Here is a 144,179-nt window from a genome sequence, read left to right as displayed (position 1 = left end):
TAGTTCATTTAAAATGATTTGTACAGCAAAATATAAAATTTATAAAAGGATTTCTTAGCAAAGTCCCAATATTCTGGAAATCAAGTCAGAGCCTTGAGGCATTTCCTTCTAATAGACCAAAGAGCGCCCAAGTACTTGGCCATAGCAAACACAATATGGTCCGAGAGATCAGTTTTTAAGACTCTGAAGGCGACCAGCCACTTCGCAAGTCCCAGATTCCTGCATAGGGGAGCGATCCAGTACCTTCGGATCTCTCGGTAGGCAGGACAGACAAAAAGGATGTGGAGTTCAGTTTCATCCATAGTACTGCAAGCTGGACAAGTACTGCTTGCATCATCACTCCATTTGGATGTAAGAGTTCTAATGGGGAGAGACCCATGTCTCCACTGCAGGTATAGTTTCCTCAATATGGAGGGGTACATTTTATCCAAAGTTGGTTCCATATTATAGTTGGCCTTGTAGGACAAAAAGGAAACTGTCAGAGACCCGTGTTTTTGATGATTGAGTAACAAGGACAGTTTGCTATCACGGTAAGACTTGACTAGTTCCTTTTTAGAGAGGAAATGGCACGTATTCAAAGGATCAGACCACATTGTTGAAAGGCGCAAGGCCTCCAATTCAAGTTTGATGGAATTAAGCCATTTAATTTTCCCAGCGCCTGGGATAGCAAGGACCTCCTGAAGTCCTTCTCGGTAACTGGCCAGTTCCGGAGTTGTCCATAGTCTACGCCAGAAGGCCAGTGGGCGTAGGGCCAAATCCTCATCGAGCGGACATAGGCCTAGGTCCATCCTGAGGGGGACGAGGGGAGTGCTCGGTGGTAGCCCAACAAGATTACGGATGAATTTATTTTCCACCTTCAAGAGCATTGATGTATTAGTGTGACCCCAAAGTTCAGATCCATAAATAACGGCCCCCTTAGCCTGAGATTTGTATATCTGTATTGGAGGGCCAATGGGCCTTATTGAGGATTTGTTGTTTGCCAAAAGTTTCATAATGCCCCCCGAGTGTTGGGTCAATTTGAGTGTTGCCTTCTCCAAGTGTGTGTTCCAAGTAAGTTTATCATTTAGCACAATGCCCAGATATTCGAAGGTTTTCACTCTTTCGAGCCTTATGTGTGCAATGCTTGGGCTAAAATGAAATTTCTGTGGGGGGTTGAGGACCATGAATTTCGTTTTGATAGCGTTGATTTCTAATCCATGGGCCTCGCAGAAGTCCACAAAGCCGTTGAGGATGCGCTGAATGCCCGTTGCCGACTTAGATAGTAACAGTGTGTTGTCGGCAAACATAATGGCTGGCACCCTTTCAGCGGCTAGTTTTGGGGCATCAGAGTTGGATACCCCCGCTAAATGGGAGATTACCCCGTTGACATAGAGGCAGAACAGGGTTGGTGCAAGCACACAACCCTGCCTTACCCCCCTGCCAACGGGGAACCTCTTGGACATTGCACCCATCCTACCACATCTGACCTGGGCAAAGTTGGTGCTATGAATGCGAATTATCATTTTCAACAGGCCTTCCGGAACCCCCAATTTAGCAAGGGCCTCCCACAGCTAGTTCCTGGGGACCAGGTCGAACGCTGCCCTTTATTACATAAAGCGAGGGCGATGCACCCCATTTCCTTCCGGGACCAAAACCCCACATTATTCCAGGTCTTGGCCTCGCTCACACTGCAAAAACATAGGAATTTTCACCCAGTGGCTACCTATTTGCGGAACCAGAACATTGCGTATTCCTGGGGCAACCCCTTTAGAATTAGTAGACTTTGGCAGCTGCATTTGTTGGTGGAGGCGTGCAGGCTGTTGGGTTGGAACCACCTGGAGATCATGGAGACAGAGATCGGAGCTCCCCAACCCACGAGGAGTAATAACCACGCTGGCAGAGACGGGGTTGCCGTCGGAGCCTAAATAAACCAAATCCGGCTGAAATCGCGAAGGGGCAGCAGAAGGCCCTAGAATCTATCCCATCCGTGTTGGCGAAGGCCGAGGGTACCTGAACGCATCTGGTGGGGTTTTTCTCCCCATGGAGTCTTTCTTAGCATGTGGCGGGGGAGCGGTGAGAACTTGGCCACAACATGGACCCCAAACTCTCTTCCAAGTGGCCTTGTACAGTCATTGGACTGACATCGAACTTCGAGCTGGATAAATCAGTTTATGGTATTTTGAGATTCATTATATTTTGTGTTCCTGTTATTTATTCTGCTTGGGGACCTCTGTTCACCCTACAATATAATTATAAGGCATATTGCACATACATTCGAGACCATGAGAGCTACAGTGGTAGCCTGGTTGAACGTAGGGGGGAGAAGGCGCGGGTGAGGGGACAGCCTGAACGCTAAATATGCAATCCTCTAAACTCAGGATACTCTCACTTAATGTGAGAGGTCTCAATAACCCAATTAAGCGCTGCAAAGTGCTTTCATGCTTGGAACAGACGAAGGTGGATATCTCTCTGCCTGTTACAGGGAACCCACCTACTAGCCAGGTACTGTTATAGGCTTAAAGCATGGGCATTTCCCATCTCTCATTTCTCATCTAACCTAACTAAAACGGCGGGAGTTGCTATCTTGGTGGCACGGGCTTTTAAGGGTAGGGTGGTTCAGAAAGAAGCTGAGATTAAAGGCAGACTGCTTTCATACCGCTTTATAGTTGGAGGCCAGGGACTAATAATAGGTTCGATTTATGCTCCTAATGAGGGTCAAGAGGGTTTTTGCCACGGACGAACGTAATATTCTGCTATTAGGGGACCTTAACTTAGTATTTAATAACATAGCTGATAGATCAGCACAAAGACAGTGACAGTTGGAGCTCTGTCAAAGGATGGGCACGCTCGTCTGCAGGAGTTAGTTCTAATTGATCTCTGGAGGGAGCCTCCCCAAGCAAGGGAATATTTCTACTACTCCACCGCCCACAAAACGTACGCCAGGTTAGATTATTTACTAGGTACCAGAGAAACACACACCTTGGCAGCTCGCACTGAAATCCTTACCGCCACTCTTTCAGACCACGCGGCGGTGGTGACGGAGGTGCGCTTCCATCCCAGACTCAATCCCGCAGATAGCGGCGACTGAGAGACACTTTACTACAGTGCAAAGAGGTAGTGGATCAAATTACACACACAATGGAGGGCCATTTTACCCATAACGACACGCCAGACATAGACACATCTATCCTATGGGGGGGCTCTCAAAACAGTGGTGTGAGGCGAATTGAAAGCGATCTTGGGGGCAGACAATAAGGTGAGGACGGGAAAACAAGAGAGCCTATCCCAACAGATCAGGTAACTGAAATGTATACATCAGAGAACCGGGGCTCCCAGGGTGTGGCGACAACTCACAGCAGCATGCTCTCAACTAGCGGCATTAGATTGGGATAGAGTGGAGTTTGCAACCCTCCTATTGCTTTACTCCTTTTATGTGGGGGGGACAAATGCCGGTGGCGATTGGCAAATAGGCTCCGGGAAAGCTGGCAGCAGCAAAGCATTCAAACAATTAGCAATACAGAGGGTGATCTGGTGACAGACGACACTCCAATAGCGGAGACATTCAGAGCATTTTTATGAGCAGCTCTATGAGGCACAAATGCTTGACAACATAGAAAGCACCAGCCACCTCCAAGAGGTCCAAGCACCCAAACTGACCTCTGATCAAGCCACAATCTTGGAGGAGGATATCCACATCGAGGAAGTGATTGCGGCAATATCCTGGTTAAAACTGGCTAAATCTCCAGGCTCTGATGGCTTCTCAGCTGCTTTTTATAAAACGTTCTGCCCAGACATTACTCCCCTATTGACTAGGCTTTTGAACTCTTTCTCTACACCAGGCGCAATCCCGGCCTCCATGCTAGAGGCTGTTATAACGGTTATTCCTAAACCAGGGACAGATAAAATGCACTATGGCTCATGCCGTCCCATCTCTTTGCTCAATATAGATTTAAAGCAATAAACAAGCATACTGGCACATAGACTGAGTTGATATATGCCAGCCTTAGTCGACCCGGTTCAGGCCGTCTTTATCCCCCAGAGACAGACCAGTGATAACACTAGGAGCGTCCTACATATAGTAGACAAGGCTTCTAGATTTCCAGGCAATTTCATGATTATGACAATAGAGGCTGGAAAAGCATTCAACAGAGTACACTGGCCCTATCTGGAGCAAGTTCTGTCTCATTTTGGCCTCGGGGAACGATTTCGTACTCAGATCTTAAATTGTTACCGCTTTCCTACAGCAACGGTGAGAGTCAATGGTCACAGCTCCGCCCCATTCCGGATTGCCCAAGGCACAAGGCAGGGATGCCCTCTGTCACCCCTGATATTTTCACTATACATGGAGCCGTTTGCGCACAGGGTGAGGAAACATCCACAGATACTAGTCCCTTTTGGGGAAGATACACACACCATCAGCTTATATGCGCACAACGTTTTAGTTACCCTTAATGAACCCGACACATCCCTGGAGGCATTCCTCACGGAGATGGAAATGTTTGGTAAAGCATCCGGCTTCAAAGTCAATGTGGGGCAATCCGTGCCCCTCAAACTTTCTCTCCCTCCTCAGATGGTGGAACAACTTAAAGGGAAACACCCATTTCAATGGTCCCCCAACACAGTTCCTTATCTGTGAATTCAAATAGCTGCATCCACCCATACCACTACCACCGCCAACTACTCTATTCTGCTCAGACAAGTCTGTGCCAATATAAGTAGATGGAAGCAATACCCGATCTTTTGGTTGGGCAGAATAGCGGCCATTAGGATGATGACCCTCCCCAAAATTTTATACTTGTTTCAGACACTACCACTACGTCCACCGCCAGGCATGATTCCCAAACTGCAAACGGAAATCACGCAATTCATATGGCAGGGTCGTAAACCCAGGATGGAAAAGAGCCTTAGCTTTCTACCACCTAGTGAGGGCAGACTGGGAAATCCCGACCTACAGCTGTAATTTCAAGCAGCTCAGTTAAGGAATTTAGTAGAATGGAATCGAACAGAGTCAGAAAAACACTGGCTATTCCAGGATAGGGAGGTGCTGGGTACCTCATTGATGAAAATTCCCTTTCTAAAGAAGACTCACAGACCGCGGAGCCTTTACGTGTCCGACATCACACATACAACAATGAAGACATGGGATCAGACCAATATTAAACATAACCTCACAACGTTCCCATCGCCCCTGACCCCACTATTTGACATCCCGGACTTTGAGCCATGAGTGGGGGAGACAAAATGTATGCGATGGCGTCACTCCGAGTGTCGTGTCATGGGTAATTTTTTTAACGTGGAGGGGGTACTATCATTCCAACAAATCAAAGCAAATTACGGCCTCCCAGAAACGTAGCATTTTAAGTACCTACAACTTAGACATTGGGTTATGCAGTCACAAAATAGAGAGGCCGCACAGCGACACCTCACTCAATATGAGAAATGGCTATTGTCAAAGTCCTCAGACAAGGGAATGATCTCCGATTTATACAAGCTACTAAATACACAAAACACATCTACATACAAGGCAGGATGAGGTAGCTGGGAGAAAGATATAGAGAGGCCCCTAAGCAATAAGGAGTAGGAAGGTATCTGTTACACAGCACAACACACTGCTAGTAACATGGCCCTGATGGACATGCTCACGAAAGTGGCAACTTATTGGTACTACACACCGGAGAGAGTACACAAGATCAACCCATTGGTGAGCGCAGATTGTTGGAGGAATTGTGTGAGGGTTGGCACCCTGGTGCATCTATTATGGGATAGTCCCCAAATTCAAACCTATTGGACCCAGGTCCTGGATAAAATTGACAAACAACTTGAGACTCGACTACTCTGTTTACCTGCACACATTTTGTTGGGAGTTCCAGCCCACTGAAGTCAAGGAGGTGGCATGTGATAGGTATAGCTTTAGGTTCTTATATGCAGAATATATTTCGCATTGGGGCACCCATCAAATACCCCCACACACGGGATGGTTAACTCAGTTATGGAACATCCTGGGCATGGAAAAAATAACTCTTACACTTGCTGGGAAAGGCGCAGAGCGGATTTGTGCCAGATGGAGTGTTGGCAGTCCTTTTGTTCTTTCCCTCTTTTGTTTTGTTTGAAAACTGCAATAAGAAGAATTAAACCATAAATCAAATACATTTGTTTGACAGTAATCAATCAATCAATCAATCAATCACAGCATTTATAAAGCGCACTACTCACCCAAAGGGTCTCAAGGCGCTAGGGAGGGGGGGTCCGCTACTGCTCGAACAGCCAGGTCTTGAGTTGCTTCCTGAAGGCGAGGTGGTCCTGGGTCCGGCGGAGGTGGGTCGGGAGGGAGTTCCATGTCTTGGCGGCGAGGTAAGAGAAGGACCGTCCTCCTGTGGTGGCTCTTCGGATGCGGGGGACGGCGGCGAGGGCGTGGCCGGTCGATCGAAGCTGGCGTTTGGGAGCATAGAAGTTGAGGCGGCTGTTGAGGTATCCCGGGCCTTGGTTGTGTAGGGCTTTGTGTGCATGGGTGAGGAGTCGGAAGGTGATTCTCTTGTTGACCGGGAGCCAGTGCAGGTCTCTCAGGTGTCCGGAGATGTGGCTGCGCCGGGGGATGTCCAGGATGAGACGTGCTGAGGCGTTCTGGATCCGCTGGAGTCTCTTCTGGAGTTTGGCGGTGGTTCCGGCGTAAAGGGAGTTGCCGTAGTCCAGACGGCTGGTGACGAGGGCCTGGGTGACCGTCTTCCTGGTCTCGGTGGGGATCCACCGGAAGATCTTACGTAGCATGCGCAGGATGTTGAAGCACGACGAGGAGACGGCGTTGACTTGTCTGGTCATGGAGAGGGAGGAGTCCAGGATGAAGCCCAGGTTGCGTGCGTGGTCTGTGGGTTGGGGTGCGTTGCCCAGGGCGGGGGGCCACCAGGAGTCGTCCCAGGCGGAGGGTGAGGATCCTAGGATGAGGACTTCCGTCTTGTCCGAGTTCAGTTTCAGGCGGCTGTTCTTCATCCATTCAGCTACCTCTATCATCCCTTCGTGTAGGTTGTCTCTGGCGGTGGCGGGGTCGTTGGTGAGGGAGAGGATCAGCTGGGTGTCGTCGGTGTAGGAGAGTAAGGGAAGGAAACTTGACTTAGGGACTGATTTAGACTAGAGTTTGGCAGAGGGGTTACTCCATCACAAAAGTTACTGATGTCCGGTCCACCACATTATGATTCATATTACGGCAGACGGGTATATGCTACATTTGTGATGAAATAACTCCCTCTGCCTAACTCTAAAAATCAGGCCCTTAGTCTGCTACTGCAGGTAAGGTACAGGTAAAAGACCTGCTAGGTACGGTAGAGGCTTTGATATAGAATAGTGGCTGGGGAATCACTGATGATGTAGCTTAGGCTTAGTCAGTCACTGTAGTTGAAATTGAGATTTGATGAGTGTCAAGTTTGAACAGGCATAAATCCTTTATAGTTGTTAAGGGACCAATTGTCCCTTAGCATGTGGTGCATGCCATAAACCTTTTCTCTCAATGTTTCTGGTAGGATGGGACAGAACTTAGGAACGAATAAGGGAGTAATGTACTAGGAGGTGAGTTACTGAGTGGGCACTGGGAGGGAAGGAAAAGACACCTTGTTTTTGTTTCGGTTTGTAATCCATTGTAAGCTTTGTAAATGCTACATTAACAGAAGCAGGCGCACATTGCACAGCCAACACTGCAGTGCAGGATTGAACCATGCTCCAGTTGGATGTGGTCTTGGCCCATGGGTCTTAACATGCAAAGTGCCAAGGGTTGGGAAGTCATGGATGAATGATGATGGGTAGGATCTGCCCCACTTAACAAATAGGTATACCAGTAATTGTTAATACCCAAGCAATGTGGCTTACCATCGTCCCTTCCTGCCACCATAGAGACTCCCTTTTCAGCTGCTGCTAGAGCACTGGTGCTGCTGGCCCTGTCACTGGTAGTCTGTGCAGCTGGTAAAATATCATACTATTTAGATGCCAGATACACACCCCCTTTTTTATTTGTGTAAATAAAATACAACAGCAACACATGATTACAGTTCAGTTTGCAGTATCTCCCCTCCAATCTAAAATATCACAAACCGTAATGGAGGGGCAGAGATATAATGACTGTGAGTCATTTAAAGTGCAGTGAAGTGGTAGAACAAATTGGCCAATAAATGACATGGTTTTGGTTGGCAAATGCATTGGGACCGTCCTCATACTACTCTCCTGCCATAAAGCACTGTCATCGAACCTGCAGAGATACTGAATAATAATACATACAGTACAGCATTGGGGGGTCACCATCACCATGGTCACTCTTTCATCATTTGAGCACGAGCAAGAAATAGAAAGCCTTCTCAACAAACAAGTGTAGAAGAGCTTGCTTGGGTATGCAAACTCTGCAATCTTCATAGTAGACTACCTAATCTAGTCTCACAGTCTTACAGTACCAGTCCACGGGGTATAAAGTTAGGGGAGAGGGACAGCATAATCAAGCAGAAGATAGCTTAAGCTACATATTGATACAGACACAGGAGAAAGTCAGCTACAGAAACAAAAAATATAGAAAAAAGGATAATGCAGGGAGGGATAAGAATAATAAACATTAAATACAATGACAAGCATTCTAAAAAAAAGTCAGAGTATAACAGAAAGGAGGAAAAATGTATCTAATAGAGAGGGGTAAAAGTTAGAGAAATAAATAATATTAATGAGAACTTACTGGGGCCAGTAGAGCCATCTGGGACTAGTGGGGAAACTTCCACCCGCCGCGGCACTGATGGTGTCACCCTCTTCGGTCCGAACCTCTTATGCCCTCTTCTTGCCCTAGGGTGTTGAAGAAATAAAGAAGATAACGAAAATAGACTACTGGTACAATTAATCTCCTAGAAAATATTCTGACAGGCAAAGGCAGTAACATATTGACATTATACTTTTCTAAAACAGATTGCCTATATTATCAAGCTGACCTATTCCTAACTTCCGAAACGTTACTTAAGCCCTATTCTGAATCTCCTAAACTACATTCGGAAATACTTGATCTTTGCTTCACAAATCTACCCATCTTTGATGGTTCAACTCAATCAGTTTTCCTTTTCAATGCATATATGCATATTTTGCATACTACATCACTGGAAGATTGCTTGGGACTGTACAAGTTTCGATAAAAAGATAGACACAAAGAACACTAACTCACCGATGATATATTACTACTACTACTACCACAGTACCACTTCTTATTGACAGGAGGACAGAGGAGTCAGCATAACTTCTTACATAATCAGTCCAAGCGAGCGCCTACAGCAATGAGCAGAACTAGGTAGCACCGAACACCTGGCTCGCTCAGATTGGGTCACATAATATTCGTAATTTTACGTGAACTTAACCTACCTCTGAGTGTGAGCAGCATACTATTTTGAAATAATATTAGCATTATAGGATAGGACACAACAAATTAGTAATAATTAATTACTAGTACTCAACAAGCCCCGCAACCTGGACGCCCAGCAGGACCAGCAGGTCCCTCTCCCAGTCCAGGATGCCAGCCTGGCGGTGCATCAGCTGCTGTTCAGTGCTCTGAACCCCAGTGCATTGGCGAACGCAACGGCGCACCCTCCTCCACAGCAGCCGATGCTCCTGCAGGCCGTACCCACTCCCGGGCCTGCTGCCAGCTGCTAGCATGGAGGGAAGGCGGCGCTGCACAAAAAAAAACAAGTGTGGCCACCTCCTCCTCACTAAAAATGGCTGAGGCTGCACCCCCTGGCGGCACCTGTGCCCAAAGGGTGTATGGTTTAGTGCACCCCCTGCACTGGCGCTGCCTCTCCCACACTGCAATGGTGCTGGGTGAAATGAAAAAAAGATAATGACAGGAAGAAGAGAAGGAATAGACTACAGAGGGGAAAATTGAGAAGTTAGGAGAAAACTAATAAAGGGACAAAAATTTCACCAAAAATGAAAAAAAGAGCCAAAAATGTCAAATACACCAACACAAATACACTCACTAAGGAAATAAACGTAAACAGGGGAGGATAAGGTAAATGAAGTAAGGATGGCAAAGATATAGTTAGGATTGAGAAGTAGGCCCAGTACCATGCACAGAATTGAAAAACAAAACGGCTGCATGTGCAGGCAACCGCGTGGTGCTGTTCGCGCACGTGTTGCTGCGTAGAGCCTGCTTATAGCACCAATTAGCACAAACAGGCATCCAAGCACAGCTCTGCCCGTTGCATGTAGTTAGGTAGAGTTCGCTGAGTTTTCTTTTCACTATGTGGAATTCAGCGGAGCAAACTCCGCCCACCCCTATGAATTACACTATCTTTATAAGGTACACTTCAAGGTACTTAGTCCCATGGCTGCTGCATATGCAAATGAAACTCGAAACAACAACAGATGGCATGAAACCGAACTACAGTTCACTGAAATTGTAATGGCAGTAAAAAAGAAGAGAATCCATTTGTTTCAGCAGTAGTAATGTGAAATGTATATTTACCATTTTAATCAAAAGGACCAATCACCATTTTTAAACAAACCAAAAAACCAATTGGTCCCATTTGCTGAGACTCGCTGTGAATTCCTAATCGTATCTGCTGATAACTGTTTGGTCCGAAACAAATGCATTTTAAGAAACCCATACAAGTGCAATAAAATAACCATAATGGATTGCACAATTTGCTGTGTTGTGGGAAACAAAACGCCTTTTATGAAGAAATAATGGGAAACGCCTAGAAAAAAGAGCATCCTACTATATTTAGAGAACAGTTTTATCTTGTGTCGGCTCAAAGTGGCGAATTGCCCTTGTGTATCAGCTCTGTGAATTGTCCCAGACAGCTCAAGTCCACCCGTATCTAAATCTATCAATCCATTGGGGTAATCCATTGTCCTGAAACAGCTCCTGCAACTATCCTGCGACTGCCGCCGAGCATGACGAATTCGCAAGAAATAAAAAAGGTTGTCGAGTGCAACATCTTGTTAGCAAAAATACGGCTTACGGAATGGCTGGTGCGCAAATGAGTTTTCTTCTGAGAGAAAGCAATTTCAGAGTAGAAGTTTGAAGTGTTGTTCAGAAAGGAGATACATGGTAATTCTACACTGTGCGAGCAAGGAAGGGTGGAGAAGAAAGAAAAAGAACACTTTTCAGACACATCTGTCTGCTGCTCGAGGCCAGGAAATGATAAAAGAAAGTGCGTTTTAGGCCCAACTTTACTAATGTGTATTGTGCGTGCACCTACGAGGCAAAACAGCACAGATGATAGCGTTGATTCTGACGCAACTGCCTATTCCAACAAAACAGCCTATCCCACCAAAACAGCATATTCCACCAAAACAGCCTATTCCACCAAAACAGTCTATTCCACCAAAACAGCCTATCCCTCCAAAACAGCCTATTCCACCAAAACAGCGTATTCCACCAAAACAGCATATTCCACCAAAACAGCCTATTCCACCAAAACAGTCTATTCCACCAAAACAGCCTATCCCTCCAAAACAGCCTATCCCACCAAAACAGCGTATTCCACCAAAACAGTCTATTCCACCAAAACAGCCTATTCTACCAAAACAGCATATTCCACCAAAATAGCCTATTCCACCAAAACAGCCCATTCCACCAAAACAGTCTATTCCACCAAAACAGCCTATCCCACCAAAACAGCCTATTCCACCAAAACAGCGTATTCCACCAAAACAGTCTATTCCACCAAAACAGCCTATTCCACCAAAACAGTCTATTCTACCAAAACAGCATATTCCACCAAAATAGCCTATTCCAACAAAACAGCCTATTCCACCAAAACAGTCTATTCCACCAAAACAGCCTATTCCACCAAAACACCATATTCTACCAAAACAGTCTATTCCACCAAAGCAACCTATTCCACCAAAGCAACCTATTCCACCAAAGCAGCCTATTCCACCAAAGCAGCCTATTCCACCAAAGCAGCCTATTCCACCAAAAGAGCCTATTCCACCAAAACAGCCTATTCCACCAAAACAGTCTATTCCACCAAAACAGTCTATTCTACCAAAACAGCATATTCCACCAAAATAGCCTATTCCACCAAAACAGCCTATTCCACCAAAACAGTCTATTCCACCAAAACACCCTATTCCACCAAAACAGCCTATTCCACCAAAACACCCTATTCTACCAAAACAGTCTATTCCACCAAAGCAACCTATTCCACCAAAGCAACCTATTTCACCAAAGCAGCCTATTCCACCAAAGCAGCCTATTCCACCAAAACAGCCTATTCCACCAAAACAGCCTATTCCACCAAAACAGTCTATTCCACCAAAGCAGCCTATTCCACCAAAACAGCCTATTCCACCAAAACACCCTATTCCATCAAAACAGCCTATTCCACCAAAACAGCCTATTCCACCAAAACAGCCTATTCCACCAAAGCAGCCTATTCCACCTAAACAGTTAGCTAGAATTTTACTAAAGCAAGCAAGACTGCAATCGGCCCATGCTGACCTAGAGGCAATCTGTGCAAGAGCCAATGTCATACCATCGGCCGAGCTGTACTCGTTCTTATTGATGCCACCTTATTTTTCTTGTTTATTTTATCTGGATAGAAAAAACTAACTCCTCCATTTGGGGCTGGTTTCACTTAAAGCCTTCAAATATGGTCAGCTGACTGGCACTCAAGAGACACTATGCATGGTGCTGTGGAGCAGCATTGGAAACTCTACAGCACATTATAAGTATACGCACTACATTTATTGTTCCAAGATGCCTATGGCTGGTTCCAGTTTTTAGGCAGCTAAAGATTAGTACCTGCAGAGATGCAGTGGAGGAGTGTTTAAAAGGTGATTCAGGCCAATGGGTCAGAACATTTATAAAATACATGAAGGTTGTAGTATCCATGCTGAATGGAGTGGCTGAATAGCACCAGTAAAAAAATGTTTTTCATTCATCTGCTTTTGCCTAGTAAAGTAGTGCACTTGCTTCACATGACAGCCCTTCATGGTATTTTTATGGTCTGGTCTCTATGTTTTTTGTGGGTGGAGGTTTAGTAGCACATGCACTTTAAAAGTAAGACACACCACACAGGTTAGTAAGACTGCACATCAAGCCGCTTAAGAAGGTGTGTTTAGATAGATATGGCCTAATATTGCATGCTTAAAGTGTTCGGATGACTATTACATATGAAATGTAATGATAAGAACGCATGTTGGACCCGCGGGTCATCATGTGAGAGTACTTTTATTATTTATTCGATCTAGTTGCTAAGTAGTATCTGGAGGATCAATTAGTATTGACTGTTTTAACTCTTACTTATTTATTTGATCAAGTGTCTGTGCTCTCAAACGTTGCTATTTATGACATGGATTTTATGGTATGTTCCGATTTTATATCCCTTGTTTGTTATATGTATTTATCCTGTGATGATTGCAATGGTTTTAATTAATTGAGCAATAAATAAAAAATGTTGAACTTTGAGCAAGTATATGTTCTATGTCTGCAGCATACCAGCATCCTTTTCACTGAACACAATTGCAAAATCTTCTCCAGAGGATTAAACAGCATGACACCCAACAAAGGCTGAGTTGGAATAGGAATGCCTTTTGGAAAACATTTATTTTTACACTATTCAGAGGTGAAATGAACCTACGATACTTTATAGTCCACCAGTGGATTAAGTTGCTGTAACCAGGACCTGCCTAACACAATGTGAAAATTAGGAGTGTCTACAAGGTCAAAACAAATTGGTGATGTCCAAAATTCATTGCCACGATGTCTTCTGCTTGTTTGTGAACTTCTCCTGAGGTAAGAGTAGAACTGATGATCCCTTTAATAGGTTCTGGCTTGTGCTTGCTTTGAGTTGGAATATGATGGGCTTCAACAGTTTTAAGGCCCATGAGCTGCCTGCATCTCCCGAAGCTAGCATGGTCCATCGTTCTGATGGTCCCATCGGAGTCATCAGAGTAACCTTCAGCAGACATGTGCTTGACTTTTTGCAGCAACTTGAATTCCGTTTTGTCCTTCTCTTGGTTTGCAACTTGTATTTTTCTCTGCAACTGAGCGCACATTTTTAACAAAGTGGCGCAGTTGCTCACAGTCCATGCAAGCCCTGGTCTGCTGTCTCTTCTCTCTTTCTTCTGTAGAGAGATGCTTATGTTCATTTCCTATTTGCATAAGTGCAAGTGGTCATCTCTGGAGGTGGCTCCATCGGAGCACCGGGTATCCCTCAAGGAGGCTTGGTTTTCTTCTAATAATCTTATTTCTTTTAGCCGATGATTTATTTGAAACCCAAATGAGTTAGGTCCCTTTTGGACGTGGACAAGGCTGGACCATTTATAATTGCAAAAAACACACAAATGCCTAGACCACTCTTTTAAAAAAAAACAACAAAAAAACCAATTACTGAAGGTCAAGAATACTCTTTATTGAATTCTGACCTGGTAGTTATATTTTATACCTTTGGCTTCTTTTTTTACTTTCAAAGTTTTTTTACATATATATTCATTAGCAAAGATAGGACAAACTGTACATATATTTACAATACTATACAAACCAATTCATAAACAAAACATGTCACAATGTATCTACACAAACTCAAAAAAACATCATCACAACAAAAAACACATTAAATTGATGTGTACTTGATCTCAATAAATGAGAGACAAAATCAAAAGGAGGAAAAGAAAGGCAGGAAGGAAGGAGAGCGTAAGGAGTGGAGTCAAATCAATGATACTCTTTCATGATGTTAAAGCTAACAAATAGCTCTTGTAAGTGAATTATTCCTTCAAATGTGCCTCCAAGTATGCCTGTGCCTACAAGTATGCCAAAGCGTTTCGATTACAGGAAACCAGTTCCTGGAATCTCATCAGGGCCTTTTTTCTTTTGTGAGGTTTTGGTGGTGGACTGTGAAAGATTGTCTTGTTGAACTCAGAAATATTTCTTTCTTTGAACCCCAACGTTTTAGAAGTGTAAGCAGCGGGGGGACTTTGTATTCATTGATGGCAGATTCCCTTTTGATTCTTGCGTTAAATGTGGAGTTTACTCAACACATGTACACTTTCAAAACAAAGATCTTTGTTGAGATCGACCGGGACGTGTGTTACATCCAGAGTTACTCGAGAAACAGTACTCGATCGTGTGTGGCAGATTCAGAGGCAAGATGGCGGTCGTGGTGCGGGCTGTGTGAGCAGCTCCGTCCACTCTCCCGGTTTTCCGTCGGTCAAACACTGCTGAAGGTCGGAGCGGACCACAGACCCTTACCGCTAGAAATGAGTGAAGAAGTAAATGTTTCTCCGGTGTTGTGCTGAGCTGTGGGACGGCTTCGTACCGTAAAGGAGCGGAAAGAGAAGGAAAGCTGTAACGGTATATCTCCCCCGGCTCAGGCGGTTTGACTCCCGGAGGGGGTGGAGGCTAGTGTACCGCGCTGCACCTGATTGAGCGCGCAAACTGAATTGAACTGAGCCGAATACGCCGAGCGAGTAATGCTCAGCAGCAGTCTCTGGAAACGTTTATCCCGATGATACCGCTGGCTTCGTGAGCATTAGGCGGAATGGTTTAAATCCTTTCTTTGACAGCACAGCACAGGATATTTGAGATATTTTGAGAAAACCGAATGGAGTTTGCTGACTCTGATGTGACTGTAAAAAACGTATAAACGAGTGATTGAGGTAAAAGCGGAGACAAATAATTTTCGTGAACACTGTTCTTTGAGGACGCCTCCTTAAGCTCCCCTAAGCCTACGGTCTCAGAGCTCTGCCTGGCTGTCGGGAGCTTCGGCGTATGGTGTCTGGCGTCTTGAGGATTCTGGAGGACTTGGCCGGCATTACTGTGCACAATGTTTGGACCGCTGTTTCTACTGAATAATAAGAGAAGTCTCCAGTGGTTGCCCGTATTTCACTTCTGTTATAGTCTACCGGTGGTTCGCGGGCGTGGGGGTCCTGCGCGACGAGGGAAAATGCCGCCGAAGGGTCTGATTAAGCTGACCGAGACGCCAAAAGTTACCACGCGGAGTGGAAAGAACAGAGAAAAATTGGCTACTGAAGGCTCTGAGGGCCCTGCTTCACCTAAAGACTCCACGCTAACCGGTGAGACTTTTGAGAATGTTGTTAATACCGATAATATTGAAATTAATAATCCCACAGTAATGAAAGCAAAGAAAGGTGGAGACAACAAGGGTAAAACGGGTCCTGTAGCGCGAGTGATCAAGCAAGGAGGTACAACAGGGCTGGGGGTACAGACTCTTCCTGCTATGTTTGAGCGGCAGAACACCCGCAATACTGTGTCTGCACCACTGACTGAGCCAATTAACGGAGAGAAGGAAAGTATGGTGTCTACAGTAGCGACTTTCTTAGATGCTTCAATAATTGTAGAGGAGTCGACCGCGGAAACATTAAGACAAACGGCCCCATTGATAGATATGAATCTAGATTCGGTGCAACGCTCTCTTGATTGGTCTGAGGTAACACAAGAGAATCAAACTGTAGAAACAGGAGCTCTAATGACCGCAGATGAAAACATTATTGAGTGTCACGACAACACAATTGCTGAGAAAGATTTTCCTGAATCGTTTGACACATGTGCACAGATGCAGGAAGGGGCAGCCCCAAATGATATGAGTGAACATTTTTACTCACTGTCTGAGGCCTCGCAGGAAGAGGAGTCGAATGTTACTGATGATTCTGACAAAGGAAGTGCAGTGAGTAGCTCCGAAGGTGATTCAAGAACAAGTATGAACTCTTCAAACGTGACGGCTACCACTGTCAAACGTCGTAGGAAGAAGAAAAGACCCTCGCAAGAAATTCTTACCCCTGCTAGGGAAAGCCTTAATTTGGTAGAATCTACAATGGGGTGTGAGAATGGGACTAATGGCACTCATCCACAGACTACAGAGATGCAGTTATTAAATAATTCACCACAGGAAATCACATTAGCAACAATATACGAGACTATGATGAATCATAGAAGTGAGAGTAAGGCAGAGAATGCACGCATGCAGGCAACATGCAGTAAAGTAAAGAATGCAGTGAGACGCAATTAAAACAGGACTGTAACTGCTGAAAGGGTTACGGAAGCAGAAGCTCGTATATCTGTCCTTGAAGATCAAGTGACTATACAAAAAACGGAGCTAGAAGCAATTAAGGCACATAGGGATGATCTGAATTATAAATTGTCTGAAATGGAAAATCAGTCCCGTAGGAATAATCTACGTTTCTTGGGGATTGCAGAAAAAAAAGAAGGGACTGATGCTCGTAAGTTTATCGTGGAGTTATTGGAAGAGGCATTCCCTGACCTGACGGACTGGGACTGGTCTAAAGAGGTCCAACGGGCCCATCGATTTCCATTTAGAATTAAAACCCCCGTCAAGGGGAACAGATCCTCCCGAGTGCTATTTTGGTTTGTTTTAACAATTTCCGAGCTTGTGAGGATATTTACGTACGGGCACGACCAGATAAGAAAGTCTCCGCCAAAGAGTGCAGCTTTTTCACTAGACCCGATTTCTGCCAAGCCACAGTCTCCAAGCGATGGCATCTCCATCAATTGCTCCCAGAATTTCAGAAAAAGGGGGCTGTGGCTTACCTACAGAATCCGGCTAAACTAAAGGTCGTTTTTAAGGGCCAGACGAATTTTTTCTTGTCTGAAGTACAGGCCAAAGAGTTTTTGGACACATTGGGATGATTAAGTGCTGATTTGGAGGTATCCTATGAATGTAATTATTTACTCTAAGAGACTATTTTGATGTGGATATGGTCTTGGGGGAGAGAACTCAAGGAACTCATTGAACTCTTTAATCTTTGTTGTTTTTTTTTCCTTTTAGGCTTAGCAGTGTTGTTTTCTTTCTCTTTTCTATATCTCCTTTCACAGTCTGAAAAATTGTATAGAATAAGTGTGCGTGTTTTGGCCCTTGGAACTGGGGGAGTGGAGCCCGGTAAACCATTATATGCAGGGACTGAAGATCCCTGGGCCTCATAGGATGGAGCGGGAGGGCGGGGGGAGGAGGGGTAGCAACGTATCTGGATGGGAGGAAGGGGGGGTCACGGGGGTGTGGTGGTGTGGGGGTGGGGAAGAAACCAGCAGATAGGAGGTGGTCAATGAAGAAAGAAATAAAACAGCAAGAAAGTGTGTTAGTTATATATATAAACATGGTACAATTTGTAAGTGATGTTTTGGATGTTTGCAATATGAATCTACAGCAGAGACAATCAAAGATTGAAGCAATCAGTAGCAATGCCACCATACATGAAAATTAAAATTTGTTCTCTAAATATTTGTGGCCTTAATGACCCGAAAAAGCGACAGGTTCTGGGGAAATTAATACAGATTTTACAGGTAGACATATTATGTCTACAAGAGACGCATATCCCATGGCACAATCAAGGGTACCTAAAAACAATGGGTATGGAACTGATAGTGTGCTCCAAACAAACAGTGGTGAAAAGAGGAGTAGCGATTCTGAAAAGACGAGGGTTCGGAAGTATTCTTAAAGTAGCAGCCGATAAATGGGGTCGTTGGGCCACTTCAGACATTAAAGTAGGCCAAAGGAAGTTCACACTTTGTAACGTATATGGACCAAACCTAGACGATGCTGAGATATTTAAGTATCTAAACATAGAACTAGCTCAATGGTCGGTACCTATTGTATTATGTGGGGACATGAATATCAATTTGGAAGCAGCTGTTGATGTTAGATCTAATTGTGTATATAAGGGTAGAAAGAGGTTGGTGTATAAATCACTTCAAGCTCTGATTAGGGACCACGGTCTATATGATGTTTGGAATTCTAAATTTCCAGAGGCCGATGGCTTTACATTTTATTCGGCTCCCCATGGGAAATTCGGACGATTGGACTATTTTTTTATCTCATCGCTATTCCTGACAAGGGCCAATGTTGAGATTCAACCCAAGTTAGTTTCGAACCACAATCCGATGATACTGGTGTTAGATTCTGATCAGGGAGAAAGGGAAGAACCTCAGCCTTGGTCATTTGATAAGAAATTATTGCTGGATGATGAATATCGTCAGTTCATGGCCATTAAGATTCGGGAATTTTTTGAGATAAATAAAGGTACTGCTCCCATACCGATTGTTTGGGATACATTCAAATCTGTGGTGCGTGGTGAAACTTTAAGTTTCTCTAGATTTAAACGGAAGCGGATTTGGTTAAAACATCGACAGGACTTTGATAAAGTCTTCATGGCGGAGAAGAAGCTGGCTGAGGCGATTAGGGTTGGGGCGGAACCTGCTGCTATTCATTTAATCTTGAGGGAGCTCTCTATCCTTAGGTCTTGGGCTTATGCAGTTATAGCTGATACAATAGCAGTTCAATTTGTGTTACATAAGGAGGAAGCTTATGAATTCGGAGATAAAACGGGCCGTATTCTGGCCAAAAGGGTAAGGGAAAAAGCTTCCTATACAGACATTTCAAAAGTAAAAGACCTTCAGGGGACGCTTCAGGAGACCAAGGAGGGCGTGCTGACCGCCTTTCAAGGTTATTACCAGAACCTTTATACGGATGATGTAGGAGAGGCTTCATCCGAGGAATACTTGAATGAAGTGACCCTAACCACATTGAGTGAAATACAAAAGAATAGCCAACAAGAGTTACCGGGATGGGGGAAATAGAGAGTGCTATATTAGCATTAGCCCAGGGGAATGCAATGGGTCCCGATAATATTCCTTTGGAATTTTATCGTTTTTTTAGGAATAGTATGAGATTAGAGCTGGTTGAAATATGCCAAGAGGCCTTCAAAGGGAATCCTCCCCAGTCTTGGTCTAATGCTATAATAGTAGTATTCAAAAAGAAGGGTAAAAAAGATACAGAGTTGGGGTCATACAGACCAATATCCCTTTTGAATTCGGACAACAAAATGTATTCTAAGGTGATTGCTAATAGGTTGAATGCTATGATTCCCGACTTGGTCTCTTTGAGACAACATGGTTTTATACAAAAAAGAGAAACCACGGACCATATTAGAAGAATTGTCTCACTGCTGGATTGGGCGCAGGGAGAAAATTCTCCTGTGGGAGTGGCCCTGTTGGACGCTGAAAAAGCATTTGACAGGGTCTCTTGGATCTTTTTGTGGCAGGTTCTGGTAAAGAAGGGGTTTCCAGATGCTTTAATTACAGCAGTAAAGGCACTATATAAAGATCCAGCGGCCTTTATCAGGATAGCTGGGAAACTATCAGGGAAGGTATCGATAGAAAGAGGGACGAGACAGGGCTGCCCCTGTTCCCCCCTTCTTTTTGCTTTATATATAGATCCTTTTATTTTGGCACTAGAGAAAAATATTGCAATCAAACCTGTTTAAATCCAAAATTTTGACATTAAAATCTGTGTATATGCAGATGATATTGCGGTTTTGTCAAATGATATTGCAAGTTCTCTCCCTATCATTATAGAAGCTGCAGCAATGTTTGGCCGGATTTCTGGTTATAAATTAAATGTAGCCAAGACCCAAATCATACACTCTGTAGCAGGCCGACCAGAAAATATCAATTGTGATCAAGAGGCCACATACCTTGGAGTAAAACTTATGGCTAACGTTGAGAACATAATTGCAGCCAATTTGGATCCAATAATTGACTCCTCAAATAAAAAACTAGAGAGATTAGATAATCTAAAATTCTCGTTGGTTGGACGCACTAATATACTGAAAATGCTTATTTTCCCAAAATTCTTATACATATTTTGTGCTATTCCTTTTTTAATACCTTCTCATTATTTTGTTCGCATACATAGAATGTGTTCAAGATTCCTATGGGGATATCACCGAGCAAGATGATCTCTTAAAAAATGCACGCTACCAAGGGAGAGAGGAGGCTGGGGTATCCGCAATTTCCAATTTTATCATTGGATAGCATTATTCCAACATATGGGAGTGTTGCTGTTACCAGATGATCCTACTGAGGAATTCCTAGCCCCCTCTATCTACGAGATGCTTTTGGGTCAGCAGGCAAAGCAATGCCTGAACAGAATTGTGGAACCAAGTTACTACAAAAAGACCAAATTTAAAATATTTCATACGGCTTGCTCTGTTTGGGGGGCATTGAAGAAGAAATTTGGAATCACAACTAAGTTAACAATGCATACACCATTTTATAATTGCCCTATTCTCCCTGAAATTTTTAAAGATCAGGTGATGGTAAGATGGGAACAGCAGGGTGTTCGGGTTCTGGGTGATTTGTTTCAGGGGAAAAGCTTTGAGACAATCTTTCACACTCCACCGCCAAAACCTGACAAAAGAAAAAAGGCCCTGATGAGATTCCAGGAACTGGTTTCCTGTAATCGAAACGCGTAGGCATACTTGGAGGCACAGGCATACTTGGAGGCACATTTGAAGGAATAATTCACTTACAAGAGCTATTTGTTAGCTTTAACATCATGAAAGAGTATCATTAATTTGACTCCACTCCTTACGCTCTCCTTCCTTCCTGCCTTTCTTTTCCTCCTTTTGATTTTGTCTCTCATTTATTGAGATCAAGTACACATCAATTTAATGTGTTTTTTGTTGTGATGATGTTTTTTTGAGTTTGTGTAGATACATTGTGACATGTTTTGTTTATGAATTGGTTTGTATAGTATTGTAAATATATGTACAGTTTGTCCTATCTTTGCTAATGAATATATATGTAAAAAAACTTTGAAAGTAAAAACAAGAAGTCAAAGGTATAAAATATAACTACCAGGTCAGAATTCAATGAAGAGTATTCTTGACCTTCAGTAATTGTTTTTGTTCTTTTAAAAAAAAGAGAGTGGTCTAGGCATTTGTGTGTTTTTTTGCGATGATTTATTTGCAGCACTAAATCAATTCGTGCAATAGCAGTAGTAGGACAATTATATAGCAGTGCAAGCATGTCCTTTAAATCATCAGTCCGTGTTAAACACAGCTGTGAATGCTTCATCCATCCATGTTGCTTCCTGGCTTTAGTTAATTGAATACACTAATTTCTGACATTATATCTTTGGATCCTTGTGGTAGGGAGAGCAATCTTTCATGTGCCATCTGCGAAGTTTATCTTTGTCCAAAGCTACAATGGCGATGAGGTCATTGCTTTTTTTTATTTTTAAAAAGAAAATCCCACTTTGGGATCTTTAAAATAAATAGTTTGAAAGTTTGCTGCACTGCTCCTTCATGTTGACGGAGCTGTCAGTCAAACTTTCAAGCATTTACAGGAACCATTGTGACAGGTGTTCCTGCAAATTCAAGAGATGTCCGCTGGGCCGGCGGACATCTCAACATTTAGCGCAGGTGTACTTCCAGGGCCACAGAGTTCTTTACTCTTTCGCCCACATGAAGTAAATACCCGTCCGCCAAACTTTCAGCCAGACCCTTTATCTTTTCATACAGGTGCCGTGTACTGCAAATGCCAAGTTTATTTTCAATACATATGCAACATGATTACTGTTTAGTATATTACTTCTAAGGGTAATAAAGAAGATTGAACTTTCTGCCTTGTTTTAGTGCACGAGTAAGCCCTGGACTTATATTCTTTGTTTGGTCAATTAATTATAAACACATAATGGAACTTGCAGTAAAAGGTTTACGCTTCCTTCTTATGCTTTTAAAGGAAAGAGTTTCCGGTTCATTCGCAGTTTCAAAGTATTCTATCAAGTGTGACAGATGTTTCCTTCTAACATCTGTGGGCTAATTACAAATATGAAAGCACTCCGGGCTGTTTTGCAATTCCTTATACGGGAATATCGGCAGGTGTGCTTATTGCTGATTGCCTTTACCATCTAACGTCTATGCTTTAAATGATTAAATCTATTTTCCTCTTAAAACGAATTAAATGATTGTTGGTTTTCGTGGATATATTTTGCAAACGAGACTTAGTATTTCGTTTTCCAGATGCATGGCAGAAAAACATGCACTCGCTATCTTCGAATTACTGTAAAAATGTGGCTTCAGCGGTGCTTAATTTGTGCAGGTGGTTGCAAGTGGTGGATACCAGCACTACGTTTTAGGGACCAAGACTTATTTTTCATCGTTAAACTTTGACCCAGAGCAAGAGAGAGAAACGCCGAAAGGATAGAAAGAAGGCAGAGAAACCTAGGAATAAAGTGTCAAACGGATAAATGAAGGATGAAAAAGAGCCTACAGAGTGAGACAGAGAGACTGGACGTGTAGGGCGGTGGAAGAAAGAAGCATGAGGTAGAGTCCTCGGTATTCATCAGTCCCCGCATTCCAAAGTGCCTGCGGTGGGCTCCCTCAAAAATGTTTTCTTACAAATGTAGAACTGCCCTGCTTCATTTGATTTTGAAGATATTTGCTTCTGATGCATGAGAGTAAGTGCAGAGCTCCATAGGACACATACACTGATGGCGCCCCTACTAACTTTGGTACCACTTGTTTCGTAGGGAAACACCCATAGTAATCTCCATTACTTTTATTCTAATTCTTCCCTGTACATTTTCTATATTAGTGTGGTTTTTGTCACCTTCTGCCAAACAATCTTTCTGGAAAAACTTTCCCAGCATTTTCCATAGTCCCCTTTCTATTTTTACTTTCCCCTTCCCAGCCATTTACTTCCTGGGATGAACTCTTATGGGGGATCCTTCTTAGTTGACTTCATGTACATATCAAGCATACCTTTCTTCTTCAGCTTCTCATGGGAGGGATGGTGGAACAAAAGAATGGTATGAAGAAGGAATGGAGAAAGAGTAATGGCGATTACCACAGGTAATCTAGTCTTGATCTCTTTTCCATTTTTTCTCATATCATCCCTTTAATAGTGAGGACAGAACCAAGTTCACTGTCTAAAGGAGCTTTTGAAGGTGTAAGTGCAATTCTACATTGCAGCCGAATTTGAATGCATTCACCAGTGTCCTGTTACTGTTAAGCAATAGTAAAAATACAGATACAAACAATTCATTATTTTCCATCTGTGGCTGCTTGATCAGAAACCATCATCTGATAATGTACCAAAAAGGTAGCAGGTGAGGCCCAAGTTGTAGCGTCCTCCCCAACCTGGGTACCCCCTAATGACTACACCACACACAGAGCTTAGTAAAACATGTCTTTATTCTTCTGTGTGTAACTGCTAACTCAACATTTTAAACTTGAATTCACTTCACTCCACTCTAGCACTTACGTCGCAGTTCTACAAAGTCCATAAGTAGCCAAAAGGTTTCCATCAATGCTAACTCGCACAACACTACATCTCCCCTTCTGTTAAATAAAAAATGACAGTTAAAAAAAAATAGCATGTACAATTATAGCTCTTTGATGAGCCTTCATGGTGCTCTAACCTCGCTACTGTGTCTTCGGAAACTGGGCACAGGCAGTCGAAGTGTCCATGATCCGCATTGGCGATGTAGAAACAACAGCAGTCAGGGGATCTGCAATCGTCGTTTCAGACCGACTCTCTGCATTGATGTCAGTGCATGATGAGCAATAAGCCACATGGCGGAAATGCAAGAAATGTCGTGTAATAGACTTCCCAGGACGTTGGGCAGTCGCCTTGTGTTCTTTGCTGGTCACAACATGAAATGGCTCAGCATTGAAGGGAGCATAAGATTTTCATTTTCTAGAATGATGAACAAACACTTGATCTCCTCTAGTAAAAGTAACATCTTTTGCACGTTGATGCTTGTCTGCATAGGCCTTCATTTTTGTTTTATGATCCAAGTCTATATAAGAGTTTCTTCCTCAGTACTTGATCTTCTGTTGGTCCATTGAGATAACTTGGTCATCATGACTCTCCTGAACATCAAGGTTGCAGGGCCTTCACCTGTGGTCGAGTGAGGCGTTCAACAATAAGCTCGAAGAGATGAATTCAATACAGTTTTCAGGTCAAGCTATTCCGCTACAGCACTGTTAGACCTGGCACCATTGGCATGCGTCTCCCTTACATTTTTTTCTGTTGTCTCCTGTGTGTTTGCTATGTTTTTGTTGGTCTAGATGCTTTGGGCACTTTGCCACTGCTATTCAGTGCCAAAGTGCAAGTGCTCCCTATTGTAAATTGTTGTAATGGATGAGTGACTCCATGATTGGCTATTTGATTTACTTGTCAGACCCTAGTACAGTGCACCACGTGTGCCCAGGGCCTGTACATCAAATGCTGCTGGTGGGCTTGCAGCACTGGTTGTGCCACCCACAGAAGCAGATTATAAAATATGGCTCAGGCCTGCCATTGCAGAGCCTGTGCAGTCTGGGACTGCCATGTCGACTTGGCAAGTGCACCCACTTGCCAGTCCCTAAACCTTTTCTTTTCTACATATTAGTCACCCCTAAGGTAGGCCCAAGGCACTCCTGTGAGCCAGGTGCATTGTATGTAAAATGTAGAACATGCCCTGATGTGTGATGCATGTCCTGGTAGTGAATTACAGCCAATTTCGTTTTTCACTATTGCAAGTCTGCCTGTTCCCATAGGCCAGAATGGGCAGTTGATTATAACATCTTATAATCCTAACTGACCCAGGGAACAAGGTTGGAAAACGTGTTTAGTATGTCTGAACTCAGAATGTTAAAATTAATCTTTTAGTGTGGGTGATTTTTACATTCTGTGTTTGAAAATACCACTTTTAGAAAGTAGGTATTTTCTTAGCAAACCATCCAGTAGCCTCTGCTAGGTTGGTGTATTCCATGTCTGGTATTTGAGTGACAGGGGGCTAGACAGGGCTTTGACCCCAGCAGTCTGACGAGTCAGGACTGGGCTGAATAGGACCTGCATTGAATGGAGAGTAGGGGGAGGAGATTTCCTTTCACTTGCATGAGCCTACATAGAATAGAAAGTAGGGGGAGGATATTTCTTTTCAGCTACCTAGGCCAGGTCTTCTTTCAACAATGCTGTCTCCACCTCCTGCCAGAAAGCTGCACCAGGGAGGACAGAACTGGTTTTGGCTGGGCACAGACACTCTCTGCATTCAGAGAACAAAGGATTTTGTAGTATAAATATTGGGGCCCAGACCCCAGAACTTTAGATCACTTCTGGGAATCAAGACAAACTTTTGCCAATGAGAGAAACCAAGGAAGCTGAAGGAGGAGACTGCCCCTATGCTGTTTTGGGTTGGCCTGCAGTGGTTACTTATTGACAAGGAAAGGAGAAAGGAACTTTGTGTGTACTTTAACTATCTTGAGGAAAATCTCCAAGGGCTTGAAGTTGAGCTTGCCTCCTGTTCTGAAGTCTCAGGGACGCAAAGATTTCACCACCAGCTTCCCCTGAATTTCCTTGCTGGGAATTCTACCTGCAGAGAGGTGCCTGCTGTTGTTTTGGGCCCTCTTGAGACTGCATGTCGCTTGAAGGGTGACGCAATGAGGAAGAAGCATGTCGCCTCCACAGCAGTTGGCGTCGCATCGCTGAGGAAGCCTGTCGCCCCTGCAGCTGTTCGCTGTCGCATCGTTGAAGAAGCGTGTCGCATCACCGGAGAAGCGCATCGCAGCCGCAGAGGTTGCCGTCGCATCACCAGAGAAGCGTGTCGCAGGGCCTGTCGTGGCTGAAGAAACCATCGCTTTTGCCGCACGGCCGTGAGACTTGCATGCATCGCATCCAAGTTGTCGCATCGCATCAAAGACACCATTTTGTCGCATCATACTGGATCATCACATCGAGGTGCCATCTTGTCGCATCTTAACCGGAACGCAGTAAGAAACCGATGCATCACCTCCTCTCCGGTAAAGAACTGACGCATCACCTCCCCTGTGCTGCAGTAAGGAACTGACACATCACCTTCCCTGCAACCCTTTTGTTTATATTGCGTTATGCATCCAAGGTACTTTGAGATTGAAGTGTTGCATTTACTATCTACATTGAACTAAGTTATTTCTACCATCTAAAAGCCATATTTTTATTACTGTATTGTGGATTTTTGTTGTTTGGTCTTGTGTTAAGTCTAGATACAGATTATTTATTTTTCTAAACTGGTGTGGTGTCCATTTGTTGTGTTTTCACTGTATTACTGTATGTGTTCACAAATGCTTTACACATTGCCTCTGAGATAAGCCTGCCTGCTTGTGCCAAGCTACCAAGGTGGTTAGAAGAAGTAAGGGCCTCTACTTGGTCAAAGGTACCTACCTCTACCAAGTAGAGACCCCCATTTCTAACAGGCGCACTGAACAGCTTTCTTGAGAGTACTCATGAAATGCTCAACAAGGCCATTGGCCCGTGGCCAAAGAGGTATTTTCTTTTGATGCTTCACATTAAGATGACTGAGAAAGTCTCTGAATTCTCAACTGTTGAGAGGTGGGCTTTTGTCAGATTTTAAGATGGAAGGGACGCCTCATGTCACGAAGATGCCATCCAATCTCTTAATGAGTCTTCCTTGAGTGCTGGAGGAGAGATCTTCTGTCAGTTGTAAAGGGGAGTATTCATCAACAATCACCATCAGGCGATGTCCATTGTCAAGAGGACTGAAGAAGTCAATGGAAATTCTTTTTTATGCATGCTTTGGCAACTCCAACATGGTTAAGGTGTGTTGAGTGGTTTTCGATGAAAAGCAGTTGCATAGATGATATGCCTTCAATTGTCTTTCAACTCTCTCATCGAGATGGAAAAACCAGACTCGTCTCAGAGAGCTTGTTTTGTGGCAACAATTCCACAATGTCCTTCATGGGCCACTTCAATCATCTGTTGTCACAGACTCTCCAGAATAAGAATTCTCAAACCTCTCAGGATAATACCTTCTTGAGTAACAGACAGTTCATCTTTGACATTTTTAAACCTCTGGTATTCACTGTCACTGGTCAGAGATTGAGTGTGCTGGATCCAAAACTGATGTGCATTAATGTCTTTCAATTTTGTCATGTCACTAACTTGACTTGTGGCAGTGACAACTTATTCCAACAAAATGGCAGTGTGTGTGCTGAACTTCACAAGAAATTTATATAGGCTTCAGCAATATTTGAAGGAGTACCATGGCACTATAGAGGTACTCATGAAAAGTAGTCAGCAGGGCTTTGGTCTTTCCCTGTATGGTGTGCAATTTTGTAGTTGTATTTCTGTAATGGTAGATCCCAACGTTCAATGCAAGGAGGCATCTTGGCCTTCGGATTGACAAAGATGGTTAACAACGCTTGATGATCCATCACAAGCTTGAATGACTTTCCATATAAGAATACGTGGAAATGTTCACAAGCCCACACCACTGCTAAACTTTCTTTCTCAGATTGTGAATAAGCACGTTCAGTTTGGGACAGACTTCTGTTTGTATGCGCCATAATATGCCTTCAACCATTTGGGTGTCCGTTGTGCTGTACAAGCATTGTGCCTAACCTAAATAGGCTAGTGTCAGCAACAAACTCTGTATGAAGCTTTGGATTCAAGTAAGCCATATACACAACCTGCCTCCTTTAAATTACTTATGAGCTATTCACCACTGGTATATTGCCTCTAGAAGATGTTAGTTGCCATGCCACTTCGTCATTAACTGATCACTAAAAAACTGTACCTAGTAAGTGTGGACTACATGCTCTCAACCCAGTGGCAGGTTGCCTAGCATCTTCACCCAACTGAAGGTTCCTATGTGTGGAGGAGTGTGGCTCAATGGTTAGAGCGGCAGACCCTGATGCAGAGTTCTGGCCAGGGACCAGGGTTCGATTGCCGCCTCGGCAGGGTCTCGGGCTCAATTTCCTCGGACCTGTTAAGTCTCGCCTCGGTGCCTATTCTAATCACGGGCCCCACGCTGCAACTCTGGGCAATAGCTTGCTTAGCCTCCACACCGGCCCCAACAGCGCTAAGGATGCCTGGCTTCACCCTGGTGGTGCCCAGGAGTGGACACTTCACAAGGAAAGCCAGGAGGGGTTCCACAGCGGTATGAGTATCAGCGCCAGGAAACCGCATAGGTGACACCGCAAGGTGACCGTCTGGTGACAGTGCGCTCTATAAGTACCATGACATTTACATTTTACATTTACATTTATGTAATACTCACCGGGCAGCTTTCGTGTCCATGGACAAACACTGTATATATGACCCTGTCTCTTCCAGTGAGACTGGGACCACCTTCAAGCCCAGGGAAAAGACTGTATGACCCTGTTTCTGCTAATAAAAAGAAAAGGACCATCTACACACTTGAGAGCCATGCTAGTCTCAAGAACATTCCAACTGATAAGCCAACTGCCCAGTCATGTGGGTACTAATGAGGTATGAGGGGTTTTACTCAGTGCATCAGATCTGAGACAGAAGTAGGACAGGATTTCCAATAACATACTGGGAGAAATTGTGATATTGGTTCAGTGGGGTGTTAACCCTGCTCAAGCAACAGTCACAATTCCTGTCAGGGTGAAACACTAAAGTCATTAAATCAACCTGTGCTTAACCCTCTGGTAGCTTGGCACAGAGCAGCCAGGATTAACTTTTGTTTTTTAAATTTCTTTATTGATTTTATTCTTTGGAAGGTACAGACCATGTTCATATACAATACATTCCGCCCACGTGACAAATGATAACATGAACATTCCAATTGTGAACTCAGGATTATGTCCGTGTACGCTCCTCAAGAACTGTGTGCTACTTTAGACAAGGATTTGGTGTGTGGTAAACAAACTTTAACTAACCCCCCCAAACTCCCCCCGCCACCCCCAACACCCCCCCTTAGCGGGTTCTATGCATCTCAGGTCCGATTATCTAATGCACCGTCTAGGGTCTCCATCTAGCTCCTCTCCTGACTGTGGGTCTCTGTCCCAGTGGTGTGCGTCCCATCCTGCGATACCTGTGTGGACTGCGATGTCTGCCCCTCTATCTCCTGTATCATCATTCCCCACGCCATCAGTACCTCAGGTAGTTTGCCATCTCGTCTGGTGGCGCGCATATGCCCCTCCTCCGCCAGCGCCCATTCTCTCAGGTCCGTTCTCCAGCTTGCTAGCTGTGGCCGCTGCTGCGCCAGCCAGTGTATTGCTATCTGCCGCCTAGCTATTATAAGCCCCAGCACCAGGAACCGTCTACTCGTTTTTCGTTTAGGGTCCCGGGGAATTAGTCCGAGGAGACATGAGCTCGCCTCCATGTCAATCATCCAGCCAGTTATTCTATACAGGTCCCCTAGGACCTCCGTCCAGTACGTCTGAATTATTGGGCAGGTCCATACCATATGTGGAAAGTCCGCCTGAACATGGCGACATCTGGGACATGCTGGATCCCTAGTGCTATCGATGGTATGGAGCCACCTGGGCGAGAGGTAGGCCATATGTACTATATTATACTGTATTTGTTTGAATCTGTTAGAGAGCGATACCTTGCGTTCGCTCTCATGGATTTTCTCCCAGTCCCGGGGCGTAAGTTCTGCGGACACACCTGCTGCCACTGTTCTTCCACTTTTAAGGGTCCAAGTTTTTCATCCTCCCTCAGCGCCCTGTATAGATGGGTGACAAATTTTGGCCCTCCCACCATAGCTATCATCGTAACCAGGACATGGGTGGGCTCCAGGGCCTCAGGGAATGAGGGCCATAGCTGCTGTTCTGTGGCCGCAATTTTGGCATACTGCAGAAATTGCCCGGGTTCCAAGTCAAAGGTAGTCACCGCCTCCTGATATGTAATGAACCTATTTTCCAGGTATAGGTCGGACAACATTAGGCATCCCCCATATTTCCATTTGTCAGTCGACATTACCTTTTCAATTTGAGCAAAGGGCGGCAGCAGCCAGAGATCGGCCTCCGGGGCGAACGGCAATGCTCGGACAAGTCTCCTATGCACACGATTCCAGGTCGTCGCTAATAGTCGAATTAGTGGAGAACACGACTCCCGAGACCCCCCTGCCCGCCATAGGAGTGCCCCCAACTGTCGTCCACCATACGTGCCCGCCAGTAGGGCCCTTTCCCAGGAAGGGTCGGTGTCCAGCCTTGCTATAGCATGCTGCAATTGCGATGCAAAATAGTAAAGTTCCAAGTCTGGAATTTCTAAACCACCTTTGCCTCACTTGCGTTTCATGACCTCCAGACTGACCCGGCACCGTTTCCCATTCCATAGCAACTGTATGAGCAGTCCGTCTATTTCATTAAATACCCGATGGGGAAGTTCAAAGAAGGATCCCTGCATCGTAAAGAGGCATCTAGGCAAAACCACAATTTTCATTTTTTCAAGGCAATCTTCCCCATGAGCGAGACCTTGAGTGTATTCCAGAAGGTAATACAGCCCGAAGACCCTAATAATCTGCCCCATGTTATGGTGATAGAAGACAGCTCTGTCTCTGGCTGGGCGTCCTCTCTCTCGCCCGGCGGCCCGATTGCGTATACTTGTGATTTCAATTTATTAATGTGAAGTCAGGAGGCCCCCTCAAATTGCTCCAAAACCGCAAATAGCAGCGACATAGACTGGGTCGGTCGACGCAGGTACACCAGTGCGTTGTCGGCGTGCAATGAGACAATATGTTCCGTTCCCCCCACTAGGATGACCAGCCCCAGAAGAACCCCACGGAGATGACAAGCCAGTGGCTCCATTGCCCGGGCAAACAACAAGGGAAAGAGCGGGAACCCCTGTTGTGTCCCCCTTTCTATTGTGAGTGTATCTGACACGTACCCACACGTACGGAACCTCGCCGGTGTCACCTGAATAAAAAAATAATCAAGTCTACTGTATGTGTTGGCTGCAGGTGTGTGGCACGAGTTTACACACCCCCGGGGATTGTGGTGGTGCCTGACGTCTAACAGGCAGTAGCTGTGAAGCATCTGGTGTATGGCCTCTCTCGCTTTTGGTTTGGTATCTGGTCTGGGGGGGTGTCTGTGCAGCTCTCCATCCAGGGCACAATTAGAGTCTCCTGCGATAATCAGCTCTACATCTGGATCTAGATCTAACTGACCCAGGACCCATCCCAGAAACTCCCCATCATCACTATTTGGGGCATAGATATTCACCAAGCTTATGTGTCCTCCATTTAGTGGCCCATTGAGCACCACGAACCTCCCATCAGGATCTAGTCTGGTGTTCACTGCCTTGAAAGGGACTCAAGGCGCTGTGCATATAAGTGCTCCTCTAGCAAACCCCGAATAGAAAGTTGCAAAAAACTGGCCTCTGCGTTGGACATATTGAGGCAGTCCCCCCACAGGTGTGCCTCCTGCAGAAAGGCTATACTTATCCCGTATCTTCTTAGATAGGTCGCCACCCGCACCCGTTTGACCATGTTATTAAGCCCCCTTACATTCGACGTTATGAATTCATATTTCTGATTATCGCCTACCATGAGTGTGGTATCTGGTGGTACGGTGGCCCATGTCTGTTGTGAGGAAGATTCCATCTGTAGCAAAGTGAGACCCTGTGTGCTGGAACCCCATAGACTAAGCAGTGATATGACAGAGCATAGTCCCGGCATGAAACTGTGAAACATTAAAATGTAAACTCCCAACCCCTCCACCCCCCCTCCCTCAGGCAGTAGCACTGCATACTCACAACCCAACCATGGTCTGAGGACCCAGGACTCCGCCCCATCGCTGTCACCCTCCCTTTACCTCACCCCCAAACTCAAATCAACTAACATGTTCCAGTAAAAAAGGAAAAAACTTGCACAAGAAAAGTAACCCTCCTACTCACAGATATATAGCCAAACTGTCTGGCACTGCGCGTCCCTGCCCGACCAATGGTCTAATGAGGCCGTCCCAGCGCACCACAGTCGGAGTGTCTAAGACTGTAGAGTGGCGGAATGGTACCCTTTCCTCCCAGAACTCCTCGGCCCCAATCCATCGTCCCTGGGGCTCAGGCTCTCTTAAGTGGGAGCTCATGGCCAAGTTCAGACCCATCCGGGCCAAGTCCCGTACTTACAGTGTTGGTGACCATTTGCTCCCATATTTCAGTTCGTTAGCTGGCCTGCCAAGGTCTCATGACTCCTCATCTGCTGGGCTGGCGACACCCCCCTGCTCCGACTGCGTCTCCTGCACCAGATACAATGGGGAAAACTGATTCTGCGTCGGGATCGCCTCCCTCTCCGTTAGTAGGGTGCCATCCAGCCCTACCATGATACGACCTCTGTCCGATATGTCCCGTTGTCTGAGTCGCTGTTCTCCAGTAGAGCGCTGCTGGTTCCGTTCCCGACCACTCCCCCGTTTCTGCTCCTGCCAGCCGTGGTTGTGGTCGTGCCCAGCCAGGCCCAATGATTCCATCCATTCCGCCACCACCTGCGGAGTACCAAAGAAGTGGACCCTGACCTCATACTGTACCTTTGAGTCGGGCTGGGAACATTAGGCTGTACTTGATATGGAGATCCCGCAGTCATCGCTTGACGCCTAGGAAGTCATTTCTTAGGTCTTGTAACTTTTTGGTGTAGTCAGGGTAGATGTGGATGGCCTGATTTTCGAACTTGGGTGGACCATTAGTGCAAATAAATTGGAGGATTGTGTCCCGGTCTCTGAAGTTAAACAAACATGCGATCATTGCTCCAGGTGGGGCTCCTGGTTTAGGCGGGGGTCCAAGGGTGTGGTGGGCCCTTTCTATCGCGAACATCTTTGAAAGCCTAAGGGTTGGGAGTGCAGAGCCAATCCATTCCTCCAGAAACAGGTCCGCCGCCGGCCCCTCGGATTTTTCTGCAAAGCCCAAAAAGCGGAGGTTGTTCCTCCTTGATTGCCCCTCCGCATCGTCTGCCCTGTCTTCCAGCTGTGCTGTGTGTTCCTGGAGCGCAGAAGCTGTTGCACGCAGTTGTTGAACTTCGGTCTGTAGCGTGTTCAGGTCCCCCTCCGTGGTGGTAACTCTGTCTGCCACTTTCCTTAAATCCAGGCATAGATGGTTGATGTCCATGGCCATCCCATCCATTTTTTACTCCAGCGCTGTTCGCGATTCCCTTATGGCCGCCAGAATGTCGTACGTGTCATGGGCCACTGAGCCGTGATGAGGCGTCTGCTCCTGGTCAGGTCTATTGTGGTCAGCAGAGGTCGGGTCTGGTACTATGTACTGCATGATTTTGTTGGACTGGGCGCCTTTAAGGGTTCTATCTCTCCCCATAGTCGGCGTGAAGGTTGTAGGGTTATCTCTGGGGTCATCATCCTCACTTGCCAAGGATGCCAGATGTGCACCCTGAACCCCAGGATTTTCACAGCCTCGTCCTGTGTCGTCCCCGGGTAGGGACACTCAATCTCGGAGGCTCCACCAGCTGCTTCCCCGGCCCTCCCTCCATTCTGGGCTTCACACCAAATCTTCAGACCATCTCTTTAGGTCCACGGCCGGTCAGTGCTTCCACCTCACCTCCTGCCGCCGCCCACCTCCGTAGGGCGCGCAGCCCGCTGTCACAGCCAATGGCACCACACGGGTGGAAAGGGGGCTCACCACCAGAACCGGGGTCCCCAGTCCCCCCAGCCAGTTGTACGCCAGGCAATACCTTGGTCTTTTGATGTCTAGGGTAGGCGTCCCCAGCAGGCCTTACCAGTCAAATGTGGCCCAAATTGCACCGCTGCCAAGCTCTAGTCCTGCACACCGGTGGGGGTCCTAGTCACATGTGGGAGGTCTGGCTCCGTATTTGTCTCCCCCGCAGTCCTGCTCGGCCTCCAGGGAGCCTTTACAATGGGAGACACGCCGGGCCGGCCCCCCGAAGCGCCGCACTCCACTGGGACTCCGGGGGAGCAAGGCAACTGCCACCTGGCCCCGGTCCTGTTCATCAAATGTCCGTGCCACAGCGTCAAGTCCCTGCCTCCCCAGCACCAGGATCTACCATGCACCACAGAGGGCCGAGAGGGCCGGGTACACACCTGTACAGCCCCGATCTCGTGTAGAGCCGACACCCAGGCTGCTGGCGGTCCAACTCAGCCTCAATCCACCGGATCCGTCTCTGCCTCCCTCCGGCTGGGCAGCACAGGGCGAGGCTCCTGAGGCGTTTCGGGCCCTCCTCTCCTCCGCACTTCAGCACAGTTTTCTGCGGCCTGCTGTCTCCTGGATTAGGCCGTGGTTGCCATCTTGTCAGGCAGAAGCCCCGGGGGATATAGTTCGATTTCTCCGGCCGTGGATCTGCTTCACTCGCCCCGATTGGTATCCTCAGAGCTGTGGGGCATTCCAATCTCCGATGCCACAAAAGGGGGGCACCATTCTGCCAGGATTATGAAGGATTTCGTCCGATAGGGCAGGAGCTGCACCAACGCATGTCTAACCGGCCATGCTGTCAGGCCACGCCCCTCCAGCCAGGATTAACTTAGAGGCAATATATAAAGTTTTTATGCAGCACACAAATAGCAATAATAATGAAAACCCAACACAAAGAAAGTCCCACACCAATTTAGAAAATTGAATACATTTTAATAAATTATTTGACATCATAACGACAAACATCTTATTAGTAGAACCAGAGTTATGAATTTATTTTTGAAGTTTAAGGTAAAAAACTAGCTCTAGCACAAGTTCAAAGCACAAACCAAGGACAACTAGTTGTGCAAGACCAGGTCAAACTAAAAAAAAAAATATGGCCAGCTGTGATGACGCGCGAGTCAGGTACAAAAAGTGGCTTGGGCTTGGTCAGCGCTTACCTTGGAACTAAGAAGAAATTTCGAGAAAAATCTTCTGAGAAAGTAAAAGTTCAGTATGGCAAGGCTGCAAGTGGTGTCCGAGGAGGAGGCGTTGTCATCAGGGAGCCGCCGGACAAAGTTGCAGTGAAGATTTTCCAGTTCGGACTTAGGGCCAGATGTAGGTCGGTCGGTAACGGCCGAAAATCGGTATTTTCGGCCGTTACCGACCGGTAATTCAGAAATGGTATGTAGGGCCCTGAATTTTACAGAATCGGTAAATTTACCGATCGGTAAATTTACCGATTCTGTAAAATACCGAATCGGTATTTTTACCGATTCGGTATATTTGAGATGTAGGTGGGACTCTTCTGAGTCCCACAAGCCTTACAGAATCGGTATTTTACCATCAAATCCAATTTGATGGTAAAATACCGATTCCGGTGTGCATGCACATGTGTGCATGCACACCTCTGCCATATGACAGGCAGACCTGCCCTTGGGGCATGTATGCCTGCCACATGGCACCCGAGCCTATTTTTGGGGTGCCAGAGGGTGTCAAAGTGACACCCCCTGCACCCTTGCTAAAATCGGTAATTACCGATTCTGTAATTACAGAATCGGTATTGCCCATTGATTCCTATGGGCTTCACAGCCCATAGGAATCAATAGGAAATACCGATTCGGTATTTCCAGATTCGGTAAATACCGAATCTTAAAGATTCGGTATTTACACATCTGGAAATACCTACATCTCCCCCCTTCATATTTACCACTTCTGAAATACCGAATCGGTAAAATTCGGTATTTAAGAAGTGGTAAATAAGAATTACCTACATCGGGCCCCAGGTCTCTTTTTTGGAAGTCTAAAATCTTTAATGGGACGAGTCTGCAGGCAGTGGCAAAAGAGGACTCCATGAGGCCAGATACCCCTTCTGTGAAGGAACACGGAGGAGGATTTGCTGCTATGGAGAAGAACATAGTGGGAGCTACCAAAAAGTCAGGCTGACCAGCGATGCACCTTGAGGATGGATGAACAGGTTGGTCCTGGTCTCAGAGCGGTTTTAGCCAAAAACTCCTATGTCTCAGGTTTTATTTTGCTTATCTGGGCACCTTTAGCACCACACACAAGCATCCAGGATTAGGGAGGCACCACTTGGAGGGCTGGGACTCACTCAGGCTGGGTCTAGGTGCAGGTTCAAGATGGTCTGAGCCGTTTCTGTCCCCGAGGCTGAATGTAATAAGGCAACCCAATGTTATCCTATGGGAAAGGTAGGCCTCACTGTACTGAAAAGTGAATTTGGGAGTCTTTCACTAGCATCATATAAAAAACTAAAAGTACATGTCCAACCTTTTAATTACAGTACACCCAGCCCTATGGGCTACCTAGGGCCTACTCTGTGTAATAAATGGGGAGTGTTAGCCATGGCAAAGTTGTTCTTTTGGCAAGCTGAATTGGAAGTTTAAAACTGCATTCAGGCTGTAATGGCAGACTTATAACGTGGTTTAAGGGGCTACTTAAATGGCTGTCACAGTAAGTGCTGCCGGACCACTATTAGCATTTAATTGACAGGCCCTGAGTATATGGTATACCATTTTACTAGGATATTATAAGTACATTTAATATACCAATCAGGTGTGAGCTAATTTTACCATGGTTTATGGAGTGAGCACAACCACTTTAGCACTGTTTAGAAGTGGTAAAGTGCACAGAGTCCTAAGGCCAAAAAAACAAATTCAGAAAATGTAGGAGGGTAAAGATAAAAAGTTTTGGTGTGACCCGACAGAGAGGGTCAAGTACAACAAATATGGGCTATAATGTTTGGTATTTTTATTCTTTTTACTCTGATATCATTTGTCTTTAAACATATTTGTATTATTATCATGACTATTCCGATCCATGTTTAATGCACAATAGGTTAGGATACACTACATTTCGATTATCAGGATCCCTATTGTATGTGTACTGGTTTAGGGGCTCGAACGGGTTAGTTACCTATATTTCCCTGCAAGTTCTCTGGAAGGTTTGTTGTTCTCACATGCCCTTTCTTCGTGTGTGTAAAGCACAAGAGGGGTGTGAAATACCTGTTGGTTTTCTCTTTCTCTTGGGGTTAGAGACATGTAACCGACTGTGTCCACAAAAGGGGGGGGGGCGGGGGTGCAACACTAGGAGAAACTAAATGGGAATGCTTGGGGACTTTTTTCCTTCTCCTGTTTGACAAAAAATAATCCCTAATTCTCACTAATGGATGTTTGGAGGGAGCAGTCTCCTCTATTCACAGTTCCCTATGTGAACCCTGGTTACTAGGAGGGCAAAGTAACGGGATGATTTCTATTGGGAGGAAAATCATTGAAAGCACAATAGCTAATCAATCTTGTTAAGGGGTTTCAAAAGATTTCTAGCAATCTGTGCTACAGTTTTGTAAGAGGATTTAGGTATTTGTCAGGCAGATCCCAATGGGTGCTTGCACCTTAGCCATACCACCCACGACCAGCCATCACACTTGTGGATGAGACCACTCTTAGATTGAAGAGCGGGCTTTATCTTGGCACAAGGGGGCCCCTCTTAACCAAATGCCATGATAGGGGACTTTGGCTTTGCAAGAGATGGTAGAGGAGACATCAGCAAAAGTTGCACGTTTTTCAAGAACACAAAAGTTCAATTGGTGAATAAAATCAGCTATTTTTCATAATCTGATGTAAACCATTGAGAGCCTGTGTTAGCTACGTCTGCTAGAGCAGAATGCTGACAACAATGTTTTTTCCCACTTATCTGTTGTCACGCAACAGCTCTTACATCCATAGACTCAGGTCAAAGAAGCTTGAATTCCGGGCAATGTACCACAATAGGCAGACTCGGATTGCTATCAGATCGCATTCGCAGAGCTAGTTTGCAATGAAAAGAAAATGGCATGCCAAATTCCAAGCCACCATTAGAATAAGCAACATTAAGAACACGTGGCAGCAACATTCTCCAGCAGCATTCGCCATGGGCACGCTTAAGATGGCTTCCATGTTCATCCAATCAGTTCTCTATCACAAAAAAGATGCACCAAACAGACTTCCTCCTGAGTGTAAAGTTCACACACAGACAAAGTTCCAATATGTTGTAACCCCCAGCCAAGACATTTGTTTGTCAAAGTGTTGGGGTTCCTTTACGCATCATACCACCTGCATGCCATTAGAGGAGGGTTTCTGAGAGTGTTGCATCTCTCTACCATCCAAAAAACCTGTGTGAGGGCAATTAGTGGTCTTGGACTTCGGTGATGTTGACCATGTTACTCTCTTACTGTACAGTGTGATTTATATGTGGTCTCTCTTTCTGTCAGTGTTTCATTCACCTAACACACTCTCTGTTTGTGAAAGTCTCTTCTTTTTCTAGTGTGTCCAGCACCCTGACCCCAGTGCATTCCAACAAAAACATTACAGTGTGTTTCCTGTCCTAGAGGTAACACTTTCTTTGTCATAGTGTTCTCACCTAGGCATCTCTCTTGTCCTGGTGTGAGAAGGTGGTTCTGACCATCTGATCCGCCTAGATTTTTTGCTTTTTGATCTTCTGTTTTTTGATCTTTTATTATGGGAGAGCCTCATGACCTGTGACTCACCCACGGTAAACTCATGGTCAAATGAACTATGCCGGTTTACTGCCAGGGTCCGCCTTTTAAGATAAGGCCGCTATGACGCAGCAAGGGGAAGGTGCACATGCGTGATGGTTGCGTGTGGAAGACTCCTATTGTGCGCAGCCCAGGAACTGCACACTGGTAGCCTGGTGCAGAAGGGACTGTGCAGGTTTGGTATTGACCTGGACTATGCTTTGTAATGTGGATATACACATGTAGAGAAAGTCAGTGTGTTTTACTGTCTTCACTGTAGTGACGTTCCATAATACTTTTATGGGAAAGGCTGCCTTGGGGCGTGCTCCAGTCGCTTTTGGGCTACAAACTCCTTTGTTGCACCAATATACACTGTAACCTGTGTAAAAAGAACAATTCTGTAAAGACCAAAAGCATATATGTACAGCTTATGGGTCATTCAGGAATGTCACATTTCTCCGAATCAGCACAGGATTAGAGTACAGGCCTTTTATCACCCTGTTGTACTGGGTTAATTACTTTTCTCTCCAGCTGCAGGAGGAGAGGTCTCGCCCGTCTTAGAGGCAATTAGCAGTGCTTAAGTCAGCTCTGAATGAGAGCGGGATTGGGTGAACTGCTCTGCATTGATCAGCCAGCTGTCATCTTGTGCCAGGAAGAGGGCCTACTTCAAGCCACTGAACAAAGGAAGAAGTCCATACTTCTGGAGTCAAACAAGAGGGGGGAGCTTCTTTGAAGATTTGCTGGGGGAAGGCCCTGTCAATGATGTCAGTGAAAGGTGGAGCTGAGAACCCCAGAGCACATGTAGCAAGTGATTCCTGGGTGAAGCCATTTTCAGCTATCCCGAAAGACTGTACAGGGAGGCTGAGACAGGGGCAGACAGGTGATGTGGCACATCAGGATAGTCCAGAGGTGCAGCCCTGCTGGACAGTCCTGCCCCCACTTAAATGGTTTGACGCAGGGGAGAGAGCGCTGTTGTTTGTGCCTTTTTGTGGAACACTGGGATTGAAGGCTTGCACCATGGACAATTGGAAGAAAGAATGCCAACTGCCCACTGCATCAAGGACACTGCCTCTGATTGACCCCAGGACCAGTGGGCCACTCCCCAGGTCCAGGGAGGCTGGTCCCCTTATACCCTCTGTGGATAAGTTGGGGGAAAGGCTGGGCTTCTCCTCAAAGAGGGAGCACTCTCCAGAGACACAACCAAGTGAAAGGCTGGCACAGGGAGCCAGTGGAACTTGCTCCCTACAAAGTTTGGTATCTTTGAGGCCAGGAGGCCTGAAAAAATGTTTTCCAGATGGTAAGGCTTGCCACCAGGAGACAAAGGAGATCAAAACCGTCAACATTGACCCAAAGGCCGCTGACATGCTCTCATGAAGGTAGGCACCGGCGACGAAGCTGGGACTCTGCTGCTGTTTGCAGCCATGCCCCTGGGCTGGGCCAGGACCCGGGGATGCCCCAAGTTAAAGGAGATGCACAATTGCACTTTCCCCCCGCCAGAAGAAGGGGCCCAGGACCCCATCCCTGGGCCCGAGAAGTTAAATATGTCGTGCTCCCCCACCAAAGTCAAAAGGGGCCCAGGACCCCATGCCTGCGCCCGACAAGGAGACTGGTGAAAGAGAGTTTCATTGCACTCCCTCGGTTCCGAGGAAGCAGCCTTGGACCCCATCCTGGGCTCCGAGAAGAACAAAGAGGAGGCAGCATGCTCCCCCAAGTAAGAAGGCAGCGGCCCACTGAGAAGGAGTCGGGCAAGGGTTAGCTCTGTCACATTTCTCCATTTGAGGAGAGGCGGGGCACAGAACCCCGTCTCTGGGCCCCAAGATGCCGCGTCAGAGAGGGACAAACCAGCAGCACCACATGCGTCTGCCCGCAGGAGCGCTGGTGCCTGCTGCAGCATGAAAGGGTGCTAGCCATGCGGGGAGCCAGTGAGAGCAGCCAGAGATAGGTTCCCCAAGCTGCTTTCCAACACTGTGGAAGTCACAAGGGAAGCCTGGTTGGGACCGGGCACCCCAAGGAAAAAGAAGCATGGCGCAAAGCCACAGCAAACAGGAAAATAAAATAAAAGTAACTGGTGTGGCTCTCCCTAGCACAGCAGGAGAGCGCCTGTTCACAAATTCATAAACCTCATGGAAGAGCGCCCCATAATTCCCTGCTGGGCTCGTCAGTTTCGCCCACGTGTCAGATAGAAACCACTCATTTGTGGTTACCACCGAAATGTTACCAAAGAGCAGGAGAGCTGTAGGAGCAGCACAGCCTCCCCCCAAAGGAAGCACCAGAGTCCCCTCTCTAAGTTTGGTAGGGCTCAATGAAAGATAATCCATCAATGGTTTCAAGTGTTTTTTAAGCTTTCTCCTAGCTGGACCTTTTATTTTAGAGTTGAAAAGGCTGCGCTTTCTAGGGGGAAGATGATGGCTGCAACCAGCTGTGGCCTGGAAGTATTTACTATGATTTTTCATGTTGAGAGACTCACTCTAGAGGTGAATGGTAGTAATTGCACATATGTGTATTTACCAAAGAGATGTTCTTTAGGGACTATGTTTCAAGTGCAATATTTTTATTTCTGATGAAAGTGTTTATGAGCAACCACACTCCAGGGGTGAAGGACTACAATTACAAAGATGTTGTGATTATAACTTGTTGCCTTCAGGGGCTATGTTTTGAGTGCATATTTCATGCTAAGGGTACATTTGATGGCACAAATCACTTAGACATGCATAGACATTTTTCTTTGTAATTGTTTCAAAGAAATAATGATACTGACAACCACGCTTATGCAAAGTATACATGCTTTATTGTCATAGTAACCACGATCATTCAACGTGATATCCCATTCCGGCATTTTAATACAAGTGAATGTTTTGACATGATTTGTTGTCTAGACCTCCCTTTGGGAAGGGTAAGAGGGATTTTGCAGGGTCCTCAAGAAGTAATTCCATCAGCTTGTGTACATTTGTAAATTGTTGCATTGTATTCAGTAATGCGGGTGTAATAAATGTACTTTTCCTTTTTCAAAAGAAAAAGCACAGACTGGACAATCATTCATTGAGTGTTATTACAGTGTATTTGTGAATGGTGATTACTAACCTACACCACCTCCCTTGAGTAGGCCTTAGCCTGCTCCACTTCACTACCCAGTGAGACTCAAGCGCTACAATGGGGTGTTTGGTTCACACTAAAGGGCAAATGTAGACCCATTACTTGTGTAGGCCACACAATTAATGACTCATTTTCTAATACCTGGCATCAGTCTGTTTCCTTTTGTCAGACTGGTATGTTCCCAGAATTATGCAGAAGAATTTTACAGGAACAGGATCTTCCTGTGTTTTCTCTCTAATCAATACATTTACCCACAAAGCCAATGACTGGAAAGAGGGCCTGAGGGAGAATAGCAAGGATAATGCCACAGGCATTCCCCTTATTTGCCTAAGGACTTTGTGGTTGTAGGCGCAGAGGGGCATCAGGGTTCAAGGTAGAGGCCTTTTTAAATGTTGCTAAAGCACATGTACTCGCTACCCTTACACTCTTATCTGAAAAAATGGAAATATTAGAGGCATTTTACTAGCATCTAGCTTATTCAAGTCTACTACACTCAAGTGTAAGTTTAGGAGTCCAGCATGGCTAGGTGAATGAGAATGCTTGTGAATACTGATACACACAGACTTATGACTGTGGCTGCTTAAATGTTTTTATTCATGTTTTTCCAACATGCACCAATATAAACTCTTTCCCTGGGATGCTCCTCTATCCACCACCTCACAACCCTCCCTTATCCCATCTGGGAATCATACCTCACCACTATGTTCACACATTTTCAGAGTAGACTCATATAGAACATCGATTTCCTGCCTCTCAGTTGCTACTTAACTGTGGTGGAGAAATCTGGCCACCATGCAGAGTTCTTCATAGTCAGACGTGCAGTTTCTAAGCGGAATTTTCGAATCACGATCTGAAATTTTTGATCAGAGATTCAACTGTTGTGAACACAAATAAGCTTCGGTAGCTAAAAACGTTTTAATGAATTTGGTTGTTGACCAAGCAGCATTGATTCAGCGGGGAATCCACCCAGTAATACAAGCAGAATTAATTTGCAGTTTTTCCCAAGATTTTTTTTTTTGTTTATCTCTGCCACTAAGTCCCTTTGCAGCTTGTGTTCAACCAGCCAAAGTGCAATTTGACTGTGAATTTCCATTGGGTTTGGTTTTGGTCAAGAAATTCTGTGCCAGATGTCCAAAAGGACAGGTCGCACATAGTGGTAACACATTCTGCACCCACTATTTCACTATTTGTGACCAGTCTCTGATTTTGTGATGTGATTTAGGTACTAATATGCTGTGTTAAAAAAACGCCTGTTGGAGGGAGTTTGAGAATGAAAGAGTATTAGTTAGGCAGTTTGCTATTTGCATCACCCTGTGATTGGCTCAGGAATCCTGTTGTTGCATTCCCAAATGTCAATCATTTATTTTATTAGTCCATGCTCCTTAAGCGATCAAAAACATCTAATTTCCCCAAACTTTAATGGCAGCTTCATTTCACCCTTGGAAGTTTATGATTTTGTTGTTAACTAGATGGGATGTAGTCTAAATAGCCTTTATTGCCCTTTAGTATGCATTTTTATCAAGATGAGCGCTGTTGTCTTTTTGAGTAACCACATTTTGACAACCCACTGTTCCAATATAGTTTAATGTATCGATTCTGCAAAGATTTCTCCTGAGGGCTTGATGCTTTGACTCCTGGGGTCTCCGACTTCCTCAAATGTGCCTGTCTAGGAAGACAAAAAACATACCTTTCGGGGGTTCTGTTACTGCTGTGCAGCAAAAGTGATCTCAAATGCTCATGTCATGTCTAAGAACTTTTCAATAATGACAGGAAGGGACAAAGGGCAGTTCAAGGTCCTGCACAGGCGCCCCCAGGAATGTAGGTATACATAGAGGTGTGCAGTTCCTATAGTGAGGAAGGTCGGGTGAACTTGAGGGATCAAGTCAGGGGATCTGATTCTTCAGGATCAAGAGCCCTCACACACCCCAAGGGGTGTCATGCTTCATCATGGTAATTGCAAACACAACAATGATGGACAGAATGTGGATCAATGTCACACATTCACCCCAGTCCAAAGATCTGGGCCCAAATCCATCGTTTTTCCACTCCACACCACCCTGGGTTAGACAATGGCGATATGCAAATCAGCGCTGACCCTGTGCCCCATGGGAACTGTCCAGTCCGAACTACAAAAGCCATGTCCTTCCCAGAACGGAAACAAGCATCCGAGGACCGGCCCGGTTTCGAGGTAACACCTCTCATAAGCCCGGCTAGCTTGATTCCAGTGGTGTGGAGTGCCTGGGACTCACGTCTGAGCATCCCCAGTACACTTAGAGCGGTAATTGCAAACACAACAAGCTGTTGTGTTTGCAGTTTATGCTTCATCATGGAGCAGCTCTTCATTGGGCTGGTGCTGTCAATGCTCGGTTATATTAAAAACAGATATAGGCTAGAGTGGATATAATGGTCCGCATTAGCTCTAAGTATTAGTGTTGGTCAACATGTTTCTTGCCGTAAATGTCATAAAGGATCGAGGCAATTTGTCAGGACTGTGAGATGTGAACAACTGTTGGAGGTACATGCGTTACCTAGTGCCGTGCCATTCCAAGTGCATGAGGGTATGTAATGTACCTTGGTGCAATCGATAAGTCAACCGACCTAGAAGAAAGGAGACAAGAGCAGCAACAATATTCAATGACAGTATTGGCGCTCAATAGAAATGGGCATGCAAAGCAGTTGCATGCTTGAATCCAGTACCCAAATGGAATAACAGTACATCAATAATCACAACACATCAATTATCATGACAGTGGTGTGCAGTGATTGTAGATGTGGATAACATTTCATCAAGTGGCCACACACTGACTGGAGGTGTCGAAATACCCCATGTAGAGTCTTAGATGGGTGTGAGTTTTAACATTGCCCACTCGTGTACAACATGCATGTCATCAAGTATATGGCGGTGGTGACAACGATAAGCGAACACCCCAGTTCTAGTGAAGTGAATGAAGTTACACACAATAAGTGCCTATCGTATAGACTAGACCGGGTCTCTCATGCTCAATGCAGGGTCAACAAAAGGAGAAATACCCACAAATATTAGCGTGGAATCTTACCACTAATCGAGGAAGACTAAGACTCCATGAGCAATGGTAGAGTCGTGTTAGAAGAGCGTTGTTCTGCCTGAAGTGGGGTTAAAAAAGAAGAAACTATTTCAATAAAGGGTCGGATACACATGCGGTGTCCATTGACCACATATGTGAGAGCGCCCACAAACCGACCGTTGGTGTCTTACTTTTGGTTCAACATCGCCACGGACAGCGTGCGACATACCCCTGGCTTGGCTAATGCTCGTCTGCGAGCAGGCAAGCCGGTCCAGTGGATAAAAAGAATGATCGCGGGATACGTCATCACGGTGTGCCCGCACCACTAGTGTCTCTCAGGGTCACTGGTTTTTGGGACACGGGTAAAAACAGGTGCCATGTTAGATCGTGATAGGAGGGAAAATTGGTGCCATCTTGGAGCGGAACTGTGACCATATTAATATAAAGGTGGCTCCCAACGCCGCATAGCTCCACCTGCTCGTGTCGTGTCCCTGACCTTGCTGCTACCGCGAGTTCAAGGTCCCGTAAGTCTCTGCCTGCTCGCTCTGCTTGCTGCATTTACTGTGCTTGTATTATATTGTACTCCACTGTATCTCCTGCTGTTGTCTCTTATTGTGAGCCACTGTTAATTTTCTGTTTTATTCTGATCCCTCACTCTATTGTACTACTAGTAGTTGTCTGTTGCTCCCCCATGATCAGCCTGTTTTTTTCGTACCGTAACCCTGCTACTCCGTCCCTTCCGGCCGCGCCCCCTCGCTCACCCATTCGATCTCGCTCCCCACCTCCCAGCTGCTCCTCCCTCCCACCTCCCCTTATCATGGTGCCCGTATTAGGCAAGCCCGTGTGCGCCCGTCCGCGCCTGGACAGCGCCCAGCGCCAGAACTCCTGGTCCCCGCGAACGCCACGACGCCCGGCCCTGCTACGATGCCAGCACCCTCCACGCACTCAACTCTGCCCGCTCACACACCTGCTTCTGGGCCACCCCAAAATGCACTCAAGGACCCTTCTCCTGCCGGAACTGCAGATACACCAGCCTACAAGCCCCCACCATGCTCACCGGGGTAGGCCGCAACAACCTATGATGCATACTACACAACACTCGCTCCCCCCGCAAGCACGCCATCAAACTCTGGGACCTACTCGACTCTTCCTCCCCGGACATCACCTTCCTGACGGAGACCTGGATGAACCCCTCCTCAGCACCCGACATCACCATAGCCATTCCTGACAGCTACAAGATCACCCGCAGGGACCGTACTAGCGGAACAGGAGGAGGAATCACCATCGTCCACAGAAACACCCTCAGAATCTCAACCAGCATTGACGACACCCTCAGCACGGCAGAACACCTGCATTTCCAGATCCTCAGAGGAACCCTCATCTTCAGATCCCACCAGCCACAGTTCAGCGACTCCATCTCCGACTTCATCAGCACACACGCCCTTGCGATCTCGGACTACATCCCCCTTGGGGACCTGAACTTCCACCTCGAGAACACCAACAACAGCAACTCCACCACTCTGCCCTACAACCTCGCCAACCTCGGACTCAAGCAGCTCGCCACAACTCCCACCCATGCCGCCGGACACACGCTCGACCCCATCTTCTCCGCCAGCAACCACATCACCGTCAGCCACTCCACAGAACCCCACAGGACCGACCACCGTTGCATCCACTTCACCTTCGAGAAGCCTACTGAGCACCACCACACACAACGGGCCCCCCGCTGCTGCTGGAGCAAAGTCACTGAAGACCAGCTAAACACCACCCTCGCCTGAAACCCACCTACCGACTCCACCAACACGGCTGCCCGCAACCTCAGGCAATGGATCGATGACTGCGCAACACTCTCGCCCGATCAAGAAACCCTCTAACAGACGCACAGACAGAAAGGCCACCTGGTTCACCGCCAACCTCCTAGCATCCAAGCAGGCCTGCCGCAGGCTCGAGAAGAAGTGGCACCTCGAACAGACACCGGACAGAAATGCAGACTACAAGAGTGCCAGATGCAGACACCACCAACTCAACCGAACAACCAAAATGACAGCCTTCAAGGAACGCATAGACAACAACGCACACAACAGCAAAGAACTCTTCAACATCATGAAGGAACTCTCCAACCCCAGCTCCAACTCCGACATCCTGCCGATGCAAGACCTCTGCGACTCCCTAGCCACCGTCTTCCACCGCAAGATCGCAGATATCCACAATAGCTTCAACACCCAGACACCCTCGACAGATACTGACACCTCAGACTCACCGTTCCCCAGCCACACCGTCTCCCTCTTCTCCTGGACCCACGTCAATGACGAAGACACAATCAAAGTCATGAACACCGTCCACTCCGGGTCACCATCAGATCCCTGCCCACACCACATCTTCAACAAAGCAAGCGCCACCATCGCACCCCATCTCTGCAAAATCATCAACAACTCCTTCAAGACCGCCACCTTCCTGGAGAGCTCGAAGCACACCGAGATCAACTCCCTACTCAAGAAACCCAACAACTCAAGAACTTTCGGCCCATCTCCCTACTCCCGTTCCCGGCGAAAGTAATCAAACAGATTGTCAACAGACAGCTGACCTCCTTCCTCGAAGAAAACAACATCCTGCACACATCCCAATCCGGATTCCACAGCAACCACAGCACCGAAACAGCCCTCATTGCCGCCCCTGATGACATCAGGGCCCTGCTGGACAACGGAGAAACAGTGGCCCTCATGCTACTGGACCTCTTGGCTGCCTTCGACACCGTCTACCACCACACCCTACACACACGCCTCCACAATGCAGCGATCCACGGCAAAGCCCTGGACTGGACCTCCTCCTTCTTCACAGAATGTCTGTGTCTCTCCTTTCTGATCTATAGAGACACCATGATTATCTGTGGCGTACCCAAAGGATCGTTCCTCAGTCCGATACTCTTCAACATCTACATGGCACCGCTCACCAAGATCGTCCAATCACACAACCTCAAAATCATCTCAAACGCCGACAACACCCAGCTAATTCTCTCCCTCACCAAGTCCCCCACCACTGCCAAAACCAACCTCCACAAAGGTATGAAGGCCATCGCCGAATGGATAAAGTACAGCCGCCTGAAACTGAACTCGGACAAGACGGAGGTCTTCATCATCAGATCCACCCCCTGCGCCTGGGACGACTCATGGTGGCCGGCCACACTGGGAGCGGCACCGACGCCCACCGACCAAGCACGCAACCTAGGAGTCATCCTGGACTCATTGCTGTCCATGACCCAGCAAATCAACGCCGTCTCCTCCTCCTGCTTCAACACCTTCCGCATGCTCCGCAAGATCTACAGATGGATCCCCACCGGAATCAGAAGGACTGTCTCCCAGGCCCTTGTCAGCAGCAGGTTGGACTATGGCAATGCCCTCTATGCAGGAACTTCTGCCAAACTCCAGAAACGACTACAACGCATACAGAACGCTTCTGCACGCCTCATCCTCGACATCCCCCGCCACAGCCACATCACAGCTCACCTGAAAGGCCTGCGCTGGCTCCCTGTCAACAAGAGGATCACCTTCACGCTCCTCACCCACAAAGCACTCCACAACGCCGGACCAGCATACCTCAACGAACGACTAACCTTTTACACCCTGAACCGCCAGCTGCCCTCCGCCTACCTCGCCCTCGCCACCGCCCCCCGCATCCTACGAACGATCGCTGGCAGCAGATCTTTCTCCCACCTTGCAGCCAAGACTTGGAACACCCTCCCCCTCTGCCAACGACAGACCCAGGACCTGCTGACCTTCAGGCGACTCATCAAGACCTGGCTGTTCGAGCAGTAGCAGCACCTCCCCTCCCGCCCCAGTGCCTTGAGACCCTCACGGGTGAGAAGTGCGCTCTACAAATGGACTGATTGATTGATTGATGAGGGCAGCATATATCAGTGGTCATATTGATTGCATCAAGGTATATTACATACCCTCATGTGCTGGGAATGGCACGGCACTAGTTAATGCATGTACCTCCCACCGTCCTTCCTATAAGTAGTTTAGTTCTTCACATCTCACAGTCCTGACAAATTGGCTCAATCTTTTGTGACTTTTCCGGCAAGAAACATGTTGACCAACACTTATACTTAGAGGTAATTTGGATCATTACATCCACCCTAGCCTATATCTGTTTTTAATGTAACCGAGGGTTTAACACATTAAATATTGACCTCAAGTTATTTTTAACCCACCACTCTACTCACTCACAACATCCTCACATCACACCTCATACTTCACTACAGCAGCTTAAAAGAACTATGGAAAAGAGCCCCTCTGCAGAGCGTGTTGGGCATTGCTCCACCGGCCCAACAAGGAGCGGCCCTATGATGAAGCATGACACCCCTTAGAGTGTGTCAGGGCTCTTGCTCCTGAAGGATCAGATCTGCTGACTTGATCCCTCAAGCTCGGTAGCGGGCAGTATTGCTCGCGGGTGGGTGAGAGGGGTCGCGGGGGGATTCACGGGGGTTTTGCAAGAGGGGGATCGCAGGGAAATAAAGAAATAAAAAATAAACGTATCTTACCTTTCCGCAGGGTCACGTTTCTTCTCGGCTCCTGCTCTCCTGCTCCCCTGCCTTCGACAGGAACAGGAAACAGGCAGCCAGGCTCCCTCCCCATAGCCAATCACAACGCTGATTTGTCGGGACGCTGCCCAGTCTGTGGCTAATGGGGTGGGCATGTTCTCCATGCAGGCTGCAAAGCAGCCTGCATGTAGAAGGGCAGAGTGCGCATGACTGGTGTGGGCGGCCTGAGAGGGCCAACCAAACAGTCTTTGTACAGTTAGGAGTGGGCAAACCACTCCTCTGCCCTGCTCAAAGAGCAGAGCAGCCCGCCTGCAATGCACAAAGCAAACTTAAAATGGTAATGACTAAAAGTTATTATCACTTTATGCTTTGGCTTTCTTGCCATGCGAGAAATCAGTGGGGTGATGCTCCTCCCTCTAGTGGAGGAGCTGCCCCTGCTCAGGCTCCCCTGACCTTCCTCACTATAGGAACTGCACACCTCTACGTATACCTAAGAAAATTTCAAGACAAGATAAACCTATTACCAGGATGAGTTGACCAGAGTATATCAACACATGGCAATTTTGCTGTAATTATGAAACCAACTGACTCCTCTGTGTCATGAAGAGCTAACAGGTAGTGTGAGATCACTTTTGGACCCACAAAGATGCAAGAGAGTGAAGACTGCACCACCATGATCATGAAGTTATCTATCATGAATACTCTCTATAGAAAATAAAAGCGTTGTGCGAGTTAGTAAAAGGCACGAGGGCTCAGGATTAACAAAAGTGTCACCCAACCCAGTGCAGCACCCAAAGTTGCTGCGCTGCGTTGCGTGAGAGAGAGGAGGAAAGCTCCATATCTGCTAAGAAATTGCACGATTCTGCTCCCCCCTAGCCCTGGCACACAATTAGGGTGTGGAGTGCCACCATTGTCAAAGGTGTCTAGTGAGTACTGGAAGGATACCCTTCCAGTACGAAATACTATGGCTAGACTAACTTTAAAACTTTACCCACGTTGGATGTGTGCTTGACAGTGTAGCACACATTCAAAGTAGGAAAAGTTAGAAGAAATAAAAGCATTTTTTCTTTTTAATGTCTACTTTCAAGTAGTGTTATTTTTTGATGCAAAATCCTGTCTACCATTGTTAGCAGGTAGCGTTTTGCATCATAACCCATGGGTGGTTCTAATGGAACACCCATGTACCATCCATGAAACACCCCTTAAATGAAGAGTAAGGCAAAGCAGCGCTTTGCTCAGCTTTGCGTTATTTCCAGGCACTGGAAAGTAAATAAACATAAACCCATTGCAAAACTTCTGTTAATATTTGACTAGATAAGAATTGTGTGAGGACATTTGTTTATCCATCGGCTGTACGGTCAATGCTAACTTAGGGTATGAAGTTTGTAATTTTGTGTCAAAAGAAGGATTTTTACTGGTCCGGTTTATGCTGGTCGAATACCTCCATTATAAGAGTCCTCACGGGCACAGACGTAGTATGTTTGTTCTGGTGCTCTGTGTAACAAAAAAATGTGTGCACCCAGCGTGTTATTCATACCCACCTATGCGCCGAGCTTTGAAACTGTCAGTGTTTAATACGTTTTTCATTAAATATTTTAGGATTCTAGTTTCTCCAAATTTATAGTCTGTATTTATGATACCAATCCAATCCAATCCAAAAGACTTTATTCGGATAACAACATATCCATACAAGTAGAGCATATACAAGGATTAAAATCACAATAAAACAGTTAAATAACATATCAAATTCATAATATAGCGAACAGTAAACAAATGAGCTACATGTAAATGTATTGCTACTTATATAGCGCACGTATCACCCGAAGGTATCAAGGCGCTTGCTTAGGGAACCCGTCCTGGTATTCCCCTGTGAGATACCCCGGCAGGGTATCCACAAGGTGAAAGCCAGGCATCCCGTCGCGAGGGGCCGTAGTGGAGATTAAGCAAGCTATTGCCCAGAGTCGCAGAGTGTGACCCCGTGAGTCGAGTAGGCACCGGAGCGAGAATTGTCGAGTCCATGGAATTTTTGAGCCCGAGACCCGCCGAGGCGGGGAATCGAACCCTGGTCCACGGCCGATCTCAGCTTCCCTGCCGCCTCTAACCACTGAGCCATGCTTCTCCACATAATAAAAACAATTACAGAGACGTAATCAAAATACAAATGTATTAAAAGCAAAATACAATTATACTTCACAGGTCACAGAGAGATTTGTGGGCCCCTATGGCTATTCGCAGGAAAGTACCAACACGCAGGATCAATTCATCATTTTCCAATTTGAGTATGCGGCTGAGGGCATCAGTTAACTTGATTGGTGACAATTTTTTAAAGAATGGAATTAGCAGCCATTTTGCATATTTCATGTAGTATTTACAAAAAAATAAAAAAATTAAAAGTGTTTGTCCACTATGTCCATCACATGTGCAGGGCAGGGAATCAAGTTTTGCATTATACCTGAGGGGAAAACAGAGCAAATATCTTATAGTCCCAACTTTTAGATGAAAGAGAAGACCTCTCTCCCAATGCAACATCGATAATATGATGTAGCTAAGCAAACCGTGTTCAGTTTGCTCAATGGGTATACATTTATCAACAGTTTGTTTCTTTGATTCCCTCTCTAATCTTTTCGTGCTATAAAGTGCATACAGTGCTGACCTAAAGACTTTTTTTTATCAACAGTGACAGCTGTGTTTGGATTAAAAAAAATCCTTGAAAATGAACACTTTCCAAACTCTTAATAAGCACAGCAAACCACGGAATGTCCATCCCTTTCTCGCAGCTAATACAATCATCTATTATCTTCCTGGTGAGGGATGCTTCGGGGTTTTTCATTATGGCTAGCCAAAACAATGAGGGAATTCCATTATAAAATCTTCGTTCTATCTTAATTATAGTTCACTGTGACATATGTACTGAGGAGTGGAGATTGGAGCACCCCAGAGTTTTCTTCAAAATCTGTTTTTCTCTAATTGGACGCTGAAACTTTTAGCAATACCCCAAACCTCTGCGCCATAGGTGGCTATTGGTATGCACTGTGACTTAAAAATCTTTAAAATCACTGGGATTGCCCCATATCTTTTTGGGCAGGGGAGGCTAAGGATTGGGATAGAGGCCTTCGAGAACTTGTTCTTACAATACACTGAAGGTCTCATTTATGAGGCCTTGCGTGAGTTTTGCGCTTTGCGCTTCCGATGCGTCACTTTTTGTGACGCATCGGCGGCGTAAAACATGCCCCCTGATGCGTACTATTTACAAAGTGACGCATCTAAGCAGATGCGTCCCTTTGTAAACCCCTGCGCTACATTATACCTGCGTCAGGTATAATGTATGCAGAGGGGGCGTTCACCCGCAAAAAGCCTCGTAATAGTGATGCAGTGAAATCTATGAGATTTCACTGCGTCAGTTTTAGGACGCTGTTGCGTCAAAATCTTGCGCAAGCCCTTTCACATGGGGCTTTCCCCATGTGAAAGGAAGCATTGATGGAGTTGCGTCACTTTTGTGACACACTCCAGCAATGCGTCACTTTTGCGCCTACAGATATGTCAGAAATACTGACGTATCTGTAACTCCTAGCGACATGATGCGTCATATTATAAATATGACGCATCAATCATGTCGCAGGGAGAGCGCAGTGAAAAGTGACGCATCGCTGTTTTCACGCAGCGATGCGTCACTTTTCATAAATGAGGCCTCATGTGTTCAGACCAGGTGCCGTTCGCAGCAAAGACCATCCCCAGGTAGGGAAAAGTGGCAGAGCAAGTACATTTTTGGTCTCCCACAGTAATAAAGTTTAGGGGATATTTCCTTGGCCCACAAGACATTATAAATGATTTCCTAAAATTGGTACATAAGTCTAAACTAGTCATAAAATCCCTGAATCCTTGTACTAAAGTGCATTGTGCATTTCTTGTACGTCCATTTAAAACCGCATCCTCTGCGTATAAAAGCGCCGGGAGGATTTTACTTTTAATTCTGGGGACGTCATTGGCGAGTGTAATCAGTGATTTGTGCAGATTATTTAAGTAGATAATAAAAAGGAAGGGGGCTGGGACGCACCCTTTGCTCAACCCCTCTGCCGACACTGATATCATTGGACACCTTCCCCCACCACCAATCCTGACCGGCATTTTCAGGTCCATGTGTAGGTAGGTAGGCCAGAAAGTGAGCAAGAGCCTCATCTAAGCCGTGAACTAGGAGAATCGACCATAGCCGAGACCTGTTAACAAAGTCGAAGGCTGAGGTCAGGTCCATAAAAGCTAGATAAAGTGGCAAGTGCTGTGCTATAGTATACTTCCCAATATTCAAATTAAGGTTTAAACACTGCTCATTTGTGCCAACTTTACTCCTAAAACCTAGTTGGCATTGTTCTAAAATGTGATCATCCTCAGCCCAAGTTAAAATTTTGTTACATAAAACTTTGTCTTAAAATTTTAAGGGTGTTGTCTATTAAGGAGATCAGCCTATAACAGCTAGGTTGCGAGCCATCACCCTTTTAAAATATTGGAACGATGATGCTAGTGGTCCATGTCTTTGGCAGTGGGGCGTTAATTAAGTTGTTAAAAACATTTAGCAGCAATGGAGCCCAAAAAGCGGGTTTATGTTTGATGAGGTAAATGGGCAGCCCATCGGGCCCATGGGCTTTACTGTCCACACTCTGGCGTATGGCTTCCTCAACCTCTATTATTGATATTGGAACCCCAGATGCTACCCTGTGGTTACAAGGTCAAGTTCTAGCGCAGGCGCTGAGTAAATTACAGAAAAGTGACTTTCCCAGGTTGTACTTGTTATGTTGCAGCCTATGGAGGTTAACGGCTGCCCCATTGTTCTTAGATCTTTTACAGCAGCCCGGAATATATTCCCACTTTTTTAAGCTGGCGGCATTAACAAGCACATCCTAGTGCTCACTTAGTAGTTCTTCCTTCCTTTTAGCGATGGCCCGCTTGTACATCAGCCTTGAAGACGTGACCAATGAGTTGCTCCTTGGGCCATTATGTGATAAGGCCTTACGTAGCTGCCTGTTGGCAGCTGAGCACTCACGATTGAACCTTCTAGGTTCTCGCTGTACTGAAGCGATAGGCTTGGACAACAGGGATTTAATGGCTCCACAAAGTTTAGTAAAGGCAATAATTGCCTCGGGGTGTGGGTCCTGGGCCTCCAAACAAAGATTAATGAGGTTTTCCATAACCATTGTGCTAAATAGGTCAGTGTTATTAACGCCCTGCCATACCAATCTAATGTTATTTGTAGACAGTGATGAATTCCTGGCACCACATTTTATGTTAGGTGTTGGGGCAGGGGATAATAGTAAGACTATTTGGATTGGATTGTGGTCCCCAAAAGTTGTGGCCATAGTTTTTGCTTTCAGCAGGCTGGCTTCTAAAACAGGAGAGATAAAAACATAATCAAATGTGGATGATCAACCCCTTCCCCTAAATGTCTGTTCCGGGGGAGCATTACTGTAGGATTCTCATGCAGCTGAAGGATGACACAAGACACAGGTAAGGTGAATAGCTTGATGTTTATTCCAAATAAGGTAAGGACCCATCCAAGCCACAGCCAGTCTGGGTAACAGCTCCAGGCATTTGTACAAAGACATTCTAAACAACTCAATACAGAACATAACCATGGTCATGGAACTATAGGTAACCATAGCACCATGACATCAGAGACTAGCAAGTCTCAGATGCAACACACCTTCCCCCATTAATACAGAGAAGAAAGATATATGAAGGCTAAAGAGAGCACAAAAGAAAAAAAACAACAAAAAAAACAAAAAGAAAACAAAAACTGATCATGACACATAATCCTTCAAATAGCATGGCTTCTTAACCACCTAGAAGACACACGTGGAGAAACCAACGTGTCAAAAGAAGAATCTTCTTCAGGGGTATATTTTTTACATAAAATGGGACCAGAACACACAGAAATTCTACTTAGATTCCAAATGCTCTGGTCCTGAGTCCTTACAGCATTTTGTAACACCTTAACAACACACATAGGCTTAGAAAACCTAACTTTAGAACCCAGGAGTTTGACAACCACCCTATCACCAACTTTGACCAGCGTATCTTTAGTGGATTTCCTGGCATCAAAATTCAATTTCCTAGCTAGACATTTTGCCTCTTTCTTCTTCCGCCAGTTAATTGCAGATTTTTGGGGAGAGGATCCAGAGACAGACTCCTCAAGACACCTTACCCATGAGGGTTCAACTAGAGTACATGGATCCCTTCTTTTAAAGAGATCAAAGGGAGACTGACCAGTAGAACTGTGAGGAGGTACTCTATAATTCTCAACCATTCTTACATGTTCCTTCCAATTAAGCCCAGAGTTTTTGGCCCAGGAGATGGTTTCCTTCAACACCCTATTGAACCTTTCCACCGTGCCATTGGTTTCAGGATGGTAAAGAGAGCATTTTTTATGTTTTATGCCCTGGTTCTTCAAAAAGGTCTTCATTTCCTTTAAGACTAACTGCACCCCATTATCCGTAAGAATGGATTCAGGATACCCTTCTCTGGCTATGGGAGTCTCCAAAAACTTAATTACTTGAATAGTCTCTATACTAGAGGTAAAGTGAATCTCAGGCCACCTTGAAAATAAATCTAAGAGAACCAAAATTAAAATTTGCTGATCATTGGAATGAACAGGACCCACAATGTCCAGAGCCACTTCTTTCCAAGGCTCACGAGGAAGCTCCCTGATAACCATCGGTTGAACTCTCAGAAGTTTAGATTTTTCACTTGTAGCACACACCATGCAGTCCCTTATGATCCTCTAAATCTGTAAATCCATTCCATGCCACCAGTAAGAGGATCGTAGCCTCTCCTTGGTCATCGACATACCAGAGTGAGACTCATGAGCTAAATCCACCAACTCCTTGTGAAGCTCACATGGAGGTATTAAACGTGTCCCACGCACAAGCATCTCATCACACACTGGCAATTCATCTTTGATCCCCCAAAACTTGGAAGCCTCCTCAGATGCCTGTTTTTTTGTATGTCACCCATGGCGGATGAGACACATTACCTCAGACAACACAGGATCCGAGGATAACTTGAGGCGCCACTGACATTCATCAATGATCACTTCACCCACCACACACACATGAATATCATTTTCACACTTATCTTCATCCATGCCATCATCAAGAGGTCCATCAACAACCAATCTCGAAAGTGTATCAGCAACACTGTTCTCCACACCGGGAATGTATCTGATCTCAAAATCATATTCTTGGAGAGCTATGACCGATTTGCTAATTCTTCCGGAAACTTGGTCAATTCCTTTTTTTGAGAACATTTCACACAAGGGTTTAACCAAGAATTTTCTTCCCCAAAGAAACTTCTTCAGTTTTCTGATGACCCAAAACACCTCAAGAGCCTCACACTCAATCACAGAATAACGCGACTCAGCGTCCTTAAGCCCTCGCGAGATGAACAAGATAGTTTCCATGCCCTTCTTACCTTCTTGCTTGAGTACAGCACCCAACCCATTGAGGCTGGCATCAGTGGTAATAATGGATGTTTTGGAGGGATTAAACCTCCTGAGATTAGGAGCATCACTGAGTCTCCTCTTAAGGGAGAAAAATTCACGATAACAATCATCACTCTACTTAAACTCAATACCTTTCTTCAAGAGCTCTCTCATATAGGTGCAATGCTCTGCAAATCCCTCAACAAACTTATTATAGTATTCAATCATACCGAAAAACTTCATAAGTTCTTCTCTACAAGTTGGAGCTGGCATGTGTGTGATAGTGTCTACTAGATCGGCTTTTGGTGCAATACCTTCTCCTGAGATTGTGTGCCCCAAGTAGTGAATGGCAGAAGTCGCAAACCAACATTTCTCCAAGTTTATAGTGAGATTAGCTGCCTCAAGCCTACCCAAGACAACATTTAGACGATTCCCATGCTCCTCATGATCTTTATCAAACACAAAAATGTCATCTTGGTAGACACAGACACCATTGCAATCTTTGAGAACCTTCTCCATTGCATGCTGAAAAACAGACACCGCTGACACCAGGCCAAACGGCATCCGAACAAACCTAAAGGTCCCAAATGGGGTAATAAAGGAGGTAAGATCCCTATAAGTTTCTGCTAGCTCAATCTGTGATAAGCGGATGCCAAATCGATGGTACTGAAGACTTTGGCACCTCCCATCAAGGCTTGCAGTTCGGAAATGTTAGGCAGTGGGTATCTGTCCACCACCACACATTTGTTAAGCTGTCTCAAGTCCACACACAAGCGGAGTAAACCATTGGCCTTGCGTGCAGCTACAACCAGAGCAAGCCAATCAGTACCAGTAACCTCCTCAATTATTCCCCCTTCTTTGAGCTTCTCCAATTCCTTCTTCATTTCTTCTTTCACAACTAAAGGTACACTTCTAACCTTACAGCTAGAAGGTTGTGAATTGGGGAATAAAGGAATGTCCAACTTAAGATTTTTACTCCAACCTAGTCCTTCTCTAAAACCTTTGGGAAATTTTCTTCTAATGCGTGTTTCAACATTAGAATCAGAATTAACATGACTAGCTTGAATATCCTGTTTAAGAATAATGGGAGAGGAACTACTTGGGTCCAGCATGACTCCTAAGTCCCCCTAGTGAAAGTAGCTAATGATGCTGTCACCTTTTTGAGAAACGGAAACCTTACCGGAAACATATCGCCCCCGTACTCAATGAGACCCAAGAAGTAACCACAAAGAGGAATGGGCTCACCACCATAGCCCGAAGGGCGTATGTCTGGCTTTAGAAGGGAAATCTTGTTTGCTAGTTTAGTTTGATAGAAGGTTTTGGAAACTATGGTGATTTTAGCCGCTGAATCAAAAAGGACTGTAGCAGATTCACCTTCCACCTGAATAGTGTCAACAGGACAAGATTTTTGTTCCAAACCAGACTCAATTTGTACAACAATTTCCCCACATACAAAGTCTTCCTCAAGAATATCAGTTTCTATACACTTAACATTAGATGCAGACACCTTGCTCTTAGAAACAACAGAAAGATGACCGTTTTTATTGCATTTGGGACAGATCACATTTAAAGCAGTACATTTTTTATCATTGGCGAAATGTCCAATTGTGTCGCACCTGAAACATTTAGGAACAAAAGGCTTGTTTTTAGACTTAACAGCGTTAACACTTTTTGTTACCGTCTTGCCTTCATCCTTGACAACTTGAACAGAGACCTGCTTGTCTTTCTTCAATGTATCAACACACTTTAAAGAATGTTAGATCCTTTTCGCCACTTGTAACATTTCATCTCTCAGCCAGACTTCCTCGCGAACCCTTTCCATACTGCACCCCAACATAAATTGGTCCCTGATTCTCTCATCAAGCAACTCACCAAATTTGCAAGAGGCAAGTTTCCTATGTTGAGTGACATACACTTTGATCGATTCACCATTATTTTGTAGTCTCTTGACAAATTGGTACCTTTCTAGTATGGTGCTTACTTTGGGCAGTGTTAGACCTGGTATCATTGGCTTGAGTTTCGCTTCCATTTTTTACTGATTGCCACCTCTGTTTTTTATATGTTTTGCTGGTTAGATACTTTGGGCACTGTGCCACTGCTATTCAGTGCCACAGTGCAAGTGCTCCCTATGTTAAATTGATGTATTGATTAGTGACTCCATGATTGGGTTATTTGATTTACTTATCAGATCCTAGTTCAGTGCACCATGTGTGCCCAGGACTTGTAGATCAAATGCTGCTGGTGGGCTTGCAGCACTGGTTGTGCCACCCACAGACGCAGCTTGTAAACTGTGTCTCAGGCCTGCCATTGCAGGGCCAGTGTGCAGGCTGTGACTGCCATGTCAAGTCAAGTCAAGTCATAAAATTTGTATAGCGCACTACATACCCAGAGGGTTTCAAGGCGCTTAGGAAGGGGAGGAGGATTATTTGTCAAAAATCCACGTTTTAAGCTGCTTTCTGAACGCTAGGTGGTTCTGGGTGAGGCGAAGGTAAGCGGGGAGTGAGTTCCATGTTTTAGCAGCCAGATATGAAAAGGATCTGCCTCCCATGGTGGTCTTGTTGATGCGAGGTACAGTGGCGAAGGCTTGGCTGGAAGAACGTAGTTGGCGGGAGGGGGTGTAGAAGGACAGTCGAGAGTTGAGGCAATCTGGTCCGATGTCGTAGAGTGATTTGTGTGCGTGGGTAAGCAGTCGGAATGTCGACTTGGCAAGTGCACCCCTTGCCAGTTCCTAAACCTTCCCTTTTCTTCATATCAGATACCCCTATGATAAGCCAAAGGGCAGGGTGCATTGTAAGGATAAGGTAGGACATGTCCTGGTGTGTGTGACATGTCCTAATAGTTAATAACAGCCATTTTCGTTTTTCACTATTGAAAAGGCTACCTTTTCCCCATAGGCAAGAATGGGCAGTTTGATTATTACATCCTATAATCCTAACTGACTCAGGGAACTAGGTAGAAATTCGAGTTTAGTATGCCTGAACTCAGAATGATAAAATACTTCTTTTAGTGAAGTTGGTTTTAACATACTGTGTTTGAAAATACCACTTTTAGAAAGTAGGTATTTTCTTGCCTAACTATCCAAGCCTGCCTCTGCTAGGTTGTATATTCATTGTCTGTAGTTTGAGTGACAGGGGCTGGGGGATTTCAGGAGACAGGGTGAGTCAGCACAGGGCTGAATAGAGAGATCCACAGGTAGATGGGTGGGACGAGTTGCACCTGGGACCTGAATAAGGCTATGCCTTGCCTCCACAATGCTAGCTCTACCTTCTGTGGTGTGTCTGATGTCCCTGGCCTACACTGTGAAAGGAAAGAAGGAGTCTTGTGAACAAAGTGCTCCAGGACTGACCAGAACTGGTTTGGACTAGGCAGAGGCCTCCCTGCCTTCAGAGAACAAAGAGAATTTGAGTATAAATATGGGGACCCAGACCCAAAGACTTTAGATCACTTCTGGTAACAAGACAAACCGTTTGCCAAGGAGAAGAACCAAGGAAGCTTCAGGAGTTTGGGTTGCCCTTCTGCCTGTGTGCTGGGTTGGCCTGCAGTGGTTTCTTCATTGCCAAGGAAAGGAGAAGGAACTTTTACAGAACTGTCATCATCTTGCAGAATATTTGTCCAAGGGCTTGAACTTGTGCTTGCCTCCTGCTGAAATCTCAGGGACAAAAGACTTCACCACCCGCTCCACTCTGATTTTCCTTGCTGGGAATTCTGTCTGCAGAAGACTGCGTGTCACTAGGAGCTAGAAGGGCGACGCATCAAGAAGAAGCGTGTCGCAGTGGCAGCTGTTGCCGTCGCATCGCGGGAGAAGCGTGTCGCCGCCGCAGAGGTTGCCGCTGCATCACCAGAGAAGCGTGCCTTCATCAAAGCTGTTACCCGATGCTACCCTTACCTCCTCTCCGGTAAGGATCGAGACGCATCCCCTACTCTGCGCAAGCATTGAGGTGCGATGCATTGTCTCCCCCGAAGCAAGGAACTGACGCATCTCCCTTCATGCAAACCTTTTGTTTGTTTTGCGTTACGCATCCAGGTACTTGTGCAAGAACTTTGCCGCATTTATCATAAACTTGAATTAAGCAACTTCTACCATCTTTAAGTCAATTTTAAGTACAGTATTGTGGATTTTTGTCGTTTGTGGTCTTGTGTTAAGTCTATATAAAGAATACTTATTTTTATAAAAACCTGTGTGGTGTCCATCTGCAGTGTTTTCACTGTATTACTGCATATATTCACAAATGCTTAACACACTGTCTCTGAGATAGGCCTGTCTGCTCGTTTCAAGCTACCAAAGGGGTGAGCAGGGGTTATCCAGTAGTGTAATCCCCTTTCTCTGACTTAGAAACAAGGGTACCTATTTAGTCAAAGGTGTACACCATTGCCAACTAGAGACCCCCAGTTCTAACAGGTAGATAATGCGTATCAAGCTTTTTCATGCAGATCTCAAATTCATTGACATCTCTGCTTTCTGCATCACTAAGCTCGGGAAGGTGATCAAAAACATCTTGCCCTTCCGAGCCAAGGTAATGCAAAAAGAGAGATGTTCTGCGCTCAGCACCGAGACTTACACCGCAAAACCTTGGCATAGCGCTCAAAAACCTTTTTCCACTTCTGCCATTTAATTCCAGGTTCACCAGGTGACATCAAAAAGAATATCGTGCCCCCAATCTGTACAGTGAGTGCTAAACCGTCACGGTTATCATAACATGTGAGCCTGTTTATCGGCATGTCCGTGTAACACATTCTAGACACAACATTTTGACAGCTGTGAGCCAAGCAAGGTTCTGGCACCTTTATCACATATGTAAAGAATCAGGGACAGGTGTGAGCAAGGTTAGGCAGGGTGTGTGTGCGATGAAAAGGTTTATGGCATGTTGTGCCTTGATGCTATCTCGCTCGGCCACTGGGAAAGAAACTGGCCGGGCAGGTTCGGCCTGGGGCAATGGTTTCAGCTTGCCCAGGTCAGAGAGAAGTCAATTAAGGTGTACGTGTCCTTTGGAATCGAATTTAGCTGTATTATAAGCCTATGTGAGGGCAACTCACAAAATGGCTGCTGTACACAAAATGGAAGCCAAGGGTTCAGGACGAAAATGATGATTTCAAGGTGAAATCGTCACTCGAATATGACGAAAATGCTTGTGCATAGTGTACTAGCCATTTTTGGTCTTTTGATACCAAAATCGTCATACTACGACAAAGTTTATTACACGAGTCCAGAATTTTCAGAACCACAGCGTTCTTCATCACACATAGATAGAGGAAGTTGCCTTTTAGAATAGTTTTTGTGCAGGGAGGTATGTCTTCCTGCTCAAAACAATCCTGCCTATAAAACAGGCACACTTGCAGCATGCCACAAAGGTGCATGCATTAGTGCTAGACAGCATGCAGTGCACCAGCTCTAGGCAAGAGCAGAAGTGAGCCGTACCTTAGTAGATATGGCACGCTTCAGGGCTCTCCCTTTCATGCAACTCAACCCAATGTAGCAAGTTGCCTTTCTTTGTTGTGTTGCAAGAAATATTAGTAAATCTGTCCTAGGATTCCTACACAAGGTTCTGGGTCACACATAACAATGAACCTTCATACAAGAGGTGTCAGGCACTGGGAAAAGGATCTAGTCACACCAAAAATCCTAAAATCCAGACCTCTGCCCCCATGATTAATATGTTATGCATAGGAAAGGGAAAATCACTGTGTATCATGAAGGCATACTTGGTACACCCCACCAAGTCACAGGACAGGTCCGGGACCTTCCATTGTAATGGACAAGCCTAGGCCTCTGCACTCGTAATAGATCAGCATGACAACAGGATCAAAATAAAATGCATACCAGTTTCACATGCAGTCAGCCACACTGAGCAGTGGTACACACACCATGCAGGGGATTTTCCCATCTTCATTCTCTGATTGGTGATTAAAAAGTGCAGGCTTACTATATGAAATAATATCAGTTAAGTGTGTAATTGGAGAAAATATTTTTTATGCAGTTAGACCAGTGACCAGCAACATCATACCAAGATATTGTGCTCCTTTTAGCCAATGTTGTAACCCCACAATCTCACCAAGTGAAAAGTCCCCGAGTGCCCAAAATATGCACCATTGCACTAAATATCATAGTTCCTTTACTTTGTTTTAAATTTTCTACAGTCACTGCATTAAAGAAGAAGGTACTATCTTATTGATGGAAAACCCAAAATGCACATCACCACCTTCTGAAACATTCTTCCAATTAACTGGTCAATTTGCCCTGGAGTGGCAGATATTTGATCATACTTTCCTTCTTTTGTTTTCCCTTCTTTTAATGTGTTACCCTATTTTCAAGGAGTTTTTCAAAGGAAACTTTATTTGGAATACTAATAGCAAATCACAGAGCACATGCAGTATGTTTGGCTACACCTGGCCCAGTAAATAATTCCACAGGGTTAAGAAAGCTAGGTCTAATGTAGTGTTTTTTCTGGTGGAAATTCCACTTTCCAGTATAGAGGATGTATGATTTGTAAGGTGTTCTAGATTTCTAAAATGTAAAAGTTTTTCTCTTGGCATTGAGAGCCAGAACACTACTTTTAGGTGAGGATATTTAGACAATTATCTATTGTACCTTCTGTAAATATTCTGTATTTTGAATGGCCCATTGTGGTGGCAGATGTTTCACCCTCTTAGTGTTGTTCCTGTATCTGTCTGAAGGATGCCACTTTTGGTGGTTTAGGACACTCTCTGGTGGTAATTCTGCCATTGCCAATGTGGAAAATGAAATATTTAAATGCTGGAAATGTAGCCCCCAGTTGCTCCTCTTGTACATCTTTAGACACCAGCCAGATGCCTATTTATTTATATAACTTCCCTTCTGGTCCAACGCATAAGTCCAGCTTCTTGTCACCACCATTCTAGACCAAAGAAATGGACACCTTGGTTCTTCTACAATAAGGCCCTTATTGTGATGTTGGTCAAAGTTGCCTCCAACCGACACCGTTTCGGTGAGGGAACCGCACAACCATAGGTCGGCGGTTCCGCACACCTGATTATAACACAACCACACATGATGCAGTCGCAAACTCCCATTTCTCTATGGGAGCTTGTGGGGTGGGCGGAAATCACCAACAGCACAAGCTCCCATTGAGAAATGGGAGTTTGTGAAAATCCCTGAACTGTGGGATTTTCAGGGGGGCATCATAGGTGCCCCCCAGGCCCCTAAGCGGAGGGCCAGGGAGGAAGGGGGCCCTGCTAAGGACCCCAATGTCACTTTACGAAAGCCTATCTATGTCGGAAAGGCTCATATGGAAAGGCAGTCGGAAACCATCATCTTAATCCTGATGGGGGAGTCGAGCCTGGCTTCGCCATCACTGAAGGGATTACTATTCCGCTCCTCTTGTGAGGGGCTCACAGAGCCCCTTGTGGTTTTCCCTCTGACCGCCGTAATCAAAATACGGTGGTCAGAGGGAAAGGTCAGGATATCGGACAGAGAGCCTCTGACCCCAAATCGGGCCCTAAGACTTTTACATTAATCATTTAGACTCCAGAAGTTGAATTTCCTAGCAGGCTCCAACCAGGCCATTGATTATCCTTCATCACAAGGAATACACTGTTTAAATATCACCCACCTTTATATATCTCTGCACCAAAGCAATGTGGGACACATGAACATCAACAAACCAAGCCATTGTACCAAATTTGCGAGCGTTGACATTCCATTAAACTGCTGCAATATCTACAATCACAAACACACTGTACACAGTTGAAATTTCATGACCCCTCATTGGATAAATCCACATTGTGTTTCTTCGTGTGCAAGGTGAAAATGTTGCGCACCTAATTGAACATAGCTACAATGCTTACTTTTAAAAATCAAGCTCTAAAACACTGACCAATTTCTTCAACGCTGATTTTTCTGCATATAGGCCACAAAGGCCCTCGATATGGATTGTGTACAAATGCCGACCTGACCCAAGTGAGCCATACTTTTCCTCCCTTGATAGGGGCCTCTCCAGATACCGCCAACATTTAACCATTATGGTGCAGATTTATTAACAGTTTGCACCATATTTGTGTCACAAGAGTGAGGAAAATCAGTGTGAAGTGTTATTTTGTCATTTACTTTCTAGTGCAAATCCTGATTTGGTTGGAAAGTAGCCTGAAGTAATAATGCGAAGAAACACTTTGTGCTGGTTTGTACTACTGTGCTTCAAGGGGTAGTTCCGAGGATGGGTTATGGGCATTCCCATTCACCCACCCATGGAATCTGATGCCAAGCCCTATCTACTAAAAAAGTAGAAAGGGCTTTGTGCCTAAAATGTAGGCCTCACAAGGGCAGGCATGAGGTTTGAGAAAATTGCCATTTCTCCAACTTTTCCAGCTTTGCATATGTGTGCTACACTGCACAGCACAGATACTAAGGTTTAAGAGTGTTAAACTATGCCTAACCATAGTATTATGTAGTAGAATTCTGCTTGCCCTTTCAGTGCAAAATCTATGCTTGCTGTCATGCACACACCCTTGCACTATGGTGCAAGGGTGTGTGTATTTGCACGTGGCAACCTAAAGTGCGCCAGCGTAGGTAGATAAAACAAATGTGCTATATCTGAGTAGATATGGCGCTGTTCTACGCTCTACTTTTCGTGCAATGCAGCGCAGCAGCTGCAACTTTGGTTTCTGCACTGAGTTGCATGAAAAGTTAGTAATTCTATCTCTTGGCAGTGAGTCTAGCGTTGCATGCGTACAAACAAAATGAGAGTCGAAAAGCTATTCCTTGCTTCTGGTCACAAAATACCTTAAGGCTGTTCCAGTTAAGGACCTGTGTTATTTTTTTTATTTTTATTTTTAAACATCTTTATTTCGACAAAAAATTGTCATAAAAGAGCACAGCAATAAGACAATAAAAATAGTACAATAAAATGTTTAAAAACAAGTAATAGTAAGACCAGTCCACAGCAGTGGCTACTTCTAGTACATCACAGGTTCTGTCACCTACCCTGCTAAAGTGGGAATACCCAGCCCAATATAAATCTACAAATGTGTCCGCTTTATCCTAGTTTAAAAGTTTAGCCACAAGTGCCCTTCTAGTAATCCACATTGCTGCTAGGAACTTAGTAACAGCAAAGACCACAACCGATGAAACATCCGTCTTTAAAATTCTGAGCGCCTGCGAGCAGTGGGTCATCCCCAAATTTTTACATATTGGAATGATCCATCTTCGTCTCTGATTTAAATAGGCTGGACAGAAAAAAAAAACATGGACATCATTTTCTAGGTATGCATTGCACCCTGGGCAATTCTTGGGCGATAATGCACACCATTTGGACGTATGTGATCTAATGGGTAGCGAACCATGCCGCCATTGGAGGAAGAGCTTCCTTGCGACAGCAGGGCTAATGTCATCCAGGACTTGCTCCAGATAATAACGGTCCTTAAACAGTAGAAATGTGGCTGTAAGAGTGCCCGATTGGGCGCTAGATGATAGGAGGGCCATTTTGTTATCCCTGTACAATTGAACCAGATGTTTCCGTGACATTCCAGCACAGGTGTGCTCCGGATCTGACCACATTGATGCAAGACCAAGCTTCTCAAATTCCTCTCTGACATTCTTAAACCAAGGAAGTTTACCCACATTAGGCAAGCCCAGGATTTCGATTAGCTCTTGCCTATATGTAGTCAGCTCTGGGGTAACCCAGAGTCTCCTCCAAAAGGTTAAAGGTCTGAGGGCCAGTTCTTCTTCAATAGGTATAAGGCCTAGGTCAAGTCTTAAAGGTACTAATGGAGTACTCGGGGGCAAGGCTAACAGCTGCCTTAGAAATCTATTCTCCGCAACCATGGTTGCTGAACCACTCTTGTAACCCCACAGCTCAGCCCCATAGGACACTGCCCCCCTTGCCCTTAGTTTGTAGATTTCAAGTGGGGGACCGATCGGCTTAAGCGTAGATTTACTCAGGAGTTTCAAGATACCCCCTGCTATCTTGGTCATCCTAAGTTGCGATTTCAGCTGGTGCTGAGCCCAGGTAAAGGATTCATTGAGGGTAAGCCCTAGGTAGACAAAAGTGTGAACCCTTTCCAGCGTAACTCCCTCTATCACAGGGTTTGGGCGTGTTGTTGCGGGGGGGATTAAAAATCATAAATTTGGTTTTTAAGGTGTTTATTTCCAAACCCCGCTCATTACAAAAAGAGACAAACCCATCCAAGACCCGCTGGATACCCATAGGTGTTTTAGAGAGTAATAAGGTATCATCCGCGAACATAATCGCGGCAATCCGGGACCCTGCAAGCCTTGGAGCGTCGCTATCTTGTACCGCCTCCAGGTGTGCGATTACCCTGTTGACGTAGAGGCAGAACAGGGTAGGCGCCAAGACGCACCCCTGCCTTACCCCCCTGCCAACGGGGAATCTGGATGTTACCGAGCCATTGCTGCCACACCTGACCTGTGCATAATTCTCCTCATGGAGTCGGATTAGCATGTTGAGTAGTGGGGGTGGGATACCAAGCTCCCCAAGTACAACCCACAGCTTCTGACGAGGGACCAGATCAAATGCTGCCCGTAAATCAACGAAAACTGTATATAGTGACCCGCCCCCAATCTTAACCGTTTTCCAGTAAAGCTTTTATAAGCGAAAGATCTGGTCCGTGGTGGAAACATTCTTTCTGAAACCTGCCTGGTAGGGGCTCAGGATAGAATGCTCCTCAATCCAGTCTAGAAGGCGATTTAGAAGCAACCGTGCAAAAAGCTTTTGGGGCACGTCGATGAGGCTGATTGGCCTGTAATTGGCTGGGAGCAGAGGTGAACCCTTCTTAAAAATGGGAACAATCTCTGCCCCCAGCCAAGTACTCGGTACCTCCATGCCTCCCCATATGGCATTGAAAATAGACGCCAGATAAGGGGCCCATACCACAGGTCATGCTTTAAAAGATCGCCTGGTAATTTATCTAGGCCCGGAGCTTTGCTTAATGGAAGGTTAAGAATAGCTGTGTGTACCTTCCCCTCTGAAAACTCATACTCTGTCATTTCTCTCTGGATATTGGGGGATAGCGCCAACGGATTCAGAGCAACCAAGGGGGTGTCCGCCTGGTATAGGGTGTGGAAATGCTCTTCCCACACCTCGGCGGCCACATTAGGGGGCCACAGCTACAACTGGCTCAGCCGAACCAAAATTTACAATTTCCAAAAGGTCCTTGCATCTCTTCCTGTCAGGCTAGATGTTAAATTGGCCCAATGATCCGCCTCCCACTCGGCTTTGGCATGATGAATTAACTTCTTGTATGCAGCCCTCTTTGCTTTAATCATAGCTCTGTTGTGGTTTTGCTTTAGTGCACTGAGGAGCTCTGATTTCGCCCTTCTACCTACCAGGTTAAACCAGGCAGATTTATTACCTATTTTTTTCCCTTTTCCCACAGGATTAAGGATCTCCGCTAATCCAGCAGTTAGTTCCTGGTGCAAGGTCCCAAGCTTCGCAAATGCTGAGGCGGAGGGGAACTCAAAGGCCAGGGGAACAAGAGCTTCTAGTGCTGTGGCTACTTGAGCATATATTTCAGCCACTAGCTCAGGTCGGGTTACTGCTTTGTCCCATCTGATCCTTCGTCTATTGCTAGTAAGGAGTGCCCGATTGTCTGGACCACTCCCTCCGTTCAGACTATCTTTAGGACAACCAGATTAGAGGAAATCAAGGATCAGGGGGTTATGATCACTTTCACCCCTGGGTTCCACCTTAAAATCAATAACCTTGTGCCACGCACAGGCCTCAGCAAATATATAGTCCATGCGAGCCTCTTGGCCAGGTTTATTATAGGTATGTTTAGCGGGCGTGTCCGAGATTACGCGGCCGTTGCATGCCCTTATTGAGTGTGTTAAAGTCAGGGCAAGAATTTGCAGCGCCAGCGGTGCCCATGACTTTGGCGGGGGACCCACCACCAGAGGTATTTTCCAGTAATTGTCCTCTTCCGAAATTGCGCCGTCCAGCAAATCTGCCAGTGGCTCAAAGTGGGAATTAAGGTCACCTCCTAACACAAAGGTAGCCCCCTGGGGAATCCTAGTTAGAAACATGGAGAGCTCCTCAATAGTTTTTGACTCCGCTGTAACGCTAACTGGTCTAGAATAAACATTGACCAGAACAAGTTTGGAAGCGTCAGGCCATTCCAGTATGATACATTGTACATCCTCCGACCTGGTCTCCAATATCCTGGCACTACACCCCAGATGGGTTTTCACCCAAATTGTTAGCCCCCCGATGGACTCCCCTTCCCCCCACTTTGCGGGTATAGAGAAGGAAGCAAAACTGCACCTGAATTGCTCCTCTCTTGCCCATGTTTCCTGCAGGAGACAAACATAATTCATGTCAATGAAGGTACCCCACTCTAAACAGGCAAGTTCATTGGATAACCCTGCAATATTCCATGACAGGATTTTAAGCGATGTTTTACCAATATCTGCCTTTGAGGTTGACATAGAGTGGGATTCCACCCCAGTTGGCATGAGCGCTATATTAGACGTGTTAATTTCCATTTCAGGCCGGGGATTGGATACCACCTGCTCTTCCCCCAGTTCTATGTTCATCCCTCTCCCCTCTGCCAGAATAGGCTGGAGATGTATGTGGTTTGATAAACCATCAGGTCCCCCTGGTCTTTTGTCTGTTTGACGTCAATCGACCTGGTCCAGGGAACTGAACTTATTATCATGAAGATAGTTAACATACATGGGGGCGATATAGGGATTATATTTAGACCCTCCGATATGGCTCCTAGCACCCACCCTTGTCCACCCTTGTTCACAACCCATATCAGCTTAATTACTTGGGGGTGGGTAAAAGAAAGATAGTGGGCGGGACTGGATTGTGGTGCCGACAGTGTCACCCACCCAGTTGCAGATGTGTGAGACTATCCCTGTGTTCCTGAAATTAACCAGGACACAGTCACCCTTTATGTTTTTAGTTGTTGGACCCACCCATGGGACCCTTCTAACCATAACAATTTCGGATGCCTGGTGCGGAGGGGGGGGGGTCTATGAATGTTCAATCAACTAACCACTTTGTTTTTTAGGGAAGAGAACGATTCTGGAGTAGGGCCACCAAGCTCAGGAACTCCGGTTAGTACCACAACTAGGGGAGCTGCCTCCGGGGGTAGGTTAACTATCTTTCTCCACTTTAAACGGCTCTCCACTACAGTGGGCCTCTCTGCCTTCTCCCGGCCCATACCACTGTTTCTGGTGGAATTTACCCTGGCCACAACCGTTGGCGCCGGGGCCATCGGTGCAATGTTTGCTGGGACCGAGTTGATAATGGGCGGGGGAGCGGGCACTAGGGGTACCCCCCGCCACCAACATCATTACCCTGCTGTACAATCGGGACTAATTTAAGATAGTTCATCATCTCCCCGGTGGCCTGTTCAATAGTTTGTAGTCTATGGTCAATAGAGTTGAGTCTGTCCAGCAGAGGGTTCAACAAAGATTTCAGAGTGGTTCCCATAGCGAGGATATTATGGTCCGCCCCTCCTTGCACCGGATCCCCAAATCTAAAAGCATTGGGCTGGGTTATCGCAGAGGCCTGGGGAAATGAATTTGTAGGAGGGATGATTACAGAGAGGGCTTCCCTAATTTCGGGTTGGACCATGGAGTGATTGGCTTCAGGTCCCTTATCAAGTTTTGCCTTTTTCCCGCCCCTCCCCTGGGTACCGCGTTTCCTCTTGGGGACCGCCCCTTCCCGTGCTCCCTGTGACTGCCTGCATACTAGATCCAGCCCACCCACTGATCGCCCAGTGTTACCAGTGCCAGCAGGCGATGATGACACCACCACCTCTGGGACTGATGGCAATGAAGCGCTAACACCTCCTGGGCTGTTCCCAAGATCTTGCAGAACAGCTGTAATAGTCTGATCAATGGTGTCCAACAGGGCAGTAGAAGCTCCCCCTTCCCTTTCTGGCATTTTGGCAGCAGCTATAAGGCCCAAAGAGGATCTTCTAAGGGATTCGATGCCTTCGGAGAGACGCTGCTCAACCACGGCAAGCTCACTGGCCACTACGGAGTTAGCTCTAATCTGTCCAGTGTACCTGCAACCACAGTGCTTGAAGCCGTAGCCTTACTCCTTAGTTCACGAGCCACCATTGACCGCGCTTACACCCGCCCTCATAGCCAGATCAAATGAGTATCTTCCAGCAAATCAGAGCCAAGAGAGTGGGCCCGGGTCGGTCCTACACGGTCTGTAACGGGCTAGAACGGGCCCGCCCTTTGCCCAGGCTTCGCCCGGGCTAGTCCCGCGCGCGTCCCGCATAGCGGGAGTGAAGCCTGTTCAAATAGGGCAAATAGGCGGGGCAGCGCAGGGGAAGAGGACCAGCTGGTGTCAGGAAGTAATGCTGGTCCTCGCAGTCCCCCGCACCCGCGTCCAGCAGCAATCTCGTGGCACTGACCCACGATGTCTCCAGCAACAAGGACCCTTCAAGAACTCCTTAGTTCACGAGCCGGCACTGTCCTGTGTCCTTTCAGCTCCCAGCAGCAGCACAGAAGGGAAGCTCTAACAGCGAGCGGCACCCCTGTGTTATTAGTCATGTCTGGCAAATACACAGACTGCCTGCTAACTTACACCAGGTTTCAGGTATCAAAAGGAATTTGTGCTCAAATTTAGGGGCAGATTTACAAGAAACAAATGCATCTGTACGGATGCGTCATTTTCCCTGCGCCTCCATACGAAACCCTTGCGCCACCATGGATGCACCGTATTTACAATATGGCACACTATATCGCAAGGATTGACAGATGCGTCAGATATTCTGACGCATCTGTTGGCCCAAAAGTGATGCAATGCCGTAGTTGCTCATGAAAGTGACGCAGCTCCAGCAATGCGCCACAACAGATAGGTGAGTCCCATTCAAAAAGCCCTGAGTCATTCCTTACGCCTGGTCTGAGCAGGCGTAGCGATTTTGACGTAGTGAAGGCGTAGAGTCAGTTCTACATGGCTTTTTGCTTTGGAACGCCCACTCTGCATACATTATACCTAACGCAGGTATAATGTGGCGCAGGGCTTTACAAGGTAACGCATCTCCCTAGATGTAGCACATTGTAAATTGGCCGCAAAGTGGCACATTTTTTACACCTCCGCTGCCTCGCAAAAAGTGACGCAACAGCGGCTCAAAAGTGTCGCAAGGGTCTTGCAAATCTGCTCCTCAGAGATGGTGCCATTGAGCACTCGGATAATTTACAGTACTTCCGCGTACATTAGTATTCCAGGTGAACTGTGCCACAGTCATCTTGCCCCTCATTACACACTCTTGGTATAAGTCCGTATAATCACTTTATAGAGAAACTCCTTCTACTTCGTACTGAAACTTTCAATGTAAGTTTAACAGCAGTGCATACATGGGATGGATAGTAATCCCTATTAAAGAAAAAAAAACTGAAGAAAAATGATCTCTCTACTGCATCATTGAAATCCCAGCAGGCCATACATGTGACAAGGGATACGTAATTTATGGCTGCCCCCAATCTCCGTATGCTCATCTGAGCGTCTCATGTATAGTTATGAGGGAGTATTGTTAGAACTTTCCAGAAATCCATAAGCGCGTGCAGTCTGAGGATGAGCTGGAAATAAGCTCCAGGAAGACGGCGGAAGTCAGTCAAGTCCACCGCTCTCTGACAATTAGTAGCTCTCCAGGGCCTTCCCCTGCGCAGAGCGGCTTCCACAATTATCTGCGAGCCTATTAAGGAGCCAGCTGCTGCTCCTCCAAGAACCGAAGAGTATCATAGTTTGCCATCTGTGTCTCGATAATTGTCAACTGTGCCCCATATGTGACTTTCAGCCAAAGACGAGGATAAAGTGAAGAATCGCACAGGACACACTTTATCGGCGGTAACTAAAGGAAGAGAGTCAGGCGGTAGAGACTGTCAAGAAGCTGAACTTGCAAAGTTGTGCATCGAATGCCCAACGCACAGTGCCTTATTCACAAACTGCAGTTTGTAGTACGTAATACGATACTGCAGTCAGGTGCACAGCTGCCAAGGTTTCAGATTGCTATGTGTGACATTTTAATAATTTTAAGTGATTATGACTGACATTTCAATGACTATGAGTGACACTGTCTCGCGAGCAAAATCAAGCACTGAAGATGAGAGGGAAACAATATTATCAGAAATTGCACACATTTGAGGAACGAGAAACTACGTTAACTGCTGCAAAACGTAAGAAATATAAACGGCTTCCATTCATCAGACTAGCTAAAATTGCTGGAATTAGATAAAACAGCTTGGAAGAGGTTCAAAATGTAATTATAATCAGCTGTGACTCGCAGTCTCACTCAACTGCCGCCGTTGACCGTATCAGTAACGCAACTGAAAAACAAATCAGAGACATACTGTGTGAATGACAGGGGCACAGGTAAATTAAGAATAAGTCTAGGATGGAGTGCATTTGTTAGTATGTGTCTGGGAAGGCATCTGATTGAAATGATCCACACTTTACACATTGAACTGGGTAAGCTGTCAGCTGTTTGCACTGTCCGTTTCCATTTGTTTCAATGGTTGACGTTCATTTGCAGTTTAAGAAGCCCTAATAAATCGAAAGTAATCCGTGGCATTTAATTGGACGCCGTGAACAAACAGGGCCAGTCTATTCCATTTACTTAGACGCTCTAATAAATATTGCCCCTTGGTCGGACAGACAGAGGGTTTCTGCATTGAGTAAGTGAAGGATCCGCGCGACCTTGTGCTGCTTCGGATTTCTTTTCCCCTACTTGTGAGGAAGAGAGACCTGATGCTCTGAACAAACAAGGAGGTCCAATGAGGGGGTCCTTTACGAAGAAATAAGAGCCTACAGGCTGCTACAGAGACCTGCAGCCTCTCCCAAGGCCCCACCGAGGAGAGATAACCGAGATGCAGCGGAAGAGCTGCACATGGGGGCTCAGTCAGCATCTTAACTCAGAGCACGCAAACTCTCTCTCCCACTGACCACGAAAAGTCAGACATGAGGCAATAGCAAAGTTTCACTAATCTCACAGAAGAAGGACCCTCCAGTCTGTCCAGGCAGCCCCGGTGTCACTGGCTTCTCTCTGTCGGCTACAGCAAGATACTGAATTCAACGTGGGAGGTAATAACAATTGCTAGCACGTGGTTTTCCCGAGCCGATGCAAGCCCGCGGCCGGTGCCATAATTATAAGCAGGGCTCCCTGTAACCATGATTACATTCCGCGCCGCCCGCAAACTATCCAGCCGCCATCTAGTTTGGAAAATAAAGTCCATGCTCAGTTGAACACCAAGCCTGCTTGAGCAGAGGCGCGCATAGTGTGCTGTCATAGACTCTTAGTTTTAGTCAGGCTTTCAGTGACAGCTGGCACACAGCATAGGCGTGACAATGCATTTCAGTGCGGTAATGCAGCGTACCACATTGAAATGCGTCAATCTAACGCCTGATGCGTGATACTTTGCAGGACTACAGGTGCTTAGCACCAGCAGTTCTAAAAAGCAGGTGTTGAGATGGGGCCCTATCTGGCTCTCCATCTTTGCCCTCACCATCAGGGTGAAAAAAATCTTAGCTCTCCAGCAGTACCACCCTTCATTGCTTTTGATGTCACTTCAAAGAGACTCATTATAGTTCTTTCACAGTCTCATCATTTCAGACCTGAAGCATTTTCAATATTCTATACAACTAAGCCATAGTTGTTGCTTATTTATCTTATGCAACTAACAACCATTAACACAGCCAATAGATCTGGCTTGTGGTAGATGTAATGTTACTTGTAAAATATAACTAGATGCAATGACAGAAGCAGAAAAATACCAGTCGAGGGGGCACACTCCTCTAAGCACCGATTTTTAGCTCATGTTTTTAGCTTAATTACATCGGCCACGCCCCTTTAAAAGACCCTGTAGTTTTTCATCCCACTTAAATCCCTGACTGACTACAGTAGTACTACTCGTGCTACAATAAGCTGTTCACAAACCTACGGGCGCCAAGGTAGCAGAGATTTCCCCACATGTAGGCGTATGTTTCAGTAGTAAACATCGGAGGAAGAAGGGGGAGAGAGGATAGAAAATGGCAAAATACTTATTACTGAATAGGAGGAGTTTAGGTAAATTTAAGGAGTGTTTTAGTGGGGGAGAGGCTAATAGAAACCAGCACCAATAATTGCTATTCACAAACTACACTTTAAAAGATATTACAGCCATAAAGGTGTTAAAACAAGTGTAAATGTTCTCCAGCCCAATCTAGGGGTAAAGACAAGCACCACGCATGACCACTGAGAGGTGCAGCAGCACACTTCCTTAGAAAACAGTAGAAGCAGGGAAACTCCGTTTTTTAAAATATTTGCACTCCACACCACAGGTGGCAAATTCCTTGCTGTGCGTGGCCAGGCTCCAGGCTCTCTGACCAAACCCACAGCTACTGTCGAACCCCTGCTGCAGATGGCTGTTGGTTGTGCCGAATGGGGTTGACTGCAGGGCCAGGTCCCTTGCCAGGCCTTGTGATCAACCACCTTTGGTTGACCGATCCCCCACATGGGAACTGAACCATTGTTCTCTTCATATTTACCGCTGCACTCTGCAAGTCTCCTCAGGGAAGCTTACAAGGTACTGCAGTACCATGGGCTTGAAACGTTTGCAGCGATCCCCACGGAACTACCATGGTACCTCACCAAAGAGATATGAGTTGAGTCCCACAGGAGTAACGCAGTACCCATGACCCAAATCTTTTTTCCTATGTTAGCCTTTTGTGGGGGGTTGCTTGTCATCCACACATTAGTACCTGAGGGTCAGTGTGTCTTTACCCTGTCCCTTTATAACCGTATTTTGAAACTTTTGCAGGACAATAGATTGAGTCCCTGAGTTTTGAAATATCAGCTGCAACATTTTGCTCAGAGTTGCAGCCAGCCAATCAGATTGCTCAATTCTGTGAGACTGGCACCAGTCCCTCCGTACCTAAGTGGTTAATAGGAGAAAAAGCTCGCTCAGCAAATTAGTGGACCCTATTTATTGCCATTTTGGTGGCTCCTGCTGGACCAGCCATCAAGATATACTTCATTTTTTACCTCTTCAAGCAGAAGGGGTTTCTGAGCCCCTTTTTCAAAGCTAATCACAAAAGCACAGTTTCTCAATAAATTTCACTTTTTGCAAAATGTGGCATAATTCCATTCAGTCGCCGTTCAGTTGTCATTCTGTATCAGAGAGTAAAGTTTCCTATTGAACTTAAAATGGTAAGTCATTGTTTTGACACCCCCTTTTTTCTTAACCCCCACTTGACAGCTCAGTGTGAAACTTTCCATGAAGGAGAGGAAGTGGATGATCCTTTTTTTGGAAAGTTTTGTGCAGATTTGTTAAATAGTGCCAAATATTATTAGCAAGACACAAACCTCTCTGCCTCTTGAAACGTCAATCTAATTATAACTACTGTGTAAAGAAATGAAAAAAAAACCATACACATCTCTCTCTCTCTCTCTCTCTCTCTCTCTCTCTCTCTCTCTCTCTATATATATATATATATATATATATAGATATATATATATTACCTACTGGCGGTCGCCAGTAGGTATATATAGTTAGGATTTTTTCCCTATGGGATTTTTGAAAATTCTATGTCTAATAACTTTGGCGTTTGTGGACGGAATTGGCTGAAATTTTCTGGAAAATGGAACATTTTGTTTCTGAGCAGCCCTTGGAAATTTGGGGGGGTTTCGTCAAGGGGGGGCCGAGAAAAAAGGGGGGTCCCAAAACGTGTTTTTAACATTGAGTTTTCCATAGGGCGGTTGGCCTCACTTTTAGCCCGAACGGCTGAATGGATTTCCATGAAACTTGGCAAAATTGTAGGGACTGGTAGCCCGATGTGCCTTTTCTATGTCTCAATATATGTGCTCCAGTGGATTTTGAGAAATTAACGTTTAAAAAAAGATATATATCTGTAAGCGCGCTCCGGGCAGCGCTCCGGTCCGCGGATCTTAAGCGTACCGGAACTTCGCGTAGCTAAGCTGATTGGCTCTCCGGTGTCTGTCAACATTCTAAACAGTCCGGAGCGGCCGCCATCTTGTCTCTCGGTAGGATTGAGAGACAAGAGGAGGCCAAAACAAAAGCGAAAATGACCATAAGGGGGCATACTAGATCCTCCCTGACCCCCTAGGTTTAATGTGGAGGTTTTAAAAGGGCCCCGCGGGGCAAAAAAACCAAAACATTTTTTTTGTTTTTTTTTGCGTGGGGAGCGCCCGGTCCGCAAACCGGGAAGCGTTCTGGGCAGCGTACTGCAATGAAAAATGAATGATAGACTTTTCAAATGCTGTATGTTAATTGATTGTTGTTTTTGTTGATTATTTTTTATTTTTTTTATTTTTTAAGCATTTTTTTTATTGTGATTGTGTTTCATAATTTATTAAACTTTCTAACATTTCATTGTCAGAAATTTCATAATTATCATGGAATATACATTGTAGTCTCTGAGGGTGTAAAATGTCCTCATTTGCAAGGAGGTTATCTACTGCTTGTACACATTGCAGTAGTTCATTGTCCCAAGTTTCATCGAAAAATTCGATGTCAATTTGATCAATTGTATCAATCAATTCTTGGCTGCTCTCTTGCAGGTCCATTTCAAAAGAAACTTGGTTTTCGCCTTCCATTTTGCCTGAAATTTGGATTAAAAAAATAAATATTAGTAGAGATAGGGCAATGTTGGGAATAATTTTAAATAGGCATTTTTTATCGGTGAATTTATCTTTGGGCAGTGTATAGTATCAGAGTGGAAGTAGGAATATAAAAAAGTGTATGTGATTTAACGTAAGTAAATTCATAATTATACAAGAGAAGCCTAACTCCATCCATAACTATAACAGAGAAGTCTCTCTAAATCTATAACTACTACAGAGGGATAGTATATATCTATCAGAAAAAGTTTACCATATTAACTTATAGTGCACAATATACTTCAGTTTTAAAAATAAAAACTTACCTTTAGAAAGAAGTTGAAGGAATTAGTGAAAATACTATTGAAATGTACAGCAAGAAGTAGTAGTCAAAATGGCTGTGTTTTCTTCTCTTCCTTTATATATATTCAGGTATATAACCAATGAAATGTCAGGTAAAAAAAGTAGAAAATGAAAGTAACATTTTCATTGGTTTTCAATTCCAACACTTCAGATGTGTTTTGTGAAGTAATTTACCTCAGGGTATTTAGAGAGGTCTACAGGCTAAATGACTAAATGGAATTCCAATCAAATTTGTGAAAATGGTAGGGATTGGTATGTAGTATGAGCTAATCTATATTTGGTGAAATTGTCTCCAGTGGCTTTTCTGTGAACTACTTTCCCACCTTTTTTGATGGTGCGCTTCCCAGGGAGCGACCCGGTACGCGTACCGTTGAGCGCCCCGGTTCGCGAACCTTAAGCGTTCCGGGAGTCCACCATTTTGTGTTTCGGTCGAATTAAGATACAAGATGGAGGGCAAATAATGTTCAGAATGGGTAGAAGGGGGCACGGTAGAGTTATCTTGACCCCCTAGGTTTTCTGAGGGTGGCTGAGGAGGCTTATATGTGCGAAAAAAAAACATTTTAAAAAAAAAATTCGCGAGGTTAGCTCCCGGTTCGCGTACCGGGTAGCGCCCCAGGGAGCGTACTTTGTTGGAAATTAGTGAAAAATGTTAGAGTAAAATAATAATTGTGAGTGATCAGATGTAGGGTAGCTCTGAGAAGAGCTTTTGGGTTTATGGTACATTTAGGTACTTATAAGTAGGTACCAATGCACATTCTTAAATTCAGAGTGAAAACTCTGTTGCCCTCATCTGAGAAGTGAACTCCATCTCCTCTGTAGATATCTTGCATGTAGTAACGCAAGTTATTGTTGTACAGGGAGCCCATTCCATGGTCTCTCATGTAAGCTGAAACAGATTTGTTTACATGCTTCCTCGACTTCTCAATTTGTGGACAAAATTGGTTTGACCACCTCCATTTCTGTCTTTGGCATATATTTGAATATACCAAGGCAGTCTGAGGAAAAAGTGCCATCAATTGCTCAAAGGTGTCCTTTAAAAGCATTTCCAGACCTACACCAGTCAAAGTGCCCAAGTCATTACCTCCACAGTGCACAATTAACAGGTCAGGTTTGGGCAAATGCATAAAGGTTTTCACCAATGGTACCAATTGGTGACATTTTAATCCTCTGTGGCCAAACCACTTAATTTCCACATCTTGTAAATTGAGGTTAGGTAATTTCCTGTTTTCAACGTACCTTTGAGCCCAGTGAATATAACTATGTCCAACAATCCAGACAGAAAACATGGTGAGAGAAGGTTCTCCTGCAGTCAGATGAAGTGTGGCAATGAAATGGCAGTTGAAAAAATGAGAGTTTAAAATGAAAAAAACTGTGGAGTTTCTGTGTTCATGAAGCAGTAACAGTGATTGGTGGATTTTGATTGCTGAAAACAGAAAGTTAGGGTGCACGGATGTGTTCTTTGAAAGATGTATTTTGAATGGTCAATAAAAAATCATTAAATGAAAGAATGCACTGGATATGCAGGTGCACTGAGAGTTCAGAGTTCAATTGCAACAAAGTTGTGTGAACTTGCAAACACCAGAAGTCTTCCAAGAGGTGGTTGCCATGCAGAAAAGGCAGAAAGGGCAGAGGGGGGAAGGGTTTTCATTTGAAAAAAAGTGAGGGAAGAGTTTTGATTGGGTGACATGAGAGATATGTGTGAAGAATTACAGCATTTCTGTGCTTTTGATAGCTGCAGACTCTGGAGTGCATACCTTTTGCTCTGCTGAAGACAAATTGGTGTGTTTCTGAGACTGTTTTCAAACTCAAAGTATTTGCTAAGGTGAGAAAATATTTCTTTAATTTAGATAGAGAATAGTGTGCTTTTAGGAGAAAATTATGAATTATGTGGCGCAAATTGCTTGTAAATATGCTCCCACATGTGCATGGAAAATTTAGATTTTGAATGTTTGTGTTACATAGCCATGTTAAAAGTGATACAAACATGCTGCAAAGGCAATCAAAAAACGCTTTTATGTGTCTTAAGGACATTTTAAGTAATTTTCCCATGTGCAGTGTTTTGAAATTATGATTTGAAAATCGTTTTTGGGGAAAAGGAATTGTTTTTAAATTTATGACAAGGACATAATGGTGTATGCTTCTTTATACGGCAATTGACTGTCCCTGATGTTATTTTTCCCATTTTAATGTAAGACCTTTCTCTGTGGCGCAAGTTGCTTGTAAATATGCTCCGACCTGTGCATGGGAAATTTAGATTTTAAATGTTTGTGTTACATAGCCATGTTAAAAGTGACCCAACCATGCTGGAAAGGCAATAAAAAAACACTTTCATGTGTCTTAAGGACATTTTAAGTAATTTCCCTGTGGGCAGTGTTTTCAAATTATGAATTGAAAATCGTTTTTGAGGTAAAGGAATGTTGTTAAAATTTATGTGCGCCATATGTCCACAAATTTCGTTTTCAGGGGTGCAGCAGGGTGTTCTTGAGACACCCCTGCACCTTTGGAAAAATTCCTAATTTGCGATGAGCTAATTGCTAATCGCAAATTGCACCTTCATTCTTATGGGCCTCCTGCTCCATGGAAATGAATGGGTAATTTGCTATTAGCAATTTGCTCATCGCAAATTAGGAATGGTAAAGAATTGCTATTTATTCCTTAAAATTCGCTATTTTGGAAATGCAAAATAGTTTGATGGTACATATGGTGGTTCATCTGTAACAAGATAAGAAGCTTAGGGATACATTTATGATGACTGGCGCAATGAAGTGGACATCACTTACTTCATTGGTAGAGCTTTACATGTATTATGTCCTCTGTATTCTTCATCAAGCGTAACTTTAATCTGCAATCCTGAGTAGGCCTCACCTTAAACAAACCTCTGGATAGGCCACACCTTATCGTCATCCTGAATTAATCATTTAAAATGCTAGGGACAGATTTATGATAGGTGTATGCCTCTTTTGTGCCACTGTGCGTCACTTTTATGATGCAGCGGCGGTGCTAATTTGCAATTAGCAATTTGCTCATTGCAAATTAGGAATGGTAAAGAATTGCTATTTATTCCTTAAAATTTGCTATTTAGGAAATGCAAAATAGTTTGATGGTACATATGGTGGTTCATCTGTAACAAGATAAGAAGATTAGGGATACATTTATGATGACTGGCGCAATAAAGTGCACATTACTTACTTCATTGGTAGGCCTTTACATGTATTATCTCCTCTGTATTCTTCATTAAGCGTAACTTTAATCTGCAATCCTGAGTAGGCCTCACCTTAAACAAACCTCTGGATAGGCCACACCTTATCGTCATCCTGGATTAATCTTTTAAAATGCTAGGGACAGATTTATGATAGGTGTATGCCTCTTTTGTGCCACTGTGCGTCACTTTTATGATGCAGCGGCGGTGCAAAAGATTTGCTATGAGGCGACAACATTACAAATTGATGCATTTAGGCAGATATGTCATGGTGTAAAAAAAACGTACCACATGAAACCGATGCAGCAGTGATGCAAAAGATGCACCATGTCGCAAGACAGGCCTCACTTGGGGCCATATGTATTAAGCTAATTAGCATTCGCAAAGATCAAAATTCTACGAATTTCGGCCTTTGCAAATGTTAATTAGACAAATGGTATGTATCAAACAAGTTTGATGCAAAATAAGGAGTAGCAAAATTTGCTATTCCTTATTTTGCAATTGCACTGAAGGATTTGCAAATTTTGTGACTACTTAAATGCAATGTATCAAACAAAAAATATGTAAAAAATGACATTAAGGATTTGGAAACTATTGTGGTAAATTGGTGGTAATTTGTGAATTCTTTTCAAAAAGCTTTTTTTCAAAAAAACAAAAGGTGCCATATGACGCCAACACATGCCCTTAGGGCATGTATGTGTGCCATATGCCCCCAAATTTCTTTTTCAGGGGTGCAGCAGGGTGTTCTTGAGACACCCCTGCACCCTTGGAAAAATTCCTAATTTGTGATGAGCAAATTGCTAATCGCAAATTAAACCTTCATTCCTATGAGCCTCCTAGCCCATGGAAATGAATGGGTAACTTGAAATTAGCAATTTGCTCATTGCAAATTAGGAATGGTAAAGAATTGCTATTTATTCCTTAAAATTCGCTATTTAGGAAATGCAAAATAGTTTCATGCTACATATGGCGGTTCATCTGTAACAAGATAAGAAGCTTAGGGATAGATTTATGATGACTGGTGCATCACCAGGGATGTGTCAGTCATCCTGCGCCGCTGTTCCGCCACCCATGGTGTGCTGCATTTAGAATACGGGGCATCATGGGGCAAAAATGGCACAGATGCGTGACGTATCTGTGCTGTAAAGGTAGTGATTGCTGGAGTTGTATCGCAAGTGCGATGCAGCTCAAGCAAGGCTCAGGGGTGCCCCATCTCCACAATGTTGCGTCAAGACCTATGCCTGCTTAAAGCAGGCGCAGGGTTTTGACGAAGCTTTCTCCTATCTGATTGTAAATACGGCACACCATGGGTGGCAGAGTAGTGGTGCACGTTAACTGGTGCATGCCTGGGGATGTGCCATTTAACATAAATCTGCCCCTTTACATTTAAGTATGTGCAGGACACACAGAGTCGGTGAGGCTTATCCAAGGTTAAGAAGAGATGAGTCCTGTTCACTGAAAATTTAGACATAGTCTTCACCTGCTCAGCATTGCTGGACATGGCTAAATAATAGCTGCAAAATATTACTCTTGTTAAACAATTTTACTATTATAATCTCTGAGATTTGTCTCTTACTCTGTAACATCTCATTGTTGTTATCTTTCTTTAAAGATAAAGACAACCTCAACATTAAAGATAAAGACAACCTCATGCAATCAGTTGATTTTGACCTCATCATTGAACTTGTAATTGAAACATCAGTGGATGTTGATCCCTTGGATGATTTAAATCCTGAGGATGAAGAAGAGCGTGATGAGGATGCAGATTTGTCCGAATTATATGACATAGGATGGGAAGCTGACCTGCTTGAGCCTATGGAAATATAAACATTTATTTTTAAAATTTATAGTTAATAAAAAGTAAAAAGGTAAACCGTTTAATTTAAAAATAAAGACACCTTCAAAAGCAGGTTATGTGTAGTGTCTTCAATAAAATATTAAAATATGCTCATAAAATTAGATCAGATTCACATATAAAATAGCACAGGTAACATAAATATAAATGTCATTTCTTTTCTGCTATTTCTGTATTGTAAATTTGCAAGGACTAAAAAATCTTCTATTTAAAATGTCAAGTAGTGTGTTAAGTTTTTGATCACTGTTATTGTTTTACTGTTTGGTAATAATGGTTAGTAACATTTTTTATTATATTTTACCACAGATTCAACTGCAGATCATTTCAAGATTTCACCATGCCAACAATAGAAAGACAGAGAAAGGCTGCAAAACGTCAAAGACAGCAGGTGAAAGAAAATAAGCAGCAGTCCTCTAACAAAAAGATTTGTCAAGTCACGAAGAAAGCACCGGGTAAGAGCACAAAATATTTCATAAGAAATATGTGTAGTAAAAAAAATATTACTACAGAAAATGTTTCAGTCCATAAAACGAGAAGGAATTCAAATGGAAAGGAAAGGCCAATTAAAAATGTTACTGCTAGAGCAAGAGATAACTCTGTGCATGATAGTAGAAGGAAACAACAGTTTAGGGAGATTCGTAAACGAATGTTCCGCAACAGGATAATTGGCAATTTGTTAAAAAATATTAAGAAAGGTCAACAGAAACTGGTTTTTTATAAGAGAAAAAAAAAAGTTGAGAAAGTTATTGATCAGGCATTTGAAATTAAACGTAAGTTATTTATTTTGATAATCAATAGAATTAGGAAGCTAAACAAGGCAATTTATGATTTCAAAAGAAATAGTAGATGGAAGAGAATAGTTAATCGTAGTAATTTTTGTGAAGTTTTTTCTGGAGAATGGATGCATAGTTCAAGCTGTGAGGCATTTTTTAATGAGGAGAGTTATTTCCAGGATAATGATTTGGTGCATGCAGTTGACACCAGTGGTCGTGCTTATGAAGTGAAAGATGGTTGTCCAGTTGAAAAAGAAAAACTTGTGACAACAGAGGCAGAAGAGGTGTTAGGTAATGAGGTTTTAGGAAGATGTGCTAAGGGTCCTGTGTACACCTGGAAGTGTAGTAGTATTTGCAGTGTGCGACAGGATTCCATCAATTTGCTTTGTGATTTTGTACGGTCATTTAATAAGAAAAGTTTGAAGCAGAAAATAAGGTTGTTGCAAGAATTAGATCCTTGCAGAGTAAGAGAAGTGACAGGTTTGCATGGTCATTCACTGGCTTGTCTTTCCAGGAGAGTATGCCAGAGTGTTTTTCATCATTTCAGGATGCTAGCAGTGCATCATAATAAAGTGAGGAAATTAGTTAGAATGTTGTATTATGCTAAGAGTCCAGCAATTATGCTTAAACAATTATGCGCTGCTCTTTTGCATGGTTCTGAAATAGATGTGAAGAATATATGTGAAGAAATTGAGTTTTGTTACTTTGGAAGTAAAGAGGAGAATGTTGAAATTGAGCAAGAAGAAGAGGGTCATGTGGAAGATAGTGTACAGGTTTCCAGTACAGATAATTTCCAGAGGGAAATTGCGACGTTTGAGGTGAAATCAAGTGAGAGGCCTAATTTCACTTGTGTGTGTTGTCGACGCACTTATTATAAGAATCAGACTAAGTTAGTGGATTTATATGCAAAAAGTGAAAGGGAAAATAATAGTGAATGGAAGGATTTCGCAACATACTTGATGGTAGAAAATTGTTTTGATTTGGGATTGGATCAACGTGTGTGTACTTATTGTTGTTGCAAATTAAATCAAAACCAGATGCCTGCTAGAGCAGTTCATAATAATCTGGAATTGGTTGAGATTCCTTCTGAATTGAAGGATTTAAATACTTATGAATCTATTTTGATTCAAAGTATCCATCCCTTTCAGGCTATTGTAAGAATGGAGCCAAAGACAGGGAAATTGCCTCCATCAGATTTACAGAGAGGATTAAAGGGAAGAGTTGTTTATTTGCCTCTAGATTTGAAGAAAAACATTAACACAATTGGAGTAGAAAAAGTGGAAGAGGAACCTCTGGTTATCTTAGTTAATGGGGTTCCGACAAAGAATAAGAAAATATGGCAAGATTTAGTAGATGTTAGGAAAGTTAAAAAGGCAACATTGTATTTGAAAAAAAATAATAAATACTATAAGAATGTATATGTTGCAGAAGAGGAAGTAAGTGAGGAAGAGGATAGCGATTTGTGTGCTGGTCAAATTGAGAAAGTAGAACCCTCTACTAGTGAAGAAATATATGAACATTATAGTGTTCATCCTTTGCATTCCAAGGAAGTCATGGGGAATGCTATTGAGTTGTTTCAAATTAAACAAGCCAAAGGGAGTCCCATTAGTGTTTGGGAGGAAAGTTTGGAAGCTCGGTGTTTCCCACAGCTTTTTCCAACAGGTCAGGGAGGAAGATATGATGAGCGACCTCATCAAATTCCTGCTTCTGAATACCGGACTTTGCGATTGTATGCAGGAGATGCTAGGTTTCGACAATGCATTCCCTATTTGTTTCATCTCCTGTTTGAAAGCGATCTGTCTGGACTGTCATATGCAGTGAACCACATCTTGAAAAGTGGTATACACATGCAAAACATCTCGGCAAGTGACTTTATGGATAAAGTCAATGTCCAAGACAGTATTTTGGATTCTCACCTGATTAATCTCATGGCGTGTCAGCGTGGTACTAATGAGTACTGGTACCGTCGTCATGGTGATTTAAAATGTATGCTGAGGAACTTAGGTACTCCCACATGGTTCCTCACTCTGAGCTGTGCCGAGTATGGGTGGGAAGACTTACTTGAATTTCTACGAGAGGCAAATGCTAACGTAGATAACATCGAATTCAAGACACCCGGAGAACTGTGCTCTTTGGATCCAGTCAATGTATGTAGGTACTTCAATCATAGATTTGAAGCTATGATGTCTTTCATCATGAATAAGAAGAATCCACCTCTTGGAGAGGTGTTGGATTTCTTCTGGAGAAAGGAGTACCAAGCAAGAGGTGCTCCTCATATACATATGTTGCTGTGGATCAAGGATGCACCTAAATTTGGAACGGATCCAGAAGACTCAGTGATGAGTTTCATCCAACAGTATTCTACGTGTGCTGTTCCAAACGCAAAGGAGAAGAAAAGCCTAAGAGAAAAAGTTCTGCGTTTCCAAAGCCATCGATGTGGAAAGTACTGCCGTCGTAAATTCCGAAACAAGGACAAGTTCTACACCAAATGTCGTTTCGGTTTTCCACGACCGGTGATTTCTAAAGGAAGAGTAAACAGTTTGATGTCTTCGCTGCGACATAATGTCATGAAGAAATCACCTAAAAACACATACAATTTGAAGAGGAACGAAGAGTCCAAGTACATCAACGACTACAACCCGGTGATTTTGTCCATGTGGAATGCTAACATGGATATACAGTTTGTGGCTGATAACTGTATGGCTGTGGCTCGGTATGTGACGTCTTACATCACCAAAAAAGAGAAGACAGAATTGAAGGATATGTGGGAGGACATTTCCCATGAAAAGAGCCTCAGCAAGAAGTTGTACAGTTTCAGTCTGAAGATGTTGTCGCATCGAGAAATTGGAGCTTACGAATGCTCTGACCGGTTGTCTTCAGCAAGTCTCTATGCCAAGTCCAGGAGTATCGTTTGGGCGAGTCTTGGTCTTGCTGCAACGCGTAATCGAGTTCTCAAACCTGTGCGGGAAATTGAGTATTTGGCGGAAAAGGAGCCAAACAGTACCGACATTTTGAAGACCAACATGTTGGATACATATTATCCAAATAGAAGCAGTCACCTCGACAATGTTTGTCTGTATGAGGTTCTTCAAAATTACATATTCAAGAGGAACATCAAAGAAGATACTGAGAAAGGAGTGTATGCTGTAATAGGAAGTGAGGGATGTCTGGTCAAGCAAAGAAAATGCCACTTGGTAAACCATCGAAAATTGAGTGGCGAATCTCCTGAAAAAAAGGAGTTTTTCTATTTAGCACTTTTGCAACTTTTCAAGCCTTGGCGTGCAGAAGAGGAACTGCTTGGAGATTTCCTCTGTTACGAAGACTCTTTCAATGCCGCCAAGGAGACCATAGAATGTCCTGCTTTTCCCAAATATGTAGAAATGTTGAATGCGGAAATTGAGCAGGAAGCAACGATTGCAGCCGAGATTGCCAGAGACAGTTCTCAGGACAGTCAGAGTTCTGCTTCATTGAGTCAGGATCCACTAGGAGGACCTGTTATCGAAAATGAAGCTGCCACTGCCATGAATGAAGTGGAAAGAGCCATGGCACATGCTCAGGAGGATGCGGTTAACTTAGAAGAGTTGGAAAGACAACTCAACGTTGAGCAGAGGAAAATATATGACGAAGTTACCATGCAAATTGATCATGGATTAAGTCATGACAAGAAAGAATGCTCATGTACGTCGTTGAAGCCTGTCCGACTGTACGTGAGTGGAGAAGCGGGAACTGGAAAAAGTTTCCTCATTAAAGCAATTTCATGCTATTTGCAGGAAAGGACAGAGTCATCGCTGTCTTGTGTTGTCACCGCTCCAACTGGACTGGCAGCACATAACATTAAAGGGATTACTTTACATCGTTTACTGATGCTGCCAGTGGAGCATGACAACAAATTACAATATCACAAGCTATCTGGAGATGCTTGTTTTGAAGTTTCAAGAATCTTGAGGAAAATGAAACTTCTTATCATTGACGAAGTAAGCATGGTTTCCAATGTCATGCTTGCCTTTGTGCATTTGAGGATGCAAGAAGTTCTCAAAACAGAGTATGATGTGTTATTTGGTGGCAAACACATCATTGTTTTCGGAGATCTTCTGCAGCTGACACCAGTAAAAGGGCAACCTGTGTTCAAAATGCTCACGCATGAAGATACCAGGAAGTGCCTAGGCAGCATTGGCAACGTCAATATATGGTTAAACTTCAATTATGCTGAACTGCATGAAAATATGCGTCAGGCGAAGGATGAAGTTTACAAGACTATTCTACAAGATGTTAGAATTGGAAAAGTGACCGAGCATGGGAAAGAAGCTTTACATGCACGATTACTGTCAAATTTATATCCAGAACAAGATGTTGTGCCTGAGAATATTTTTCAGAAAATTACTGAGAAGAAATCTGGAATATGTTTGATGCCAACTCTTGCAGAATGTGCCAAATTCAACAACAAAATGTTGCATTTAGAAAAGCAAGAGATTGTGAAACTGGAAGCTATTGACAGAGTAGAGCATATGGGATCAACAATTATTTTGTCTGAGAATCTGAAAACAAAATTGGATTCATTAGAGAAGAGTATATCTAAAACTGCAGGTTTTGAAAAGACTCTGAATGTGTGCTTGAACTGCCGTATAATTTTAAGAAGGAATTTACATGTTGAAAGAGGTCTGGTAAATGGATCAATGGGTAATGTTGTTGATTTTGTGAAATACAGAAATAGAGATGGAATTAAATTTTTAAAAATTAAATTTGATGGCATTGAGGAAGTACAGCTAATTGCTCGTTGTTCTGCTAGATTTTTGCTTGTAAAAGACTTATATGTTCGCCGTATGCAGTTTCCTGTTTGCTTGGCATATGCGGTGACAATCCATAAATCGCAAGGTTTAAGTGTAGACAGTGCATTGGTGAATATTGGCAGTTCTGTGTTCAAGGAGGGTATGGCATATGTGGCATTGTCACGAGTTAGAACTTTATCGGGATTGTACTTGATTGAGTGTGATGTCACAAACATTTGTGCGGATCTAGATTGTGTTAAGGAATACAATAGGTTAAGAAGAGAGTATGCGCCACATTTGCCTCAGTATCCTTTGTTTGAGAAACGTGTGGTAGGCCGGAAACGAAGAAATGAGAACAATACTGGGGAGGTTGTAGCAAAAAGACAAAAAGTCAATGAACCTAAAATTACAAGCAGAAACAAAAAGGATTCTGTTGAAGATGTTGTTGGTTTTCAGTTTGAAAACAGTTCTGGTGTCAATTGCTATGCTAATGTAGTGGTTAATGTTTTGTTTTCTCTAAAAAATGTAAAAGAAGAGATTGTGGTCAATTCTGATCAAAGATTTTGCAGTTTGTTAAATTCTGTGTTAGAGAAATGTAGCACTGATAGAAGAAACATAGAAAGTGTGTCTGAAATTCGAAATCTGTTAGACAGATGTTCAGGCCAAACACAATTCTCTCAAAATATTCAGCAAGATTGTCAGGAGTTTTTAATGTATATGCTTGATGTATTACATGCTGAAGGTGTAGATGTAGATCAGCTGTTTGGGCTTTCTTATCAATGGCAGCATGACTGCGAAAACTGTATGGTATCAAGTACTACTAGTGTAGACTCAGAAAGATTTATATATTTAACTTTGCCAGACAGTAAATCAGTCTCCTTTAATAAGCTAGTAAAAGCAGCTGATCACAACATGGAGTGTAGCCAATGTAAATCTGAAATGATGTCCACATTATTTATACGAACATATGGCCAGTATGTCATTTTAATGTTCCAACGATGTAGGCCTGATGGAACAAAATTGACAACTTTAATTAAAAATTTTGTAGCTTCGCAGTTGTCAATATCACGAAGGACTTTTGTAACTGCAGCAATTATATATCATGACGGCCCTTCAATAACATCAGAACATTACACAGCTTATTTAAAGTCTAGAAATGGCTGGTCATTCTGCAATGATTCTGTTTTAATTTTAAAAAAAAATTGCCGTATGACCTTAAAAACTCTTACCTGGTGTTTTTAAAACCAAAATTTTAGGGAAATAATCTCGGGATGTGCTCTGTGGAATTTCAAGAAGTTCTAATGGCTCCTACACAATTTGGCCTTGAGGATAAGTGTAGTTCAGAGACATAACTTCTAACCATAGGACTGGACGTCATGGAGAAATACGTGCACTTTCAATGAGTTCAGAAAAACTGTTTCTTTTTATAAGCTAATTGAAGCAGCCAATCAAAACATGGAGTAGAGGGAATGTAAGTCTGCAATGCTGTCTACTGTTTTACATTGCTTTGTGATTAAAAGTGATGTAGAGAATTAAATAATTGTAGTAGTCATAGAGGTAGTGTAAGTCTGCTTCATAGTAAGCAGTATCAGTGTCATAGGAAATGTAGAACATGACTGAGCAAGAAGGGGAAGATATTACTATTCCAGGATTGTGAAAATGATCTTCAACATTTTAATTCTGAAAGTTGCGGAAATGCCAAATGACGGGATTGGCTTACAAGAAATCCAAGAGTTATAAATGGCTCTGACCAGATTTGGCCTTGTGGAAAATTGTGGTAGAGAGCAAGAAGTCATTTATTGCATGTAACGTGTTTTTAAAAACGATGGAGATTTTCTTTCAGAAAGTGGCGGGCTGAAAGTAATAACAGCACAAAAGAGTGTAAGCTGTTCATAGGACATCCTTGGACGTCATGGAAAGTAAGTTAACTTTAAGGAGTTCTGAATTTTGATTTCTGATGTTGTATGGGTTTTTTAAACACAATCATTTTGATTGTGGTTTTTTTTCCCCGCTGTTACATGATGAATACCTTCAAGTCACTGTTTTTAGTGAAATTTGATACATTCTGAGAACAGCAAAAATAAACCATTTAACATGTATAATTAATGTTCTACTTTTTGTACTTATGATATACATTTAGAAATGTGAGGTAGATATGGAGAAACTGAGGCTTCTGTAAGTGTCAAAGTTAATGCTTACAGTGCTGCACTTCTGGGTACTGTTTTTTTTGAAAACTGAATAGGCCTCACCTTAAAGAAACCTCTTGAAAGGACACATCTTATTTGTATCCTGAAAGAATCATTTAAAATGTTAGACACAATTTTATGATGGCTTTACATCTTTTTTGCGCTGCTATTGCATCACTATTGTGAGACATCAGCAGTGCAAAAGATGCACCATGTTCCAAAATAGGCCTCACTTCATCAGCATCAAGATACTGTTTGTTTAAAATATATATCTTTAGGATTGTGTAGGGGACGTATAGCAGCAGAGGCTTCTGTAAATCTCAAAGTTTTTGAAAAACTGTTTCTTCTTGAACCTTTTCCCTTGTCTTTTCAAATTTTTAAATACATGTTTTAATATTTTTGAAATGTTTCTTCTCTCTTTTACAGATTGAAAGTATGAAAAAATATTTGAAAAAGTTAACAAGAATTATAAGGTAAATGTTTTCTACTCTTTTAACCCGCAATCCACTGCTGATGATGTCATTGACTATGTCATGAATGATGTAATAAGTGGACATGACTTACTTCATTGGTAGGCCTTCACATGTATTAATGCATACACTGCTGCACTTCTGCGTACTGTTTCATATGCTGAATTACATCTGCACTATGAGATACCTAAGCAAAGGCAACACAGGTGATGTGATTTTGAAATGAGCAAAAGAAACTCCACGTTTTTCAATTACATTACTTGTGTTTTCTAAGTTTACGGATGACATTGTGCAGATGAACTTTAGGACTGTCTATGGACACAGAAGAGGTCTGGCCGTTGTTCAAGAGTGAAGTGGACATGTTTTACTTCAATGGTAGGCCTTCACATGTATTATCTCCTCTGTATTCTTCAACAAGCATAAATTTGATATGCAACCCTAAGTAGGCCTCATCTTAAACAAAATTTTGGAGAGGACACACCTTATCGTCATCCTGAATCAATCATTTAATCTATCACATTTAACATCTATTAGTTCTACTGCTTCATTTCTTTAATCCTTACTTTCCTGCGTTTGCTACTTCTCTCATTCCTTTCTCTATTACTTAATTATTCTACTCCTTCCAGTATTTTCCTCAGTCCCTCTCTTCTCATACTTCTTCATTATTATTCACTCATTCTGTCTCTATTAATGTTACTGTTTCTGAATGATCTCAAAAATTTTTTAAAACAAGAACAGTAAGTATAAGGATAGGAAACAGACATTTATGTTACAAGAAAGACAGCTATAGGAAGTAAACAAAAGATACTGTTACTCGCAATCCACTGCTGATGATGTCACTGACCATGTCAAGAATGATATAATATGTGACATGATCAGAAGTGGATTGCGGGTAACAGTATGTTTTCTTTACTCCCTGTAGCTGTCTTTCTTTTAACATAACTGTCTGTTTCCTTCCCTTATACTTACTGTTCTTTTTTTAAAAACATTTTTTTGGTTCGCTCCTGGTTCGCGTACCGGAGTGCGAACTGGAAGCGAACTAAAAGAAATAGAGATTGGCAGAGTTTCAAAAATTCTACCAATTTTTTTTATAATGGGGAGGTAGTTCTGAAAAGAACTTTTTTTTTGGTTTTTGTTGTTTTAAATTTTTTTTATTATTTTTCTGAACATTTTTTATATTTTTTTTGTTTTTTCTGAACATTTTGTAATTTTTTTGTTTTTTTGGGGGGGAGGGGGGAAACAAAAATGATTCATTGAGAAGGGCTCAACAGGAGCAACGAAAAAAAGAAGAATTTATTTTTTGGGGCGTTTCGGGCAAACATGATTTTTGATAGCTCTCATTATAAGAGTAATGCTACTTTCTCGGTAGCAAAGTGTTTGGCTGCACCACACGCACTCTTGCTTTACTTCCCCCATGTCCATTTGAATGTTCGGGATCACCTCCCTCGCCTCTGGTCCCGATACTTCTTTGACAGCAGATGTTCTCACCATTGCCAGGGGATTTTGCTGTTCATCACGAAGCTGGGCAGCACTATAATTATTTGGGTGCCACCTACTCATATGCCTGTGCATCGTATAATTGCCGAAGCTGTATTTCTTGTCAGTGCCCCTTGACAGTCGATCGTTGCAAATACGGCAAAACACATATCTGGCATTGACTTTTTTTTGCCCTGCTGGAAATTTAAAAAATTGCCAGATGTAGTTTTCTTTTCTATTGTACCTCCTGGGCTCCTCTGGCAAAAACTCAGGCTCTTCCTCCTCTTCCTCCTCTTCTTGATCTTCCTCTTCTTCAAACATTGGTTGAGCAGGTGGTCCTTTCTTCCCTTGAGGAGGTGGGGGTGGTGGTGGGGGAACACTAGCTGAAGCAACAATGGAAGCCATTTCTCTATAAAGTAAAAGGGTCTTTCTCTCACCAAGATGAAAGTCAGAGTGAGGAAAGAAGGAGGGGTTTTCATCATTTGGGAAAAGCAAAAGTTCTCAACCAATGAAAAGTGTTATTTTTAGGTCACCTGACCTAGCCTTCCATTATTATGAAACCAAAAGTGAAATGAACCAATGAAAAGTTTTATTAACAAGTCACATGACCTCTCACGCTTATGTTACGCGCTGCGGAACGCGCCCCGGATCGCTTCCGGGTCGCTGCGCTTCGCGCCTCGGTTCGCGTACCGGAGCACTTCCGGGTGCGCTAACGCAGCGCGTCATAAGACGCATTACGCGACCTCTCACGCTCATGTTACGCGCTGCGGAACGCTCCCCGGTTAGCTTCCGGTTCGCTGCGCTTCGCGCCTCGGTCCGCGCCCCGGGGCACTTCCGGGTGCGCTAACGCAGTACGTCATAAGACGCATTACGCGGCAACGCGATACCGTCACTATGTTGATTTTTTACCGGTTCGCGGACCGGGTCGCGGCATCAAATTGAGCTAACGGGAAGCTTCCCGGTCCGCGGACCGGGAGCGAAACAAAAAAAATATTTAAAAAAAATTATTAATAAACATATAAAATATATTTTTGGATTTAAATAAGAATACATTTTACAGCTATAGATATTTGCTATTAAAAAACCATTTAAATTCACTGAAAAAACCATAGGTTATAAACCATATATAGTTAGGAATTAGCATTTACAAAACCTTGAAAATTCACTGAAAAAACCATAGGTTATACACCATATATAGTTAGGAATTAGCATTTAAAAAACCTTATTTTACTCACACAAAACCATTGAAATTCCATATATAGTTAGTTGCACTAACTATATATCGCGCACCCGCAATCCACTGCTGATGATGTCACATATTACATCATTCATGACATGGTCAGTGACATCACTGATGACATCACTGATGACATCTCAAATGACATCACTGATGACATCACTGATAACAACATCCAGTGATTTTATGTTTCTGTAAAGTTTAAATATGTCTTACATATTGAAGAATGAGTGGATGTATAAGTGTCTGGATGAAGGATTTAGTAGGTGCATGACTGACTGTATGAGTGAGTGATTAAATGTATCTCACTGAGTGCATGGGTTAGTGACTAAACTGTCTTAATTTGTGCATCATTATGTCTGTTGTTCTGTAAACTGCTGCATGTGTTGATCAGTAGCTATATGAGTAACTATATGGGTTATTGATTGATTGTCCAAGTATTTGTATGGGAGACTGAGTGTGTGTGTGGCTGGCTGGGAGGTGTGTGACTCTGTGCAGATCAATGTGTACTTATATCAATGATTGTATAACAAGGTAAGTATGTGTTAGTATATGTTTGAAAATGTAAGGTGCTCTATGTTTAACTGTATAGACAAGAAAATGGAAGTGTGATTGATTCTTTACAGGACTGACTAGGTGTGTGAGTAACTCCATGGATGAGTGGCAGAGTGTGAGTGTCTGTATAGGTGTATGAGTGCATATGATAGTGTTGTAAAGATGAGTGATTGTATGTATGAATGATTGTATGGGTGAATGAGTGAATGTGTGTGTAGACGTAGGAATCAGTGAGTACATATGTAGTAACTAGTATTGGTGTGTCAATGGTTTCAAAAATTATACTCTGTATTTAACACTGGGTGAAACAGAGGTTATATTAAAATGTGAGGAGATGCATTGTATTGTCACATGAATGATATCATCAGTGATGTGGTCATTGATGTCAAATGAGATGTCATCAGTGGAGTCATCAGTGATGTCATTTGAGATGTCATCAGTGATGTCATCAGTGATGTCACTGACCATGTCATGAATGATGTAATATGTGACATCATCAGCAGTGGATTGCGGGTGCGCGATATATAGTTAGTGCAACTAACTATATATGGAATTTCAATGGTTTTGTGTGAGTAAAATAAGGTTTTTTAAATGCTACTTCCTAACTATATATGGTGTATAACCTATGGTTTTTTCAGTGAATATATATATATATAACTCCTGAAACCTATGGTTTTTTCAGTGAATATATATATATATATATATATATATATGTGTGTGTGTGTATTTGCAGAAACAAACACATTTTAAAGTGATGTTATATTTAGGTAACAATCTCAGTTTAAATGTAACACTGAAATTCACCAGTTGTAGGTATTTCAAATAAGTATACCTATTGCCCCTGCCGTGCCTAATATTGTCATTGATTATGTCATATCAGATTCTTTATTGATGTTATGAATAACGTGATAGAATATGTCATAACAACTGATGTTATATGTGAGGCAATAAGCAGTGTTTTTTTAGATTAAAATTGTACTTTTAAACTGACATTTGTAATTAACTATAAATTCACTTTAACCTTAGTTTTTTTTCAGTGTATTTGTGAGTTTTTTTAATGCAAAGTGATATATTATTACCATACCTAACTATAATGTCACTATAACCTTTGTTTTTTCATTGAATTTCTAGTTTAACAAAAATGTAAAATAATATTTTATTGCCATATGTAACTATGCCAATGCTCCTGCACACAGCTTTCAGCCATGCACATTGTGGGATTGGTTGTAGGGTCTGACCTGTGTCCATGCCCTGCACCCTACCCCCGCGGGGGCAGCAGTTAACCCTGTACTTGCAGACAATGCCCCACCATGCACGGGCAACCCACCAAAGACACTGATACCCCCTTTTAAAAAAAAAATGGCTTTCCAATCCCACGGGACTCTTGTAGGATGCCGTGCAGCCCCTGCATTCCTGTGCAACACCCATGAGAGTAGGGGAGTCTTGCTGGCTCCCGCAAGCATCCAGCAGAATCTCAGCAACCCAAATTTCTTTTTTAATTTTACCCTAGGGCATCCCTCTGGGTCCCCCTCACAAAGTCCAGGAGGTCCGGGTACCCCTACTCTGCCCCTTTATACCATATTTCTTTAATTTTCAGGGCCCTGGGACCGAGTTCCTGTGTCTTGAAATGGTAGCCGCTACATTTCTCCTCATGTTGAAATCAGCCAATTACAGTGCGAGCTCCTGCGGGACTCAGGGGACCCTCCTGCTTCAACAGGTGTGAGGTGACTGATATAATAAAAGCCCCCTCAGCCAAACATATTGCACTATTATTTGAAGTAGTATGACTGTGGGACACTCACGAGAGGCCCACAAACTCAACTGTCCAGATATGCATACATGTTGAACCTTAATTTCGCAAAAACCTCTGAAAGGATTTAAACCAAATCACAAACAGCATGCTTCCTAGTTCCGTTCAGCCATTTGGGCTGTAGCACTGTTAAAAAATCCCTTCAGAAACTGCATGAGGAAATTGCGTTTTAGCACCCCCCTTTTCCTTCACCTCAAATCTTTCAAGAAACCAGCTGAGTGGATGAACTTTTGTGGAGATTTGTTAAACAGCTCCAAAGTTATTAGTAAACCAAAAAAGGTCTTCCTACTGTAACTAGACTCTAACTATAACTATATAATATCAACTACCACTGTGTAATTGCTACAACACAGTGTATGGAGCTGCACAAGTTATTGTAATTTGAAGGTGGTGCATAAATTATCAATTTAAGTTAGAACCATAACTTTAGAATTTCTAATGTTTGTGTAATTTAACCCCCCCCCATGCTCGTGACGGAACCGCTCCATCACGAGCCTCGGATGGGCTGTGCTGGTGACGGAGCGGTTCCGTCACGGCCCGCTCGGCGCGCCTGCGCGGCGCGTTCTATTGAGCGGGCGGGGCCGTGACGGAACCGCTCCGTCACAAGCACAGCCCACCGAGGCTCGTGACGAAGCGGTTCCGTCACGAGCATGTGAGCGCCGCGCGGCCCCTCCTCCCCCTAGCGCTGCAGCAGAATTGCCGCCGCAGCCAAGGGGTTAAGTTTGATTTGTATAGAAAGAATGAATGAAGTTATAGTTATTCGAAGGTGGTGCATAAATTACAAATGTACGGTATAACTATACCTTTACATTTTTTATATTTATGTAGTTTAAGTTTGTATAGACATAATAAATAAAGTTTTCCTATCTATAACCAAGTTCCAACCTTTGTATTTTCCTTGACTTTCAATGTTTTTTATATTTTAATAAAAAAGTGTTTTAAATTGAGGAGAGCAGAGAGGAGTGTTATTAAGTGGAGTGTTATTGAATACAGTGGAGGACAGTATTGTACAGTGTAGTGCCGTACAGTGGAGTGCTGTGGGATGGTGCAGAGTGGAATAGCGTAGAGTGGAGTGACGTAGAGTAAAGTGACGAAGTGTGGAATAGCGTGGAATGGAGTGGCGTACAGTGCAGTGGCACAGAGTAGAATAGTGTAGTGTGTAGTGACATATAGTGGTGTAGAGTCAAGTGGTATAGAGTGGAGTGGCATAGAGTGAAGCGGCGTACAATAGAGTGGCGTAGAGAGGAGTGGCATAGAGTGAGGTCACATAGAGTGCAGAAGAGAAGAGGGGAGTGGTGTATAGTAGAAAGGTATGGAATAGCATAGAGTAGAGCGGTGTTGAGTAGAGTGGCGTAGAGTGGAATGCCATGGAGTGGAATGGTGTAGCAGGGTATAGAGTTGAATGGTGTAGAGTGGAATAGCTTAGAGTGGAGGGACGTAAAGTAGGGTGGTGTGGAGTGGCATACAGGGGACTAGCATAGAGTGGAGTGGCGTAGAGAGGAATGGTGTAGAGTGGAATACTGCAGAGAGAAGTGGCGTAGAGTTGCATAAAGTTGCGTGGCTTAGAGTGGAATAGCATACAGTGGAGAGGTGTAGAGTGGAATTGTGTAGAATAGAGTGGCCTGGAGTGGAGTGGCAATGAGTCAAATATCATAGAGTGGAGTAGCGTAGAGTGGAGTGGCATAGAGGGAAGTGGTGTAGAGTTTAGTGGTGAACAGTGGAATAGTGCGTAGTGGAGTGGTGTAGAGTGGAGTGCGGTAGAGTGGAATGTCATAGAGTGGGGTGGCACAGAGTGGCATAGAATTGAGTGGCATAGAGGGGAATAGCACGGTGTGGCATATGGTAGAATGGTATCCTGTGGAATAGTGTACAGTGGAGTGGTGTGGAGTGGAGTGCCGTAGAGTGGAATAGCATATAGTGGAGTGGCATAGAGTGGAGTAGCGTACAGTAGAGTGGAGTAGTATAGAGTAGAGTAGGGTAGAGTGGAGTGGCAGAGAGAGGAGTAGTGTAGAATGGAATGCTGTAGAGTGAAGAGGCATGCAGGGTCATATAGTTGAGTGGGGCAGAGTGGAATAGTGTAGATCGCAGTGGCATAGAATGCAGTGCCGTAGAGTGGAGTATCATAGAGTAAAGTTGCGTAGAGTGGAGTGGAGTGTGGAGTTGTAGAGTGGATTTGCATAGAGTGGAGTGGAGTGTCATTTTTTATAGTGGAGTGGTGTGTCGTAGAGTGGCATGGAGTGTGATACAGTGAAGTGGACTAATGTAGAGTGGAGTGGCATGTTGTACAGTGGAGTGGAGTGATGCACAATCACATGGAGTGATGTGTGGAGTTGAGTAGAATGGAGTGGCATGACTTAGAGTGGTATCTGGTAATGTGTTTTAGAGTAGAGGGGAGCAGAGTTGAGTAGCGTTGAGTCACCTGGGATGTCGTAGAGTGGAGTGATGTAGAGTGGAGTGTATTCAACAAGGGGGAGAGGGGGAGGGGGGGCGAAATTCCACTACTCAAGAGTGGGAGGTCCAGCACAAGCGGTTGCCCCAATCAAGTCGTCAAAGAAAGAGTGTTGTGCTGTTTCTCCGGAAGGAGATGTAGAAGTCACACTAAGTCTGGAAGCCACTGGTTCTCACTGAGATCTACAGTTGGGAATCCATTTGTTGGATTTTAATGCCCTCATACACCCTTTCAGGTGTCATGCTTCATCATATGGGCTGCTCCTCTTTGGGTCGGTGGTGCAATACTCAACGGGCTCACCTCAAAGAGGGGCACTTTACCGGAGATCTTTTATCCAACAGCCGTTTTGTGAAGTGCGGGTGTGGTACCAGATGAGTGTAGACGTGGTGGTGAGTTTAAAAAGGGGCTGGGAGTACCTAAGATTAAGTTCATTCTGGGGGTCTCCTGCCCTAATTAAAAGCAAAATAACCATCACTCAATGGAGTATAATGTCTCCTGTTTATGTGTCAGTCAGTGAAAATAACTAACAGTGAACATGTTTCTCGCGTTCGTGTTCAATAACTCGCGATTCTTCAGGACCATAGGAAAAAGGGGAACTATCTACACTACAGAGAATGTATTTATCTGTATCCAGAAGGTTCATCAAAAACCACAATAAGAAGGTGCTTAATGTGTCAATATACCTGTGATGAGCTGGATCTACCTAATATGTCTGGTATCCAGGCAACATCTGTACCCGGCAGTCAGTACATCAGGCTTCCACTCCCATGAATGTTAGGATTTTTCCGCCGTGTGCGATGCTGTCTGCCCTGCCCACGCCGCCGAGTCCCGTAGAGTGGAGTGCCATGTCATAGAGTGGAGTGACATGTGGTAGAGCGGAGTGGCATGCCGTAGAATGGAGTGGTGTGTTGTGGAGTGTCATAGAGTGTTGTGGAGTGTCATGTCATCAAGTGGAGTGGCATGTGGTAGACTGGAGTGGCATGTCTTACTATGGAGTGGCATGTCATAGAGTTAAGTGGCATGGTGTCTCATAGAGTGGAGTGTGGTGTCGTAGAGTGATGTGACATGTCATAAAGTAGAGTGGTGTGTCGTACATTTGAGTCAAGTCGTGTGTCAAGTCATAGAGTATTGTTTAATAAGATGTAGTATGTAAATGGATGGGATGAAATGTTTTCAGACATTTAGATGATGTGGTGTAAAGGGTCCTTCTTGGTAGTATATTTAAATTGTTTGTGTAATTTTATGGTTATAGGGCATTATTCATACAGGTAAACTTCCACATTTTTGCAAGTTTACAAATAATTGTTTGCTATTCACAAAATAATTTTATGAGTAGTATCTTTAAGACTGTGACATCTCTGCACATAAAAAATAGGACAGTCCTATCTTTCTATGTATGGAGACTCTGTCGTCATAAAAATACTACCATTAAAATGCCTTTGTAAAACCACAAACAAGGACAAATTTACATAAACGTGCATGTTTCCCATTGTGAATTAGTTTATATATGTTTTAAAAGTTTGCTGGGTACCATGGTACTAAGCAATACCAAAGTGTTTGATGGACGGAGCGTTTGAGCAAATCAAACACTCACCCCTAGTCAACTGATCTGGGTTTAAACAATCATCATTCTTTAGCTCACTCCACCATCCCAGTTCAGACATGGCCATATGCAAATCAGTCTGACCCTGTGCCTCATTGGAACAGTCCAGCCCGAACTGCCAAGCCATGTCTTCCCTGGACCGGAAACAAGCATCCTGGGACTGGTTTCGGGTTCATAACCCTCATCAGCCAGGCTATCTTGAATCCAGTCGCAAAGTGAGCAAGGGACCCACGTCTGGGCATACCCTGCCAACTTAGGGCGAACAAAGCAATACCAAAGGGGATGCTGGACGGAGCGTTTGAGCAAATCAAACATTCACCCCAGTCAACTGATCTGGGTTTAATCCATCATCATTCTTTAGTTCACTCCACCACCCCAGTTCAGACATGGCCATATGCAAATCAGTCTGACCCTGTGCCTCATGGGAACAGTCCAGCCAGAACTGCAAAGCTGTGTCTTCCCTGGAACGGAAACAAGCATCCTGGGACCGGTTGCTGGCTAATCAGCCATCATCAGCCAGGCTAGCTTGAATCCAGTGGCAAAGTGAGCAAGGGACCCACGTCTGGGCATACCCTGCCAACTTAGGGCGAACAAAGCGATACCAAAGGGGATGATAGACGTAGCGTTTGAGCAAATCAAACACTCACCCCCAGTCAACTGATCTGGGTTTAATCCATCATCATTCTTCAGCTCACGCCATCACCCCAGTTCAGACATGGCCATATGCAAATCAGTCTGACCCTGTGCCTCATGGGAACAGTCCAGCCCGAACTGCCAAGCCATGTCTTCCCTGGACCGGAAATATTCTTGGGCCGGTCAGCACATTGATTCGTCCTCCAGCAGTAAGCAGATAAGCAATTTTAACTGATATAATCTTTAGCATAGACCTCACTGAATAGCTGGTGTGCCCATTCAGAGGGACAGCGCTCATACCAACCAGACCCTTTCATTGGAACAAGAAGTTTCAAACTTGACTATGGCAATAGTCAACTCTGATACTATCAACACTACTCTCACATTATGGCAAAACTAAATTTGAGAAATGAGAAAACACAACTCAAAAATGTATATATATCCAACCCACATCCCGGACCACTTCCCCGAAAATGGAAAAGAATGTCAATAACTGCCCAAGATCCCCATTCAGCAAAAAAGCTGGACTGGGGGAAACCCAGCTAAGCAGTGCTCCATAAGGGATTTCTGCTCCAACTAGCCCGAAGGAATAAACAACTCCATCTGGTTAAACCTGAAACATCAACAGGAACATCCCCTAGCGAGGCCGGAAGAGAGAAGAAAAAGATCAATGAGGGAAGGCTGTCTAAAAATAAAATTTATCAATGGAATTCAGAAACAAACTAACCCTACAAACAGGAGCAATTCAGTTAGCTTCCTCTGCCCAAATATTGCCAGCACAGAAAAAGGAGACCCCGCCAGCGGTATTAAAGGTCACTAGGGAAAAGGATACCATGGAACATATCTCAGAATACTCGCCAGACACTAACCACCCATTGGAAAAAGTGATAAATAAAGAGGGAAGAAGTACACAGCGACAAACGATTGCCACCAATGAAAATAAGAATGGCTTCGAACTTGAGTTATACCAAAGTGGAGCCCAATATCGGTAGGCTCTTGCCTCTCTCTAGAGATCATAATCAAGACCAGACCTCTGCCTATAATGAATAGGACCAAAGAGACGACTTCCATCAAAACCAATGGAAAAGTGAAGAAAAACATACCTCTGTGCAGCACCTCTCTAAATCAGATGAAGAGGCGGAGGAAGATCTCGCCTTCACCACAGCAGCAGCAGAATATGACTTAGAGGATCCTCAAGTTATGCCAAAGATGGAAAACGATAAAGTTACAGAAGTCAATCTAACTTACCATCTTCCAGGAACACCAGAGTATCCATCGGTAGGATCATCCGACAATATAGAAATAGTAACAGGTGACACTCTAATTAAAACCCTCTCAGCTATTAAGAGGTCCTGCATGCCGATAAACTGGATGCCAAGATAAACGTGTTACAAGCCCTGGCTACAGTCACAATGGCAATTGATGCAAAACTAGATCGCTTATACACATTAATAAGGCGAACCCAGGATTTTGAAAAGGATAAAGCAATATACTGCCAGTGTGATCTGATAGTGGAAAAACTACCTTACCAGAAATAATGCAACAAGCACCGAACAACAAGCACCGAACAACAAATGGTGGTAAGCACACAGGGCAAAAAACTGGCAAAGGATTCCCTAGTAACCACTGAGGCTGAGCCGAAGCCCACTGAGCCGAAGTCCCCCAGTCTAAACTGGACTTTGCATGAACTGGCGGTCACTCAGGATGCATCCCCAGCGAAAGCAAATGAAAATGGGAGTGCGAATAAGGATGGGAGTAAGCTGTCCAGGAAAAACTTAAAATGGTTAAAGAAACTAAATAATAACAACAAAAGGAAAGAAAGGCTCATAATAGCCACCAACCTCCCACATTGTAAAATTTCTGTAGCTCCCAACAAAATCAAGAACCCAAACCATGTCCCATCTTTCTAAAAAACAACAACCCTGACAAAAACCATTCCAGCTTAATAAGCAAACTGGCAGCACACCTCACGGAAGTCGATATTTCCAGCGACATAACCAAACTCGCCCCACTAAAGGTAGGACTGAAGCATATAGAGCAATATAATATAAGTGAAATGGGAAGCGAGTATCTGTAGCTGGTGCCGTACATGGGAATAGCCCACCTAACCAACAACAATTGCAAAATGAGACCCAGCCAAAAGAAAGGGAGTCATCACAGCAAATTTCACCATAATTTTATATAACACCCCAAATGAAAATGTAAATAAAAATTGGAATAAATAAAGGCAATGGGAAGCATCCCTTTCCAGCCGCGGTCGGCAGTAGGAGTTCCTGCAGGTCGGTGACATGGGGAGGGGGAGGGGCAGGGTGGGGGGTAGTAATGTATGGATTACTGAGTTTAACAGGTAAGTAAACATATACATAAATAAAATGAATTTCATTGCGCGCACTGCATCACCAAATGCGATGCAGTGCGTGCAACAAAACTCTGACCGCGGCTGTCCCTTTCAATGCTCAGTAACGTTTGATATCTGATGAATCAGTGGGGTAAACCATCCAGCCCTATACTCGGGCCTCGAAATGGTATGAATGCCCAAATTACAACGCCATACAACTTCCAAACACAAGGACATATCAATGATCCACAGGGGTCGGAAGAGAGGATTAAAACAGAGGAACCCAAGATGAGAATAACGACAATCCTATTACAACCAGAATATGTATCTAAAGGCAAGTGGGACATTCTAAATAGGCAAAATATTCTCAAACTGGCAATCAAACCACCAGGTCTGGAAAACTCGAGCTTAAAGGCTATGGAATATATTGCCTTTAAATCCCCAGGGCCTGGGGACAGGAAGGAGCGTAGTGGGATTCATCTCAAAGAGGAGAAGTTTGCTTTATGCTTTTTAAAACATAAAGACCAACTGCCTAGGTGGGGAATACACCTATCATATATCCAGCCCAAGAGATACCCCACCCCTCCCAACCTCGGCCAATCTACCAAGAATAGCGCCTGGTGCCTCTGCACCACATCAGTGTTAAGTAATACAAAAGGAGCAAATGACCGTACCTCAAAGAATGGATCACCCCCAAAAGCAACAAGGGGGCACCAAAACATGTGAAAGGCAGCTCAGGTAAAAAAATAAACAAAGTGGAGGTTTTTCCTCCTCTTATATTACAATCAAACTAGGTCTAGCTGGCCAGCTGCCTACATAGCCATTTGTAACTAACGCTATACAAGCAGAGAGAGCCCATCTATGAGAGCGATCAAAATCTGTTATTGGTACGCGAGAGGCCTATCGGAGCAAGAAGACAACTTAAGGGAACTTGAGGAACTAACTAAGCATGACATAGTTTGCCTGCAGGAAACCTGGGACCTGGACCAAGAACTATTTATGGAAATGCAAACTTCGCATTCCCCACCCGACCATTCCAATGAGGCATACAACCCAGTGGGGAGTCTCAATCCAAGTAAAGATTGATCTAGCTGTAAACTCCACAATAATCTAGGCAGGATAAGGAGAGCCGCTTATAATAAAAACTGACCAACACAAAAGCAAAAGTGATCCCACAAATCCTCTTCTAACAATTGGAAACATGTATCCACACCCAACGGTGGATGAGAAAAATGAGACAGCGAAGTTATTACTGGGCAATTAGAAAACTTGCACATAGAATATCTCACAACACAGATACTACTCGGAGTGGATTTAAATGCAGACTTACTCATGTACAACAATATTAGCAAGGATCCACAAGTATCCAAGCAGGATCAGAAGCAGGACAAATGTGCCTCCAACATGGTAAACATCCTAGAAGCTCTTGGAATGCTACAGCATTAACGGCTAGAACAAATTACGACCTATACCTTGCAGGTTTAACAATATTTCCGGAACTTTTCCTGAAATTGGTTTGATTGATACAAGGAGGAACCAAATTCTCCGAACATGAGGTGACCTCTTTTACACAAACCTTCACCACCCTGTTGAGGTTCCACCAGTGACCTTCCACAACTTTTACTGAATTTCCAACAATCTTGAGAACTTTCGAGTGGTTCACTGAACCCTTCTTAGTATGAACAGAAGATTTAGGGCCCGATGTAGGTAATTCTTATTTACCACTTCTTAAATACCGAATTTTACCGATTCGGTATTTAAGAAGTGGTAAATATGAAGGGGGAGATGTAGGTATTTCCAGATGTGTAAATACCGAATCTTTAGGATTCGGTATTTACCGAATCTGTAAATACCGAATCGGTATTTCCTATTGATTCCTATGGGCCTTGAAGCCCATAGGAATCAATGGGCAATACCGATACCGAATTTTGCAAGGGTGCAGGGGGTGTCACTTTGACACCCTCTAGCACCCCAAAAATAGGCATGTGCGCCATGTGGCACACAGACATGCCCTAAGGGCATGTCTGTCTGTCACATGGCTAGGTGTGCATGCACACATGTGCATGCACACCTGAATTCGGTATTTTAACACCCAATTGGATTGGGTGTTAAAATACCGAATCTGAAAGGCCTGCGGCACTCAAAGATGTGCTACCTACATATGCTTTTACAGACTCGGTATTTTTACCGAGTCTGTATTTACCGATTCTGTAATTTTACCGAATCTGTAAATACAGATTCGGTAAAATACCGATTCTGTAAAGCATGCTCCTACATCTCAAAATCCAATTACCGGTCGGTAACGGCCGAATTCGGCCGTTACCGACCGGTAATTGGCCACCTACATCTGGCCCTTAATCTTAATCATGTCCCCCACCTCAAGCAGAGCAACTTTGACACCCCTTCTGGAGTCGAACCATTGCTTTTGTTTAGTTTGTGTACCAGTCATATTTTCATTAGCAATATACATTAGCTGGGCAACATCAGATTCAGGCCTGATCCACTTTCCTATCCATCCATTCCTGAAACTTGTGTTAGGCTTCTGTCCCCTCAAAAGTTCGATAGGTGAAATCTTGGTGGAGGAATGAGGCGTTGTTCTATAAAACCATACCATAGCATCTAATGCTCTGAAAACATCATGACCCCCAGCTCTGGCCCACTTGACACACTCCCCCACCACCCTATTCATCCTTTCAATCAGACCATTGGTCTGAGGGTGGTATAAAGAGTTTGTATTGTGTTTTACACCAGACTCAAGAAGAAATTACTCAAATTCTGTGCTGATGAACTGTTTTCCATTGTCTGAGATGAAAACCTCAGGAAAACCCTCTCTCAGTCACACACTTTTCAGAAATTCCACAATAGTTTTGGAATTGGCTTCCTTCACCATCTTGACCTCTGGCCATTTTGATGTATAATCCATGAGGACCAAAATGAAACGGAATACACCTGGAAGAACCTCATGTGGCCCCATGACATCAATGCCTAGTTTCAACCATGGACTTTTTGGGCATTCAATATGCATCAAAGGGGGGAACAGATACCTTCAGACTCTTGTCAGCTGCACCGCAGACACAACAATTGGGCACCATTAGATCATCCTCAGCATCCATCCTGCCCACCAATATGTGATCCGGATGCAACGCTTTGTGAGTGTGGAACCAAGGTGACCTTTGTGGGCTCTCTGAATAATAATTTTGCGGAAAACATCAGGAGGTACAAGCTTGTCCGCTCTGAGAAGCAAACCATCTTCAATGGAGAGCTCACTTTCGACCTTCCAGAAAGGCTGAAGAGGAGATGAAAGTAATTTTTCTCTGGGCCACCCATTTCTAGTGAAAGCATAAACTTCCTGCAGCACACAATCAGATTCTAAAGCCTAAGCCCAATCAGTCTCAGAGCCCTGATTCAAATTAGGTAAGTCCAGAACAGCAACTAAACGTCATCACAATCCTCACTAGAAAACTCATCCAAATTGACATCATCATGTTCACTCGACATGATGGGAAAACGGGATAAAAAATCAGCTCTTCCATTCTTTCCACCAGAAACATGTTTCACTTTGAATAGATATTGAAGGAGTCTGGTTACCATATGCATTATCCTGGATGAACAACACTTACTCATGCTCCCACCGAGAATACTTACTTAGGGCTTATGGTCAGTTATAAGCAGGAACCGCTTTCCCCAGATATAATGATGAAATGTCTCAATGGCCCAGGCACTGGCCAACAGCTTCTTTTCAATAACTCCGTATTGGAGCTTGGGAGTTCTCAATACCCTGGAAGCAAAACACACTGTGTTCTCACAATTGCTGTCTGACTGAGTTAAAGTGGCTCCAAAACCAACTTGGCTGGCATCAACAGTTACGCAGCACAGTAAACTGGGGTCGAAATGTTGCAAAGCAGCACCATTTTTTAAAGCAGATTTAACAAACTTGAGAGCCATAACACATTTGTTGCACCATTCAAACTTGACCCCTTTCTTTAGGAGATTACTTATGGGACGTACAATAGATGCAACATTCGGAATAAATAGTGAGTCGTTCTCACATAGCCCCAGTAATACCTTCACACCAGCTTTGTCCACTGGTCAGGGGCATCAACAATGGCCTGAAGTAACCCTGGTTTAGGACTGACACCATCGTGAGAAATCGCATGTCCCAAATACTCAACTTTAGAACACAGGAATTGATACTTCTCTCTAAGTCAACACCACGTTTTTGGAATAAAGTTAAGACTTTGTCCAGGACGGCGTCATGAGAAGTGACATCTTTACCAAAAATGAGAACATCATCCTGAAATACTAGGACGCATCAACATCTCTAAGGCTATTGCTCATTATCATCTGAAAAATAGAAGCTGCTGACGCAAGCCCAAAAGGCATCCGACTGTAGAAAATTTTTCCCAGACGTGACACTAAAGCTGTTAGATGGCGAGATTCAGGATCCAGTTCTACCTGGTGGTAAGCACTGGCTATATCAAGTTTTGTAAAAAAACATGCTCCCTTGGTGGAAGAAAAAAGTCATTAATTTTGGGTAGAGGATGGGAATCGACCCAGGTATCTTTGTTTAAGGACCTCAAGTTGACACACACTTGAAGATCCCCTCCCCTCATCCTAGCTACAACCAAGCGAGAAAACCATAATGAAGAGTCTGTGGGTTCAATAATTTCTTTAGTACAGAGACTCTTTAATTCTTTTTCCAAATCTTCCCTGATACTGAACAGCACTCCTCTAAGTTTGTGCTTGATGGGAAGAACACCATCTTTAACAATAATCCTGTGTTTGACTCCTTTGATTTTCCTCAAATTTTTACTAAAAACGTCAGGATATTTGTTTTTCCAAATATGACCTTCATCTTCACAACCAACCACTAACACCTGTTCTTTAGCTCCATGTTTAAGAATCATGCAAAACAGGCCTTGGTGAAACCACTCCAATATGCTGAGTCCCTGTACTGCGACATATACTTTTCCTCTAATTTTCCTGCCTTTAAATGATATCTTGTCTTAAAAAACCATTAGATCAATTTTTCTAAGGAGGGCGATCCCCAAGCAGGGATCAACTCACTAGACACCAGGGAGGGGGGAGCGGCCCCTTGGGCAAGGGCCTTCACTCCCCCCAAAAAAGAAATTTACATTATTCAGTCTTTCTGCCCCCCCTGGGGGGTACATGAGACAGTAGCCTCCAATATTCCCCCCCGGGGGGCAGAAAGCCCACTATACACCAGGGATTTTTTTGGGGCACATTTTTTAGGATGGGGGCTGCCCGAAACAGGTGCACCAATGCCCCAACCCCCCAGCACCATTACAGCCTTTCTGCCCCCGTGGGGGGCAGATGGGGGCAGTAGCCCCCAATTTCCCCCCCCAGGGGGGCAGAAAGCCCACTATACACCAGGGATTTTTTTCGTGCATGTTTTTTCAGGGTGGGGGCTGCCCCAAATGGGCACGCCAATGCCCCCACCCCCGCCACCATTACAGCCTTTTTGTCCCCCCCTGGGAGGCAGATGGGGGCAGAAAGCCCACTTGACACCAAGGATTTCTTTTCGTGCAATTTCTTTAGGGTGGGGGATGCCCAAAACGGGCACGCCAATGCCCCCACCCCTGCCACCATTACAGCCTTTGTGCCACCCCTGGGGGGCAGATGGAGGCGGTAGCCCCAATCTGCACCCCCGGAGGGGCAAAAAGCCCACTAGAAGCCAGGGATATTTTGGGGCAAATCTAATTTAGGGTGGGGGCTGCCCAAAATGGGCATGCCAATGCCCCCGCCCCTCCTCCACAACAATTACTGCCTTTCTGCCCCCTGGGAGGCAGATGGGGGCTTTAGCCCCCAATTTGCCCCCGGGGAAGGGGGCAAAAAGCCCCGTAGAGGCCAAGGATTTTTTGGGCACATTTTAATTAGGGTGGGGGCAATATCATGCCCGTTTTGAGCAGCACCCACCCTAATTAAAATTTGCCCCAAAACTCCCTGGAGTCTAGTGGACTCAGATGGGGGCATTATCCCCCAAACTGCCCCGCCAGGGGGGGCGCAAAGCCCACTAGACGCCAGGGATTTTTTTAGGGGCAAATTTGAAATAGGGTGGGGCTGCCCAAAACAGGCATGCCCATGCCCCCAGCCCATCCCCGCAACAATTAAAGCCTTCCTGCCCCCCCTTGGAGGGCAGATGGTGCAGTAGCCCCCAATCTGCCCCCCCGGGGGGACAAAAAGCCCACTATACACCTGGGATTTTTTTTGGCAATTTTTTTTTAGGGTCGGGGCAGTAGCATGCTCATTTTGGGCAGACCCCACCCTAATTAAAATTTGCAAAAAATAAATCCCTGGCATCTAGTGAACTTTCTGCCCCACCTGGGGGGCAGATGGGGGCATTACACCCCAATCTGCCCCACCGGGGGCGGGGGGGCAAAGAGCCTACTAGATGCCTGGGATTTTTTTGGGCAAATTTGAATTTTGGCTGGGGCTGCCCAAAACGGGCTTACCCATGCCCCCACCCCCTCCTCCGCAAAAATTACAGCCTTCCTGCCCCCATGGGAGCAGATGGAGCAGTAGCCCCCAATCTGCCCTCCCGTGGGGGGGGGGGGGGCAAAAAGCCCACTAGGCACCAGGGATTTTTTGGGACACATTTTTATTAGGGTGGGGGCATTGGCATGCCCATTTTGGGCAGACCCCACCTTAATTAAAATTTGCTCAAAAAAAATCCCTGGCATCTGGTAGGCTTTTCGCCCCCTTGGGGGGCAGACGGGGGCATTAACCCCCAATCTGCACCCCCTTGGGGGTGCAAAAAGCCCACTAGTCGCCAGGGATTTTTTGGGGAATGTTTTTAGGCATGCCTGTTTTGGGCAAACCCCACCCTAATTAAAATTTGCTCCAAAAAATCCCTGGCATCTTGTAGGCTTTCTGCCCCCTGGGGCAGATGGGGGTAAAAAACCCACTGGACACCAGGGATTTTTTTGGGCACATTTTTATTAGGGTGGGGGTTGCCCAAAATGGGCATGCCAATGCCCCCACCCCCCACTCGCAACAATTACAGCCTTTCTGCCCCCACTGGAGGGAAGATGGAGGCAGTAGCCCCCAATCTGCCCCCCCCTGGGGGGCAAAAAGCCCACTTGACGCCAACGATTATGCTGGCTTTTTTATGTGTGGGGGTGGAGGCTACCCAGAATGGGCATACCAATTCCCCCACCCCCCAAGAAAAATAACCACAGTGTTTCTGCCCCCCTTGGGGGCATATCGGGCAACCCCACCCCCGAAATCCCCCCCCCCCAGGGCGGCAGATAGCCGACTAGGCACACATTTGTTTTTAGCAATATGCCTACCTGTGGATTTTGGGCCCTAGCGCAGCCGGCACATAGGGAAACCTAGCAAACCTGTACATTTTTAAAAACTAGACACACAGGGAAATCCATAATAGGGTGACTTGACTGGCTCTCACCAGGTTCTGTTACCCAGAATCCCTTGCAAACCTAAAAATGTGTCAAAAAAAAATAAATTTCCTCACATTTCTGTGTTGGAAAGTTCTGGATCCACAGAATTCCACCCACCTCATGTTCCCCAAAGTCTTCAGAGAAAAATGGTACCTCACTTGTGTGGATAGGTCTAGTGCCCGCGACAGGCAAGGGCCAAAAACCTATTGAGGCGACATAAAAATTACCTAACACAAAACAACCTGATTTTGCAAGGGGGGGGTCCCATGAGTTTTTGGCACCGTGCTCATCGGCCATCTAGGGAAACCTACCAAACCTACACATTTCTGAAAAGTAGACACCCGGGGGCTTCCAAGGATGTATGGCTTGCGTGGATCCCCCAACGTCCCCTTACCCAGAATCCCTTGCAACCCTCAATTTTAGCTGCAAAAATCATTTTTTCACATATTTTTGTGTGGGAAAGTGTGGCATCACCGAGCTCACACAAATTTCCTACCACCCAGCGTTCCCCCAGGTCTCCCGATAAAAATGGTGACTCACTTGTGTGGGAGGCCCAAGTACCCGCGAGAGGCAAGGGCCCAAAACATTTTGAGGCAACATCGACATTGCCTATCAAAAAATATTTTGGGTGCTTTCCTGTCACGGGTACTTGGGCCTCCCACACATGTGAGGCACCATTTTTATCGGGAGACCTGGGGGAACGATGGGTGGTAAGAAATTTGTGTGAACCCGGTGATGCCACACTTTCCCACACAAAAATGTGTGAAAAAAGTGTTTTTTTCAGCTAAAATTGAGGTTTGCAAGGGATTCTGGGTAAGGGGACGTTGGGAGATCCACGCAAGCCATACCTCCTTGGAAGCCCCTGGGTATCTACTTTTCAGAAATGTGTGGGCTTGGTAGGTTTCCCTAGATGGCCGTCGAGCACGGGGCCAAAAACCCAAGTGACCCCCCTTGCAAAAGCAGGTGGTTTTGAGATGGGCAATTTTGATGTCGCCTCACTACGTTTTGGGCTCTTGCCTGTCGCGGGTACTTGCACCTTCCACACAAGTGTGGCACCATTTTTTTCGGGGACCTGGGAGAACGCTGGGTGGTAGGAAATTTATGTGAGCCCAGTGATGCCACACTTTCCCACACGAAAATGTGTGAAAAAACAGATTTTTTCAGCTAAAATTGAGGTTTGCAAGGGATTCTGGGTAAGGAAACGTTGGGGGATCCACGTAAGCCATACCGCCTTGGAAGCCCCGGGTGTCTACTTTCCAGAAATGTGTGGGTTTGGTAGGTTTCCCTAGGTTCCGGCAGAGCTAGGGTTCACAAACTACAGCTAGGCACTTTGCCAGAAAAGGGTCATTTTTCACTGTGAAATTGAGATATGACCACGTTGCGTTTTGCACCGTTTCCTGTCGCAGGTACTAGGCAGACCCACACAAGTGAGGTACCATTTTTCTCAGAAGACTTTGGGGAACGCTGGGTGGGTGGAAATTTGTGGATCCACGCAGATACCAGAACTTTCCACCACTGAAGTTTGGTGAAAATGTGTTTTTTTTGTCAATTTGTTAGGTTTGCAAGGGTTTCTGGGTAACAGAACCTGGGGGAGGCAGTCAAGTCACCCCATCCTGGATTTCCCTCGGTGTATAGTTTAAAAAAATGTATAGGTTTGCTAGGTTTCCTTAGGTGCCGGCAGAGCTAGGGTACAAAAACTACAGCTATGCACTTTGCCAAAAAAGGGTAATTTTTCACTGCGTATCTTGTTTTAAAAAATGTATGGGTTTGCTAGGTTTCCCTAGGTTCCGGCAGAGCTAAGGTTAAAAAACAACAGCTACACACTTCGCAAAAAAAGGGTACATTTTCATTGTGAAAATGTGGTATGTTCACGTTGGGTTTTGAGCCCTTTCCGGTCATGGGCACTATGCCTACCCACACAAGTGAGGTACCATTTTTATCAGGAGACTTAGGGTAATTCAGATTTGTAAAGCAACTATTATTACCTGTTGAGTGTTGATGCATTTCTGCCTTCCAAATGAAAGACACTGTGTAAAAAATGTCATTTTGAAAAATAGTATTCCCAATTTTGAAAATGTGCAAATATGTATTGTTTCTAAACTCTATAATTTGTACCCATTTCAGAAATACATAGGTGTCTTTCATACCGATTTTTCCATGTATACATTTTTGCACAATAATTGCTATATACCCTGTACATAATAAAAAGCGATTTCAAATTGCTGCTAAGTTTTTGACTCTGGGTTCGTCTGCTTCTTGGTGAACCTACAAGTCCTATATATCCCCACAACTAGGAAGGTCAAGCAGATGTAATAGTATATTGCTTTCAAAGAGCTGTCAAAGTTACAAGAAGTTACAGGTGAAAACGTTAACACAAAAGGCTGTTTTCTTCAACTAATTTTCAATTTTTCCAATATTTAACTGTTAGTCTCTATAACGAAACCTTGATGGATCTACACAAATGACCCCTTTCTGAATTTAGAATTTTGTCTACTTTTCTAAAATGTATAGCTTTTCAGGATCCATTATTGCTTTCATACTCATTTTTACCATTAACTGGAAGGAGGTTGAAAGCACTAAAAATAGCAAAACTAGGCTATGTCCCAGAAAAATGCCAAAACTGTGTAAAACATTTTGGTTCTCTGACACTGTCATTCCCTAAAATCTGGGAAAATGGTGATTTCAGCCCCACAAACCCTGTTTTGATAACATTTGCAGGGAAAAAACCAGCGGCTTTCATTTGTAGCCCGTTTTTCGCATTTTTCTTAAAAAACCTAAAATGTTACTGTATTTTGGCTAATTTCTGGGTCCCCTCCAAGGGAATCCACAAACCCTGGGTACCTTTAGAATCCCCATGATATTGGAAGAAAAGGACGCAAAATTGGCGTGGATACCTTATGTGGTCAAAAAGTTACAGGGGCCTAAGCACACACTACCCCAAATAGCTAAAAAAAAAGGCAGCACAGGAGGGGAAAAGACCTAGCAGCGAAGGGGCTAATAAGCTCACCAAAACTAGAAGCCAGAAAGTCTATCAAATGACAGCAGAACAACGGGTCGACCATATAAAGAAGCTCTACTGCTCCACACTTGGCCTAGAAGAGGACTCTCCCAGTAGTGATAAAATACATGGGCCATGCCTTAAAGAAGACAACTGCTCCCTTACTATACCCTGTGAAATCCCCAATGGGCATCAACCCGAGCCCCGATAGGAACAGCAAACCAGCCATTATAAAATGACACCTAGGGTGCAGTAAAAGGCTTCTGTAATAACATTCACTGACAATTACCCTTGTCCACCTTTAAGAAAAGTCAAAGCCACTCGAAGGTCTTTGAGATCTGTAATCGCTCCCGGCCCCAACGGACTACCTGCAACACTATTACCAGCTGATTTGAATGTGTGGCCGCTAATTTTAACCCAGCTATTCTCTGTCTGCCAAAGTATGAAAATTGTCCAGGAAAGTTAGAGGGGTTCAACCCTAGTGCCCATACATATGGAAAAGGGGATATAACCACACCAGGAAATTACAGAATGATAGTGTTTCTCAATGTTGATGGGAAGTGCCATGCCAAACTCCTGCATGAAGATCTGGAAAGGTGGGCTTCCACAAATAGATAACTCTACTAATGCTTTCATGTTTGATTGAGGAAGCGATGAGACCCAAGGTCCTCCTGTTAAATGCAGCTTTCATCGATTTTACCAACGCCTTTGACAATATCCCTAGAGGCAGATTATGGGAAAAGTTAAAGAAGTGGCAGATACCATCAAACCTCATTGTTCAGCAAAACATGGGTCAGAGTCAATCAATCAATCCACTTTATTCAAGTTTTGTAAAAATCATACACCCACCTATGCAATTCATCAGGAATTAGGGCAGTGCTACGTATCAGATATTATGAGTTTAGCTTCTCTTTTGTGCTCGGTCAAAACTTGGCTTAATCCTTAGTTGACATTGAATCAGTTGATTCTGCGAGATATTATCAATCTGGACAAAGCCAATGAAATGAAGTGGCTGACATATGTTAAATATATGTTTTTTAAAATAGGACGACCAGAATTATTTGAATCCCCTGATAGGATTTGTAAGGAGGACTTGAAGTTGGTCAAAACAAATTTTTTGAATATTTCGATGTTGGAGCGGGAAGAGCGGGAGCTACAGAAACCATTAGCTAGGGCTCATTGTTTGACTAAAACCACCTTGTCTACTGAATCTTACCTGATTACGGTGACTAAACCTTTTCACTGCTGGCTCCTGACAAGATTCCGTTTCAATTTGATCCACTTGGTGTTGGGTGATTTCCAGGGGTGGTGTCAGCCAGAGGAGGTTGAACCCTGTTATTGCGATAATTTTTCTGTACAGAATACCCTACATTTCATGATGTTCTGTGATTATTACAATGTAATTAGGAGGAGGTTCATAATGCCATTACTGAGGGGTAAAGGTTTTGTACAAGTAATACCGGCCTTACTCTATCTTCAAATGCTGAGTAACCCATGGGATATTTGTAATGTTGTTTTTTTTCTTGTTGCTGCTGTCCGTTTGAAGAAAAAAAGATGTTCTGCTCTAGACTGTGTATGAATTGCAACGGTAATGTTTTTTACCTGGGTACTCACCTTTTTAAAATTATTGTAGAGTTATTGCATTTTGAGATGACCAAATGGTTTTTAAAGGAAGTGTTGCTGTCTTTGTATTTGTCTTTTTGTACGTTTATGATTTTTTTTACAAAAATCGCATAAAGTGGATTGATTGATGGGTCAGAGTCAAAATAGCAGCAAACTGGGCGACGGACTAAACAATCTCCACAAACAAAGGGCTGAAAGAGAGCTGCATTTTAGCCCCACCTCTTTTCAACCTTTACATGACTGACATGGAAGACCACTTGACAGTCCCAAGGATTTGCCTACCCAGACTGAAAAAGTGTAAAATACAAATTCTGCAATATGCAGATGTCGTGGCAATCATCAACAACACCCAAATTGGCCTTCAAAGATCACTGGTCACAGTAGAAGAATACTGCATAGCAAATGGAATTACCATCAGCCTGAACAAAACAAAACCAATGATCTTTGGCAGACGCCTAATTAAAAAGGGCGTCTGGTCAATTAGAGGAAGATTGGAAAGAACAGCAATCTTTAAGTATATCGGGGTTACATTGGATGGAAGAGCGGGCAAGAATGCCCAGCTGTGTGCCTTGAGAACAACTGCAAAACATCTGACCTAGGGGACAGCTTAAAGGAAGTGAGACAAGCCTAATTCCAATTCTGGTGATGGGACCACCAAAGGACTGCTGCAACCATCAGAGATCCCTGATCCCGTGGCAGTGGCGCAGCGGTTTAGGGCAGTAATATGCTGGTGGTGCTGCTGCAGCTCCACCAAGCATATTATGAATTTTCTCACTTCTACCCTTTACTTGGCAATTAGCCCACCATGAAAAGGGTGGCGGTGAGGAAACTAAAGGGACACTACAGGGCCCCCTGCTGCCTCTGTGCACAAGGTTGCATGCAGGGGGGCACATGGTGTGCCCCCTGTCTGTATGCACCCAGTTCACGGCTGCCCTGGAGGCAATACACTCAACATAATAGGGCACACTTTCTAAAGGTGAGCCAGGCGCAAAAAATGAAAATGCACATGGTGTGTAAGGTGACCCCTGCTGGCCATGATGTAAGCCCAACGAGTAGTACTGTGTGCACTAGGCGAGAGAGATAAAAATGGAGAAGCAGTCAGCACTGCGCTCAATGCATCTCCACGCTGCCGATTTTCGCTGCAGAAAGCAAACCCCCCTTTCTGAAACGCCCGCATGGGTGAAGAAATGGCGCTGACAGCAACATAGGTGCAGGTGAGGGGAGCATGATCAGCCCTGCTACATCCGTGTTTGAGTCACCCCCTGCAGCCACATGCACAGAGCGCGCATTTAAAGTAGCAGCACCTCAATTCTATGTCAGGACTGGAGGCGAGGATTATGCCTTCTCTCTTTGATTTATTATCACAGCAGCCCTAGGACAACACAAGAATACCTTTCCCATGAACATTAGGGTAAAGCAGTAGTCCACAACAAAAAAATGACCAATCATAACAGTCCTTCGTTATCCAATCAGGATGTAGCAGTCCCCACATAGTCTGATTTTAGTGACCTTCCTCCTCTTTCTTCGCTGCTGCGCAGCCGAGATAATTGCTTTCCCTTATTACTGTGTTTTTCACTGACTCTTGTTGCTTAGTTTTACAGTTGTTCAAATGTCACACTGTGGCGCATTGCTGTGCCTAGTGCGGCTTTCTGTACTTGGTGACGCTTGCTTGCTTTAGTGAACTATTATTCTTGTACCGCGGGAAGTGGGGTTGGTCCACAGCGCGGGTTCCTGCTTCGGCGGGGTTTGACTTGTAAGTGTTGATTTCTGTTTAATTAGCGCTTTCGCTTGCAGTTTCCCGCTTCGGTGGGTTTTTGTGTTCTGGCGTTTCACTCATTGTTTTTTACACCTTCTGGGTGGTCGCCTGAGGAGACGAGTGCCCGAGACAAACGCGCACGTGACGTTGGAGTAGATTCTTGCTCATTTGAACACCTCAAAAGGGATTTTCTGGCAACCCAACCTCAGTTACCTCCTGCTGACCCTCTACCTCCTGCCTGCGACCCTGCAGGCTCAAACGACGTGGAACCAGGTCCCTCCAAAACCGTTCCTGCACCTCCAGTTCCTGCCTCTATGTTTTCACCCGACGAGATTGTTCTTCCACGCTCATCGGACTGGGCTCCCGCTGATAAGGTGGCAGAGTATGTGGCCATGCGCATCCGCAAACCGTTGGAGAAGGAGGCGCGCAATTGTCTCCGGGCGAGTGCCCTCGACCTTCTTTGGAAGGCAGAGTCGCTCTTATACCCGAGATTGACCCGCGCATAGGGACTTTTCTCCAGAAATTCATCCGTGATCCTAAGAAGGGGATTGATTGTTCTTGGAGGGCTTGTCAGGACAAGTTCTTAGATGTCCTGGGCCCCTTGATGAAAGTTCTTGACATGGCCGAGGACGCCAAGCTCTCAGGCTTGCTGATTTCTCCTGATTGCCTTCCTGGCTGGGCTCAAAGAGCCATTGTGTTTTTAGGTAACGCAAATTGTGCGTTCTCCACTGAGAGTCACCACTCTTTGTTGATCAACGTGGACCCCAAACTTGGGGATCTTGCTGAGTCGGAGGCTGGCCCGGTTGCCCAAGGTAGTCTTTCTGGCAACCCGTTCATTAAAGTGAGTGAGTATTTGACCTACGAGTGCACGATCTTGCTCCTAGCTCGCTTGGAAATTGCACTGGCCTATCGTTTTGTTGTCTGTACTTAGCTCCTTTAAATAGTAACCTGCCGTTTTTACTCAATTCGTTTTTAATATCTTTCAATATTATAGCGCTGACATTGTGTGAGCATTTTTGACTTATATTGTTAGGATTCGATTTCTGTTACACCCCCATAGTGAGAACCTCTTCCTACCTTTTTGATCCCTCTTTTGTTTCTCCTCCCTGGCACTTTGCACTTTGGTAGCTTTTACATATGCCTCCGCCCTTAGCGTTCGGCCCCAGCGGTCCCCGGAAGTGAGGCGGGGCCGCATTGCACAGGGGTTGACGCTCTAGCCTTTTGCTCGCCCACCCGTATTAATTTGGAGCTGGGAGGCGAGCGCAGCTGTACGTGAGTATTTGACCTACGAGTGCACGATCTTGCTCCTAGCTCGCTTGGAAATTGCACTGGCCTATCGTTTTGTTGTCTGTACTTAGCTCCTTTAAATAGTAACCTGCCGTTTTTACTCAATTCGTTTTTAATATCTTTCAATATTATAGCGCTGACATTGTGTGAGCATTTTTGACTTATATTGTTAGGATTCGATTTCTGTTACACCCCCATAGTGAGAACCTCTTCCTACCTTTTTGATCCCTCTTTTGTTTCTCCTCCCTGGCACTTTGCACTTTGGTAGCTTTTACATATGCCTCCGCCCTTAGCGTTCGGCCCCAGCGGTCCCCGGAAGTGAGGCGGGGCCGCATTGCACAGGGGTTGACGCTCTAGCCTTTTGCTCGCCCGCCCGTATTAAACGTCATGATGAGGCGTGCGCGCAGCGGACGCGCGCAGCGTGCGCGCCGCCTGCGCGCCGAAGGAGCGCCAAAGGAGGGCCCGTCTGTGCCCGTCCGTGCACCGGCCGGGCACAGGGCCATGACTCCTGGCAGTTTTTCCCCAAATTCTGCCCTCCTGGAGTACTCCGGTACTCATCTGCAGAGCTAAGGACTCTAAATGTCCCCGCTTGTGAGGCTGCGCATACCTGGGTGGTTTTGGATAGTCGGTTCAGATTTTGCTCTTGTTGTAACTACCAACTCAACAGTCCTGAACCCCTGCCCACCCAACCCGGCCATGAAATCAAAAGCATTCAGGCGGGCTTAATCAATGCCAGATCAATGGTGTGCCACACGGCTGAGGTCTTTGACCTACTAGCAGAAAATGATTTTGACCTGCTTTTTGTCACCGAGACCTGGATGACTGACTCCTGCGCGCCAGTAGTTGAGTTGGCTATTCCCCGTGGTTTTAGGATCTGCCGTGCAGACCGCCAACAGGGAAGAGGTGGAGGGGTTGCTGTGATCTATCGGGATCATTGGACCTTCACCTGTGAACACCTGGATGAGCTGGTGGAGGCAGAACTTCTCCACTTTTGCTTGGAGCTCAGCCCGCATTTTACCTTAGGTGGCACGCTAATTTACCGTTCCCCAGGTTATGTTGGAAACTTTATTGGAACCCTGGAGGAGGTCATCGTGCCACGAGCTTTACGGTTCCCCCGCTTCCTACTGCTGGGCGACTTTAACATTCATGAGGATTCCGGGAATACCACTGCAGCTACTCGTCTTAGCGAGACTTTTAGTATGGCTCACCTCACTCAATGGGTGGACGCTCCTACACATGTGGGAGGTCACGTCCTTGATTTGGTTTGCACCAACTTTGACATCAGTATGTCCCCCCCCATGCCTATGCTGTGGTCCGACCATTGTTTGATTAAGTTCGCTTGGCAGTTAGATAAGGATCTGAGAAAAATTCCTTCTCTGGTACATAGGCCACGAATTAATCTGGTGTCATTATCTGAGACCCTTTCTGGCACCCGTCCGGATCCAATGACGGAAACGGAAGCGGCGGTTGATGCATTCAATCTTTGGATTGCGAATGGTTCCGCTGCCTCTACTAATGTGGGGGGTATCCGTCGGATGCGATCAAGACCCTCTCAACCATGGTTCACGCATGCTCTGCGGGAACAGAAGTTGGTCTGTAAGAAACTAGAGAGAGCCTGGAGACATGCCTACCTGCCAGCCGATAAGAAGACTTTACGGGTAGCTCAAAAGGAATATTATGCTGCGATTAAGACAGCTAAAAGCAGATATTACTCGGACAGAATCGAGAAGGCGGATAACAACAGCAAAGAGATCTTCTCGATTGTCCAAAATTTCTTATCCCCATGTGCCGCCCAATCCCTGCTCCCTTCTTCCGCTCAATGGTGTGAAGAATTGTCTTGTTACTTTACGGACAAAATTAAAAAAATCCAACTGGACCTGGAAGTGGCTCAAAAGACCTCTGCGATCTCATCTGTCCTTTCATTATCTGATAGACGATGTCTAGAGGCTCAGTTTGCTGCTTTCCGGCCGGCTTCGGAATCTGACATACGGCAAATCCTGGTGGCCTTAAAGTCCGGATCCCCATCGGACCCCTGCCCTGCCAGGGTTTTGGGAGGGATAGTGGATATCATTAATCAAGAGGTGACTCAGATCGTCAACCTCTCCCTTTCCACTGCTTCGATTCCGAGAAGCTGGAAGGAGGCAAAACTGCTCCCGCTGTTAAAAAAGGCTGGTCTAGATCCATCAACACCATCGAGCTATCGGCCCATCTCACTGCTGCCAGCTTTGGCGAAGGTGTGTGAGAAGGTGGCTTTCAAACAGCTGGATAGTTTCATCGAGTCCTCTCACGCCCTACATCCTGCCCAGTCAGGGTTTAGGGCGGCCTACAGTACCGAGACGGCACTGGTTGAGGTCTCAGAGGCAGTTCGGGAGTGCTTGGACGGGGGCGGCAGAGCGGTCCTGATTCTACTGGACCACTCTGCTGCCTTCGATACGGTGCCCCATGCCTTGCTTATTGCAAGACTGGGAGCCGTTGGCATCTCAGGGCTGGCCCTCGACTGGCTATCATTGTTTTTGAGCGACAGAACTCAGCAGGTTTGGATGCCCCCCTACTCTTCGGCCCCAAAGAGACTGACAACTGGAGTTCCGCAGGGGTCTACGTTGAGCCCTTTATTGTTTAACGTTTACATGACCCCCCTACTCTACCTGGCGGAACAGCTGGGAGCCAAAATAATGGCCTACGCTGACGACACACAGCTGCTTTTCACCTGGCCTAAGGGTGTGTTGGATCCATCAACAATCCAGCACTGTCTGTCGGAAGTCTTTCGGTGGCTTGCACAAGTCCAACTTAAGTGCAACGAAGACAAGTCTGAGGTTCTGTTTTTTGGCTCCTTCCCTGTCAACTTCAAGGACCAGATTTGGCCCTCAGACCTGCCCTGCCCTAGTGCGATGGGAGGCCCAGCTAAGAACTTGGGGGTATGGTTCGGCCAGGACCTGAAGTTTTCGGACCATGTCAAAAAATTGACTGGCATCTGCTTTGGTACCCTGCGAGCCCTGAGAAGATTTTTCCCTCTCCTCCCCAGGGCAGCTAAGGAAACTGTTCTTCGAGCCCTGATTTTGTCTCGGCTCGATTATGCTAACGCCTTATTTAGCGGCCTGCCTGGGTACATGATTCATCGCCTTCAGTTGATACAAAATGCTGCAGTACGTCTGCTTTTCTCGCTCCCCAGGAGGTCGAGCGTGCGGAGCCACTTACGTAGCCTGCATTGGCTCCCAGTACCACACCGAATTTTGTTTAAAATTCTTGTGCTGGCATTTAGAGCAGCTCATGGCCAGGGACCGACGTATTTGCAGAAACGATTCTCATTCTACATTCCCAATCGTGCCCTGCGATCGGCCAACCAATGCCAATTGATCATTCCCAAATATAGATACGCTCGACTGGGTGGCCAATCTATTTCAGTTAAGGCAGCTTATGCTTGGAATGCCCTCCCCCTATCCCTTAGAGCCTCTTCAACCATTACTGTTTTTAAGAAAGAACTCAAGACTCACCTGTTTAACGCCCCACTTTAACAGACTTGCTCCCGATCTATCACTCCTGATGTTAAACTACTCACCGCGCCAGGATACCCCGTGGTAATAGAGCGCGCTATACAAGTTTTAATAATAATAAAGAACTGCGCAAGTTTGTCAATACTTTTATGTCCCTAGATAGGGCGCAGACCACTATCAAAAATGTTTTTCCTCGGATTTTCAGAGGGGCCGGTCGAGGTAGGGGCCGCTCGACCGGCTGAGGTTCTAACCAGCAATCCAGAGGTCAAGGCTCCTCAAGAGGTCACTATCAGGACCAAAGCCGGCTTGGTAACTTCTACCCCACCAGGGGCCGACATGGCAAAGGATGTGGATCCTGAGGGGCATCGGTGAGTGTAACCCCTTCTTCCCTCTTAAAAAATCGGGGGGCGGTTGGGGAGTTTTTTCCAGGCGTGGACTTCTGTCATGGGGGACCCGTGTGTTCTTCAGACGGTTCAGGGTTTTCATATAGAGTTCCTGGGAGATCTCCTCCAATGGGCCAAACCCCGTCCCATCTCTTTTTCTCATCAGGATACAGTCTTGGTAAACGAAGAGGTCTCTTCTCTTTGGCGGAAAGGGGCTATTGTCCCTACCTCCCTTCACCCTTGCAGCTTCATAAGCAATCTGTTCTTGGTAGACAAACCAGACGGGGCAAACGCCCCGTAATCAATTTGAGCGAGTTCAACGAGTGGATGGTCTACCGCCACTTCAAAATGGAGGGTATGCACCTCATACGGGACGTTTTACATCCGTCGGATTGGATGGTTCGTCTAGACCTGAAGGACGCCTATCTGGTGGTACCCGTGTGCCCCCAACACAGACGTTTCCTCCAGTTCCTCTGGCTCCAGCCTTATGAGTTTGTCTCCCTTGAGTTCGGCATTTCATCCACCTCCTTGTGTTTTACCAAAGTCCTCAAAGCAATAGTGGAATGGTTGCGAGCTCGAGGGGTGCGGATGATTGTCTATCTCGACGATCTCCTCTTTATGGATGCTTGTCCTCGACAGCTTCTTCTTCATTTGCAGATGGCAATAAAACTGCTCCAGGGTCTAGGTTTTGTCGTCAACGAGTCGAAATCCATGCTCTCCCCATCTCAATGCATCATGTTTCTAGGGTTTGTGATCGACTCAAGGTCCTGCACTCTAAGCCTCCCCTCTCGGAAGATAACGAAGATCTGTCACGAGCTTCAGAGGACTCTCATGAAGCATCAGGTGTCTCTCAGAGACCTAGCAAGGATAGTGGGCTTGCTCTCAGCCTCTATTCAGGCCATCTTCCTGGGGCCCCTTCACTATCGGGCTTTGCAACGTCTCAAGGTGTTGCACCTCTAGAGAGGTCGTTCTTACTCACACAAGGTGACCCTGTCGGAGGAGGCCCGGGAAGAGATCCGCTGGTGGCTTCAACACATGGAAGCCTTGAACAGTCGTACCATTTTCGGTTCTGATCCCGATTTAGTCATAGAATCGGACGCCAGCACCCTGGGTTGGGGAGCCAGGTGCAGCGATTTCTCTACCGGAGGGTTGTGGTCTCCAGACGAGTGCAGTTTACATATCAATTGTCTGGAACTCATGGCGTGTTCTTTTGCAGTGCGTTGTTGGACAAGAGACTCCATTCAGTCCTCAGTCCTGCTGAAGATGGACAATGTTTCCGCGGTGCGTTACATCAACCACCTGGGAGGAACGAGGTCCAAGGCCCTCTCCGATCTCGCAGCCATATTTTGGCAATACTGCCTGGATCATCATGTGTCGGTGACGGCAGAGTATCTCCTGGGAAGAGAGAATTTGGTGATGGATTATCAGTCCCGTAATTTCAGGGACTCCAGCTTATGGAAGCTGAATGCGGATGTCTTTCAGACGCTGGTCGAGCAGTGTGGGCCGTTCTCGGTGGACCTCTTTGCCTCCCAGTTGGACTTCTAGCTTCTCTGGTTCTTCAGCTGGTGGCTGGAACCCTTGGCGGTAGCCACGGATGCCTTTCTGCAAGATTGGAGCCAGGAGGAGGGGTATGCATTTCCTCCCTTTGCAGTGATCACCCGGGTAACAGCCCAGGTCCGGAGGCAAGGAGCGGAGATTGTTCTCCTGTCGCCTCTTTGGAGGTCTCAAGTGTGGTTTCCGGTTCTTCTGGAGATTTTTTGGGATTTTCCAAGCCTACTCCCCCTATTTCCCCATCTCCTCCTCAGTCCCGACGGTCTAACTCATCCTCTAGTTCTGCAGAACTCATTGCGACTGGTAGCGTGGAGGATTACAGGCAACACTGGGAAATCCCTGGCCTTTCGGCAAAAGCTGAGGAGCTCATGTCACGAGCTTGGACAGACAGTACTGTCCAGCGATACAGATCCGCTTGGGGTCGATGGTCACGTTGGTGTATGCGAAGGGGTGTCGATCCCGTGGCGGCTGATGTAGTTTACATCCTCAAATTCCTAGCCCATTTGACATCTAAAGGTTTGGCCTACAGGTCTATCAATACTTTTCTTTCGGCCATTTTGAGGGGACATCTGTCTTTGAACAATTCCCCCGCTGGCGAACATCCTATGGTCTTCAAGTTGCTGCGAGGCATTCGATTGTCATTGCCTCCGGAACCACGCTATTCGGCTCTCTGGGATGTGAATCAAGTCCTCAATTTGTTTCTATCCTCGCAACCAAACTGCTTCTTGTCACGTAAACAGCTGTCTCGGCTAAATTGGCGATGTTGTTGTGCCGGATTTCCTGCAAACGTGTGTCAGACGTCCGTGCCTTGGATATTACTTCCAGGATGTTTTCCCCATTGGGGGTCACTTTTACTTTGCATAGACGCACTAAATGTCATACTAGGGTCATCTCTTATCCGGAGTTTCCAGACTCACCAAAGTTGTGTGTGGTGCGCTGCTTGAAAGCCTATGAGGAAATGAAGGAGGAGTTCAGGCCTCCGGGCGAGCGGCAGTTGCTAATTTCTCTTAGAAAACCCTTCAAGGCGGTTTCTTCCCCTACCATAGCCTGCTGGGTTCGGTGGGTCATGCAGGAGGCAGGCATTAGCCTCAAGGAATTCAGTGCTCACTCGGCTCGTGGGGGGATGGCTTCCAAAGCCTTTGGCCTAGGGGCACGCTTGGAGGATATCCTCAACGCAGCTGACTGGCCTTCGGATTCTACCTTTAAGAGGTTCTATTTCAAGCTGGTGCTTCACATGGCTCACCTCATGGTGAGCAAGCTTTGAACTAGCATAATCCTCCCCTCCAGTCCTGACATAGAATGAAAAATGTCCTAGCTATCGTAACAGAAAGTTTCAATTCTATTAAGGACTCGGAGGCGAGGATTATCCCGCCCTAGGGATTGCTAGCAGATCTCCCTTCCGTATGGAAGTAAGTAATTCTTTTTCTTCCTGGTATGTGGGTTGTGGGGTAATGCCTTGCTCATTCTAATGCATAATTGGTGTTGGTAACTTTTTGCTCCTGTATTTATCTTCATAATTGTGTTCTTCATGCTCTGGTTAGTCTGCCTCATAATGTCATCCGTTGTACCATGAGGTTGGTTCTCTGTGACTTCATGATTCCCTTTTATTCCTCTCAGGCTCTGATGCGGGTAAACAGGACGCTTAAGGATGAATCTCCGGCTGACGGGGTGCAAAGAAAGAGGAGGAAGTGACACTGAGAGCAGACTATGTGGGGACTGCTGCATCCTGATTGTATAACGAAGGACTGTTATGATTAGTCATTTTTTTGTTGTTGACTACTGCTTTCCCTAATGTTCATGCGAAAGGTAGTCTTGTGTTGCTCTAAGGCTGCTGTGATAGTAAAGAGAAGAGAGAAGGCATAATCCTCGCCTTCGAGTCCTTAATAGAATTGAAACTTTCCGGTACGATAGCTAGGATATTTTTCATTCCATGACAGAGCAAAAGCTGTGCGTTGGCCGCCCCAGATTGCTAACGGCTCGGAATGTTGATGCTCGCAGGTGAAACGAGCATGGATCGCCCAGTCGTCCGGCACAACAGGACTTTACAGTGTCTACAATAGCAGGAAAGTGGCAACGCTAACTCACAAGCTTGATGCTCACCACGGGGTCCATGCGAGATATGGCAGACTGGCAATTGGAAGCAGTAAATTGCAGCACCACATCAGCAGAGACAAAGAGCAGTGCCAGAGGCTGCATCAGTACCAAGAAAAACCCCGCACCGGGATTCCCAGCCCTGCATGGCCCACCTAAACAGAGAGAAGCCACCACGGTCAGAGAAGAATGGTGACTGGTGTGCCACTTAGTGGATAGGTGCAGTACGCACCTAAATAAAGTAAACAGTTTACGATGGAACTGAACACTTATACCACATACATGCCACTCCTCTGTTTGTGAAAACCTTGCACCAACATAAAAAGAAAGCATCTCACAAGCGTTCTCCAGCCCCGCACCTGCTGCATCCCTGGGAAAGGGATGCAAGGTGCAGAACCAGGAAGGCTTCTATGACAAGGAAGCAGTTACCTACAGCATCACCTAGCAGGGGTTTTTCCTGCACCACATCCAGCTCTAGCAACAGGAACTGTACCTAAACAGCCCTGCATACCCTCATCCCTGTGGTGTAGCACCCACAAAAAGCGTGCTGGTGTGCACACTGTTTTCAACATGGCTGATGGAAGTGGTGCACCCCATGGTGGCAGTCTACCACCACCACAAGCCAAGTCAAAGGGAGAAAAGTTGCTGTAGTATTAGAGAATGAGACTGCCTGCCCAATCTGACCTGCAAGGCTGACCAATTGAGTGCCATACGACTCTAGTGACTACTTGTTGCCTCACGGTGGGGAAGGACTATAAGTCCCAAGAAAGAGCCCAAAGCACATGTGTGCTGCACTTCACACCTGCTGGTGGGGAACAGCAGACACTTCAAGCTACCTTGGTAGAAGAGAGAAGCTGGCTGTCACTTTCAGTGAAGAAGGAAGATTACATGTACGCTCCTCGTGGCAAGTGGCCACCAGTGCAACAGAGGAGCAAGTACACTGAAAGAAAAGACTGCACCTGCCCTATAGCTGCCCAAGTACCTGCATAAACAGCTACCTGACTCCCATGCACCAGCGGAGACTGCAGCTGCCAAAAACCACACAGACCACTGCATGATGAGCCAGGTGTAAGGCTGACCTTGTGCATTGAAGGTGAGAGGCTGTACCAAGCTTATAGTACACCAGTGCCCCTAATGTGGCCGCTTGAGGAGACTGTGTACTTCTAATAGCAGCCACTCTGCATTGGCCACACCATTACACACAAGAAAGAATAGAGCAGAGTTTGGCTGAGAGAACACCACCTGGTGGCTTATACTGCCACCGCAAACTAGAGGGAGAAGAGACCTTTTGCCTCCCATTCTAATCAGACTGCTGGGCAGCAGTTAGTGAATTGTCACCTGATCACCTCCCAGATGTCATCTGCTCTCCTAGCTGCAGGGAGGGAAAGAGACTGTTTGCCTGGTGTGGTAACATTGCATTACCGGCAGTTGCTCACCGGCGAAGAGGTTCTGAAGGAGAACTGGAAGTAGTGAGAAAAGTGAAACTTGGACAGTGGAGAGACACTGCACACCCCCAAGTTGTACCCAGCTACCAATGCATGCTGCCAGGAACCTGCGACGACAGTGACTGGACTCAGCTGGGCAGCCCACCATGGACGATACTGCTGCATGCCCCTAAAAGAAGATACAGAGAGAGCCCAGATGCAAGGGGCACAGGGACAATGCCAAGAGGGAATACAGACAATGCACCGCTTCATGAAAGGAGCAGCAACAGCTGGCTGGCCAACACCGCATGGCCACCGTTGGCCCATCAAGGAGAACATCACACCGAGTTACCAACTCTGCCAAACATGTGCAAACCTGTGCAAAATCCATCACTGCGACTGCGCAGCCTCAATGCACCAGCACTACACCCTTGAAAGAAGAGGAGGCAGAATGAAGGTTGCCCGCCAACAATGAAGGAAAGCACCAAAGAGATCACACAGAAGGAGATCCCAGAGGAGGGGCCCCGCGTGGCCCAAATGCAGGAAGGGTGATCATGTTCACCCGAACTGCACTAGCACCGCCCAGCAGTGGGCCAGAGAGTATTCAGAAAGTGCCACCAACACTGCCTTAAGACTGTGTTGCACATCAGCCCAATACAGGCAAGAGGAGCGTAGCATCTCCCCTACTGGCAAGCTGCCACCACTGTATAAGAAAGAAGACCCTCACCTCCCACAGCGATCTTGAGTTGCACCAGGAGTACCTTGTTAAGGAAAAGAAAGGTATGGAAGTGGCTGCAGACTGGATCCATCAAAGCACACCTACCTCCGCCGCCATTCACATAATGGCTGACGCACCTCAGATGATGCCCAGTTCAACCAGACATGGACAGGAGCGGACATGCGAGTGATCCATGACGGGAGAAGATGCTCAGTCCAATTGACACAACAGAGCTGGCAGGAAGTCCCTGTGAGAAGAACTGAAAACACGTGGCCTATCGCCACATCTCACAGCAAGTAAGAAGAGGAGAGTATGGCACGTTGCCACACTGTGAAGAAGAAAAGGAGTGAAGAGAAAGGAGTGTGACAATCCTTCACACAGAGAACGGGTGACCACAGGTGCACAGGAGAAATTAACAAGGGGACAAAAATGAGTACTCATACCACTTTCTAAGTGCACCTACTAACCCAATCCAGCCACAGGGGTGCTCTGACATCATTTGCGATGTCTCAGCAGGAGTACAGAACATAAGCCGCCTGCATGTGCAAACTGTGTATCTGCCCAATTGTTAGATTTGGGGGTCTCTAGTTGGCACAGGTAGGTACTTGTGACAAATAGGGACCCTTGCCTCTAGTCAGGATAAAGGGATGACACTCCTCAAATAACCCCTTCTCACCCACTTGGTAGCTTGGCACGAGCAGACAGGCTTATCTCAGAGGCAGTGTGTAAAGCATTTGTGACCACATACAGTAACGCAGTGACAACACTACAGATGGACACCACACAAGGTTGTATATAAAAAATAAGTATACTTTATTTAGATTTACCACAAGACCATAAACGATAACAATACACAATACTGTTACTTTAAAATGGTAGTTTTAGCTTAGTTCAGTTCAGTTCTTAAGATGCAACACTTTGCGTCAATGTACCTTACGATGCGTTGCGCTTCCACGACAAGCAATGTCGCAGCGAGGGAAATGCGGCAAAGTTGAGGTGCAAAGAAATAAAGATGTGAAGATCTTCCAGACGTGGCATGCTTCTCCGGGGATGCAAGAAGTTCTCGGTTCGATGCATTGCCTGCAGCGGCGACACCCTTGTTCAAAAGTGCGACGGCAACAGCTTCAGCTGCAACACTCTTCTCCCACGTTTGCGTGAAGCTTCCACATGATGCGACATCCCCCAAGAAGCGGCGCGCTTCTCGCGGGATGTGAGGCGCTTTCCTTGATGCGGTGTAATGCGACAGTTCCAGCGGTGACACCATTGTTCAGAGGGGCGACGGCAGCAACAGCGACGGCGACACACTTCTACCTTGTTGCGAGACTCTTCTCTCGATGCGGTGCAGTACGACAACTCCAGTGGTGACACCCTTGTTCCGAAGTGCGACGGCAGGCAGCAGCAATTGCGACACGCTCCCTCTTCGTTGCGAGATGCTTCTCTCGATGCGGTGCAGTGCGACAACTCCAGTGGCGACACCCTTGTTCAGAAGTGCGACGGCAGCAGCAGCGACACGCTTCGCTTTCGTTGAGTCGTGCTTCCAGCTCCTTGCAACACGCAGTCCCTCAGAAGGCCCAAAACAGCAGTAGGCACTTCCAAAAGAACTCTGGGGAGCTGGGGATTGAAGTCTGTTGTCCCTGAGACTTCAGCAGGAGGCAAGCTCTTTTCCAAGCCCTTGGAGATCCTGCACAAGTTGAAAGCAAAGTACACAAAGTTCCTTTCTCCTTCCTTTGGCAGTAAGGCAACCACTGCAGGCCAATCCCCCAAGAAACACTTCAGCTTGAGAATAGTCTCTCCTCAGTCTCTTCAGGTTCCTCTCCTCAGTAAAGGTTTCTTCTTGTAGTCCAAAAGGGATCTCATTTCTTGGGATCAGGGTCCCAATATTTATACCCCAAAATCGTTTGTCCTCTGAGGGTAGAGGGGCCTTTGCCCAGTCCAAACCAGTTCTGGAGCACTCTGTTTACATGACTTCTTCTTTCCTTTCACAGTGCAGAGCAGAAACATCAGACACCCCCCAGGAGGTGGAGCCAGCATTGTGGAAGGCAAGTACAGCCCTGGAGCACTTTGTTGACAGGACTCCTTCTCTTCTTTCAGTGTGCAGGGCAGAGACATCAGCCGCTCCCCAGGAGGTGGAGCCAGCATTGTGGAAGGCAGGCACAGCCCTATTCAAGGTTCAGGTGCAACTCCTCGCTCCCATCTAGATGCAGATCTCTCTATTCGCCACTGGGCTGACTCATCCTGTCTCTTGGAATCCCCCAGCCCTGTCACTCAAAAAACCAGACAAAAGAATACACAACCTAGCAGAGGCAGGCTTGAAAGTTTAGACAAGAAAATACCTACTTTCTAAAAGTGGTATTTTTCAAACACAGAATGTTAAAACCAACTTCACTAAAATATGTATTTTATCATTCTGAGTTGAGGCATACTAAACTCAAATTTCTACCATGTTCTCTGAGTCAGTTAGGATTATAAGAATGTAATAATCTAACTGCCCATTCTAGCCTATGGAGAACAGGTAGCCTTGCAATAGTGAAAAACGAAAATGGCTGTAATTCACTATTAGGACATGCCACACACATCAGGGCTTGTCCTACCGTATACTGACAATGCACCCTGCCCATGAGCCTACCATAGGGGTGTCTGATATGAAGAAAAGGGAAGGTTTAGGGACTGGCAAATGGGTGCACTTGCCCAGTCAGCAATACAGTACCAGACTGCACGCAGGCTCTGCAATGGCAGACCTTAGACACATTTTACAAGGCTGCTCCTGTGGGTGGCACAACCAGTGCTGCAGACCCACCAGCAGCATTTGGATTTACACAACCTGGGCACACTTAGTCACTGTACTAGGCTCTGACAAGTAAACCAAATAGCCGAACATGGAACCACTGATTAATACATCAATTTACAATAGGGAGCACTTGCACTGTAGCACTGGACAGCAGTGGCACGGTGCACAAAGCATCTAACACCAGCAAAAATACATGAGGCAACTGCAAAAATGGAAGGGAGACCCAAGCTAATGGTGCCAAGTCTAACACCGATGCTTCACAGTGTGATCGTCCAGCCACCTGTCACTGGCTGCTTAGAGCAAACAGCATCCCGTCTTGCAAATGCTCATGCCAAAGAAGAAGAGATACACCAAGTATACAAGGAGCAACATGGCTGCAAATGCCCTCCAGTCACTCTTCCTCCATACAAGTCATCGCCACATATCCTACAAGTCAATCACTCCATCATTTGCCATGTGCATCACCACCATCCCTGGAGCGTTAATTAACAAGATGAGTCCTGCAGCATTGCCATACAACATGACAAGAAGCACCCGTGATGATCTGAAGAACTAGTTACCACCTGCTCAACTCCTGGCATCCTGATCCCGGTAGTAAGAGCATTTTCCCATAAGGGACAGGGTCAAGACTGATTTGCATATGGCTGGGTTCAAACCGGGGTGGCTTGGTGAGCAAAAGAATGATGGATTAAAAATGGATTAAACCCAGATCCTTGTGACTGGTGGTGAATGTTTACATTGTTCAGCATTCCGCCCAACTTTTTTTTTCTGGCATTTGTCGCCCTAAGTGGAAAGGGTGTGCCCAGACGTGGGTCCCATGCTCACTGCGCCACTGGATTCAAGCTAGCCTGGCTGATGAGGGCTGATGCCCCGAAACTGGTCCCAGGATGCTTGTTTTCAGTCCAGGGAGAACCTGACTTTGTAGTTCCGGCTGGACTGTTCCCATAAGGAACAGGGTCAAGACTGATTTGCATATGGCTGGGTCCAAACTAGGGTGAGATGGTGAGCAAAAGAATGATGGATTAACCCCAGATCCTTGTGACTGGGGGTGAATGTTTGCATTGTTCAGCATTCTGCACATCAATTGTTTCTTTTGCAACTGACCAGGACACAGCCACCACTGATGTTGCACGAGTAACTAGGCAGTGGCTGTGAAGTGGTCTAGCAGCTGCCAGATGCAGACACATAGGCAGCCCCAGTACAGTCCTCATGCAGTTCAGTGGCAACTCAACCAAGGGTCTCCCCAAACGCGAGAAATGGACTTGACTAAGACCCATCACTGGATTTCAGGAAGTAGCCAGGCTGTGTAACAGAGACTTCAGCAGGACACATCACACCAAGACTGTCTTCAGTGAATCAAGCACACCATCGTCAAACATTCACAATGGACTCCACTGATGCTCCTGCTGCACCAAGTTTGAACTATTAATCACAATTGTATCACAGTGAGAGCATGCTAGACTGATCAACATAACATGGGTGGACTGTCATCCAACTGACGTGATGTTGAAGGGGCCGGACTTCATCAGCACTGTGTTCGTGTTCAGAAGTACCTGGTTAAATTATGGATGCATTCAGAGATGCCTGGGTGCTCCCAGTTCCACCTATCCACCGCTGTCCTGCGGACTGCCTCTCGAAGTGGTCAGACTTAATCTGTTTTAGTTGTTTTTCATTCCTTCCCACAGGTTGAACTTTTGTTTTTTTGTGTTTGTTTTATTAAAATTTAGGAAATTTAAAAAGAACCTGTGTGCACGTGCTCAAGTCCAGGTTTCTAGCACCACATGCTAGTGTCTGTGTCTAGGGCCCACAACCCTGAGGGGTTGAAACACATCATGTACCAGTGTGACTCTCTGCATTAAATTTGATTACAAACTGGTTGGTGGGCTCTCTTCATGCTCCTGGACTTGGGAGAGTGGGTTTTGTTTGGAATATATGGAGGTGACGCACACTGGCAAGCCCCGACCCAAGAGGCCGGACGTTCTACACAGCTTCAGCTTTCATTTGCAATGGTGAAGACAGAGTTAATTTTCGGAGGTGAGGACACTGATAGCTAATGGAGGGCCTTCCGAGGTTTTTTTTACTTTGAAAACACTGAGGTGGCCAGGGTTTGTAAAGATCATTAACCCTTGCACACACCAGAGCGAAGACAATAAGTATTTACTGCAGAGGGCATTTCGAAGAACTGTGAAAAAGCCACATTTTAACATTCAAAGTTTGGAATGGCAGAGGTGTTGTTTTTTATATGTGCAGGATGGTATATTACTCTGCCCTTCTTGAGAGTGACTTATTTGAGGCAATACGAGCAACTTGATTAATTAAGCACAAGCGCAATGCATCATGGATATTGTGGTCTGTGAGTTTTCATTGGAAGTTTGAGTAAACAATTACTGAATGCTAGAGAATGGAAGTATTCATGATTTTGATGATCAAAAGAAACAGAGCATTTAAACAGTTACTGACCACCGTTGTATGTCTTGGAAAGTGCTTTTCAGTATAATGCCTACAATTTCTTTGGACTGCCTTACTTCAATGGAAGTCCTCCTTCAATGTTTATGGATTTTGTGTTTAAAAAACAAATTACTGACTACCCTGCATTTAGATATGATTAAGGCCCTGGGAGGGTTAAAAACGTAGGGGGATATTCACAAGAACGTGTGACAAATATTGCAAAATTAGCTTACCGCAACTTTGCATATCGCAGTCCATCACAGGAAAATAACGACGTGTTAACGTAGCATTCTCAACACGGCGGTACCATGCGATAGGCTCACGATAACGCCTCAAATGTACGCGTTGAAACCAATGTGACTCTGATAAAATGCGAAACACTAATTCGAAAATAGTAGCAATGAGGCCAATCATGAAAAAACCATCAGCGATAACCAGCGACAGGCCTGCGATTCCCACGCGTCATGCTGGAAAATGCTCCATATAAGCAGAGTAAAAAAACGGTGAGATGACAACGTACGAGCACAACCCTACATACGTGATGTAGAACAAATGACCATTGTCCCGCATCAGATAAGCATCTCCTCACAAACAGTCACAATGTACATTGACATGCATTCTGTAAGTAAACAGCCCAATGCGGAAACATATATGGAACACACTGTGAAACCGCATCTCCACTTCACATGGCAGATGGACAATCAACATCTCCTGCACACAGACGTGCCATGTCCATGATCAAACAGTAATGACAGCATGGAGGAATGTAGGGGCAGTGACTCCCCCTTACGTACATGTTGCCCATGTAGTGGGACTTGAGTCACAGGGTGTATCCCTTCATCATGGCGGCACATATCTGAGCCCAAAAGAAGCCCTGTTGTCACTTGTAGGCCACAAATGACAGCCAAAATGGAATGAATTGGGACACGTGAAACGCCGAAGAGTGTGATACTGTACTAACTGTGACACACAGAACTGGCAGTTTGAATGCGTGACACCCTAAACAGCCTCCCTGCAAAGAGGTGACACACCCACCATCCATTAACAAATCAAAAAATTGCTAACCCTACATGTCGCACTCACACTTGTCTGAGTGATGTGCCTGTACAGATGAGTGACATGCACGCAGGGAATGTGTCTTGGAATGCATTTATTTGCACACGCTGTGCCTGTGGTCATTCATCGTACTGTCTCATGATTGCTAAGGACTGTCACACTGTGCCGTTAACATGAGAAGAAATTGTCAATAATGGTGTTCGTACGCGCTATTCCTTCTGCGGCTGCAGTGGGTTGTGGTCCACCGGCCTCATCTTCCTCATCATCGTCCGGTGCTTCTGGCACTTGTATCCATGGGGCATTACTGCATACACATATGTTGTGCAACACACAAAATACAACAATCATCTTGTACACGATGTCTGGGCTGAACAAGAGCCTTCCACCTGTGATGCCCAGGCACCTGAACGTGACTTCAACACCCCAAATGTGCATTCCACGATGCCCCTGGTGCTTTTGTGGGCCAAATTGTACTTCCTCTGGGCCTGTGTGTTTGGGGCTCCGGGGGGTGTCATCATCCCAGCATATCCTTGATCTGTGACAGTGCAGAGAGACATGAGTCAAGACTTCATACTGCATGATGTGTTGGCAGGCTTACTGGGTCATTGGTGTGTGATATGTGTGACTTAGTGATCCCTGTATGACATGTACTGCTTGTTGCTAATGAGCGGCATCAAGGTGTATTACGTAGCGGACTGCTGCTCCTCCCTCCCCCTGAGCTAATTCACTAGTGTGTGCAGCGCGGTTGCATCACTTGCACCCCTACGGCACACCATTGTCTTGGCTGTCTGTGCATGTCCACATGCCTGACTACGACACAGTGATGATGTGCGCTGAAGGTGGCCGGACACGTGTGTGTAGGCTTTTGGTAAGGATAGGCCGGACACAGATGTAGAGCACATGCCTGGCTGAACTCGCCATGCGGTTGAGGGTAAACAACAGTTGGTATGTGTGATCCCTAACCCCAAGCGGGCATGAGCTCCCTCATGTCCCCTTCGTACGAGCCATCACTCCGGGGGCATGCTACATGGCAACATTGTCCATTGCTGGGCGGGTGGCAAAGACACTACAAAAGAGACACACACATTAGTCACTTCCTTGGCAAGGCCTAAACTTAACCACATCCAGAGCCACGTGTTCAAGAACCACACCCCAACGCTGTACTGCAGTTCGCCAGTCCACATCGCTTACGCTTACGCTTACAGGGGGATGTGACACTGCTACATGTGCCTGGTCTACCCCACTGCCTGAAGTGACATGGTTACGCCTGCTGTACACATCACAATGTAATGTGGTATGGCCCGAGGCCCTCATGCATACATAATGACCACACAGACACACCACTGAGATAGTTTGTGGAACTGGCTACGGGCAAGTGCGCCCGGCCCCTTTTATTGCCAATCAATCAATCATATCATTTGTAAAGTGCACTACTCACCCGTGAGGGTCTCAAGGCGCTGGGGTGGGGAATGCTGCTACTGCTCGAAAAGCCAGGTCTTGAGGAGTTTTCTGAAGGTCAGAAGGTCTTGGATCTGTCGTAGGTGGATAGGGAGGGTGTTCCAGGTCTTGGCGGCAAGGTGGTGGAACGATCTGCCACCGGAGGTAGCTCTTCGGAAGCGGGGGACTGTGGCGAGGGCGAGGTCGGCAGAGCGGAGCTGGCGGGTGGGCGTCTAGAAGCTGAGTCGTCTGTTGAGGTATGTTGGTCCGGTGTTGTGGAGTGCTTTGTGTGCGTGAGTGAGGAGCTTGAAGGTTATCCTCTTGTTGACCGGGAGCCAGTGCAGGTCTCTCAGGTGGGGTGTGGCTGTAGTGAGGGATGTCGAGGATCAGGCGTGCAGAGGCATTCTGGATGCGTTGGAGCCGTCTCAGGAGTTTGGCTGAGGCTCCTGTGTAGAGGGCGTTTCCGTAGTCCAACCTGCTGCTGATGAGCGCCTGAGTGACCGTTCTTCTCGTTTCAGTGAGGATCCACTTGTAGATCCTGCAGAGCATGCGGAGGGTGTTGAAGCAGGAGGAGGAGACGGCGTTGACCTGTTTAGTCATGGAGAGGGTGGAGTCGAGGATGACCCCTAGGTTGCATCCGTGGTCGGTGGGTGTTGGAGCAGTTCCCAGTGTGGTCGGCAACCAGGAGTCGTCCCAGGCCGAAGGGGTGGATCCGAGGATGAGGACCTCCGTCTTGCCCGAGTTCAGCTTCAGTCGGCTGTTCCTCATCCATTCAGTGACGGCCTTCATTCCTTTGTGAAGGTTGTTTTTGGCGTGTGTGGGGGTCCTTGGTGAGGGAGAGGATCAGCTGGGTGTCATCGACGTTGGAGATGATGTTGAGGTTGTGCCGACGGGTGACGTGGGCGAGCGGTGCCATGTAGATGTTAAACAGAGTTGGGCTGAGGGTTGAGCCCTGGGGTATGCCGCAGATTATGTCGGTGGCTTTGGAGCGGAAAGAGGGAAGGCAGACAGTCTGTGTTCTGCCGGCGTGGAAGGAGGTGGTCCAGTCCATGGCCGTCTCTTGGATCCCGTCGTTGTGGAGGCATATTCGTAGTGTGTGGTGGCAGACAGTGTCGAAGGCGGCTGACAGGTGCAGGAGGATGAGGGCCGCCGTTTCTCCGTTGTCCAGCAGGGATTTGATGTCATCGGTGGCGGCGATGAGGGAAGTCTCAGTGCTGTGGTTGCTGCGGAACGCGGACTGGGAAGGGTCCAGGATGTTGTTCTCCTCGAGGTAGCAGGTCAGTTGTTCATTGACGATCTTCTCGATGATCTTTGCTAGGAATGGGAGCAGGGAGATGGGCCGGAAGTTCTTGGGGTCTGCCTTGGGTTTCTTGAGTAAGGCGTTGATCTCAGTGTGCTTCCAGCTCTCCAGGAAGGTTGCTGTCTCAAAGGAGGTGTTGATGACTTTCCCAGAGAAGGGGTGCGATGGATGTGCTGGCTTTCTTGAAGTTGTGGTGTGGGCATGGGTCTGAAGGAGATCCGGAGTGGATGGTGTTCATGATCTTAATGGTGTCGTCATCGTTGGTGTTGGTCCAGGAGAGCAGGCAGTTGGTGCGGATGGTGGTCATGGGGCGGAGGTCTCAGTGGTTGTTGGGGCGGTCGTGGCGTTGAAGCTGTCGTGGATGTCTGCGATCTTGCGGAGGAAGAAGGTGGCCAGCGAGTTGCACAGGTCTTGCGAGGATGGGACGTCGTTGGTATTGGAGCTGGGGTTGGAGAGTTCCTTCACGATGTTGAAGAGCTCCTTGCTGTTGTGCGCGTTGTTGTCTAGGTGGTCTTTGAAGGAGGCCTTTTTGGTGGATCTGATGAGGTGATGGTGTCTGCGGGTGCTGTTCTTGTGGGCTGCGTGGCTGTCCGGTTTTCGTTCACAGAGCCAGATCTTCTCCAGCTTTCATTATAAAACAGGGTTGGACCCAGAAGTCAAAGGGACCTGGGTAGTTAATTGTTATGAACAGAGGGGTCCCCCACTTATATGGAGTTGATACGAAAAAAGGGAAATCAACACATAATTCAAAAGGTTTAGAAAGAAAGGTTAATCAAAAAAGCGTTCTGGAAATGCATTGTTTTATTCACTATGCATCCATATCGTCACAGTCACGTAATTCATTTGTGAATATCAGAATAAACACTCAATTTGTCATAAGTTTATGTGCCCATAGGGAGAAGGAAAAGGGAAAGGAAGGTAGTAAAGTTAGCATAGGATTGTGACTCACTATACATTTAATAGAAACAAAATTACATTGAAATTCATGTATGAGTTCAAAAATGATCCCTATCCACAACAGGGTCATATATAATGTCCGCAATGTCAGGTGCTTGTTCAGAAAGTTCAAGCTCCTATAAAGCCGTGTATATCATGCTGGTACTAGGAGTTGAAGAAGGGTAGAGGAACAGTCTACGTTTCGACCCAGGAATCGATGTAGGATAGTTGGTCCTTACAGAGAGGGTCTTCTTCAGGACATACGGGGTGGGGGGATGGGCAAGCCTCCTGCTGTGTATTGCAAGTAAGCGTATGACCAGCTCGGTCATAAACAAATCGTAGGGTTACGGATTGCGGAAATCTAAATTTCAATCGGTGTGATCCAAATCTTAGTTAGAAATATCAAGTAGTGCAGAGAGGAACTATCATTGTGTGTCAGAAACGGCTCAACTGATTTCCGAGTCCGTATCCATGAGATCCGGTCCTTCAGCGTGGGACGGGTGTCTCCGAGGAAGTCCTGGTTACGGAGCTGTGTTTGCCCGCGAGGATTCCCGGTCACTGCAGAGAGAATTATAGCAAGAGATACCACGGCGAAGTCACACGAGACCGCCCCACCCCCGCCCTCCGGGCTCGAACATCTCGAAGACGCACTGAGAGAGACGACGGCGAAGTTATTCATGCTCGCCCCAACCCCCGCCCCCTCCAGGCAGTAGCACTTTGGAGTCGCTCCTCTGAGACACCCGTCCCACGCTGAAGGACCGGATCTCATGGATACGGACTCGGAAATCAGTTGAGCCGTTTCTGACACACAATGATAGTTCCTCTCTGCACTACTTGATATTTCTAACTAAGATTTGGATCACACCGATTGAAATTTAGATTTCCGCAATCCGTAACCCTACGATTTGTTTATGACCGAGCTGGTCATACGCTTACTTGCAATACACAGCAGGAGGCTTGCCCATCCCCCCACCCCGTATGTCCTGAAGAAGACCCTCTCTGTAAGGACCAACTATCCTACATCGATTCCTGGGTCGAAACGTAGACTGTTCCTCTACCCTTCTTCAACTCCTAGTACCAGCATGATATACACGGCTTTATAGGAGCTTGAACTTTCTGAACAAGCACCTGACATTGCGGACATTATATATGACCCTGTTGTGGATAGGGATCATTTTTGAACTCATACATGAATTTCAATGTAATTTTGTTTCTATTAAATGTATAGTGAGTCACAATCCTATGCTAACTTTACTACCTTCCTTTCCCTTTTCCTTCTCCCTATGGGCACATAAACTTATGACAAATTGAGTGTTTATTCTGATATTCACAAATGAATTACGTGACTGTGACGATATGGATGCATAGTGAATAAAACAATGCATTTCCAGAACGCTTTTTTGATTAACCTTTCTTTCTAAACCTTTTGAATTATGTGTTGATTTCCCTTTTTTCGTATCTTCTCCAGCTTTCGGCAGGTTTGCTTGGAGACCCGGAGGTTTTTAGTGAACCAGCTGGCTTTCTTGTTGGTGTGACTGTTGGAGGGTTTCTTGATCAGGATGAGGGTGTTCGCGCAGTCGTTGATCCGCTGTCTGAGGTTGCGTGCGGTAGTGTTTGGGTCGGTAGGGTCGGCGGGTGGGCTCTGGGTGAGGGTGGTGGTTAGCTGGTCTTTGGTGACTTTTCTGCAGCAGCGGCGAGGCACCTGTTGGGTGCGGTGATGCGGGGTGGGTTTCTTGAAGGTGAAGTGGATACAGCGATGGTCGGTCCAGTGGAGTTCGGTGGTGTGGCGAAGAAGACGTGGGGGCTTGCAGAGAAGATGGGGTCAAGCGTGTGACCGGCAGACTGGGTGGGTGCTGTGATGTGTTGTCTGAGTCCGAGGTTGGCTAGGTTGTCAATCAGGGTGGTGGAGTTGGTGTTGTTGTTCCCGAGGTGGAAGTTTGGGTCCCCGAGGAGGATGTAGTCCGTGGAGACAAGGACTTGTGTGCTGACAAAGTCAGCGATGGAGTCGCTGAACTGTGGTCAGGGTCCGGGGGTCAATTCAATTCAATTCAAAAATCCTTTATTCGACTGTCTGCAATGCAGTCATAAAAGTACAGAGAAAAACATATATATATGTTACATTGTTAAAAAAAATCGATTCGTCGGGAGCAGGAAATCACAAGGAAGCATATAGTTAGTACAACCAATATAAATATAAATATACTAACGATCGAAGACATATTTTACAAAAGGGGGAGTAAATCGTAGCAGTTAACCTTCCATACTTTTTATAAATTTCAGGGCTGTTTTTAAAAAATTGCATAAGAACAAAGTGCTTTCACAGTGCAGCATTTGAAGATAAAATAATGCAGGCCTTATTTGCATAAAATTCAGTTGTTTAAAAAGGGGGTTTAAAAACAATTTTCGTGGAAACGTATAATAGGAGCATACAAATAAAAAGTGTTCCAGATCTTGCAGAGACTTACTGTCGCAGCCGCAAGCTGGCAACACTTGACCCTTGTGGGCCCCGCTGGGCACAGCTAGCATCAGATGAAATAAATCAAAGCGAAATCTAGATAAAAGAAAACGCTCATATCTAGAGATGGGCCAGGATAGATAGGGTTCAATTAACAATGTTGTTTTTGTTAGAACATGTCTCCTCACGCTGCCCTTTTTCAACTCTAGCTCTTCTCTAGCAAACTGTCGATTCAGCAAAAAAGTGTCTTTCACGTAGATTATATCGCGTTCAGTTACTTGCTGTGGGGCTAGGAAAAGTTCCAGCCGACCCAAATCGTGAAGACAGTTTCTGATGTATCTTAACCAGGGTATCTTAAATTTCCCTTCCCAGTTAAGTGCTTCGAGAAGAATATTTTGTGTAAATGGTATTTCATCATTCATCCAGCAGTTTAGCCAGCACAACAAGGGTTTTACTGCAATCTTGTCGCCTAGGTAGGGCATACCCAGTTCCTCATGAGTAGAAAAGTTGGCTGTGCCTTTAGGTAAACACAAAATTTGTTTTAAAAAATTGTTTTCAGTAGTTACAAGATCGCCCACTGGAACAAAACCCCAGAGATCGCTCCCATAACAGGCCACAGCAATGCTTTTAGCTTGATACAGTTTCATCAAAGCAACCACTGGTGTATTTCCCAATTTACGCCCGAAATCAAATATAGCAGCATTAGTCCTGACTAATTCTCCTTTCTTCTTTCTTACTGCAGGACCCCATGTAAGTTTCTGATCAAACAATACACCAAGGTATGAAAAAGTCTTTGTCATTGGAATTTTTTCCCCATTAACAAAAAAGGGGTAAGACTTATTTGAGCCAGAACCTAGCTTCATAACAAATGATTTAGTGTTGTTGATACACAGGCCCCGTGATTTCATAAATAGGAAGAAAGAATCAAGTAGTAGTTGAAGGCCTAGTGCAGTTCTGGAAATAAGAACGGCATCGTCTGCATAGAGCAGAACAGGTACACCCTTTTTCCCTATGTATGGGTAGTCGGTTTTTGTTTTTAAAAGATGCTCCTCAAGGCCATTAATATATAGATTAAAAAGAAATGGTGCTAAAATACAGCCCTGCCTGACCCCCCGATTTATCTTGAAATCTTTAGTGACTTTCAGATCTTTAGTATATCTTACATTTGCTCTTGTGTCACTATGGAGGTCGGCTAAAAAGTTGATCAGGTTCTTCTCAACCCCCATTTTTAATAGAATGTCCCAGAGTCTGTTTCTGTCAACACAATCAAAGGCCGATGAAAGGTCCATAAAGGCCATATTTAAGGTTCCGTTTCTAGCCAGGGTGTACTTGCCACTGATTAAGTATAAGTTCAGGCATTGGGTTATAGTTGAGTGCCCTGGTCTGAACCCGTATTGAACGGGCGACAAAACCTTATTATTTTTGGCCCATAAGGTCAGCCTATTTAAAATTATCCCTCCCACAACGTTAGCAACAGAATTTATCAGAGATATTGGTCTGTAACACGCTGCGTTACTTCTGTCACCCTTCTTATAAATGGGTACTATAGTTGAGGCTCCCCAGGACTTTGGAATCCCAACTATATCTCCAGCGTTGACAACTGCGGTGAGGATTGGGGCCCAGAGAGAAATGTTTGATTTAAATAGATCAGGGGGCAGGCCATCTGGGCCCGGAGCCTTGTTGCTAGTTAAACTGCGAATCCCCTTTTCGACTTCTTTAACTGTAATAAGCAAAGGTGCTTCTTCCGATAATTTAATTGCTTGTGTCGTCTGCGGATCATCACTCTTAAAGATTTGGCTAAAATGTGAGACCCATTCATTCTCAGGTATAATAGTTCCAAGGCTGACAGCATTAGGGTCATCGAACATCGGCTTATTGATTATGCTCCAGAACTTAGAGCTGTTTCCCAGAGTTGATGGGTCTAGCAAGGACTCCCAGATATCTGTTTTTATGACCTTTTTACGGGATGCCAAGGTTGATTTATATTCGGAGCGCAAGGTTTTAATACATACAGGGTCCCTTGGCTTTGCCTTGAGAGCCATTTTCAAATTTCGGCCGGCTACTGAACAAGCGTGATCAAACCATCTTGGCTGGTAATCAGTTGGGCCTTTTGTTGGAGCAGTTAGCAGTTGATCAATCCTTTGGACTACCACATCAAAATCAGATAGAATAGATTCAGGAGGTGTGGACTCAGAGACACAACGAATAAGTTCCTGTTCACAGCTCATTTCAACGGACTTATACAGAGATTCAGTGTTTATCCTAGACCATTTCAGGCGGCGATTACTGTTGATCAATTTTAAAGCACCCGTATCTTTGGAATTTTTCCGTAGTTCGAACAAACCCTCGCCTAGTTCCACTGAGATTGGGTTGTGATCACTGAAGATGCTTTCATGTATCTTGAAATTTAGGGCTGAATTTGTTAGATCAACAGAGAGGAGTATATGGTCTATGAAAGAACCGTGTTCAGAGCCTTTATAGGTTGGTACTTCAAAGATGAATGAGTCGTCTTTCATTGACATTGCCACAGTCAAGTTCAAGTCGTCTATTAAATTATTCATTTTGGTTCCACGCGGGCAATGCACGAAATGAAGGCCCAATCTGTTCCCACATCCCAGAGAGTCCAAGGTTATCTTAGTCGGATTTCCACAAATATGTGCGTTAAAATCACCAGTGATTATTTTATTCCGAGGTGATTTTACCAGATTGTCTCGCAGGTAGTTGTGATGCTTAAGAATATTGCAATCACCTGATGATGTTACTGAATTGTAGAAATTAACCAGGGTTAAAGCTTTTTTGCCCTTTCTGATTTCCAGGATCTGGATGTTCCTGTTATCCAGCTGCTTAGTCTTGACCTGAGAAATAAGGGAGAGGCTAATAAATATTGCCAAGCACCCCTTTGCTCTGCCACTGGGCGATGGAATAGCTGGGACAAAGAAGCTCTGGAACCCCTCAATAAAGACATTGTTCTCTGTAAGCCACGTTTCCTGGAAACACAATATAGCAAATTTTCTGGCAAACTCCGTCCACTTCTGATCGTTTATTTTTGCTGCCAGTCCTGCTATATTCCACGACAGAATTTTTATGAATTTAAGTTCATCATGGATAATCGGTGGCTCTTGAGTCTTGTTAGGTAATAAGTACAGGTTTTGTTTGTGTTGACTTGTTGCAACTGTTGATTGGTTTCTAATGCGGGGTGGCAAGTTTTGGACTATAGTAGAGGAAGAGCTGCCCAGTTCAGGAGTAGAGAAAGTGGTTACAGATTGTAAAAAAGATTTCTCAGGGGGCGAAGTTACGGGGACTATTATATTGGTAGCTGGTGCCATTCTAGAAAGGGCTAGGGTGCTAGTTGGACTAACAGTTCTTGTTATGTTGTTTTGTTCCTTACGGATTGACAGGTCTGGTAAAATATTAGGGGACAGAACAGGTGTCAGTCAGTCCACCTCGTCCAGATAATCGTAGGAGTACAGGGCATCATATCTATTTGAAGTTGGAATCTCAAAGTGGTTTTGGGACAGATGAGGATAAATATAATCTCGTTCGTATGTGTGTTGTGGATGTTCCCTTATCGCATGCATTACTTGAGGAGGATGGTTACGTGACCTACCTTCCCAAGAGTATGCCTGTCTTTGCTGATCCCAATCTAGCGTTGACCCCTGATTATAAGTCATAATGGGTGCCCAGGGTTGAAAATGGGCTTGAGGCTCCGGGGGCCCATCGAAGCCCTGGTAAGATTTTTGGTTTTTACTTGGCCCGTTT

Source organism: Lissotriton helveticus, chromosome 4_1 (assembly GCF_964261635.1).
Source record: "Lissotriton helveticus chromosome 4_1, aLisHel1.1, whole genome shotgun sequence".
Taxonomy (NCBI): Eukaryota; Metazoa; Chordata; class Amphibia; order Caudata; family Salamandridae; genus Lissotriton; species Lissotriton helveticus.
This window is presented reverse-complemented; position numbering follows the sequence as displayed.